General features: G+C 47.0%; 1 protein-coding gene across 1 annotated transcript; it reads right to left on the reverse strand.

The window, feature by feature from the left end:
* Positions 1-2,414: 2,414 nt before the first annotated feature.
* Positions 2,415-107,835, reverse strand: WNT3A (Wnt family member 3A). The gene is made up of 4 exons (XM_067530387.1): positions 107,657-107,835; positions 47,264-47,505; positions 5,733-5,998; positions 2,415-2,894 (listed from the first exon to the last, which is right to left on the reverse strand). Exons 1-4 carry the CDS (start codon positions 107,725-107,727, stop codon positions 2,415-2,417), a joined length of 1,059 nt encoding a protein of 352 aa, XP_067386488.1. The 5' UTR covers positions 107,728-107,835.
* Between the last annotated feature and the right edge of the window lie 36,344 nt (positions 107,836-144,179).

A 144,179-nucleotide genomic window follows, 5' to 3' on the forward strand; every position in this document is an offset into this window, starting at 1 on the left:
GCCTTCTAGAAGTGCATTAAGTGACAGGCCTAGCATCTGTCCATGTGTTTCCTGTCACGGGAGCATGATCTTAAACAATTGCATTTATTTTTTCCTTGACAAACCTTTTCCATTTTGTTTTAAGAACTCCTTCCACTTCAGACAAGATTTTCTAAAATGTCCAGATGTTTCCCTTCCTTTTAAAGCTAGCGCGGGAATCTCCCTAGTCTCAGCCACTTCCTTCTGCGATGGCCTAGGTCTCTATTTAGTTTCTCTCTCTCTCCTTTCTAAACCAGAGATGAATCACTCTGGCATCAGTCAGCCTTTGCACAAAACTGACCCCGTCCATCCAGTGGGCTAGAAAGAGCGTGCCTCTGGGCACAGTTCAATTTAAGAGCAGGCCAGGAGGCGCTGGGACTCAGAGACACATCTCTGGGCACAACTCCTTCCCCCTTAGGCTCAGTTCATTCCTGGTTTCTCCTGCATTCTCTCCACTCCCCCACTCTGGTTGTGGAGAGGAAGCCAGCCTGTGGGGTAGAAGGAGTGCTCTTATTCCCCCACGCAGGTGTGTAGCCACACCCTAGCCCAGAGTCATGATCCAGCTCCCACTGGCATCAGGGGGAAGGCTCCCATGGCTCTGTCCTCATTTCCATTTCTGTCATTCTTGATGGCAAAAGAAAAAAGACCAGTCCATTTCTCTAGAAGGGAGCCCAGCAGTGGGGAAAAGAGGTGAGACGCAAAGGAGGCAAGGGGTAAACATGCCATGACTTCTGTGCTTGGTTCCCCTCTCACTTACACCAGTGTAAATCTGGAATAATTCAGCCCAGGCCAATAGGGTTATACTGCTATAAAAGCCAGTGTCAGGATGTGGAGATTCAGGCCTGAGAACCGACAGCCCCAAGCAAAGCCCTGATTACCATACAGCAAGTTACATTGGCTAATGTAAACTTGGCAATCCTGATCTAGGTATCAGAGGTACAACAGCTTGCAATGCATTCAAAGGAATGGAGCGAATGAGCCAAAAGAAGCTTAACAACAGAGATAGGGCTGGGCTGCACAGCTGGGATTTGGATCTGGATCCAGGCTTGCCCAAAGTCGAGGGTGAGCCAGACTCAGGTTTTTTATTTGGCCTGTTACAGAGACGTTAATTGCGGCGATCTGAGCGGGATCCAAACTTGGCCAGAGTCCAAGGCCCTTCCAGTGGGAGGTTTTGGTTCAGGGTTTGTCTAGCGACACATAACATGCAGTCCTTCGGAACCGTTGTTCCCAACCGAGTTCTATTCTGAGGCTTCTGCTGCATGAGCTGTGCAGAGCGGATGAAATGAACTAAGTGCCCTTTCCGAAGGTAGTTACTTTGTTTCTCAAGCAGAAGCGGGGAAACACTTTTCAGGCTCTGCTTTCCTTCCTGGCCTGTGGTGCAAAGAAGAAATGTCCTCATCACCTTAATCACAGGTGGTTTGCGCCCTGCCCCACTGCACGTCTCAACGGGAGTCCGCCTTCTGATCGGCTGAGTCACACCCCCGCCTAAACAGGCCACAGCTGGGTCAGTGTCTGCTGGCGTGACTGCTGAGGAAAAGGAGCCATCTCGGTCTCTGTGGCCATACATTTGCTGTGTCCCCTTCACGACCCACTCTGGGCACTGAGTTTTTACACACCACATGCACGCATGTGTGTATATATATCACAGCATATACCATGCCTGTTGAACTGGTGTCAATGGGACATGGGTAGTAATCCATCAGCAGTCTCTTTCTCTGCCGAAGTACTGAACGTGTCACCGCAGCCTATGTCAAATCTGGCAGAAGCCACTATGTTAAAAAAAGTTCATGCTAAGAGCTCATCCATTCTACAGCACTAAGGAAAGTTTGCAGCATTCCCCTGTTCCCAGGAGAAGTGGAAGGAGGGGTTGTTTGTTTTTGCATTAATTGATTATTTTATTTTATTTTATCGCTGTTCATGTTGTACGCAGAATCTGGTTGTTGGGGTTTGGAAAGGATCTCAGGATGCTTAGAGCTGTTGGCTGACACCACTTCTTCCTATCGGGTTGGGAAGAGGAGGTGTTTAGGAAGTTGCAAGTCTTTCAAAGGACACTTAATAGCATGAGTCTCTTCAGGCTGGTTGGGAGAAGAGCAAAGAGTCATGCCCTTGCTAAGAATCTTCTCTCCAGTTCTGTGCTGTTGGGTAGTTAAAGAAATCACAGTCTCCTAACCGGTGCATAACCATTTTGTATGGAGTTCCATATTTGTAATGTTAGCCTCCAGATGCATCTCGGGATGACCAAGAAGTCATTAGATCTATTCTATCCAGCCAGTTTTAGCCTTTTTATTTTTTCTTTTACTATAATAAAAACGTAGACCTTTCCCATCTACACAACCTCAGAAGAAGCAGGCTCAAATCCATTTCTCTGCATGGAGCCTGTCCAGGGAATGCCTGCTTTACTTGCACGTGTGAACATCGTAAATTCGTATGCATTCCTGGCAGCTGACATAGCAGCACCAGTGGAAGATACAGTGGCACTTCTCCTTCCGTTTCTCAGTCCTTGTGTTGTGTCCGCGGCCACAGCACAGAAGGTCACATCCGTCTATCCCGTGGGAGGTGACGTTGCAGATCCTGTCACGGGTTCCGAAGGAGCCCGTCTCGGGGTTTGGCTCACAAAAGTTTGGCGAGTTCTCATAGTAAACCAGGTCTCTCTCAGTTGGGGCCTTGAAGAAGTTGTACTTGGGCCTGAGCGTCTCGACCCAGCCGCGAGACTCCCGGTGCTTCTCCACCACCATTTCAGAAGCGCTGTCGTATTTGTCCTTGAGATAGTCGCCGATGACCCTGAAGTCTGGTTGGGACCACCAACATGTCTTCACCTCACAGCTGCCCGACAGGCCATGGCATTTGCACTTCAGATGCATGTGATCAATTATGGACTAGAAAACAGAGAAAAAAGGAAGAGGGAAAGCATTAGCCTATATACTATGGATCAATAATACATTCAGTTATTTATCTAGCACTTTTTATCCCAAAGAATCCCAGGCAGAAGTGTAAATCCTCATTTGGTGTAAACCAGTAAAGTTTCATTAACGACACTGCTATACACCCCACCATGGATCTGACTTGTTCTCCATAAAGTGCTTTCAATGGCGAGTGAAATCATTCTAGTACGTGTGTGTGTAACTATCTCTATAGCTGTATTCACATACAAGGACCGCTTTCCCCAGGAGTGAAATGCAGCCACCTCTGAGCCACCACTCAGCCAAACCAAACAATTATTTAGGACTGGGCATGAAGGAGGATTCATAAGCCAATTTAAACTGCAGGGAGAATTCACAGATGGAATGTGCTATGATTATCCACACTGGAATTTAGCGAGGGCTTCGAAGCTCCCTTTTCTTGCAAAAGAGATTTGGGTCAAGGAGGAGAATGTCACCTACTGAATCACCAATGCCACTTCCTGCTGCCCCCTAAAATTTTCTTCACAGACCTCTTAACGGTGTGTTGAGCAGGTCAAACCTTGACAGCTGAAAGCACAGCTTGCAGTGTTGTCAACTCTTGCAATTTTATCATGAGCCTCATGATAGTTGGTGTTTTCCTTAAAGCCCCAGCTCCTGGAGGCATGTGAATAGGTGAGAATCTCAGCTTTTGTTAAAAAAAAAAATCTAAATTTTAGGCCCTTCTTCCCCCCAGTTGCTAATGGTTCAGAAACCCGCAGGTAAATAAAAAGAACTCAAAATGTATGATTATTTTTTTAAAGCCAATCTCATGATTTTAGAAGCTTGACTCTTGATTTTTTTTAATTCTTGAAGTTGACAATGCTGCATCTATGTGTGGCATGGTCACCAGCTGGAGCGGTGAAATTCAGTCCTGGTCTAAATAGAAGAAGTGACTGTTGACTTCAATGAGAGTTGTGCTTGCCTTAACCGTGGCTGAAATCGATCCAAAGATTTCAAAGGCACGACTCACCGCTATTGTGAGATGGAAGATGGCCTGATACAATTTACTCAATAAGTGGCATTATTCAGAGCTGATCAGCAAATTTCTGCATGCATGAACAGACTAGCACCCGGCTAAGTCCAAATGATTTGCCATGAATCAGCAACTACAACATGCCAGGTTTGTCAGGTGGTTTTCTGTGCCAGTTAGGCAGCTTCATTCACTTCCAACGAAATTGTAATTAGCAGTGCGAGAACCACAAAATGTTTGGTTCATATAATCATCTGAATCTCAGTCAAAGCTTTCGGTCTGGAGACTGGATTTGAATTCTTATGAGAACTGGCTTCAGACTTCCCCTAAGGCTCAGTTTTATTAGCTAGAAATACTTGAATCTGGAGAATTGGAAATTGGGCACCAACTGAGCGTTAGTGTGGGGTGAAGGGAAAACGTACGCTGTTTCTGAAACAACGGTAGGATTTCAGTTTTAATGCTGTGCCATTTTCTATGTGATCTATGATATTTGTAAGGTGCCTAAGGATGGCTCAGGGTCTTGACGATGGACTGAAGAAGAAGATAGCCTCCACCAGAGCCTAAATTGTCACTGTTGAGCTCACAGCTAATATTGTATCTTTTTATTGATTCTCATTATGAGACAAATCCCTCGTTTCCATCCTATCCAACCCTGCAGCTGCACTCTGTATCCCTGTCTTTTGCTGCCATCAGAAACACTGAGTAACTCATGGTACCCAGGACCCAATAGACAGCTTTATGTCAAATGACCACCGGTGATATTCTCACTTCCCTCTGCTGATATTTGGTTGTAGCATCCCTCATTATGTGGAGGGATTTCATCTTGAATTTTAAGGGTCTGTGCTCCACATCTAGGGCTAGATTCTCAGCTGGTGTACAGTGGAATAATTCCATTGGCTTCAATGGAGCTTCACCCATCTCCATCAGCTCTGAGCTTTTGGCTTGTTCTGGGCTGTGGTTACATAGAGTGATGGAGTATGTCATATGTTTCTATGGAAGGGGATAGGATCCACTCCTTTCCCCATTGTCAGTAACAACTTAACAAGGGGCTAGGATCGGGTTTAGCTATTTTGAGTCTACTATTTAATGAAGTTTGGTCCCTATATAGGATAAACCATGACGTCTCTCAGGTTGGGTGAGGCGGGGGGCGAAAAAGAAGCAACTTTTGTGAAGCATATAGTGCGGTGGGGGTTGGAGAAGTTAACTCCAAGCCAAAAAAGCTTCCTGATGGTGCTAGGAAGTAGCTGCACCGGATGAAGCCTTGTCCTGAATTTGTTCAGGTGCAGCAAGCCCTCTTCCCCATGGCAGGCTGGTGCTAAGCCCAGGCACTGAGAGCAAATGTGGGGCTATTGTAGGCACCCGCTAGGTGTCAAGAAGCACAGAAACCTGGCTGTGAGCACAGGGAAGTCAGCATGCGATGCCCATCCCCTCAGTCCTCATTGGGAACTGCACCTAAGACCTTGAGAGCTGAGCAGGTGAACGTCCACAGCTTGAATTAACAGACTAAGACCTAGGCCCTAGATCCTCAAAGGCATTTAGGTGTTAGAGTTCAATGGGAGTTAGGCACCTAATACCTTTGAGGATCTGGGCCTAAGACCCATAGCTGGCAGCTGTAGCAGACTCATATCCTCTGTGGATCAGGCACAGAGGGGATTCTTTAACACACACGGGGCAGTGGGGCGGGGGCTACAGTGTTTAACCCCAGTTGTTCAGCTGAGTTTCTTCCCCCCATTCACCTAGGGTCTCCGGGAGACTGGAAGGAAATGTATATAGGGGCTCAATAAAATGACACCGAATGGCCTTACGGTCCTCCCAGCTTCGTTGTTGTGCCTGTTCATGGCTGACCGAGCGTCTGGCCTGTTCTCCCGGGCGTCCGCAAACTCTCGAGACACCATGGTCCCGAACTCCACATCCTCACTGCAGCCTCCCCATTTCCAGCCTTCCCCGGGGGGCCCCTTGTGGCGGGTATCGCAGCCGCAGATGGTGGCCGAGCCCTCAGCGCAGGATCTGGTCACCGCGAAAGCGACGCCCGCGGAGGCGATGGCGTGGACGAAGGCCGACTCCCTGGTAGCTGTGGAAGAGGGAAGGAGGCAGGGACCTGTTACTGAGTGGGGAACATGCGTGACCCTTCCCAAGAGAACAGCATGAGCGCCTCCTCTGAAGAACACAGCCGCGGGCTAGGGAAACCCGCCTCCTGGCTTGAGAATCCCATTACAGGCAGGGGCATTTCCAGCCACTGGGAAGACCCAACGCGTCAGGGTTGGGCCTGATTCAACACCCACCGAAGTCAGTGGAAAGTCTTCACCCAATGGACTTTGGATCAGGGCCTAACAAGCAAATGGCCGAATGAGGCTCTCCGGTTCTCTGAGTTCCAGTGTTCAGTCCTGATTCAGCTCCATATGGACTGGGCCCCAGTCACCCATGGTGGAAGGGGAGACATCTCTCTGCTGCCAGACTCCACCCTCTGGCACTGGGATGAACCCACCCGTTTTTCAGAGCCCTGCAACTAGCCCAGTCTTTTCAGGGCCCTGCAAATTGTGTGGCTGGTTCTGCTTCATGTTGGGAACTACAGATGGCTGGCAGTTGGGAAAACACCAGGAGTATTCCAGCACTCTGCTTCCCTCACCAGGAACACCAAGTGTCAGCCTCCTTATCTTGTCTTGAAAGACACTCTTTTTGCTACCTGACCAGCTCACCCGGATGCTGCATCCAATGCACTGCACCTTATAGCATCGTAGAAATACAGGGCTGGAAGGGACTCCAAGAAGTCAGCAAGTCCAGCCCCTTTTGCTGAGGCAGGACCAAGGAAACCTAGACCATCCCTGAAAAGTGCTTGTCCAGCCTGTTCCTAAAAACTTCCAGTGACGTGGATTCCACCGCCTGCCTCAGAAACCTATGTCAGAGCTTTATTACCCTTATAGTTAGAAAACGTTTCCTGCTATCTAACCTAAATCTCCCTTGTTGCAGATTAAGCCCATCGCTTCTTGCCATACCTTCAGTGGGGCTGGAGAACAACTGATCATAAGTCCTCTTTATAACAGCTCTTACCATAGCTGAAGATTTATCAGATCCCCCTTGTTGTCTTTTCTCAAGACTAAAGATGCCCAGTTTTTTTAACCTTTCCTCAGAGGTCAGGTTTTCTCAACCTTTGATCATTTTTGTTGCTCTCCTGGATCTCACCAATTTGCTAACGTCTGGCGCCCAGAACTGGACCCAATGCTCCAGTTGAGGCCTCACCAGTGCTCAGCAGAGCCAGACAATTACCTCCTGTATCTTATGTCTGACCCTCTTGTTAGCACCCCCCTGAATGATATCAACCTTTTTTGCAGCTGCATCACATTGTTTGCTCTCATTCGGTTTGTGATCCACTGTAATCCCCAGATCTTTTTCAGCTGTACTACCACCTAGCCAGTTAGTTCTCATTTTGTAGCTGTGCATTTGATTTGTCCTTCCTACGTGAAGTACTTTGAACTTGTCTTTACTGAATTTCATCTGTTGAATTCAGACCACTTCTCTGATTTGTCAAAGTCCTTTTGAATTTTAATCCTGTCCTCCAAAGTGCTTGCAACCCCTCCCAGCCTGCTGTCATCTGCAAACTTTATAAGCCTACTCTCCGCTCCATTATTCAAGTCATTAATGAAAATATTGAATAGTACCAGACCCAAGACTGACCCCTGCTGGACGCCACTAGATACATCTTCCCAGTTTGACAGAGAACCTTTGGTAACTATTTTTTAGTACAGTCTTTCAATCAGTTGAGCACCCACCTTATTGCAATTTCATCTACATCACATTTCCCTAGTTTTCTTATGAGAATGTCATGTGGGACTGTGTCAAAGGTCTTATCAAAAGCAAGATATACCACATCTACAACTTTCCCCCATTCACTAGGCCAATGACCTCGTTGGAGAAGGAAATGTAGGTTGATTTGGCATTTTTGTTCCTAACAAATCCGTGCTGGCTATCTCTTATAAACCTATTATCCTCTAGGTGCTTACAAAATGGTTGTTTAATAATTTGTTCTAGTATCTTTCCAGGTATTGAAGTTACGCTGACTAATCTAATTCCCTAGGTCCTCTTTGTTCTCCTTTTTGAAGATAGGTACTATGTTTTCCCTTCTCCAGGCTTACATTCCTTCCCCTTTGCTGTTAATACTAATTGTGGTGAGTATCTGAACACCGTTAACATTTTTCATGAAAACTGTAGCAAAATAGGCGTTCAACACATTAGTCTTCTGATGTCACCCATTATTAGCTCTCCTTCACTGCTAAGTAGAGGACCTACATTTGCTTAATCTTTCTTTTGCTTCTAATGTATTTACAGAATCTCTTCTTATTGCCTTTTATGTCCCTTGCTAGGTGTAACTCATTTTGTGCCTTAGCCTTTCTGATTTTGTCACTACATAGTTGTCCCTTTCTTTTGTATTCATCCTTAGCAATTTGTCCATGTTTCCACTCTTTGTAGTATTCCTTTTTGATTTTGAGGTCATTAAAGAGTTCCTCAGGGAGCCATATTGGTCTCTGACTGTTCTTCCTATCTTTCCATTGCATCAGAGTAGTTTTCAGTTGTGCCTTTAAAATTGTCTCCTTGAGAAACTAACAGCTCTCTTGAACTCCTTTTTCCCTTAGGTTTTCTCCCCTTGGGACCTCACCTACCGGTTCTGTGCATTTGTTAGTCTGCTTTTTTAAAATCCATTGTCCTTATTGCACTGCTCTCACTCAATCCTTTCCTTAGAATCACAAAATCTATCATTTAATGATCACTTTCACCCAAATTGCCTTCAGATTTGCTACGGGTTTCTCTCTATTGATCAGAATCAAGTCTAAAATGACTATCCTTCCTGTTACTTCCTCCATTTTCTGAAACAAAAATGTGTTCCTAAGACATTCTAAGAATATACTGGAAATTTTGTGTTTCACCATATTACTTTTCCAACAGCTAAAGTCATCCATTACTGTCAGGTCTTGTGTTTTGGATATTTCCGTTATGTGTTCTAGAAATACCTCCACCCACCTTGGGTGTTCCTTATTAGTCTTCCTGATTAGTAGTCTATAGTAGATCCCTACCCTGACATCACACCTATTTTTTATCCCTTTTATATTTACCCAGAGAATTTCAACTGGTCTGCCCCTCTCCTCCTTCTGGACCACAGAACAAGTATCTATATTCTGGATTTGTAACGGAACACCTCCTCCCTTTTTATCTTGCCTGTCCTTCCTGAACAAGCTGTACCCCTCTGAACCAATATTCCAGTCATGAGACTGAGATGCCAAGTAAGTCATAATTTAGCATATGTATTAATACTTCCAGTTCTTCCTGCTTATTTCTCAGACGTATATGCACTTGAAGATTTATCTATTTGTCCAATTCGATGCCAGGTCCCTGAGCTGCCTAAAAGGATTGTTAACACGTCCTGCACTTCAGCTGGGAATGTTGGTGGCAACATTTTTAGTCTGTGGCCGGGTCAACTGAAAGAGGTTGTGATCCTGAGGTCCACAGCTAAGTCTCTGGGAAGACCTTCTCTTCTGCACTTTGAGCCATAATTAGAGGTGGCTAGAGAACAGCAATTCCACTTTGTGACAACTTTCAAATTTTGCTTTCATTCCACACTGGAAGGAAACAAAACATTTCAAATGTCTTTGTGAAATGAAACAGTGCTGAAACATCCACCTTTGGATTGGAAAGTTCAGGTTTCCAATTCAGGTCTGTCTCTCTCTTTGGAAGTGACCAGAAAGCCCTCCCCTGACCTCCCGACCTCAGACACCTTCCCGTCAAAACTGGTATTTCTCCATGAAACCCAACGGAACAATGGTTTTTTGACAAAAAAAAGTTTAATGGAAAATGTTCCAAAGGGGTCCAGTCATAACTGCAGGGAAAACATAGAACAACCATGATCATCCAGCCCCCTGGAGCCTCTTTACAAATCTCCCTAACAAGCTGACTCCTTTTCTATGCACTCCCAATTATCCAAACAAATTTGGGGTCACCCAAGATGTTTGGATAACCAGGATCTTGCTGTAATAAAATATAGCCATAGAGACAGATTTTCACCTGGTTTAAATTGGTAGATCCATTGACTTCAACGGCTCTATGCCATGTTTACACCAGCTGATGATCTGGCCCTATAACTTTCCTCAGGTCTTTTTTTGTTTTTGTGAATCTTAGCCCAGTCTGATTGCTATGAATGGATTTAACTTCTGGCTGTTCAATCAGTTATTTGCACTTAGTAATATGGAGAGTATTTAACAAGCCACGTCAAAAACCGAACATGTTCTCAGGACAGAAAGCAATACTGAGTGTTAACAGAGAGGTCCTGGCTAGTTTGAATGCTTGAGCAAGAAACTGTGCATTGGTGCTTCCCTTTGGGAAGTCTACCAAATTCAACAATATACAAATAAAATAATATGCAGGAAATTACAAGCAAAAGGTATGAGCAATGGCTTGGAACACAACTTCAGCATGCTTTAAAAGGTTAGTAAGTCACTGAGTGCCTACAAGTAAGGGAGATGATACCTTTATTCAAGCACTTACAGAAACTCTTTAGCTCTGGAGGTATTTTTTTATTCTTTTCACTAACAATAACTTCAGCTTTTACACAGCACTTCCCATACTAGAAGATCCCAGAGCACTTTACCGACTGTACAAGCAGGGACTGCTTGAAATGCAGCCTCCTCTAAGGTGGAACACCGCAGCTGTTTAACAGCACACAACAGGAAATGAACACCCCTTAACCAATTGTAACTATCTGGGGAATTTAGTCAGGCAGAATGGAGCTGAAATCTAGCCCAGAGCAGGAGGTTAACAATCCTACTCTTGAGATAACTGCCAGTGCATCTTTTAACGGCCACATGCGATTGGGGCATTGGATTTGCATCTCATTACTCACCCCTAACTTTAGGCTGGGACACTGGGTTCAATACTGAGGCAGATGGAAGAGTACCATCTAGTGAATCACTTCCTGCAACATATTAGGTCTGAGGACCTTCATGCAATTACTAAGCAGACGTGACCCTGTTGAGTTTTGGAGAACTCACCAGGTCATAGCCTTAGGCGGTATGGCTGAAGGAATGGAGAAGGAGTGCATAGAGATACAGATAAGCAGAAGGAAAGCATGCACTTGTAATGGAAATGAGGGGTTATTAAGGTGCCATATAAAAATGCAAGAGACTTAGCAAAGATAACAGCGGAGTGCAATGTATTTGTCAGTGAGCGTCATTCCTCTCTGGGTGGTTCTGGTAGCAGGAGACAGGCAGCTCGTTACAACTTGAAGACGGCTTCTGGAAAGTCAGCTGGTAGGAGAAGGTTAATGGGGCTGTAGGCTTAAAAGCATTTTTAACTACTGTTTATCCCTGCAGCAGCAGCTCACTGGGTCTCTGCCTTCAGCACATTAAAATCTCACATTGCTCCCAATGGTGGCTGAGATTTTCAAAAGCGACCTAGTGATTTCGTTGGCTGCGATTTTTAAGGGCCTAAATTTAGACAACGCTAAGGGGGCTACGTCTCAAAAGGTGGGCGCTCAGTGCTTGCTGAAAATCAGGGTCCTTTAAGATGTCTGAAACTGGGCCCCCCAGACGTAGGCACTCAAAGTCACTAGCCACATTCTTGCCCATAGCATCTTGAGAGTCTATCCTGCAAAGCTTCCTGGCTGCAAGCCCTATGCAGGACATTATTGATCCAGCCAGAGACAGGTGGACAGAGGGAGAAGGTGATATTATCAGCAAGGAGAATTAAGAAAGGCTGGGAGTCAGGAGACCTGAGGTTTTATTTCCAGCTCTTAAGCAGACTTCCAGTGTGACCTTGGGCAAGTCACCTAATCTCTCTGTCCCTCAGCTTCCTTATCTGTAAAACAGAAGCCAATCATACTTATCTGCCAGGGAGTTTTCAAGGCTAAATTTGTTGATGTTTATAGAGTGCCTTGAGAACCTGGGATGGAAGATGCAAAGTATTGTTACAACTCGGTGTTGACTGGTGAGATGGTAAAACTGCAGGAATAATATTAATCTATCTAGCCCCTTTCACAAGAGAAGGGTGGGGAGATGAGTGATAACCTGATGTGAAAATGAGATCTGAGTAATCCTTGAAAAGGGGAATTTGCGAGAAACTGGTGTGGGTATAGGATACTTCTGGACCACGGTTGGGGATCTTTCTGAAAGTAAATTAATAAGAGAAGTATATTGTAGCAAATCAGTGGCCTCCTAGGAATTACAGGTTGTCACTGTGCTGTGTGCCAAGGCTTCTCTGGACTTCGCAGCAGTATGGAGGATAGATGGCAGATTACCCTGCCTTAATCTCCTTTGGCTTTCACATTTAAAGGACTATGATACACAGCAGATCAGTATCAATTCCACACAGTAGAGGGCAGTGGTAATAGTGTGTCTCTTACATATACGCAGGCACAAACTCGCCAGGATCTCATTAAAAGGAGATTTATAATTTTTAATATTTGTCATATTTTTTTTAAAAGCCTAAGTGACTTGAGCACCTTACTTTCCCAATGGGAGAAGACTTAGGTTCCTAAGTGATTGAGGCACTTTGGGAAATTTTACATCCCCCCCTCTTGATTTAAGGACTACATGTAAAAGGGAATCCACCACAACTCTTGGTAAATGGTACCATAGATTAAGTAGCCTCACTGTTAAGTCAAGTTCACCTCCCTGCTCCTAGGAATAATTCCCTCTGGCCTGTCAGTCAGGTGCCAAAGCCCCAGATCAATGGGCATTAGGTCCCTTTGAAGATCTGGGTCCTCAGACCGAACCCTTTCCTCTACATTTCACTCCTGACTAGTTTAGGGGGCTCCCTGCTCAGCATGCTGGCTTCTGAGAATCCCTTTGTGTGGTGCCTAATTCTCCCCATACAATGCATGGGTTGCCTAACTCAAGGCTGTACATTTGACTAGGCAGCGGGGCACCTAGGAGTTAGCTGTTGCAGCACCTAAGTGCCCATCCTGAATCCAGTAACCCTTAGTAACTTAGCTTGAGTGATAGAGGCCACGGATGGAGGCTGGAACCCTGCTGCTTAATGCAGCTCAAATGTTGTATGTGCTTAGGAGATTTTGGGGGGAGGAGGGAAGTCACTGAGGAATAGACAGATGCAAAATGAAACAGAGTTATTAGCGCACATTGCACCGCTTCCTCCTGTTCTGTGCCTGTGGCATACCATAGTCTAGTCTCTTGAGGGCTGCAACACTTTGGTCTAATTCTGGTTGGGCTTGGGATGAGGACGGCTGGGTGGTACTTAATGGCCTGTGATATAGACGAGGTCAGACCAGAAAGTCCAGTGGTCTCTTCTTGCCTTCAACTCTGTGACTCTAAATGGTAGACATTAGAGGGGGGAAAAGATCTCTATTACGTCATCCAGTCCATTGTTTACTGCCCATGCAATGTATGTAGACACAACAAATCCTGCAACTTGGCAGGGGGGCTTAAACTAGATGATCCTTGTGGTCCCTTCTAACCCTATGGTTCTGTGATTCTGTACTTCTATGATTACCCTACAATGACTTTAATTTGAAATGACCTAAGCACGCTGTCTTTCAGCCCCTCCTCTGGGAAACTATTTCACAGTCTAAAAGGTAATCCTCCTCTTTTAAAAACCCCCCACATAGGTCCCTGTCACCAAAATAGCCCAGTGGACCAGTTCAAATCCATAGGCTCCAAGAATGCTGTTTCAAATGGAAGGTCCCTTGAATGTATTCACAATCTTGGTATTTATCTGTAGCATCTAGAGGGCCCAGACAAAACTGGTACCTCATTGTGCTAGGCACTGTACGAACTTAGAGTGAGATACGTTCCCTACCCCGAAAAAGCTTGCAGTTAAAACAGACAAGATAAACAAGGGGGCAGGATTTGGGGAGAAGCAGAGGCCAATGGAATTGAAGTGATTTGCCAAAGGTCCCACAGGTGGTGAGCGGCAGAGATGAGTATAGAATCCTTAAAGAACAGGATTGCCAACAAATGATTGAAACCACTCGATCTGGAGTGGGGTTCTTGATTTCCCGCTGGCAGGTTAACACTCATCACGCCTCTTTCCCTCTAACCCCAACTTTACGAAAGTTTGAGACGGAGGTGAGTCTTTTCATTCAAGTGGCAGAAAAACTAGGGATGAATAGAACACATGCTAACAGCTCAGTAACTGGGTTACACTGAAGGCCAGGCAATTCAGAACAGATACAGAAAAATACAGCATTCCTTTAGGCAGGATATAGTCAGGTTAATGGACTCTGCTACAGGGAATTACCAAGTCACAGTAGCTAAGTTTTTAGAAGGGCTTAGACTAGATGATTTCCTATGTACTGACAACATGTGTAGCCAGACAGAGTTGCCCCATGATACATGCAAGGCTCAAAGATCTGAAAATACTAAATATATTTAATGGTAAATAGCCAGTGCTTTTTAATTGTGCTGAACAAAAATACCAACCGTCTACCAGGAGGTAGAGGAGAGTGGTTTGTGTGGAAGGATCTACACAAGGGAGCAGGTGGGGGGATGCATGTGTGAGACTCTCTGCTAAGAAACAGGCATAGCTGCCATGGTCTATGAGCATAGCATAGCGTCTTGACCTGTGACACAGCCAATTCCTCCCTGTTTGTAGCTATGCAAGCTGATAAGGATAATCAAAGCTCAAGCTTCAGGGTGTAAGCTGATCACTGTAGAACTCAGAATGGAAATTCCCTCTTTCTTTCCCAAGTACAGCGTGGCATGACTGGCTAGGAACCCCGTGTGCATCTTTTCTTCCTCTGAAGCATCTGGTGTTAGCGCTGACTTACAGGGACCAATAGTTTGATGTGGTTATAGCAAGCACTGGTTGGGAATTTTCCCACACAGCTTTTTTTTTTTTGGTAGAAAAATGCCAATTCATCAAAAGTGAAACTTTTCATGGGAAACGGGCGTGTTCAATGAATTTCTCGATTTCAAAAACGTTTGGTTAAAAGAAAGGGGTTTTAAATGGTCAAAACATCCCATTTTGGTACTGTCTAAACAAGCAATTTCAGTTTTCCAATTCCAAAGACTTTTGTTTTTGAATTTAAGCTAATTATACTCCAAAAATGTTAAAAGAAATATTTTTTAAAGGTCAAAATTCAAAACAAAATGCTTCAATTCCTCTGAACCAAATTTTTTTCTGGATTTTTGATTCACAACATTTTGTGAAATTTTGATTTCTCATCTCAATGCAGGATGGGAAAAATTACTGACATTTCGACGTTTTTCACAGGATGAGAAAAACATCTCCCTCCCAGCTCTTGTTATAGCAAATGTTATTCCAATAAACGTGTAGGGAATTTTTAAAATGTGCCATTACATGCACAGTTTGTGCAGTTTTACCAGTGGAGAAACTGAGGCAGAGAAGGTAAGTGACTTGCCCAGGTTTATGTTCTGTAGCAGCAGTCCATGAGATATTGCAGTTGTTGGGCTTTGAGCCTTCTGTCATTCACCATATACATAGAACTATGGGAAAATGAGTTGGCTTGATTTTCTACTCACATTATTTTTGCACCAGTGCAACATGATTGACTTCATAGAATCATAGAAACGCAAGGCTGGACGGGTTCTCAAAAAATTAGCAAATCCAGATCCCAAGGATCAAGTAAACCTAGACCATCCCTGACAGGTATTTGTTCAAACTGTTTTAAAAAACTTCCAATGATGGGGGTGCCGCAACCTCCCTTGGAGGCCTATTCCAGATCTCACCTACCCTTACATTGCCAAGTTTTTCCTAATATCAAACCTAAATCTCCCTCGTTGCAGATTAAGCCCATTACTTCTTGTCCTACCTTCGGTGGAGGTGGGGAACAATTGATCACTGTCCTCTTTATAACATATTTGAAGACTATCAGGCCCCACCTCAGTCTTCCTTTCTGAAGATTAAACATGCCCAGGTTTTTCAGAGGTCAGGTTTGCTAAAACTTTGGTCATTTTGTTGCTCTCTTCTGGACTCTCTCCAATTTCTCCACATCTTTCCTAAAGTGTGGTACCCTGAACTGGACACAGTACTCCAGCTGAGGACACACCAGCGCTGAGCAGAGCCAGACAATTACCTCCCATGTCTTACGTAAAACACTTTTCTTAATACACCTCAGAATATTTGCCTTTTTTGCAGGCGCATCACATTGCTGACTCATATTCAGTTTGTGATCCATTATAATCCCCAGCTCCTTTTCAGCGGTACTACCATCGAGCTACTTACTCCGCATTTTGTACCTGTGCATTTGATTTTTCCTTCCTAAGTGAAGGACTTTGAACTTGTCTTTACTGAATATTCAATTTGTGAAGGTCATGTTGCATTCTCAGGTCCTTTAAGTGCTTGCACCCTCTCCCAGCCCAGTGTCGTCTGCACATTTTACAAGCATACTTTCCAATCCATCATCCAAGTCATCACTGAAAATATTGAATAGTATCAGACCCAGGACAGATCCCCTGCGAGACCCCACTAGATGCATCCTCCTAGTTTGACAGTGAACCATTGATAACTACTCTTGGAGTATGGACTTTCAACCAGTTGTGCATGGACTTTAGAGCAATTTCATCTAAACGGCATTTCCCTAGTTTGCTTCTGGGACTGTGGCAAAGCCTTACTAAAATCAATGGCTTCAATCCTGATTTACACCAGTGAGAGTGAGTAAGGAGTGAATTCAATGAATTCAATTACATTTTTCTTAGTCTGAACGGGATCACAGGCAAATATCGGAGGGGTCTAAACTATCTCAAGAGCTTTTCCCCCAGTGGCTCCTTTCACAGTTTTGGAGAGCAATCAAAATCTTGTTTTGTAAACACAAATGAATCATGTCCTCTTGATTTCAGGCACGTGGTCTAATCAGGTTCAACAATGAACCCACAGACTTCACTCCCTTTACTATAGTTCTTGGACCAAATACATCCCTGATACATCTTCATTGACTTCAATTCCTCTTCCCTAATTGGGGGGTGGGGGACGGACAGAGGACGGAGGAAGGACTGTACCTGTAAAAGTCAGCAGTGGGAAGGAAGGGAGATAAGGAGTCTAATGGCAGGACTAGAGACAATGTCTGAATTACTTGTGCCCTCTCCTGCTATCTCTAGGTCTATGTTAAAAAAGGATGGTTGAAGTCATCTCTGCTGTAACTACATGGCAGACAAAGCTCATAGCTATTAAGGTGATGGGTGGCCTATAATTACCCTAATAGTTTGCTAGTTAGACAGACTGGGAGTGGAGGGGGATGGATAGATTGATAGGGGGAGAAATGAACTGAGTGGAGTTACACCAAGAATGAATCTGACCCAGCCAGCTTGAGTAAAATACTTCAAGTTGGTTTACCTGGAGGTGAGCGCCTTTGTTGCTACAATTAAATGGGACGTGATGAAACAGATGCTCATCTCAGAGGTTGCTAAAAGCCAATATTTGGTTTCCAACGTTTCCAATATTTTCCCCACCAGCAAAGTCAGGCTCACTGGAGCTGTGACACCTTCTGGATCTTCCAACTTTAGGGTGGGAACGACTTTTTACTACCCATCAGCCCGTGGGCACGCCCTCCAGTGTCCTTGGGGAGCGATCACTAGATGTATGTCAAGGGCTTCCCTGCCTGTTTTAGCTTTCTGGGATGTTATCCATCTGAGCTTGGGGCCTTGCCAATATTTAATAGCTCTGATTGCCAAACTATCTGTTTCTGTGTACTCATAAATCCTTTTAACATTTCTTCTCCATCCTCCCTTCCCCCAGGAAAAATGTGTCCTAGTCTCTGAGACATGTCCCTCCATTTAATCACAGTCAGGCAAAGGGAGGCGTTTGGGCTAATGGTTAGAGCTCCTGGGCTCTGTGCCCCTCCCTACTTGGCATCAAGAGGCCCACTTGTTGGCAGACTCAGCGGAGGGGCCAGTGGTCATGGAGACCGAATTATTTTCTCATGCCTCGAGGTCAGGGTGGAGGTGAAGGCGATGGGATGCTGCAGTCTGGGCTTGCCTGCTCTGTGGATAAATGGAAAACTGGAACCCCTAGGGATCTAAAAAAAAAAAACCTTCTATCTAAAAAGCCTGGGACACATTCACCTCAGCTGAGTTCTGTGTTTTCAGATCACTCGATGCTCTCCATTTACCTCTGAAAAGCAAGATGTTCCTTACTCACCCAGATTTCCATTTCCTAACAGGAAACCATTTCCTATTAACCCATTTACAGACATCACAACATCTGCTCCTGTGTCAAGCTTTGAGAGCATTTGCAGATCTGACTCCTGTTTACACAACTGCCACTTTGCGATGGAAAAGTGGCCTCAGCGTAAATCGGAATCAGGCCATTACATGCCTACTTCTTACCACCGGGGCTATTATCAGCATACACCTCGTGACAGACACAGTCATGCTCAGCCATCAAGATGGGAAGGTGCCCCTTTTTTTTTGGATTCAGTAAGAAAGCCAGTGTGTGCTACTGAAAGGCCAGATCCTTTTGCCATCAAAGTCAATGGCCAAACTCCCATTAGCTTCAATCGGAGCGAAACCTGGCCTCAGATTCCCAAATTGCTCATTGAAAACTTGCTGCATTTCAGGGCTGCACTTTGATACCTTTATTCAAGTAGCGCAGCTCCTGGAGTAGTCACACTGGTTTCAATAGCAGTTGTACTGCAGTAAGCTACTACTGGCCATAAGGGATGAGTATCTAGTCTTTAGTTACTCGGGACCAGATTTGGGCAGGCATTTAGGCACCTAATTCCTTTTGATTTCCTAAATACCTTTGATCAGATAAACAGAACACCAGAGTAAATTTATGAAGTGAGCAATTCACACCAGAGAACATGAAGGCGATCCAGATAAGAGGGACTACTAGATTGACAGAGGTTGTATTAAGGTGGCTTGATGAGACCCTCTAGGCCACGTTCTTCTAAAATGGCTGTGGGTTGGTTTATTTTACTGTACGCTGGAGAAGTATTGTAAATTCTGGCGTGGCATTAGGGATTCCAAATGTTTGTTGCATTAAAACAGGGGTATCCTCGCTTTTAGACACTCTGAGCACCCACAAGTCCATCCGCAGTCAATGGGAGCAGGGGCTGAGCAGCACCTCCAACAATCAAAACAATTTGCTCTCATGCAAAAATGAGGAGTCAAGGCCTGGAAAGCTCTAGTTAATTACCTACTGTCAAAATAACCTGCAATAAACATAGGTCACCTGGCCCACTAGATAGACAAACCAGTAGCAGGGGCCTGGGTGTATGTTACCCAACCTGATATCTGCAAAGGAAAAAAAAATCTATCTATCTATCTCTAATCCTGTATGAAACCCTTTTAATCTAACCCCCTTAAATCTCTGATTCATAACCTCTTGAATCTCGTCTTTATCACCATGCACAATTTTGCTTATCCTCAAACTCCCCCAGTTATTTAACCCCTCATTTACCCAATGGTTCAATGTCCCTGGACTATTTTAAATAAAGGGGGTATGTATCCACGATCAGCAGAGATACAGTATGTCCATTGTGACAAGACAAGAATCTTCCATTAAAGAGGGCTCAGAAGGCGAAAGAGTGCTGAAGGAATCACTGGGTGAAACCCTCTGGCCCGTGGGATGCAGGAGGTCAGACGAGATGATCATAAAGGTCCCTTTTGCCCTTGAAAGCACGCTGAAAACCAGTTCCGCTGGTCAATGGGATATCTGGGGGAAAAATTGTATTCTGTGATCAGGAGCAACCTCGTGCAACAAAAGGATCACCCTAGCCCACCTGAGAATGGAATGTGAGGCTCCATCCAACTGGCCTGATCGCTTTTGACAGCCCCTCTCGACACTGCCTGGTTGGTATGGCAAATCGTCCTTATTACCTGCTGGGGTGAATGAATCCCCTTTTGTGCTGGCACTGTCACGCTGCATTAGCCTGACAATGGCCCGAGATATTTTATATGAAATTCGCCCTCACTAGTGATTAGCCAGGACCAACTAAGTCATAGCAACCTAGAACTATGCATTGGCCGGGCCTCGTTGTCGGCCGAAAGGGAAATCCCTATTCAAATGGTTTAATAAAACAATCTAAAGGGCGTGTGAATCGTGAAAAGCATTTTCACTTTTCTCTTTAGCTTAATCTCATGGTCGCTGGGATATTGTACTCAGAGCAGACCCCAGCAGGGTGCGGGCTAAGGTCTCCCATCAACCCTTTTTACAGCCTCCTTTTCTGCGAGTTAATGATATACCGGTGTGATTGCCTCCCGCAGCAAGAAGCAACACGCATTTGATGAAAAGGATGGCCCTCCTAACACATCCTAAATGGTAACAATTTCTCATCCAGAGGTCACAGGTCACAACCTGGATTTTGTGACACCGCCCAGCTCCTTTTCAAAGCCTGGTTAAAGCTGAAGGCTGCTCCTTCTGCGCACACACAACGTTAGCTGCCGACTCCCTGCTCCACTTGAAGCACAATTTTAAGGTTCAAAAGCAATTTGGTTTGCTCAGGCTTTGGACCCAAGCGTGTGCCTCTTATTCTGCCCTGATCAGACCCACCCAGATTGCAATGCAGAGAAAGAGGGAGAGACCTCTAGTAGCTAGGAATTCTTGCATATTGAGAGGGTTAGTGGCTGCGTCCCCTGCACCAAGGCTGAGTAGCTCGGCTTGGCATGAGGTGTTCGGTGGGGTGTGGGATAAAAGGCAGACTCTGTTCCAAGCTGAGGACAGGCACCAGAGCTGGTGCTGTTACCCCAGCTGAGGGTTTCAGCCACTGCCACTCCTGCACCCCCATTCCATAGGGCAGCAGAACTGGTAGTTCTAGGTAGGCGTGCATCGAGCCAGCCCTGCCTCTCTTCCTCCCCGCCCCAGCTCCAAACTCCTGCTTCTTGGGGGGACGGACTGGCCTTCGCAGCATGCAGATGATGGGGGCTTCCAGTCCAGGCTCCCCAATCCTGACCCCTGTGCAGAGTGGAGCTGCTGCAGCTGGGACTCTCCCTGCGTGTACATGGTTGCAATTCATTGAACTGGCTGCAGCTTTTCCTCCTCTCCTATTTTGGTCTTTTACATCAATCCCTAGCCCCAGCCTGGGAGAGGGGAAAGGCAGGTGCTGAGGGAGCATCAGAAGGGTTAGAGCAGGGCCCAAAAGGCTGGGTGCTTGTCCCTACTTTACCTAAACAGCGGCAGAACCTTTTGTGCCTACAAACGGAGCCTGGAAATCCCCAGAGAACAAGCTCTCTCATGAAATCCCTCCGCAGCCTGGCTCCCACCCTTCCCCCCAGCAGAGCTCAGAGGCACGGGAAAATGAAACGTACGGGGAAAGTAATACGTTAACTTTTTCCAACTACCAGAAAAGTTTGGGCAATGTGTTGGGGGGAGGGGGGGGCAGCCCGTGGTGTTTAGTGGCACACTATTCTTATTGGATGCTCTTCTGAAAGATGCTGTAGCGCAACCAGAAGTTAGGAATGACTGGAAGAAATCCAAGGACTTATGTCATGTAGGAGGTCAGACTAGATGATCATAATGACCCTTCTGGCCTTAAAAATCCATGAATCTGCGGTGTCTAGTCCAGTTATGGCCCCTTGGGGTCACTTTTGAAAAGAAATGTCAATTGGCGTTTGTTCGGGACATGAGCAGTGCATTTCCACTAGCGTTCTAGTAAGAATTGTAAGCTATTTGGGGCCGAGACTGTCTATTTTGTGATGTGAATGTACAGAACCTAGCACAGTAGGGCTCTGGTCCATGATTGGGGCCTCTGGTGCTACTGTGATACAAATAAAATAACCGAGACAGAGCTGGGCAAATATTGAAAAGAAAGGTAACGTGATTATTCCTTTGAATGAAACAGAGAAATCACTTTTATGGTATTCGTGGCCTGTTTTACTTTCTGCAAAAGCTGCTTTTGGGAAGTGTCACAAACTGGAATTTGCATGAAGAGTCATGCTGGACCTGATCCCAATCTCTGAAAGGTCTTTAGCATTCCTGAGTGTACTTTTGTGAGTTTCAGAGTCATCCAATCAGACAGGGGAAAAGCTATCATGTGACTTAGGTGACAAATCACAGAGCATGACTAGCCAAGGTGAAGAAGGATGGTTTTGTGGTTTAGACACAGAGATCTGGATTCAGTTCTAGGACTTTGAGCCAATCACTTAATCTGTCTGTGCCTCAGCTCCCCATCTGTGAAATGGAGAATAATGCTATTTCTCTACCTCCTGACTGTGGGGTGAGGGCAAGTTCCTTGTTAGTGGGGTGCTCTGATACAACAAAGATGGAGGCCACAGACATACCTAGACATAGAGATATGGCAAGCACTCAAAGCACTAGGCATGGTGTAGATAGTTCACAAGCAACCTATAATAGGTTGACTGTTCTTTGAATGATGAATATGTTAATAACAATCAAAGCATGTGGATAACTTGCAAACAGAAAAGGGAGCTAAATAAATTGAATGAGTTGCCAACTGTTTGCTCAGCTGTATTCTTCACCACCAGGGAGCGAGTGTCAATGGGGAGAGAACATGAAGAACTACATCATCTGAACACAGCCAAGTCACTAAACCAATCAAATGACCAGCTGATCTGAACCCAACCAAATCACCAATGGAAAGATCTCAGATGGCTCCATCCGCTGCTGGAGAAGACGGCAGGTCACCACTATGCACATGTCTGCTGGTGCTGTTCACAGATCCAAAGTTTGGTCACACGAGCCCAGTTTCCCAAAGATATTTAGGTGCCTAAGTCTCATTGAAATCAATGGGATTAGGCAACTAATACCTTTGAGGATCTGGGTCACGAATACCAGAGTTTCCAGAAAACCTTCAACATACATTGTGACAAAAAAACAAACCAACCAGTCTATGATGTTCTGAGAGACAGTTCCCTAAATCTACAAGCCTAGGGAGACATTTGTCCAGAATATTGACACTAGCAGCAGGGAAATCCGTGGTGATATAGCTTACAAGTGGAAAGCCTGCGTTTACAATGCGGCTAAGCCAAACGGGTGAAATACAATATACAGACCATGTCACAGCATGGAGTTAGACGGTCTCATACACAGGATGAGGAGAATTGGCTGCCAGCCTCTGAGATATTTGGACTGCCTCAGGAAGAGCATCATGCAATGATGACATTAAACCAGTGACGACACTTCCGTGTCCACGCGCAACGATTCATGCTAACTCTTCTTGGGCCTACTTGTGTATAAAAGCTCCAACCCAACCACTTATGGATCCCAATGTGTAATAAAAAGACACAAAATATTTAGGCATGTAATTGTGTACAACAATAAAGTACCAAACACCTGTTTCCTTCTAATCTATATACAACCACTATAGCACACACAAAGCCTGAATAGCCACCTGCAAACGTTCTTATGAAGGGCCTCTGTTGAATCACAGAACAAATACTGCTGAGATAAAGGGTAATGCAAGTTTCCCCTCCGTTTGGTGGGACAGTAGTGCAATCTACCTGCGAAGCCAATCCTGATCCTCCTTGCTGAGACTGCTAAATACTGGTGCTGTTTATTGCTGGTTCTGGGACATGGGCAAGCGTTCACAGAACGTATGCATGTACTTCAGTGCTTGCTTGCATAGGGCTTGCAATCTGGATTGAAGCACCAGTTCGTATAGGCCACCAAGGAGCTGCCAGCGGTAACAACGTCTGATCGTTATTGAGCAAGGCAGGATTTGAACCAGCCATCTAGGAACAAAGCCCGCAATAGGCCATGACAGTCTGAGCCATCCACCTGCCTTAGAAGGAAATTGCTGTACAAGTGAAGGGTACCAAAAATAAAAGTATAAGATCTCCAGACAACCCTCGCATCATCCTTTGTCATTTTTAGTCATAGCGAGTTGGTCTTACCCATCTTGGCCTTTGGTGTTCATCAGCCACAAGCTCCTTCATCTGAGCTCTTAAGTGGGAACAATGCCCACCTACTTAACTACAGATGCAGAACTGGCTTTCCATGTCCCATAATGCATTTGGCTTCTCTCAGCCTTTGTGGTGGCCAAGACGTGTGGTAGAAGCTATGCTGGAAATGCTAAATGACTAACATGGAGAACACCCAGCGTTGGTTCCCAGTTCCAGCCCCAGCTGAGGATGAGTTTTGTTGTCCAATGCAAGAATAAAGCCATGCATCCAGACTTCCTGCAACAGACAGCTGGTGATTAAAGGCTTTCTGAAGGGAACTGCTCAGTACAGGCCTTTTCCTAGGTAGGGGACACTTGACATCAGGGTGCTGGTGGGGCAGAAGGACACAGAACAGGATGCTGTGGGTGCTTATTTTGAAGAGGACATTTATGGTCTGGCAGATGTCCTGATTTTCACAGCTCTCTTGTGTCCTGCCAGATTAACCCAGGGATACCAAATAATAATAAAACTTTGCCTTTATGAAGCACCCCCACATCCATGGACCTCAGTGATATTCATTATTTAGCTTTGCAACATCCCTCAGAGGAGGGTATTATTATACTTCTGGATAAGCTGAGAAACAGAAGGCTTGCCTTAGCTCACACAACCGGTCAGCCAAGGTAAGACAGCGAATTCCTGACTCCCAGTCACCTTGTTCTTGGTGTCACTTCATTTTTGATCCCACAGGAGAAGATAGGGAAGCTCCTCCTCATAATAATACATAGTTCTCATGCAGTGCTTTTCATCAGGAGATCTCAAAGCGCTTTGCAAAGGAGGTCAGTAGCATTAGCCCACAGCGTAAAGATGGTGAAACAGACATAAAGAAGGGAAGTGATTTGACCAAGGTCACTTAGCAGGCTGGTGGCCAAGCCAAGAATGCCTGAGTCCTAGTCCACTAGGCCACACTGTCTCTCTCTGAATGCCTCGTATCTATCACCTACAGAGCAACTGCCCCAGATAGTGCATTTCAGGACCCAAACCCATGTCTCCTATACTTCCTTGCCAGGTCACAGCTGATGAGGTCTTATGCCACCAGAAGACTGCTAATTACCATCAGCACCAGCAATGCCCCCCAAAGAAACCCCTTCTAAATGCGTTCCCTTCCCTCTCGAGTATTCCTCCAGAAGTGCGATGATTTATCACATATACAGATAGCTACAAGACCAGACCCTTTTAAAAAACTTAGGCTGTAAATCATTACACTGAAGCTGCTTCAATTTATCCTATAAAACCAACTGTACCCATTTAGGGAGTGATCCAATGCCCATTGAAACTCCCTGGAAAGACTCCCATGAACTGCAATGGGAGTTAGATCAGAGCCTTTGTTCTCCACCGCTGGCACAGGAGGGCATTATTCTTCATTTCCAGTCCGAACCGTTTAGCACTGTAGTGGACTGTTAAACAGCTGTCACAGCTCAGCACCAGAGGTGGTCGCACTTCAGTGGTGATTGAAGTAATTCCTGACTCCATATGCAACACGTACATGTGTGCAATTTATCCAGGGCCAGATCCTGCAGAGTGCTGAGCACTGTCAATTTTCCTTGACTTCAGTGGGAGGTGAAGGTACTGGCCAGCCTACTGGAGGAGCGCAGCACCGTAAGGATTTATAATTGGTGTGAATCACCTTGTTGTCTGGCTGCTATACAGCAACAAAACCAAAGCAATGCATTCTGGGATCGCTTGGCATGAAAGTCACTAGTTATGCCTCCTCACGTGTAAGGAGCCTTCATGGTGATGATGCTGTGAGGTGTCTAATAATGAGCAGGGATCTACAATACGGACGGGTTAAAAAAAAACGGGAAAATTTATTTGCAAATTTGTTACTGAGTAAATCCAGTAAGGTTAATATATATATTAACTGTGTGTGTGTATATATATATATACACAGCTGGAACTCTGTTCAGTTCAATGGAGTTAAGCTATCTGGCTGAGTCCATCCTAATGGACACATCACACCACAACTGTATTTTGTACAAACACTTTTGTCTATTACAAGCATTATTATTATTTTGGATTAACTGCTGCCCCAGCCCCCTGAGATCAGGACCCCATTGTGCTAGGTGCTGTACAAACACATAGTGAGAGACAGTCCCTGCCCTGAAGAACTTAAAATTTAAACAGACAATGGGTTAGAGGGGAAACAGAGGCACAGCAAAGACCACACAGCAGCTTAGTGGCAGGACGGGGGATAGAATCCAGACCTCATGACTATGAATTTAGTACCATACCGACTACAGGGGAGATCTCATTTTGGGGATCTCTTCTTTCTTTCTTCTTTGCGGTCTCTTCTTTCTCCATGGCTTTCCCTTCTTTCTCTATGCTCCCGCCTTTCATTTGTTTCCATCTCTCATGTTAATTCCCTTAGTCCTTCAAGCATCCCACTTGTGTTCTCGGATGGGAAGGGTGTTGTAACAGACGCATTCATAGCCCCATTTCTTTGCTTGCACTGTTAGCACTCAAGCTGCTTGTCTAACTATTTCTAATGGTGAATATTTAATATACAAAAAATTAAGTAAAGGGTTATGCATTAAAGACTCTCTGGGCCATTTTTTTTTTGTTTTTAAATTCCCAAAGGAAATATCCCAGGTAGGGGCTAAGTGCTAGAGAACTGTGTTGGGTTTTTCCCCCCTCCAAATCAATGCATCCGGTTTTGATATTATAACGAGCAAGGGAAAGCCACCAAAACCACAATCATATTTACAGGTATTTTCTCTGCAGGTGCAGAGACCAGTCCTGCAAGGTCCTGAGCACCCTGAGATCTCCCTGACGTCAATAAGGAGTTGAAGGCACTCTGCACCTTGCTCAGTATCTTCAGAGGAACTGTGCTGATTTACATCACCCAAGGATCTGGACCCATTGAGGTCAATGGCCCTGGGCCAGTTTGCACCAGCAGGGCATCTGGTCTCTTCTCATCTTGGTGGGAATGTTCACACCACCCTTCTAACCAGCACCGGCCTGTGACCCTTACTCATGCAATCAGCTCAGACTCACCCTGCTTTCAAAAGTAAGAATTGCAGGCTTGAGGCTGGAGCCCGGGCAATAGGAATTTGGAATTGTAAGGGGAGAACCGCTAAAGGTTTGGGGGGTGGGTTGGAAAAACACCCCAAATGGGGATGCTTATCCGAGGTTTATCTGAACTATCCAAAGCTCTGGGGCCTGCGTGTCTCATATGAACAGCTCACTTGTCAGATGTTTCACTGTTCCCTTCTTCCATCTGACTGGGAAGCAGGGCCAGAAGAGCTTTTCCTGGGGCCTGTCTCCGGATCAGGTCAAGGCTGCAACAAAGAAGGGCAGAGGCCAGTGAAGATATGAACAATAAGAACAGTAGAGAGTTAGCTGGGCTTTGTTTTAATTCCTTAAAGCTTCAGCTGTGGCTTGGTTTGAAACTTGGGAAAAGACAGAGATCAGTTCACCCACTGAAGTGTATGTTCAGAGACGTCACCGTAGCAGCTCTTCTGGGTGCTGTGGTAAGTCCAGGCCGGAGGAGGAAGGATGGTCTTGTGGTTAAAACTGTATGGACACTGGCTAGGGAATTTGGAGAGCTGGGCTCACCCTGAGCTCTTCCCCAAATGTCTCTATGTTCAACACTTAATCTCTCTAATCTATAAGATAGGGATGTTCACACTCCCCATCTCAGAGTGAAGCTAAATCCATCAAGGTGAGTGAGGGGTTCAGGTATTAGGCCAATGGGGGGCATATAAAGAACTAGAGAACAGTTGTACTAGCTTTCGCAGGGCATCGGGTTGGTACCAGGGGTTCATGCGTTCCCTTTTTGATGTGTGTTCAAACCCCATGTGGGTTGGATTTGCTATTCTCCATTTAAGATTAACCTAAGACTGGAATAATGATAGGGGATATCCCTTCATGACCGTGAGCACCACATTTACTCACAGTATAGAGAAGACATGATAATGGTTGTAAATTAGAAAAGACTTGGGAAGCCCAATGGCAATTTTATGGGCGAAGAGATTTAACAAGTGGTCCAAACTACCTGGGTAATAAAATAATCCTTGTACCTTGTATTTTAATCTCACTTTCCAGAGTGGTCACAGAGTCTTGTTCAAATCTTGTCTTCGGGGAAAGATACTAGGGTGACTGAGGTCTTGTGCTGGTATGTGATATTCATCTGTGTAGCAACAGCATGGCACTTCACACCCAGGGGCTGTTAGATATGCTAACACTGGTATGTTTCCAAAGCTTTGAGTGGGGGTTTCAGCAGATCAGCCATCATTTGCTTTTTAAAGGAGAGCAATATAGATAAAGCCCACTGCTCCTTTGCATGTGGCTGCAGGATTGTCTTGCCTAGTGTCTGGGACACTGGAGTATTTCTGGGGGAGATGTTATTTATGAGGTTGGATGGGATGGGTGAAGCTATCAGTGATGGGATACGGAGCCTGTCTTCTTTAGTTCCGCTGGTTCATGTCGGGCCCAGGCAGGCAACAAGGGAAAGTTGCTCCCGTGGACTAAATGTTTAGTAGCCTGTGTGAAATGAGGTTCTGATCAGGGTCCAGTTCCCACGTTGCAAATGTCACCATCACGCTTCCCACTAATTGTCAGCCGTGGGAGAAGCCACAGCAGAGAAGTCAAGGGTTGAGTGGAGTATAAGGTTGGGGCCTGAACGTCCCTTTCACCCTGAGAGGTGATTCCTCCGGGCAGGGCTGAGGAATGTTGGTAGGGAGCTGGAAGGGAACCTTGAACTGCCAGGGCCTGCATTTCCCCTGTCTGGATGATAAACAGAGGACTCCAGTCTCGGAGGCACCGGGCACCAGCACTCAATACACTTGACAGCAGAAAAACAAAATACCGGTTGATTGCAGGTTCTTAAAGTTGAAATTGTCGAAGCTGGGGGTGTGGGCAGTCAAGCAAGTAGGTTAGGCTTTCCTGGCCCAGTAATCCTAACGCAAAAAGTTTCATATATCAATATGCCCAACCCTAATGAGCGAAGCCAAATATATTTGCAGCCATTGGTTAAAACAAGTTATTGGTCAACCCCATAAAACGGGAATAACGCTCATTTAACAGCTCTGGGGTGCCTGACACAGTGACCTCATGGAGTTGCAATGCTGATGATTGCAGCCTCATTTTAGAGGGCTGTAATGCTGATGATTTCAGTGGGATTTTTTTTTTATTATTGTATCCTTCCTCCTTTTTAATAATTTTAATAAGACCCACGCTTATTAAAATGTATACTGTTCCATAGCCACAGCCTGGCAGTGCCTACCAATGCGACTGTGGTGTGTAGAGGTGTTACAGTAGAATATCAGTGATTGTTCTTTTTAAAATCAGGTTAAAGTTGGAGAATTATATGGACTCTCTTTTTAAAATGTATTTTCCACTGCAGCGGCTCAGGGAGTCTAATGGCCCTGATGCCAAGTGGATCTGAAGATTTCAGGGGAGTCGCAGCAGCATAAAACTGGAGTAATATAGTAGTGAATCGGGCCCAATAATGATTGATGGGAAGGTAATTTTCTGGCAGTTAATGACTGGCTTGGTTTGAAGGCCTGAGGCCTTGACTCTTTCAGTTGGTTATTTGCTGCCAGGAAAGGCCCATCCCACTTGCTGCTCCTTATTATCTTTGGAAATACCAAGGTGAAAACCAAGATGGCGCCAAGATTTGAGGAGAGATTTCGAAGCAGATGGGCTTGTCTGGCACTGAGATGGTGCACAGCAACCCCAAGAGAACAGGAGTCCATTCTGTCTCCTTCTCAATTTAGTGGGCAGATTATGGTCAAATAACGTGATGAAACAGTTGTCCCCCTCCAACTCTTGCCAGTGCTAGGTAATCCCTGGTGTCACTCCACTGAGGTCAATGATGTCACATCAGGAGTGCATTTGGCCAAGGATTATTATTAATAGAGCGCGGTAAATATACGCACTCTTTGCAACCCCCTTAAATACTAGCACCTCACTTGCCGGAGCTAATCTAGACAGCTGTGACACACAATAGATCCAGTCAGACACAACAGGATGTGCAGTGTCTCTTCTGATCGCGAAGGTAGAGGACTGGGGTGTACTAAACACAGATGAGATTCTGTATTTGGGATGCTGGGCTCAAACAGACCCTTTGTTGTTACTTGTATTACAATCACCCCTAAAGACCAAGTCCCCGTTGTACTTGGCAATGACCCAAACCTACAACAAAGAGATAGGCCATGTCCCAAAGAGCTTAGAATCTAAAGAACTCTCTAGCTCACCAGCTGAGGACTGTGCACATCTTCATACCAGGTACTGGCAGATGCCATACATGGACATGTAGCTTAGTAGAGCTGGTTGGAGAACGCTGTCAATTGTCCACCAGAAATGTGGAACGACAGCAGAAAATTTCATATTTGAAATTTTTCATGGGATTTTTTTGTTTTTTCGATGCAACATGAAACAAAACAAAATAAAAAATGTAGGTCTTTTCCAAAATTAAAAGAGTTGAGGGGTTGGGTTTTTTGTTGCCGCTTCCCTCCCTTTTTCTCCTTTTTCCTACCTGAAAGTCAAAGAGAGCTGAATGCCTAACTGCCCTCTGGGTGTTTGAAAATCTCCCCTTAAAATCCCGAGCAATTCAGCTTCCCGTACAACGGTGATGCTCTCACAGGCTAACCCGATCATGAGGGATTGATACAAAGCACTGCCATGGATTTATTCGTGCTTTCTGTCACATCCTTTAGTGTCCTCCGCTATCAATGGGGTACACCACGTCTCTCTTGCTTCAACCGTTTACCAGGTCTGCAATGAAACATTTCTAAGATATACTGTTGTCAGTGACTCTGGATTTGCCCAACTTGTCCCTGTGATTAGAACAAGGTGTTTCTTCTGGGAGCAGGCTATGCGTCATGTCTATGAGAGCAGCTGAGAAAATGGAACTTCTGTGTCGACATTTTGAAAAAAGATCATTCTGAATCGGAACGAAAAAGCTGAAATTTCCCGTGGAGCAAAAAATTCCAAAAAATTTAGATGCAGGGATATTGAAACGTTGTGTTTTGAAAATGTTGACTCGTTTCATTTTGATAAGGTAAAAATGTTTCATTTGGATCATTTCAAAATATCACATAATGTAAAATATTAAATAGAGTATATATTATTTAAATATATAATGTTAAAATTATTATTGTATGCAATGTTGTTATATCTGTGTTGGTCCCAGGAGATTAGAGAGACAAGGTGGGTGAGGTAATATCTTTTATTGGACCAACTTCTGTTGGTGAGAGAGGCCAGCTTACACAGAGGTCTTCTGACCTGATCAAAAGCTTGTCTCTCTCACCAACAGACGTTGGTCCAGTAAAAGATATTACCTCACCCACCTGGTCTCTCTAAAGTTAATTTTGCAATATACAAGTCAAAATGAAATGAACCAAAATGGTAGTCAAAACGAAACATATGGATCTGAAATGTGACATTAACGAAAGTTGAAACAATTCATCTGAAAGTGAAACAATTCATGTAGACTTTTTTCTGTTAAACATTTTGATGAAATTGACACATTCCCCCAAAACATTTGGATTGAGATGAAACTGCATTTTCTGATAGAAAACTGGTCAGTCAGAAAAGTTTCAACCAGCTCTAATATCTACTGAGTGGATCATCAAGTGTTGTAGACTAGAGTTCTCACATTTTGCCATTTAACAGATACCTCATGGGCCGCCTTCTCTCCCATTCACAATCATAAAACATCCTGGTGGCAACTACAGCAATGGCTTTCATGGAAAAGTAATATTATTAGGAAAGGATTTAGTATAATTTTTATTGTATTTTAATGTGATTTAGCAGTTGGAAACAAGGAAGAGGATCCTGTGATATGTGCCCAGCCAGCAATGTGGGGCTCATCAGCAAATATTTCATGAACCACTGGTGGTCTGTTTGTGAAAAAATGTCGGAAGTAGACCAAGAAAACTGCTTAAATGAAGTTACCACTGCTGCAGGACCCAACTCATACTCTACCCTGCTACCACTGCCGTGGAACGACCCAAATCTCTGAGCTGTGCGCATGCCTTTGGAGTTGCACTAGGAAGGCTTCCTTTTGCTCTGTTTTTCTGAAGGATTGAGTTTACTTTTGACTGGAGCAAGTCAGAACATTTTCAGTGGAATGTATTTTTGCCGCAAGATGCTGTTTGGTCAAAGCCGAAACATTTTGCAGAGCCGTATTGAGTTTGAAGGCGTTTTCCAAGGGAAGATTTTTGCGGTCCCAGAGTGGTCACTTCTGATCAGAGAGAGAGAGATATGAATCGAAAACCTGACCTTTCTGATCTGAAAAGCTGTGCCGTTTCAACACAATTCCATTTAGAGAACATCTTCTAATTTCTCTCCCCCTCACCCCCCAATGTCGAATGGAAACAAATTTAGAAACTCAGAAGCTGTTGTGAAACAGAATTGTCCTCCGGCCATCTCTTCTTCTGACGCCATGCAATAAAGGTGTGACACACAGGAATGCTGGGAAGAGACTGTGCTTCCTTCCCTGGCTGCTGTCACATAATTTGGACCAGGGTTCGAAATGTGAATGCCCCTGGGGCATGAGAGAGATCAGGAGCCACTAACCCCAGTGGTTACTGATCTAGAGATGACTAGTGGGGCTGTGGGGGAAGGGAAAAAAAGAAGACCAGCAGGGGAGATAAATGAAGATGAGTTAGAGGGAGGGAGGAACGGACATATCCTTCAACAACATGTGCTCCCAACCCCTGGTCCTACCACCCTTTCCAATGCTATGTGTCCCGCAACCCTTCTGCTCCTCTAGTGGAAGGTGCACGACTGCTACCTCTGCCCAGTAACGTGCTCTCTGGTATCAACCCATCCCCTGTTTTGGTGTGAACCCCAACTTACCCTATCCTGCCCCCACCAGGTGCCTCCACCCTCCTGAATACTTTCTCATAGGAGGATCCCCCTCTCTTGCCCTCCTGAGACTCATTCCTTCCCACTCCTTCTCCAGCAACAATCTTAAGAAAGGTGGTTTGGGTTTGAAAGCATCTGGTTGCCAGGGCTCCTTGGATTACAGCCCCGGTCAGTGCAATACCCTGAGCAGTCGCCTTTCAAAGCTCAGAGCCAAGTTTTGGCCGACATCAGGCCGGCGAAGCTGGCTGGCTGATCATTCGGAGTATGCTGAGTATTCTGCGGTGCAAGAGGACAGGTAGAGGGATCAGCTGCTCATCTGGGATGGCGGAGGGTTCAGAAATCCAAATACACCTACATAGCTCTGTATTCGCGTTTTTTCAAGAACCCTTTTTTTTTTTTGCACATGATGCCATTTAAGGGGATGGAAACCACATGGGATTTGGTCTTTCCCCAGCATTTCCATCACAACAATAGCACTTTTAAATGTCAAAGCACGTGACCGGCATTACAACCCAAATCTGCTTTCCTTTCCAGTGCTGTGCACCACCGGTGGAGTCAATGGCATCGTGCCATTGTAACTCTCGTAGGTATTTGCCCTTCCCTACTATGCATCCTCCCTATACGGAAATACCATTCAAAGACGCGGTGCTGGGTCCTTTTGGCCTGAGAGAGGGCTTGGAAATCCCGGGAAAAACAACCACTAGGGCCAATATTTTTGTAATTGAGGGGAGCTGCCCCCATTGCTCCTCTCAGACGTCTGGTCCAGAACCTCACTCCTCTGATGGTGAGAAACCTTCTTCTGATTTCCCGCCTCAGTTAATTTGGTGGCTGGAAGCTGCTGGGCTGTGTCCACTGTTTGTGTCTCTCAATCAGAACTGTCTCACTGTCATCTTGTCCTCCCCCATCAGTGTATGGTACATACCTGTTGACGCTCATCATATACGTAGATTGCCAGCTCTTTGGAACCAGGGCTGTCTTTCCATTACATATGTGTGTGGACAGCACCTGGCCCAACGGGGCCCTGATCCCGACTGAGCCCTCCAGGTGTGACAGCCAGACCGAAAAAAGAATAATAATACCTAGGGGATATGAACCCAGGCAGCACAAGAGCAGATGCAAAACCGAAGAAAGCAAGTCTCTGTGACCAGAGATGGCTGATGGAGGAGGACCGACTAGACAGCAGTTCAGCATCACCGACTCCAGGCTAACCAGGTGCAGCAAAAACCGCCCCAGAATAGGTCCAGGGCTGCAGGGGAGGACAATGCCATTGAGGGACATACACCCTCAATTTCAAGTCGGGGGCCTGCTTTGAGCGGGGGGTTGGGTTAGATACCTCCTGAGGGTCCTTCCAACTCTCATCTTCTATGATTCTAGGACTGTGTACACAGCAAAAAAGAAGTGAGTCTGAGAGCACAAGACCACTGGCGTGGGCTACTAGTCGCAGGGTAGCTGTTTGGGCCCAGGCGCCGAGACCCTCTGCCCTCACCAGCCCCAGCCTGAACGTCCCCACTGCTATTTTGAGGCCTGCAAGCCTGAGTCAATTGACCCAGGCTCTGAGACTCGCTGCTGCATTGGGTTTGTCGCTCTTTTTTTTTTCTGTACCCTTACAAGGGGAGGAGTGAATAAAATAATTCCCAATTCATCCTCTCTGGTTGAGCTTCACGTTGTCCCACTACCTTCTGCTCTGCCTGTCTGACTAGACCTGGCTGAGCCAACGTCGATCTCTCAGTCACCTCTGTGGCTTCTTCCATGTGGCACCCTAGGCCTGGCTGGACCTGTCTGAAATCACCTAGGAGGCCCCTACCCTGTCTGCTCTTGAAAGCCCACTTCTGCTGTGACATTTCCAGTGAAGCTTGCTGCTCGGTGACCTTGGAAAGTTATGTCCCCTCTGAGCTCCTGCTTCCCCACCTGCCCCTGGTCTGTCTTCTCTGTGCAGATTGTACAGTCCTTGGGGCAGATACTATGTTTGTACAGTACCTAGCACAACGGGACCTCAGTCCCCTTGCGGCGGCTCCCAGACGCTACCACTGTACAAACAAATAACAATAACAGTTTGTCATTCCCATTCCTCTGTCCACCTGCTTATCAGTCTGTCTGTCCTTAGACTGTCAGTTCCTCGGGACCAGCACGTGTAACAAAATGGCCATGGGAAGACGGGGCTGATCTCAGGAGCGAGGAGAGGAGGGTTTTAGATGCTCCGGTTTTGCGTGTGCATTCTAGAGGACTCCCTTGCTGGAACGCTCTGGCCTGTGATATACAGGAGGTCAGACTAGATGAGCGAATGGTCCCTTCTGGCCTTAAACTCTCTGCATCTATTCACAGCTGCCGGCGAGTAGCGTCTTGCGCAGGGGAAGAAAAGCCACATTCATGCATTTGCCTGCCCTGGGCACCTTCGCCAAGGAGACTGTCGTCGTTTTGGCTTTGTTTTTGTTTTGTTTTTGGGGTTTTTTTCCCCCCCCCCAGACGCAGGGGCGGCTCCTCAGCTGGCGTAAAGCCGCCTTCCTCCCAGTGTGGACGCGGGGGCCGATTTCCACCAGCTGAGCATGTCAGCCCAGGGTCTTTGGGGTTGGAGTGGTGCCTAATGGCGCACTCGTCAGCCCCTTAGTTGCCGCTACAGATAAACACGGCCGGAGAGTGCTGAGTCCTGGGATTCCTGCGCCGGCGCCCCCCCCCTCCCTTTTCTCTCTGGCTCCTTTCTGTTTGTGTGTGTTTGTGCATGTCTGTTATGTTTAGAGCGCCCATTCATAACTGTGATTCCCACAGGACAAAGGGATGCTAATTAGCTCCCCCTACTGTTCCCTTTTGTTTAGGGCTAGCTCCCACGCCAGCCCTTGGCATTCCTCTATGCGACAGAGCAAGCCCCTTGTTGCAGCGAGCGTTAGCCCAGTGGGGGAAATGTAATGTACCCAGCAGAGAAAAAGAAACCCAGTCCCCAGCTACTGCGGAGACACTGCGGCCAGCAGATGTTTCCAAAGCCTCTCCTCTCCGGGAGAGACGCCACTCGGTTCCTAGCCGCCTCCATCCCGACCCCCACCCATTTCGGTCCCTGAAAAATGCGGGGGGTCAGCAACGCCAACTCAGGAAAGCAGGGGCGAAAGAGAGGAACCAGCCTGAGACGCGGAGAAGAAATGGACGCTGCAGTCACAGCCTTCCCTGCTGCCTTTTCGTGTCCATCCATTTGGGACATTCACCCTCTCTCTGGGCTGCGGCTGTTTGTATAGGGTGCCTCATCCCCTGAAATACTGTTGAGGTGTTGGGCCGTATTTATACCTAGGGTAAGTCCACTGGAGTCACAAAAGAGTTTATTGTGTGTCCAAACCAAGTAGGCGTAGGATGCTAGGAATGTAGGATTTGCTATGTCAGATGATTTGGCCACCAGATTGGGGTACGGCCTATGGCACATAAGTGCATCCCTTGGGAACAGGGAGATTGGTCTGGCCGCAGATTTGCATTGTCTCCTTGGTCTCCTCTTTGTGGGGCTTCAGTGCTTTTACACTCCTGCACATCCCTCTTCCCTTTCACGTCATTGCCTCGGTGCTCCGTGAATGGCGCAACAGAAGGTGCTAACAGCACACAGGGTAAGTCTACACGGCCCACTAAGCCTGGGCTCTGACTCAGGTTAGAGCCCAAGCCCCACTTCTGTTCACATACAGATCAGTCTAATTCAGGTCAGCAAGCACTCAGGACCTCGATCCTCGGACCCTGCTGGGTGGGGGAGGGAAGACGTCAACGCCTATGTTCCCGCTGTGACTTGGGTCCAAGCCCTGTCGTTTTCAAGGTTTAAATGAATACAGAACTGCTTCACACAATGCACCGCCAACCTGTGGAACTCCTTGCCAGGGGATGTTGTGAAGGTCAAAACTAAAACAGGGTTCAAAAAAGAACTAGATATGTTCATGGAGGTTAGGTCCATCAATGGCTGTTAGCCAAAATGGTCATGGATGCAAACCCCATGCCCAGGGTGTCCCTAAACCTTCAATTGCCAGAAGCTGGGACTGGATGACAGGGGATAGATCACTTGAAAATTGCCCTGTTCTGTTCATTCCCTCTGAAGCATCTGGCACTGGCCATTGTCAGAGACAGGCTACTGGGCTAGAGGGACCATTGGGCTAACCCAGTATGGCTGTCCTTATGTAGACACCGATCACGGCGCAGACCCAAGTCTGGGTAGTGCAGTATGCATGTATCAGCCCGGCTGTGAGATCCAGGTCCAGCAATTGAAAGTCTAGGTTTATAATGCAGTGTGGATGCTTAAGCATGGGCTTGGAAACCCTGAATCCACAAGCCTGAGTGACAGGCCCCAGCTTATCAGGCAGTGTAGACAGACCCGTAGTCACGTGTGCAATGCTACACATGGAGAGAGGGTTCCTTCCTTGCCTGTGCCAGGATCAGCTCATCTCTAGAAGCAGTTCCCCAGTTCCTACCTCAACACACATTGCCTGTTTGCTAACGTAGACAGCCAAAGCTGCTGCCCTGAATCCAAGAGCTGCCTCTGTCTTTTTCTCTAGCATAAGGAAGAGCGAGGTGCCAGACAGACCAGGGGCAAGTGGCCGGTCATCTGCATTTATTTAACTGAATGGCCAAGTGGAACTTTGTACAGCTAGATTTTCAATCCTGTTCCTTCCAGTTCTTTTCCCCATAGTTACAGGGTAAAGTTTGTAGAGATCTTTGTTGTTGATACCTGGGCAGCTGCCCAAATTGCCATTAGCACAGAGGTGGAAGGGGTGTGGTGGGAAATCAGGTCCTCTCGGGAAAATTTGCATCAGAGAGAGACAGAGATTTTCATCCAACCTCCTACATGTAACACACTAACCTCCTGGAAAAATAAATGTCTTGTGGCTCTCTGCTGATGCCACGCTTTATTGCAGAAGTGGAAAAGTCTGATCCAGGATGTGGGGGTAGAGGGTGGGGAGCAGGAGGGAAGGCGTTTGGCACAGAGATGAGCAAGACGTCGGAGCACCATTAAGAAAATATTATCGAGATTGTCTAAATCCCTCAGTCTTCACACTGCAGCTTCTTGCAAGAGTGATCTCTTCAGTACGGGGGCAGGTGGCAGGCCTCTTCTGTCAGAGTAGAGGGACTCGGTCTTGCTGAGTAATATGTTACCCAACTGCGAAGGCTGGTCCTCCCCCCCCTAATCTTTAGGGCTGGGAATTTGAGGCCCTAGTCTGTTGCTACTGAAGTGAGAGTCAATACTTCCGTTGCGTTCAATGGGAGCAGGATGGAGCTGCTGATGAGGAATGCCAGCTACTAAAGTATGGCTTGAGTCAGCAGAAACATCCAGCAGAGCAGCTCCTCTCGTAAGAGGATGGCGAGTCTTGTGGTTTAGACACTAGACTAGAAAACAAGAGCTCTAGATTCAAATCCCAGTTCTCTGCCTGGCTTCCTGTGTAACCTTGGGGCAAATCGTTTAACCTCTCAATGTCTCAGTTCCCCTGTCACATGGGAATCACGGTACTTCCTTTCTCTTGCTCTCTGTCTGTGTCGAATGTAGCTCTTGAGGGTAGAACTGTCTCTTACTGTGCATATGTACAGCACCTAACACAATGAGGCCATGATCTCAGTTGTGGCATTGACAGCGCTTCTGTGTTACACAGCAGATCCAGAGAGCCAGGGTTCATGGAACTAGAAGTGGGCAGGCTTTGATCCAAAACACTACTAAGCATCAGCTGGGGGGTGCTTGAAACCAATGTAGATTGATCTGCTCAGATTATCAACCTAATCAATTCCCTGTCTTTGCCAGTGTCTCAGGCACTGGTGACACTAGGTCTCCCCTATTCTCTGCCTGTGGCCCATAGTTTACTCTCCTGAGGCCTGAAATGATTTAGTTTAACTAAAGTCATTGGGTTTTATAATGGGGTAGCTGGATGAAATGTAATGGCCTGTGATGGGCAGGAGGTCAGACTAGATGACATAATGGTCCTTCCTGGCCTTAGACTATGCAATGATGAAATCACCCGGAGGAGGGCTCTAGGAGAACAAGCCATCTCATCTGAGAGTTGAAATTTTAGCCAGGAAGCACCAAGAACACCAGTGAATCCTGGGACCCCAAAGGAAGAGATTCAGAGATCTCATAGCAAAGTAACACACAGCTGGGTATAAGAAGTTTCCAATGAGGAAAAATCAGAGATGAAAACAGCTCAGGCTTTGGGAGCTTAATGTTTCCCCCTTTGCTCTTGTGTTTGTGTCATCTTCTAGCCATTAGTGACAAAGACACAAGCTCACTGCACTGAAGGTCACTGGAAGGGTTCCTAGATTGGAGATTCCAAGTATTCGTTGTCATCTCTTGTCCTAAATTGTGGGGTAATACTGATTAAGAGACATCACACTCCCAGCCCAGAGGAGGCTGTATGTCTTCAGTGTGTGCGTATGTGTAGCTAACCTGCTGAGGTTAGATATAGACTTTATAGCTAAGGTGTCGTGGATACTGGCTTTATGAAGTATAGTTACCTGGGGAGAAAACACCAGGTGCTAGAGAGCTCTTTAATTTAGCGGTGGAAGGGAGAACAAGAACCAATGGCTGGAAGTTAAAGCCAGACAAATTCAAATGAGAAATAAAGTGCAATTTCTTTAACCGTGAGGGTGATTAGTCATTGGAACAAACTGTCAAGAGGAATGGCGTATTCTCCATCCGTTGAAGTCTTCAGTTCAAGACTGGAGGCCTTTTGGGAAGACTGGCTTTATTGGAGTCAATATGGGAGTCACTGGATGAAATTCTATGACCTGGGTTATCCTGGAGGCCACACTAGAGGATCCAATGGTTCCTTCTGGCCTACGAGCCTACGAACTGATGAAATAAAGAAATATACAGTGTGGGATCCAGCATTGTGATATCAGCATAAATGATGTGACATTATCATAATTTATTATCACTCCTGGATGAAGCATCCAAAAGATGGGTTGGCATCGTGTCTCCGGCTGCTAAGAAGTCTACCGTATCTGTCCAGCTGCGCTTGCTGTGAAATCAAGGTCAGGCCAGGATAATTTTTTCACATTTTGGCTTTCAGGACAGGTTGGGCTCCCCAGGGAAGATCAAACAGTAACTCGTTCATTCACATCCTTCCCCTTGCCTTGGCCACCCAGGAGTGGGTTCGCACAACCTCTGCACGGCAGAGTCCTTTCCGTGCTAATAAGGAGGCCATCGTATGGTTTCAAAAGAGGTAAGCCTCACGTAACATTGCTCTCGCTGGGTAATGGTAATGTTTGCTGGGGTTAAAACCAGAGGAAAATAATCAGCTGGTCCTATCATTGGCTTTGGGGCCTGGCTGCTGTCACTTGAAGGCATGATGGCAAAGAATTCTTTCTGCAGCACGTGATGTTCCATCGGGGTCTGGAATGAATATATGTCTCCAAACTTCTGAGCCTCCTATTTTAGGTTCCCATTTGCCCACTGTGAGTTTGATATACGCCCTGAGAGGGCACATCTGGCCGGTGCAGACGCCTGACGAGGCAACACACGCGCGCACACGCAAACGCGCGCACACCCAGGCAAACACACCGATGCACAAAAAGGGACACTGTGACTTTCAAAGGTTGCATGAGTGTTAAACTCTAATAAACAAGCTCCGTTCATGAAGGCTGAAAGAATCCGAGGCCTCCTCAACAAAGCATTTAATCCAGTTTGCCACGACCTTTGACATTATTTGGGGTCGCAGTGACCCTAATCCAATCAGATTGATTAACTAAAGCAGAGACCCCCATAAGCTGACCCCCCTCTGTCCTCTCCTATTTAGCTCTGACCAAACAGTGGGAGAGACGTGCCGTATTTACACCACAATGGGCCCGCATTGAGAACCTGTTTCATTACAGGGCGACTTAAACTCCCATTACTCCATCAATGTATCATTCTTCAATAGTTCATTAAAAACTGCTCCTCCACAATAACTATTAGCCATTTCTCAGCCCAGCTGGCAGGTTTAAAGCCCCAGCCAGTCTTTCGCAGGAGTGGTAGGAGGGAGTGAAAGAAATGGCTGGACAAGGGCTCCCTTTTTAAATTTAAACGAACAGGGGGCTTAAATAGTTGGAGGTAATTTACTTTTATTGAAAGAGGGGGGAGGGAACTTTTATTCTGGTTTAATTATGTGCTGAGGTCTCTTAAAGGGACAGGGACCTAATAAGATTTTTGGCTTTGCTTCTTTTTTTGTGTGGCTTTTGTTCATGTTGGGTCATGTTTTTTGCTCCAAAGCGTTTCAAATTGAATTCAAATTCACATTGTGTGGGGAGATTTAAGTGAACAACGTAGACTAACACAGTTCAGGGATAGGCACCTTACAAATGCATAGACAGAGAGATAAAATTCTTAATAGAACCATAGGAGTTAGAGATGGAGAAGACCTATTAGCTTAGTTAGTCCATCCTCTGTTGCCTAGGCAGGATTGTTTTCTACAGTATATTCTCCAGACTGTACCCAGTCCAGCTTCTGCCCCTTGGGAAATCAAATGATACAACAAACTCCTGGTGGATGAGCCATGTTTCTTAGCTAAACCACTGGATATGACCGGTAAGACCAAAGCTATTTTGATAACTTTAAAGCACATTTCTAGGGCCAAATTCAGCTTTCAGTTAAGCCACAAGCATGTAACATGTGGAGTAACTGCTTAGAAACAAATGGATTTCCACATGTAGGATTTGGGCCCGAAAGATGGCTTTACAAGACAAACACTTTAATAAAGGATTCTCTTCCCACAAAAAATAGATGAAAAGGGTATAGAATCTAGATGCTATCGGGACTGGTGTTCCATGAATACGATCGATCGATCGATAGACAGGAACGGATGGGCGAGTAACGGAGACAGGATTAATTTTTTCCCTCCCAAGCACCACGCTTTGTTTTGCAGGGTCGCTCACATGCCAAAGAGTCTGGAAGAATCTGGGCTGCTTGTTTCCAATGGTTTGCAGAGAGAGAACCGTGCGTTCGGCCCGTGCTGCGAATCTGTCCCCTGAGCTGCCCATCCATGGCACTAACACAGAAGGCTCAAGAGACACTAAAAACACATGGAAGGGAAAACACAATGCAATCCAACAGCTTCTGAGTAACACCAGATCTCCCTACGCCAGAGAAACTTTCCCTGCAGCCCTGTTCGGCTTGGCAAACACCACTGCAAGAGCCAGGGGACCCCAAAAGGTTCATTATGAATAGTCACCCAAATATTCCAATGCCAAGGATGGAAAAACAGAATGTCCATTTGCCCAATGGCATGAATGCGGGTGGATTTTTGGCTCTGAACCCTGCCTGGATATCGCCTGGCGAAGTGGAGCAGATCTAGAAGCTTCCTGGCCAGTGAGTGAGACTCTGATGTCCCCAAACGGCAGTGGAGCCCACATCTGAAATTGCTGAGACACCCGTGAACATCAGCTCTCTTTGGGGGTTGCACATGATCCTAACTAAGTATCACGGGTGACGTGTACTCCCACGGGCCTGTCTCTGCTACAGAAATAGCCATGTTTAAAATACGACTGTAAGGAAGCCATGTTATAATAGGCAGGGTGTCACCGGGTGACTGGCCCCTTTACGGGGAGATGGAGCCATCCATACCAGGGCCCGAATTAATTAGCTGCTTCCCAGTCTGAGGGAGTGGGGCTAAGGAGGGTCAGGTGGTAGCTTGGTGGACACCTGGGCCTTATAAAAGAGCTGAAGGAGTCTCCTGTGGAAAGCTCTGAGCCAGGGTCTGCAGGAGAAGGGTTCTCCAGGGGACCCAGCCTGGGGCCTGCACTCTAGCCCAAAGTGGAGAAAAAGCTTTCGGAGGTAGTCCAGAAAGGAGCTGGGATTAGGGCCCATAGGGTAGGCTGAGAAGAAACCCCAAGGAGCAGAAGAATCTTTTGGTTTCTTTGGGACATTTTCGTTTGGACTTCTCGTTTTGTGACGTGGCCGGCAGGTTCAGACACATCTCCGGAACAGACCGATGTGTGGAGAGCCGAGGAGAGAAACTGAGGCAGGGAGCACCTGTAGTGCTACAGTTGGCCAGGAGGGGGTGCTGTGAGGTAACCACACCCCATACCCAGGGGTTTTCCCTGCATGTGTGGCCAGAACCTCCCCCTCCTCACGTACCCCACAAGAGAGGCTCCTGTTTTAGACTAGGGCTCTATCAGTGTCACAACGTGGCTGCCTCATGTGACCACAGTCTGGCAAGATTTCGAAATCACGGAATCAGAGTCAGGCCCTCGCCCTGAATTACTGACGAGATACCACAGTGGGGGGGTGCAGCACGACTGCTGAGCTCGTTTGCTGAACTACATTCTGGCCTCCAGAGTGTTTCTTTGAGGCAACCCTCCCTCCAGCAGCCCTGCTTGGTTAGAAAGACAGATCCAGATCCCCAACTGGTGTAAACTGGAATAGCACCAGTGCCTGCAATGGAGCTATGCCACTTTGCACCAGCTGTGGACCTGCCCTCGTGGACCTCAATGGGACAGTGCTGATTTACACCAGCTGGGGATCTGGCCCCACTGACTGAAATGGAACAGTGCTGATTTACACCAGCTGGGGATATGGGCCCATGGAACACAATGGAACAGTGCTGATTTACACCAGCTGAGGACCTGGCCCCACTTCCTGCAATGGAGCAGCACTTATTTACACCAGCTGGGGATCTGGCCCCATGGACCGTAATGGAGCAATACTGATTTACACCATTTGGGGACCTGCCCCCATGAACCGCAATGGACCAGTGCTGATTTACACCAGCTGGGGATCTGGCCCCATGGACCGTAATGGAGCAATACTGATTTACACCATTTGTAAATGGCCCCACTGACTGTAATGGAGCAGTGCTGATTTACACCAGTGGGGGACCTGCCCCCATGGACTGCAATGGAGCAGTGCTGATTTACACCAGCTGGGGATCTAGTCCTAGTGCCTGCAATGGAGCAGTGCTGATTTACACCAGTCGGGAACCTGGCCCCACTGACTGCATTGGAGCAGTGCTGATTTACACCAGCTGGGGATCTGGCCCCACTGACTGAAATGGAGCAGTGCTGATTTACACCAGCTGGGGATATGGACCTATGGACCACAATGGAGCAATGCTGATTTACACCAGCTGGGGATCTGGCCCCAGTTCCTGCAATGGAGCAGTGCTGATTTACACCAGCTGGGGATCTGGCCCCAGTTCCTGCAATGGAGCAATGCTGATTTACACCAGCTGGGGATATGGGCCCATGGACCACAATGGAGCAATGCTGATTTACACCAGCTGGGGATCTGGTCCTAGTGCCTGCGGTGGTGAAGTGGCTCCTGGGTAGCTTGGCTTTCAGGCTGTGAAATCCAGCCTGCCGCACAACCGCCCCCCCCTTTTTTTTTTTTTTTTTTTGGCTAGTAGCTCAAGTATGTTCCTACCCTGGGGGATCTGCAGAAGAATGCGGCTGAGCCGTCTCTCCCCCCCCTTCCCCTGCGATAGGTGAAGCCAAACTGAAGGATGGTTGGATTCTCCCTCGAGGAACAACATTCTTCAGTTATGAAATCGTCCCAGCCGCCTTTTCCGCGCTGACCCTGACGACTGCAGGACCCGGGCACGATCCGGGCCCGCTCCTGGCACAGACGCTCCCGATTACTTCAGTGGGAGCTGCAGGGGCTCAGCGTCGGGAGGGGCCGGGAGCCATAAGCAGGCGAGGTGCAGGGCATGGGCTTCTTTCAGGACGACGTATAGCCAAGGGTCTGCCAGAAGACGGTGTGGGGCAGAGCGAGGGTGATTTCAGAGGGACAGTCCCAATATTCGGGGCTTTTTCTTACAGAGGCGCCAATTACCCCTCCCGCCCCCGTCACACTTGCGCTCTGGTCACCCTAAGCAGAGCGTCTATTCTGTCCTGAGCCTGCGTGACATCTGCATCGCAGTCCCAGGCGTGACTGACGCACATGGCAATCTAGCTAGCCAATCACCATGGCAGCACGGGCGGCAGCAGGGGACCCTGGGAAGGCACCAGGGGGGTGGGGGAGGAGCCTATGCTGCCATGCAGGCCTGTTGAGAAGTTTGGGGTGCTGGTATATCATGGCAATGGGAATGATTAGGGGGCTGGGGCACATGACTGATGAGGAGAGGCTGAGGGAGCTGGGCTAGTCTGCAGAAGAGGAGAGTGGTGGGGGAGGGATAAAGCCCTGGCTGGGATGGTTTAGTCGGGGTTGGTCCTGCTTTGAGCAGGGGGTTGGACGAGGTGACCTCCTGAGGTCCCTTCCAACTCTCATCTTCTAGGATTCTATGCTTCCTTCCTCCAATTTCACCCCCATTTCCCCTCTGTTATAGAACTTGGGCCCTAGTACAATTGTCCCCTCTTTTCTCCCCAGCCCTGCAGCCACGGCTTCACTGGCGCTGTGACTGGTATCAGGAATTAAGGAGGGCTGGTGTGATGAAAGCACTGGACTAGGATTTAGCAAACCTGGGTTCAGTTGCCAGTCTCCTGGAGTGACCCTGGGCAAGTCACTTCAGGCTTGTCCATACTAGAAAGTACGACCTCCCTAGCGTGGCTGAAGGTAGATGAATATAAAGGCGCTCCCTACCGGTATAGCTACTCCTGTAGGGGAAGGGCCATTACTGTTCTGAGATAAGTCACCTTTATCCGTTCATCCACCCTAGGGATTTTGCCAGTATAACTAGTTTGGTAAAAATCATGCCTCCGACCAACATAGCTTTACTGGCATAACTTTTAAGTATAGACCAGACTTTACTCTCTCTGTGCCTCAAGTTCTCCATCTGCAACCTGGGCATAACTTTTTCACCACTTCACTAGTTCAGTGAACTTTTTCACTGAAGCCCTGGAATGGGTTACCCAGGGAGGGGGGTGGAATCTCCATCCTTAGAGGTTTTCAAGGCCCAGCTTGACAAAGCCCTGGCTGGGATGATTTAGTTGGGGTCGGTCCTGCTTTGAGCAGGGGGTTGGACTAGATACCTCCTGAGGTCCCTTCCAACCCTCATCTTCTATGATTCTAATAGCACTTCCTTTGGCTTCCTTGTCTATGAAGATAATAGGCAGTCTTACAGTGTGTGTACAGTGTCTACCACAACAGAGCTCTGGTTTTGGCTGGCGTTTCTAGATACTAATATATTCACGTCGTGTGAGAAGTGCTCTGTGGAAGCTTGTCTCTTTCACCGACAGAAGCTGGCTCAGGAAAAGATATTGCCTCACCCACCTTGCCTCTCTGAAATCAATAATAACACAGGCCTGACTTGATGCACGCTGGGAATTTTATAAAATTCACCACAACAGGCTCCAAAACTCTTCTGAATTACACAGCAGGGGAAAAAAAAAAAACCCCGACATCCCCCCACACCTTCTGATAGCAAGTGACCGTGGACCTTGCCCTGAGGTGAACTTATGAGGTCAACCCTATAAACAGACTTTAAAATGGTCTCCCTGAAATGTACCCTAAAGGCTGCCTTACACTGCTGACAAGAGGTCAACTGGTGTTGCTCCGGCTTTCAGACAAGCTAATTTCAATGGGAGGCGTGTCGGTCCTTTGGGGGACCTGTAACAGTGTTTTTAATTTCACGCTGAAGGGATTACTTCCAGGTCTGTAATGCTGCTATCCTAAAGGCGCAGCAGGCTTCGTCAGGTATTCCGGTACCGCACGGGGCAGGGAGTCCAGCTTCGTTATCTCAGTGGAGGTCAAACGCAAGTTTGCCTTTCAGCTGAACTTATTTGTGCTAATGTCAAAATAAGGGCCTGATCCTCTTCCTACTGAAATCAATGGGGGCTCGACTGGGCCATAAAATCCAGGCTACAGATGCAAAGCAGAATAAAACAGTTGCCTTAGCTCCAAAAGAGATATCTAACATATGGGAAAAGGCCCTGATCCAGCTCCCATTCAAATCAATGGAAAGACATCCAATGGGAATTGGATCGAAATATATTTCACCAGGCAAAGGCCTCCCCCACCATCTATCTATCTATCTATCTAGTGCCCAACACCAAAATCTAGAAACTAAAAGCACAACCAGCTCGGAAAGAGGAGCCCATTAATCCTGGACTGTTAGCTGACTCCCACTTGGACATCATTTAACGGTGTTAAATAAGATCCGCCTCCAAGAATCATCACTGCAAGGCTCCACCAATAGATTGCCCCCAACTGCTCAATAGATGGCCATGTATCATTTCTCCTTTGCGTACCGCCCTTCGGTTGGGTTTTGGCCTACCTGGCCCCGAGCCAGGCCCCGCCAGTCTGCAATCACCGAGCGAGCGTGAGGCACGGCATGAAAGGATGTCTGGTTGGAATGGAATCCAGAGAGCCAGCGCTACCAATGGAAACAGCTTCTGCATTAACCGCCCAAGCCTATGGGTGGAGACTAGGTGATTTGGGGCCCTGGCAGTGCCAGCTCTCTAAGTCATCTGTTCAACTCCAGCCCCAGGGCTGGCAGTGAGTGAAAGTTGTCACCACTTGAGCAGTGTTTGGTGACCTGTATGAAGGAGTTGAGAGGTCTTTGTCCTCTTCCCAGTGGACACCCTGCAGTTGGCCATCGCCTCGGCTGAATGGGAGGCGAGACTGAATAACTCTCTCTGGGTCAGGGTGGAAGAGCGCAGGAGGGGAGGGTACTAGATGGAGAAAGCTTGCCTGGCCTGTGCTGTATTTTGCCCCCAGCAAACCTAAGGATCTCATTCGCCAGGGCTTTCTGCATGACACTTTATACCAGCCTAAAAGAAAAAGTCATGACAAACAATACCAACTACTGGATGAGTTTCAATGTATCTTTGCTGCCAGCAGTCCACATGCATCACCATCTCTTGCCTTATAGCTCAGCGCTCACCTTTATCTAGCACGGGCCCAAATATGGCCAGGCTGTCGTTGACGGTGGTGCAATTCCACCTCCTCCCGCGGAACTGGTGCTGGCATTCCTGGATCCCGATCTTGACCCCTTCTGCCACGCTGGGCATGATCTCCACATAGTTCCGACAGAAGCGCAGCTGTTTGGGGACCAGTCCTGGGATGCTGCCACAGAGGATGGGCTGAGTCCCCAGGGAGGAATATTGATGACCAATGGCCAAGGACCTAGAAGAGAAAACGTAGGAGCCTAGTAAATTTTCAGGCTGACTCTGCTCCTGGCACTGCGGGTCACCCCTCACGTCTACCGGGACAGCAAAGCAACATTTTCAGTTCCTCAGTCCTCCCCCCCCCCCCACCAACAAATGTCCCAGCTCCTGACCCTCCCCACAGAGAATGGAGTCATCTATCTCTTTAAGCCTTCCTCAATCCCCGACAAAGAGCCCCACCTTAGCTCCTTCCCTGAGCTAGGTCTTGTCTATATGGGGACAGTCAGGAAAGCTAATCTGAATTCACTTTTAAAGTGGATTAGTTAAACTGCATTAAAGTTCTGTGTGGACACACTTATTCAGCATTAAAGTGACCCAAATTAAGGCCTGGTCTACACTAGAAAAGAAGGTTGATTTAACTATGTCGATCAGGGGTGTGAAAAATCCACACAACCCAGGCAGCATTGTTAAGCCAACCTAAGTTCCTGTGTAGACAGCCCTAGGTTGACAGAAGAATTAGGTCAGAAGACACAACCAACTTTCTGGAAGGTGGATTACCTGTGCCGATGGGAGAATCCCTCCTGTCAGCGTAGGTAGTATCTGCACTGAAGTGCTATAAGGGCCCAGCTGCAAGAGCCCCGTTGCGTCATTGTAGCGTTTGATGTGTAGACAAGTCTTAAATTTAGCTTAATTCACTTTGAAAGTGAATTAAACTAAACCGAATTAAAGCCACTTTCACTCTGAATGAGACTGTCCACTTAAGGATTTAATGTAGTTTAATGAATCCACTTTGAATTCACACCTTTAGTTAATTCAGAGTAATTTTCCTGAATGTCCCTGTGTAGACGGGCTCCTAAAGTCTTGCCTCTTCACAACTCTGGTCCATCCCCCCTTTTCCATGGACACACAACCCACATACTCACAGTTTTCTTTGCAACCCTACGAGCTAGAAACATTTTTAAGAAAATTGGAAGTAGAGAATAATTCTGCAACAGGAGGTGAGGTTTCCAGGCAAATTCTGTGGCCATGCAAGCCACAGTCATAGCTAGTCATGACTGATGGTAGGACCAGAGAAGGTGACAGTGCCACCAGTAGAGGAGCATTGACTCCAGGTCGCTGGAGAGTGGAGAACAAAGAGCATCAGCCATTCTGCAGTTCATCAGCATGTCTTGTATGCATGGACCTCACCAGAAGGCGATTAGCGACTAACGTTGTCTATAGCTAAAGCTGGCCCTATAGACCCTGTACTGCTAACCATGACAAGAAGGGGTTAAAAGGATTGAATCTGAGCTGCCTTGTGCAGATGTGCCACTTGTGCTTTCTTCATGTGATTTGCAATGACTTTTTTGTATGCTGCTGAGCTGTTCATGCTATAGGATCTGCTATATAGGATCTGCTATAGGATCTGAAAGGGAAACAGCTTGTGCTGATGCTGATGCTGATGCTTATTATGGAAAGAGACAATCCACGAGCCAGGCTGTTCTCTCATCTGTTACAGGGCCCGATTCTCCAAACACTTACATGTGTGAGTAACTTTACTCACGTCAGTAAACCTACTCAGGGGGGATATATGCAAGATTTGCCAAGTCGATATTTTAATATTAACGGACTCTTCTGACCTTCAATCTCCAAATCTATTTTGTTAAAATTAAAACAATAATTAAACAGCAAATGTAAATCCTATGTTTCATGGAAAAGCAGTTTTCTCAGAAGGGCTCCGATTCAGCAGAGCATTTGAGTCTGCGCTGCAGCCCATCTCTGTTCTTATACATGAGATTAACTTTAAATTTAACTGAAAGAACTTAAAGTTAAACACATACTTAAGTGCTTGCTTGAATAAGGATGGTTTGCAGACTATCCAGACATCATAATGACGGGTGCATTCAGAAATAGATTGGACAGACAGACAGATAGGTAGACACAGAGCTGGTTAGATACAGATTTAAACATGCACTTACAAGTGCTTCTACCAACAACCTTGATTATTGCAACCGAAAGCATTTTTCAAGTTGAATTTCCTTTTCATCTTTGACTTAGTTTCTTGGTTTACTTTTCTGCTTAAAACTGATCCCGAGTGGGAATCTATGCCAGTCAGGGTCTCTTTCTGTTTAAACACATCTTCGCTACCGGGTTTTCATTTTGGAGTAGCTTGTTGTGTTTGTGTCGCCTCTGTGGCAGAAAAAGTTTGCCTGTTTTTACAAAAAGGTTATTCGCACTGAAATGTAACAGAATGACAACACTCCTGTTGATGCCGAGTGCTGTGAGCAGCCTAACATAGAAAGGAAGGCCGGCCCAGAGCTCAGTGCACTAGCCTAAAACCTGGGAGCCAGAGACTTCCTACATGCCATGAGGCAAGTCTCAGTTTTCCATCTGTACAATGGGGATAATTGCGCTGCCCCCACCTCCCAGCGGGGTTGCGAGGATCCATACCTTAAAGATGGTGAGGTGCTCAGACACTGTGGTGATGGGGGCCATGTATTTATCTAAGATCAATTATTTTTTGAACTAGGGTAAAAGGTGAGTTAGAAGGTGTTACAGGCTGAAGAACAGTGAACTTCAGGGAGCAGGAAGGCCCATTTCAGGAGTCCCTGGGTCAGGGCAATGAGCCGGAGGGGCTGAGAGAGGTGAGGAAAAGCCTCTGGGAACTGCAGCCTACAATGGGCAGGAGAACTACTTCATTTTGACATTTTTGCCTACGTTTCTGGTTAACCCATACATTGTGTGCTGAGTCAGGGCTCTGGCATGGTACTGATCCTTTCCGTGCCGGGGAGAGAGCGTGGCAACTTACCGAAGGCGTTAGCTAACATGTTCTAAACCTCCCTTCTGGCTCCAACTCAATCAGCTAGCACATGCTAAAGCCTCCCCGGCTTGGTGTTACACTAGAAGTGTTTAGCATATGTGAGGTAACGTGTCCTAACAACACATCCCCAAATCCTAGTCAAGACAAAGCCCTTGGAGACGAATTCAGGGATTCACAGATTCCAAGGTTAGACAAGACCATTGTGATCCTCTAATCTGGCCTCTTCACAGTCACAGGCCAGAGAACTCGCCCACGATAATTCCTAGAGTGTATCTTTTGGAAAGCCATCCAATTAGGCTTAAAAAGTTGCCAGCGATTGAGCGAGGATCCATCACGGCCCTTGATCCTCAAAATTATTTAGGCACACGACTTCCACTGAAGTGGGCGTTAAGTGCTTAAATACCTTTGAGGATCTGGTCTAAAGACCTGAATGGAACCTAGATCAGGTCGGAAGAGCCCTGTCCAGTCAATTGATACTCGTGCTAATAATCCGAGCTCATGCCAGCCCCCATGTTTTTCACCCGCTGGGACTAGTGAGAGTAAAGGACTAGCCACAGGAGGAAGAGTTTGCAGGATCGTGCCCTTGATACTGCTGCTGCAAAGAGCAGCTAAGATACAAAGGCAGGGAGAAGTAGCTCTCAATGGAAATAGATTTGCTTTTCACACCGCTCCTGCCCTAATATGTGAAGAAACAGACGTGCCTTTCTCTGGCGATGTGACTAGTCACAGAAGGCAGCTTTCAGCAGCGGTTAGCAGCACCAGCCATGCCCTAGAGGTGTCATCGGCCGCTAAGATGGTGTAATGTCAACTTGGCATTTCATTGGTGGACTGTGCGGTCCCTTGACTGCCAGCTGGAGAACTGTGGGGTAGATTCTCTTATCTTTCTGCCCATCATGCACCCTTCAGTAAAGCTCTTTTAAACCCAATGCTCTTCCCAAAGAATTGCTCCAATCACAGCGTTTTCCACTGGCCTCTATCTAATGTGTCTAATATTTAAATGAATCCACTTGATCTCTCTCTACAAAGTCCACCTCCTTCTGCCATGCAGACGCACCAGGTTCTTTCAGTGTCACATCCTTTGCTTTGTTGTCTTTGGACATACGGAGCCAGTGATGGGCCCAGCACAGAAACAAACAAACAAAAAAGTTGGGAGATTGTTTGGATAAGCCCCTGAAGTTCAGACAAGCACTTCAGGGTTACCCAAAGCTTCTGAGGTCTGCTAGTTCCAGACTTCCATCCTTCTCACTGTTCTCAGCAGCCTTCTTCTGCACTCTCCACTCCTTCTCCTTGACCTGATACCAAGCAAAGCCTTTTACATTTTGTCAGTTTTCAGAATATAGTGGTTAGGGAGAGAGACTTTGCATGTTTGGTGTTTTCTCTCCATTAGGATCTGTGGCATTCAGTAATCCTTCAGTGCCCCCATGGGATCTAGCCAGCCATTGTCTTCAAATCCCCTGCAGTTCAGGGCTTCCCAGAATGTGTTGCCAACTTCCCTCTTGTCACTAGAAAAGCACCAGCACTTGAGAGATTTGTAAATGTTGAGCCTTCGAATGGGTTCTGCTCACATTTGGGGGGGGGGGGGGGGGAGAGAAGGCTCGAGTGGATTTGCTGCAAAATAGTTTGCCCATCCCAACCCTTAATTCAAGAGAATATCCTTTCCTGTGAGCAGTCTACACTAAGACTACAATACTATTTGTGTTCTTGGCTTATCTTTACCCTTTTCCTCCTCGTCAGTGTATAATTCAATCCACAGCAACCATTTTTCTTTGCAAATGCAAAGATCTTCCCTTTTTGAGAAGGATATGGTGAAGACACTATCATTTTCAGAGTCCTGCTTCTAAGATCCTATTGCTCTGGAAAAAGAGAAGGCCTTGGACTATGTCTACACTATGGAACCTATGAGCTGGTCTGTATTACAAAAGTCAACCTAGCTACGTCACGCAGGGGTGTGAAAAATGCACTCTCCTGAGAGAGGTAGTTAAGACAATCTAAGATCTGGTGTAAGCACTGCCAGATCGATGGAGGAATTCTTCCGTCGACATAGCTACTGCCTCTCGGAGAGGTGGATTTACTTCTGTCACTGTGGTCAATGTCTACATTACAGCACTGCAGCTGTGCCACTGTAGCATTTCTAATGTAGACATGCCCTATGCCAGCACAGCTATGCTGGTGTAGCCCCCAGTGTAGATGCAGCCTACACCGTCAGAAGGAGTTTTTCTGTCAATGTGGGGACACAACCTCCCCGAATGACGTCTGCTATGGAAACAGGAGTACTCTCCTATTGACATAACTGTGTCTACTGGGGGGTTTGGTTGGGGTTTTGTGTGGCTTGTACGACCAATCCACCCTATCACTGCCCGCTTAGTATATATCAGCCTGAACTCTTTGGCTTGTCTGTTTGCCATTCATTACCACGAGCACCTTCACCAGTTGCAACCATTACTAAGGGCACCCTCACTGGAAGTACTTGGGAGCCATTAGCAAAATAGCTCCCGTTATGAAACCTATTACAGCAAGGGTGAAATTCTCCCCTGTGCAGAAGGCCTGTCACAAGGCCCACACACACCTGACATCCAACGTAAGCTCTGTTTTGAGAATGGAGCAACACAAGTGACACCAATAATTCTGACTCCTAGACTTAAGTTGGTTCTAGTGTAAAGCAAGCCCTTGAACTCAACAGAGTTGCACCTGCTTACATTGGGTGCAAATTTGGCCCACTGTATCTTGATTGCAGTGTATCCTTCTCTTGCAGGTACCTCTGAGCTTTCTCCCATGCTGCCCTCTTTGTATGGGGTCACTGCATGAGGCAACCTCCTTCAGATCCCTCCTCATAACCCACATGCCTTCCCAGATGCAGCCCTCCGCATGTCCTCCTCTCCCTCTGCCGCGTCTATCTTAGGGCCCAATCATATCTGCTCCATCCACACAAGCACGGGATCCTCTTTGCTTGGGTCGTCTGACCCCTCCTGTGTGGCAGAGGGCAGGTTAGGGAAGGAGTGGCCAGGTAAGAAGATGCATGTCATCCCTCTACCCCCAAAGAGCCCCATGAAAGTCCTAGAGCAAAGGTAATACAGGGAGCATTTGTGGGTGGGACGGGCAGCTGTGAAAGTCCTGGTAGATCGTAGCCTGTCATGGAAAAGGGAGATGAGGAGCTGATGTGGAGGTGCACCCGGCCTCCTTTCAGACCGCCCTAGCCTCCTGCAGATGCCTTAGGATCTGTGCCAGTGCTTAACTATCCTTATAGTTAGAATTTCCCCCCCTAATATCTAACCTAAATCACCCTTGCTGCAAACGAAGCCAATTACTGCTTGTCCTGTTCTGAATGGACATGGAGAACAATTGATCGCCGTCCTCTTTTCAGAACACCCTTTTACATATTTGAAGATAGGCGTCCTGTCCTGTCGCCGCTTCGCCTTCTCCTCGCTAGACTAAGTATGACCAGTTGTTTCAACCTTTCCTCATAGCTCAGGTTTTTGGAAGCTCTTGTCATTTTTGTGGCTCCCCTCTGGATCCTCTCCAGTTGGTCCACACCTTTCTTAAAGTGGACACAGCACTGCAGCTGAGGCCCCACCAGCACCACATAGAGAGGGACAATTACCTCCCCTATCTGACATACGACCCTCCTGTTAATACGTCCCAGAATGACATCTGTCTTTTTTGCAGCTGCATCATGTTGTTGACACACCACCTTCCATGCTACGTGCGAGGGGCATTTCTTTGACTTGTGTCTTTTTTTAATAATTCAGACAAATGTAAGTCCTAGTTCTAATGCTCTCAGAAGTTCTGAGGAAACTTACAGTCAACTAGGACGATTTCAGACACCTGATCTTTAATCTCAGAAAACAGGCCTGAAGTGGTATGTTTAAGTTACTGGTTTATATATAGACACAGGCAAAGACGCCGCCATCAGATCGACTTATCTGGATTGACTGAGCGGTCAGTGAAGACTCGCTCGGTCAATCCAGAAGTCAACGTACTAAAATCACCTCCTCAAGTGGCGCAGTGCAGTGAAGACGGTGAGCAGAAGAGAAGCACAGATGTCGACGGGATTTATCGCTGAGGTAAGTGTAGACCAAGCCATATACAAATATGCATGGGTCTGATCGTACAAACACGTACACATGTAGGTAACTTTAGTCCCATAAGTACTTCCATCACCCTTTCCCTGCTCCAACAACAACAACATGAATATAGCACCTTTCAACATAGGATCCCTAAGTAGTTTCAGCAAAAGAGATATAGGAAACACTTCACTAACCACTGAAACACAACTACCTCTGGTATGGAATGTGGCAGCTATTTAACAGTGCATAACAACAGTTTGGGTCTGGAAGTGGAGAACACCACACGTAGTGGAAAGTTTAGGTGGACTCGGAGGAGGCAGAATGCAATTATCTAAATTGAGATTTGGCAAGTAGAATTAACTCCACCAGGAATTAAAGACCATGACAAACCTCACAATCCCCCACTCAACTGCACGGTGCATTGGACTGTGCCTTCGCTAACATAAACCTATCACAAATATACATATGCGTGTGTGTGTGTGTGTATTCTAAAAAACTTTCCCAAACAAAACATTCCACCGCACACAATTCTCCCACTGGGGAGAGGATGAGAGAACAAACACGTGACAAAGCTAGTCACATTGCTTAATGAATGACTGGAAGATGCTCAGATTCTATGGTGTTGAGTACCATGTAGGACTACAATAGCATAGGACACTGGAATTAACAGCCCAGCTCCTTGCAAAAAGTGCCCTGAGCTCTTTAATTACCATAGGCAATTAGGTCTTCTGTTTTACATATCAATTGAAAGACAGCACTTTAGTGGCCCCTCAAGCTATACCATGCCAATTACAGTGGAATCACCTATGCACCCTGCCCTGATCGCCTTCCTAACTTCTGACACTGACAACTTCTGCTTATCTTTACAGAGCTGCTAGCGCCATAGTACAAGGTATTACAGCTGTATGCTCCTTAATGTTTCAATCTGCCACCTACACTGCAGTTTATGAGAGCTGCAAATCCACGGTTATAATGAACTCACATAATGATATTGCTGACGGATAAGTTTACCTGGGATGAATAAATTATGGGCACAACAGTTACTTGAAACTGAAAGCAAAAGCAGTGTAACATGAACATTCATATAAACATTTTTGCTGCTTTGCTTCCCGCCATTTCCAAACCTACCAATGTCTTTTTTCCCCATGCTATATAGAAAATAGATCTTTCTGAGGCTTTACAGTTTAAAGACCACACCTGGCTCACTGGACAACCACCCTGTTTCTGCTCAGAACATTCCCAAGCCTTGGCAATGTTCTTTTATGACAATGGAGCAGATTTTCTGATTCATTTGTGAAAACGTGGGGAAAAAACCCGCAAAACAAACACATATTGGGAATAAAATTTAAAAGCACCTAAGGGACTTAGGCACTTAGGGCCAGAACTTTAAAGGTAGTTAGATACCTAACTCTCACTGAAATCATTGGCAGCGAGGCATCTAAATATCATTAAAATTTGGCACTTAGGAGTCTAAATCTCATTGAAAGTCAGTTTAAATTTAAATTCAATTTAAATCAATGGGAATTAGGCACCCAAATACCTTTGAGAATCTGGGCTTTGCATTCCCGAGACACATGAAAATGGGACTTTGGCTCCTAAGTCACTTAGACAATTTTGTCCCAAGGCTCCTAAGTGGCTAAGTCACTTTTGAAATGAGCTCTATGGATGAAATGTGCTGTACGAGACCTAGGCATTACAGTGATGCTGATGATTGATAAGGATGATAATGATGAAAGTGTTAGCCAAATTCCTCATAGTTCCATACTAAACCATGTATATTTCACGCCCACTCCACTGCAGATGGCTTTTTAAAACCACATTTTGCACATGCAGAGCACACACTCGCGAATGTTGGAAAGCTACTTTGGTGTTAACTGAGTCATCAGGCTCAGGAAATGTGTGAACTCACGCTACAATGTTCTCCCAGAAAAATAACAAATTGATTTCATTCTTACAGGCTACAGCATGCTATATAATTGAAGACATTGCCTTGTCAACTCAGACCGGTCTGACTGACTTGAGACATCGCTTACAGCTGGGTACAGAGCCATAAAAACTCCTCCTCTTTGTCTTCCCTCCCTTTTGCACTCTCTTTCCCTGATAATTCCCTGCGAAAAACTTTAGTCCTAGCCAGTCGTGAAATACTGCTATGAAAAACTAAGGGAAAGGCCTTGATTCAGGAAAGCATCCTGATTCAAGAGGGCATGCAACGTGGTTAATTTTGACATTTGAAAGGACCTAAGCACACTTAAAACCTAGCCTGTGTTTAAGTGCTCTGCTGAATCAGGGCCTATATAAGGAACATTTGTTGTGTGTTAAGGGTTGCATGTTTTTCTAATGGTTGATATTGAGCTAAAGAGTATAGATTGCATCCCTAGAAGCTGGGTTTATATCCACAGAAGAGTACTAACAAATTCTCCTGCCCCTCCACTGCTCCTGAACCAGGACTTAGAAGGACCACTGTCACAGATGGCATGAAAATGGGCTCTCCAGGGCCATTTCACCCTTGGCCTCTCTGCTGAGGTTCCCAATCCACAAGTCATTTGACCACCGTGCCCCAAACCAATCTCTGTGCTTTTTTCCACGTGGCCTCTCTGCATGTGCTCAGAGACACTCTGTGGCTGACAATAGTGGGGGAGGGGGCAGTGAGGGCAGCTGGCTTCAGAGGTGTTACTGAGCACGCTCAGTCCCTGCGAGCATGCTCCGTACAAGTCAAGCAGCAAATCCGGACAGGGGTGCACATGACCCCGCATACCCCCCCGCCCCATGCATCACCTCTGCATGGGCTCGTAGGCTTTGATAGGTTTACACTTATGGCACAATGCACCAGTTGCTAATAACAGGTTCTTTCCTCCGGAGGCGACGTGAATTTTTGACTGAGTTGAGAGTGGTGGAACACACATAGAGACGGTATGAGTTTTACTGACTACAGACAAGCCTAATTAAAATAACAGAAAAAATATCACAATGCAAGCTAAAAAGAACAACCCATCCCCCCGCATTGGACATACTCACAACCCCATGAAGACCCTTCGAAGTGAAGATGGAAAGAAAAACGAGTAAAGACCATCGTAAGCAGAGATGACGTTTGGGCGGCCAACTGCTTGTGATCCCAGTGAAAGGTTGGACAGACAACTTACTTTACACCTCCTTTCCCTGAACCCCCACATATGTTTGGTGACCCCATTTAGACTGTTTTCCAGCCATCAGTCCAAGGATGGCCGTCTGGGAAACCAGAACTAACGTTCTGTTGTTGACATAGCCATTTGCATCAATGCACGGGTCAATATTTCCAACCTGTTAATGTGGTTAACCTCATGATTGCACATATTAAAAATCGCCCTCCCTTCCAAATCCATCCTTTTGTGCTTCTTCATTATAGATCACATATTGCTAAATCTTATAACCCTAAGTCACTTACATATGCTAACTTCTGTGTTACTTGTGCTAACAAACATATGATCACTAGGCTTCAGCTTATTACCAGCCCTACCTTAACATCAATAAGTATAGTGTACATTTTCCTACTGGCATTTCACCTCTATTGGTTTCACTCACAACTATGACCAGCAATTTTGCATACAATATGTAAGTGAAACTTGACTCATAGCTTCTTCAGAATCAGATCATGAGTCACAGGTCAGCAGGATCCCCTCCCAGCCCTGCTTGAACAAGTCATGGCCCCTCGTTTCATTCAACGCCCTCCTAAAAACTCAGGCCCGGCTTCTCATTTACACAATATCTACACTGCTGGGAGGGGGAATTGCAGCACATATAGACGTACCTGGGCTAGCGTTAACCTAGCCGGCGCAGGCACCGGTAGAAATGAAGCTGTGGACTGCAGCATGAGCTGTATGAACCCACTCAGCACCCGGGGTGGTTATTCAGGCAGCTAGCTTATCCTAAGCCCTGTGTGGCCGCAGCGTCTTTGTTGTGGGCACTCATGTCAGCTAGATTAAAGGGTCCACGTGTGCTGCAATCATGCCTCTGATGGCAGTGTTGACATATCCTAAGACTACTTTACACAGCTCTGGCACTGTGAAGGGTCTGCCCTTGTATATTAGGTTGACATAGCTATGCCGGCCTACCTCCCAGTGTAGATGTAACTTAGGGCAACTGAAGAATGCTTCTGTCCCCATACCTACCGGCCTTTGGGGAGGTGGTGTTCCTACAGTGATGGAAAAACCCCTTCCACTGGGGTAGGCTGTGTCTGCACATTGGGGCTGTGCTGGAACCGCTACAGTGGTATAGCTATGCTGATATAGTCACTGTAGTGTAGACATACACTAGGGCCAATGGAGGCAGAAGGGTTATTGCTCTCCATTTCGATTTGGGGATTGCTTTGCTCTGGAGTGTTATTATTATTTAACATTTGGATTGCGGCAGTGCCTGGAGGCCAGCCAGGTTGGGGGCCTTATTGTGCTAGGTGCTGCACAAACATTGTAAATGGCAGTTCTCTGCCCACAAAAGCTTCTAGTTCATGTGTTTGTCCCATGCTCATTTTGTTTTCCCAGCAAAGTAGGATGAGAGTGTTTGGGCCTGCCTTTTGCCCGCCACCTGGATTTGCTTTGTGGAAGAGCTCTGCTGGTTGTGATTTCACAGCTGCTATGGCCGGGGAGAAGATGGGTCCTTTCATTTGTGTCATATACCTCAGAGACAAGGTGTTCTTAAACTTTTCCACTAGGTGGGCCATGTCTTAATGGAGATATTTTCTGTGGACACATCTCTTCCCACTCACAATAGCCTGGACTACCTCTCTCTTCCCCTTTGTGATCATATAACAGTCCTATGGCAACAGCACTGTTTTCTAATGTGGGAAAGTTATATTACAGTTGGTCAGGAAATGGGGGATTTGCCTTGCAACCCGCCCCCCCCCCCCCAAAAAAAAAAAAAAAAAAAAAAAAAAAAAACCCTGCCCAAAACAAACACACAAAACTAGTTTTCTGGGTTTTTTATGAAACCCCAAAATGTCTTTGACAAAAATGAATTTTTTAGGGTGAAATTTCCATTATGTCAAGTAACTAGTTTCTGCTAGGAAAAAAACCTGGGTCATGGAATCATAGAAATATAGGCCTGGAAGGGATCTTGATAGGTCATCTAATTCAACCCCCTTCACTGAGGCAGGACTAAGTATTATCTAGACCAGGGGTAGTCAATAGGTAGAACGTGCACTAAATCTGGACTGCCAGACACATCTGAACGGACTGCAACATTTTTTTATTTATTTCCTATTATCATTATTGTTATTATTTTTGTATTATTTCATCTGGAGTCTGGATGTTAAATATACCTTGACCAAGAAATGTGGACCTTGACAAAAATAATTGATTACCCCTGACCTAAACCATCCCTGAGAGGTGTTTGTCTAACCTGTTCTTAAAAACCTCCAAAGATGAAGATTCCACAACCTTCTTAGACCATTTCTTCCAGTGCTTAACTACCTTGACACTTAAGACATTTCTCCTAATGTCTAACTTAAATCTCTCTTGCTGCAATTTAAGCCATTACTTCTTGTCCTGTCCTCAGTGGATAAGGAGAAAAATGTATCACTCTTCTCTTTATAACAACCTTTTATGTACCTGAAGGCTGTGCACATTCCGATATGCAGAAATATGTGCAAATATGGCAGGCAACCAACTTGGCTTAACAAAGAAGTCTTTGGGGAGCTTAAACACAAAAAGGAAGCTTACAAGAAGTGGAAGCTTGGTCAGATGCCTAGCGAGGAGTATAAAAATACTGTTTGAATATGCAGGAGTGAAATCAAGAAGGCTGGGGCTGGTTTTGTTCAACCTCTTCATTAATGATCTGGAGGATGGGGTGGAATGTACCCTAAGCAAGTTTGCAGATGACACTAAACAGTGGTAGATACACTGAAGGGCAGAGATTGGATACAGAGTGACTTAGACAAACTAGAGGATTGGGCCAAAAGAAATCTGATAAAGTTCAACAAGGACAAGTGCAGAGTCCTGCACTTAGGACGGAAGAATCCCATGCACAGCTACAGACTGGGGACTGACAAGCTAGGCAGCAGTTCTGCAGAAATGGACCAGGAGGTTATAGTGGACAAGAAGCTGGATATGAGTCAACAGTGTGCACTTATTGCCCAGAAAGCTAATGGTATATTGGGCTGCATTAGTAGGAGCATTGCCAGTAGATCGAGGGAAGTGATGATTCCCCTCTATTCAGCACTGGTGAGGCCGCATTTGGAGTATTGTGTCCAGTTTTGGGCCCCCACTACAGAAAGGATGTGGACAAATTGGAGCGAATCCAGCGGAGGGCAACGAAAATGATTAGGGGGCTGGAACAAATGATTTATGAGGAGCGGCTGAAGGAACTAGGCTTGTTTAGTCTTCAGAAGAGAAGAGTGGGGGGTGGGGGGGGAATTGATAGACACTTTCAACGACATGAAGGAGGATTCCAGGGAGGATGGAGCTCGGCTGTTCTCAGTGGTGGCAGATGACAGAACAAGGAGCAACTGTCTCAAGTTGCAGTGGGGGAGGTCTAGGTTGGATATTAGGAAAATGTTTTTGACTAGGAGGGTGGTGAAGCACTAGAATGGGTGGGGAGGGGTGGAATCTCCATCCTGAGTGTTTTTCAAAGCCCTGGCTGGGATGAGTTAGCTGAGGTTAGTCCTGTTTTGAGCAGGGGTCCCTTCCAACCCTAATCTTCTATGATCATGTTCCACCCTCAGTCTTCTTTTCTCCATACTAAACAATCCCATTTTTTTCAATCTTTCCTCATAGGTCATGTTTTCTAGACCTTTCATCAGGACCCTTCCAACTCAGACAATGTTCAGCCAGCTCTGGAAATTAAATTCACTTCCTAGAATGAGGTCACCACTGTTGAAGGAAGCATGACAAATCTTAGTGGGACAGACAGCTCAGATGGAGCATAGAGGCACCATATAGCCATTTGACTGCGCAGGGAAATTTCAGGCATGGTCAGCTAACTGGCTACATCCATCTAGATAAAACATCCCAGCTTCCTAGGTCCATTTAGTCGCAAACCTCTTCTCCAGTTGCTGAATAGACCAGCTACTGTCCCACCTGATTTCGGTGGAGCACTGATGGATGGGGGCAGCACACAAGGCGTGGCAGGGGACCAGCGAGAGAAGGGTTAAAGGGGGGTTTCGTCAATGCATATGCTACAGGCTGGTGTCCCTGGACTGGTTGGAGTTTGTCTCTTGCCCACCCAGAGCCCTGGCACAAATGACTTCACATCCGGTGATCCAGCAGCACAGTTGCTCAGAATAGTATCACAGGGACCAGGTAAACCCTAACCCTAGTGATGGGGCCAGCTGGTGAGTCAGTGCCTCAGGCCCGGTTGTTCGGTGCTGGTGAGACTGGGGAAGAGGGCTGGCATGAGAGAGGAGGAGCATGGGAGGGCTCTGAAGAAGGCACAAATGCGGAGAAAACGGAGGGAGGGGATGGGGAGTTGTGTGCGGGAACGACCATCCCACGTGTCTGATCTGGGAACAGGCGGGTGGACATGGAGGCGGGGAGGGCGAAGGAAGCCAGGTCAAGGGGATGTCGAATGGGGTACGTTAAAGTGGTTTTTCGGACTCAGAAGCAGCCAGCAGCATGACTTTTATGGGGCTGCATCAAATAGGAGCCGCGCCCACAAAGTTCTTCCTGCAGCGCCTTCGAGTTAATGATTTCTTTCCTGAAGCAGGCAGCCTGCCAGATCACGATCAATTAGCAGATGGCTGCTCACTATCAGGCGGAGATACCCGCTTGGGCACGCAGAGCGGGAAGCAGCCAAGAGTTCTGTAAAACAATCCCAGCCTTCTGCTACGAGCTCCTGTGCCAAGGTATCTCTTGGGTTTACTGTAAAACCAGAGCCTAACCCTCCTCATGATAATAATAGTAATAAATAATAATAATAATAAAGCTGCAAGGTTTTGACAGATGGCTTATCCCTATCTTGGGTTTCTTCTTCTTCCTTGCAGAACGGATGCAGCGATGCGCTTGGGGGATTATGCAATGTTAATAATAACTAGGCTTCTCGGGCGACCGGGACAATGACAGCAGCCTATGGGAGGGAAGCGTCGCTGGGGAAAACTGAACCATCCTCCAGGTCTCAGGCAGAATGTGGGGACCCGGCTTGGATTTCAGAAGCCTGATAGGCTTACTGGGGTCACGTGACCCGACTTGCGCTGTGTTAGGCCTTGGGCTGCTCTAATTCACGCAACAGGAGCAGCTCCCTATGACCTGGCTGGAGCGCTGTGCTGGCTAGCCCCGCCCACTTCTGCTTTGGACACGCCCCCTAGCCTGCCCCTTACGTGGAGGATTTCCCCTGCAGGGTCAGGAAGGAACTTTCCCTGTGGGCAGGTTATCCCATAGCTGCCTACTGCAGGGTTCCTTGCACCTTCCTCTGAAGCAGCTCTCGTGCTGGCCACTGTCAGTGATAACATAGGGGACCCGATGGAGCACAGGTCCGATCTCTGAGTAATGGCACCAGCCCAAATACATGCTGATTAAACCCTTACAGTAGACCGCATCTATACCTCTCGCACTGCCTCACTCTTTCTCTGCACACACACACACACACACACACACACATCCTTTATTCTAGACCACACCAGCATGCATTTTCCTTCTCCCATTCCCTCCCCTTTTCCCTGCGAGTGCACGCCCAGGCCCACATGATTGCCCCCTGTAAATTTCATGTTAGATGTTCCATTCTAGTGGACGTAAAGTACCAGGAAGAGCCAGTGGATTCTCTCTGGATCATCTCTTAGGTCCCTTATCAGTAGGGCTGAGTAAATCTAAGGAGTTCGGAATTGGTTTGGCCAAATTTCCCAAAGCCTGGGTGAGTATCTGAAGACACTCAGCCCCTAGGTCCTCCGCGGAAGGGGGAAGGATAATTGAAAGCCTTGTGATTCTCTGCAGCCAAGAAGAGAGCAGCTAAGCAAAGGACCTGGTCTTTGTGAGTTTCCAAGGGGAACTTCAAGTAACCCTGTTGAGTCAACAAAGGTCACTGCAATGCAAAGATGGAGTAGCATTCTCCTGAGGAAATGCAACAAACAGATTCTTATTTTAACCCAGGTCACGGACAAATACTCAGGGAAACGTCACAGAGGTGAGGTGAGGACAGCATCTCAGGGGACTGTGCCTGCTTGTTTCACTTAGCTACTTGCCAGCATGCCAAAGATCCTCCTCCTTTCAAAAACTGGAAATAACCAAACTAGTGATGGATGACCTCTGAGGTTTGGGAACTCCTCTGAACGTCTTAACTGTGAAAACTGGTCTTGAAGTCTTATGAAGAGTGTCTCTCCTATAACATTTCAACCCCTCAGATCCACAGAGAATGTGTAAGTCCAGGGTTTGAACTGAGGCTCACACCTAAACCCCCTTCCATCCACACACAAATCACATTAACTCCGGGCTCAAACCCAGGGTCCCAGGATCCCCTAAGGGTGGAGAGCCTGAGTCAAATCGGGGCCCAGAATTCAACCCCTATTGCTTTGCATTGTATATGCAGCCCCACTGGATTTGAGCTCTGGACATCCCACAGTCTGACTTTCTTTGTCCCCTGGACAGTCTAGTTTGCTGGACAGTCAATTTTTCTCACACTGCACCACGAACAAAGGGCTAGAGTGGCCACGTTTTGGGAGGGTGCTAGGAAGTCTTGGATATGGGTGGCTGGACTCGGGCCCGCATAATGCAGTATGGATGCTGGAGCCTCAGATTGGGAACCAGGATTCAACAATTCCTAATTTGGGATTACAAATGAGTGTAGACGCTCAAGCCCTAGGTTAACAAACCCATGGTCTGCTAACTCAAGGTCGACTAACTCAGGGCTTACACTGCTGTGTAAACAGACCCATGGAGTTTAAGGCCCAAAGAGATCATTAGATCATCTAGTCTGAACTCTTGTATAACACAGGCCGTTACATTTCACCCAGCTACCACTGTACTGAGTCCAATAATTTGTGCCTGGTTAAACCTTATCGCCCAGAAAGGCATCCAGGCTTGATCTGAAGAAATCAAGAGATAGAGAATTCACCATTTTCCTTGTTAGTTTGTTCCAATGATTAATCACCCTCACGGTTAAAATGTTGTGCTTAATTTCTCATTTGACTGTGTCTGGTTTCTGCTTCCAGCCACTCTGAAGCCGTTCTGCTTCTGATCCAGACCAGAATCATGGACTGCAATGAGGAGGCAGGTGGCAATTGAATACAATGGGCTGGAAGTGTCTCCTTCGTGTGCCAGTGTAAACCACTGACGCCAGCGGAGTCACTCTGGAGTTCTGTCACAGTCAATGAGATCAGAATATGGTTCAGTGTGTGAGGCAGGGAGGGGAATTTAATCCAGTTTTGTTCAAGTCTTTACAAAGGTCCAATCTGGGTTGATTGGAACCAATAAAAACAAAAACAAAAATCAGAGCCACTTCACTCACACCCCAAAAAGGATCATTTATTTCTGCTGCTGAAAATTACTGAGTAGGAGAACACACCAGATTCCTATAGGAAGTGCTGTCTGTTGTGCCTTCCCTTTAATGAGCCTGATCCCACCATCCAAAGAGGGAGCTGGCGGAGGGAAGGAGAAGTTTTATGCTGTTGAAAGGGGCCCTTGGAAAAGGGAGGGGGCAGCTATTTGCCCCCTGATTTTATTTTCCTCTGAGCTGCTCCCCTTTGCTTTAACCTACTTTTAGTTTCCAAGCAGAAAACTGCTGCTGCTGGTGGTGTGACTGATGCATATTTCAAACAAGCCCATGCAAGAGACTCGAGACACATTACTTTGCGCTGGCGCCCCAGGCCATAGATTCGCCTGCTTACATCGACAGCACGTTTTGCTTCATAAAGAATGTGCAGGCCTTCACCCCGAGCTATTTATCTGGAGTGCTTGGGAGAAACGAGGGAGAGGGAGAAAGCAATACATGCCCGGGTTGGCAGGTAGCCCCGTCCTGCATACCTGCGAGCGGCCACATGCTGACCTCGGCAAAAGAACCCGTCCATCCCCTGCTGATGATCCAGGATTGAGCCCCACCATCCGTTCCCAGCGTTCTGAGCAATCTGGGTTTAAGAGGTGATTCACGCAGTGGCAATTCTACCATTGCTCCCGGGAGACTGTTTTACTGGGCCTGATTCTGAGAGGTGCTGGTGGTCATCATGAACAGGAGCTACAGATGCTCAATTCTTCTCAGGATCAGGCCCATCTGAGCTCATGGAGATCAACATTTTTCTGCATATTCAAACTGTCTTTGCTCCAGTTCTTCCCACTGCTCTTATGTGTGCCCTGCTTGATCACTTATTATTATAGTTATGTGTGTGTCTAGGAGCCACAGTCAAGGATCAGGCTCCATTACAAGGTGCTGTATGGAGAATTAACAAGATAATCACAGCCCCAGAGAGCTCACAGTCTATTGGCCAGATAAGACACAGAGGGGTGAATGAAACAGACAGATAAGGAAGGGGTGGGCTGGGAGGGGAAGATAACAATACAGTGAAGAGAGGTTAGCAGAAGAGCAGAAGTCACAGCCCATCACTTGGCTAACTCAAATTTCCCCCTCATTTGTTTTAACCCTTTTCAAACAATGGTAGGAAGAAGGGGAATCTCCCTGAATTATCTAGCTGTACAAATGTTGGATCCTTTAAAACAGGAGGGGAGGAATCATTAACTGAGTCCAAATTCATTACAGCTGGTATGAATATTTTCTACAAGAGGCTTTTTTCATGGGAAAATGTTGTTTTGCTGAAGCTGAAACATTTCACAAAGATGTATCGATTCTGCGGGAAGGTTTCTGACGTCCAGGGCAGATTCAGTTCGAGAGAGAGAACACCAAGTCAAAAACCTGACTGTTTCGGTGCAATTCTCTTTCCCAAAATTATTTTAAAGGTTTTGTTTTCGTTCCAAATTCAAAACCCCCAAAGTTGGGGTGGAATGTAATTGTCATTCCTTGGCCCATTCGAATATTCAACCCAACAAGCACAAGCAGCGTCCGATTCTCATGGTTCCTCTTCTCCAACATACCCCTGCTTCAAGTGACAAGTGAAACACACCCAGTAGAATCTCCTCCCTTAGGTCCCATTTCATGGGGGACACATTCCATCAGAAGCCACATAGCCGTGGTTATTACTGCCGTATGAATGGCTTTGAACAGAGCCACCTGTGGTCAAATCCCTTTTAAAGATGGAATATTGCCAGTGATTTGGAGTGAGCAGTTGCTTACACAGTGTCAGAATAATACTGCTTCCTTTCTGCCAACCTTTGTCTAGTCTATTTAGATTAGATTGTAAACTCCTCGTGGCAGGGACTGTCTCATAGTAGGTGTACGTACAGTGCCTAGCACAATGGGTCCCTGATTTCAGTTGGTGCCACTAGGTGCTAAGGCATGATAATTAATAAATAATAATAGAGGTGTCACCTGATGGAAGGTGAGCCACAAAATGACACAGGGCTGGCTGCAGTGGATTCTGGAGGAACCATGAAGAAACAATGAGAATGTCTTTATGTAACGTGAGAGTGAATGTAAACCGGGCATTTAATGTAAGGCGTTCCAAGAGCATTAAAAAAAAGTAAGTATATCATATGCAGTCTGTCCCACTGATAGGCTGAATTTGAATTCTATTTTCGCTGACAATGGAGTAAATCCATTGATTTCAATGGTGACACTCCAGATTTACACTGAAGTAAGACACAGCAGATCTTGCCCGTATACAGTAGACAAATGTAAACATATACACATGAAAGAGGAATTAATTTATCCAGCTCTGGAGTGGCACACAGCAGCGCAACTAAACAGATATTCTGGACAGGAAGTGTAGAAGAAAACTGTACTGAATGGAAATAAGGTGAATTTAGGTAGGCAGAATGTAATTATGCAAAGTGGGCTCTGAGGCTAATACTTCTGCTCTTGGGAAAAGTGCTATGACATCTGTAATCAGCTGGAGTGGTCAGAGTCTTGAGTTTACAGCTTATCCATCAGATCCATGGTTTAGTGGCCATGGATACCTTGCTGAGTCAATTGTTAAGCAGTTTCAAAGGGAAGATCACCATATATATAACAAATGGGGAAAGGGAGACGTTGACAGAAATGAATGTAAATGAAATGTTAAAGAATGCAGACAAATGATGAAGGAAGCTAAAGGCATCAATGAAAAATTCATGGCTGCTAAGGTAAAGAACAATTAGAAGGATTTTAAAAAGTATATCAGGAACAAAAGGAATCCTAACAATGAAATAGGTCCATTACTAGATGGAGATGGTAAAATTGTCAATGATGGTCCAGACAAGGTAGAAGTGTTCCATACATATTTCTGTTCTACATTTTGGAAAAAAGCTGGATGATGTATTCATGTTATATAACAATGGTGAAATACTTTCTATCCCAACAGTAATTAAAGAGGATATTAAACAGTAATTGCTAAAGTTAATGATTTTTAAAATCTTGAGGTATAGACAATTTCCACGTAAGTATTTTTAAAGAGTTGGCCAAGAAGCTCTCTGGATCACTGATATTAATTTTTAATAAATCTTGGAGTACTGACAGAATATCAGAGGACTGGAAAAAGTTAGTGTTGTGTCAATAGTTTTAAAGGGTAAATGGGATGACCTGAGATAATTGTAGGCCTGTTAGTATGTCACTGATCCTGGTCAAAATAATAGAGTGGATGGTATAGGACTTAATCAATAAAGAACTAAAGTGTTATAATGTAATTAATGCCAGTCAACATGGTTTGATGGAAAATAGGTATTGTCAAACAAATTTCATATATTTTTTATGAGATTAAAAGTTTGGCTGATAAAGGTAATTCTGTTTACATAATACGTTTTGTCATCTGTAAGGTATTTGACTTAGTAGCGCACAACATTCTAACTGAAAAATGGTAACATACATAATCAATGTAGCACACCTGAAATGGATTAAAAACTGGCTAACCGATAGATCTTCAAAAGTAACTGTTAATGGGGAAACATCATTGAATGGGGGTGGTTCTAGAAGGGTCCCACAGAGATTAGCTCTCTGCCCAATGCTCTTTAATATTTTTTATCAATGATCTGAAGAAAATATCAAATCATTATTGATAGTGTTGCAGATGAAACAAATTGGTGATGGGATTGATAAATAACAGTAACGAAAGATGGTCATATGAAGCGATTTGGATTGGTTGGTAAACAGGATGAGGTCATTTTAATATGGGCAAATGTAAGGTCATACATCTAGGAACAAAGAACCCAGGTCAGACTTACAGGATAAAGAAACTGTATCCTGGAAAGCAATGGCTCTGAAGGGGACTTAGGGTATGTCTACACAGCAACTAAACACCCACGGCTGGCCCATGCTAGCTGTCTCGGGCTCACGGGGCTCAGGCTGTGGGGTTGTTTCATTGCTGTGGAGACATCCACGCTCAGGATAGAGGCCAGACTCTAGGTCCCTGTGAGGTCGGAGGGTCTCAGAACTTGGTCCCAGAACTAGGAGCCCAAGTTGGCTGGCATGGTTCAGCCGTGGGTTTTTCTTTGCTGTGTAGACGCATGCTGGATGACCAAGTGAACGTAAACTCCCAGTGGGATGCTGTGGCTAAAAGGGCTAATGCAGTTCTTGACTGTACAAGCAGGTGAATATTGAGGGTAGGAGGGTGATTTTACCATCGTATACAGCACTGGTAAGACCATTACTGGAATACTGTGCCACTACCTGTGTCGTTCCAAAAGGATGTTGAAAAACTGGGAGGGAGCTCAGAGAAGAACCATATGAATATTCTGAGGATTAAGCAACCCTGCTTTACAATGAGAAACTTAAGGAGCTCAGTCTATTTACATATTGAAAGGCAGGTTAAGAGGAGACTTGATCATGGTCTGTAAGCAGCGGTGGGCACAGAAATAAATATTTGGCTGCTTTTGAAGGGGGACATTCTGTGCCCCCCATAACCCCAGGGCTGGAGGAGCTCGCTCTGTCCCCATGGCCAGAGGAACTGTTCCTTCCTCCATGCCCCGGCCCCAGAGGAGTTCTGTGCCCCTGCCAGTTATTGGGGGGCATGCCCCTGTCTATAAGTGCCTAAATGGAGTGAAGATTTCTAACATTCGAGGGCTCCTTATGTGTCAGACAAAGGCACAACCAGATCCAGCTATTGGAAACTGAAGCTTGACAGATTCAAACTGGAAATAAAATGCAAATTTTTAACACTGAGGGTGATTATAATCATTAGAACAACTTATTAAGGGATTGTGGATCTCAAACCTAGGTCCACAGGCAAGCCTCAGAGTGCCACAACTACCCAACCGCTTGTTGGTACCAGCCCGAAGTGTGGACTTGTGGACCCTAACTCAGCAGAGGCACCACGCACAGAGCTTCTGGTTGGAGGAAACATCTGCCCTCTCTGATTGGCTCCGACTTGCTATTTAATTCAGTGGAAGGCAAAGGAAGTTGTCTGAGCAATGAGGTGAATCCTGCCTGGTTCCTGAATCTTGCTGTCTTCCTTCTACTCCGTTCCACCCCAGCTACTGACTCTGTCTCTGATGCTGGGCTCTGGTGTCTGACTCCTGCTCTCACCGCTAGGCCTGACTGCCTATGTCCTGGTCCAGAACAGGGATATAGTGGATTCTTCATTACCTGAAGTCTTTTAAATAAAGATTGGGGGTGGAATTTTCAAAGGTTCCTAAGTGACTTAGGAGTACAAGGCTTCTTGAAAGTCGATGGGATATAGGCTCCTAAATCACATAGGCACTTTGAAAATTCCATTTCTAAAAGAAATGCTCTAGCTCAACCACAAGTGACTGGGTTTGCTGAAGGAATCACTGGGTGTAAATTTCAGGCCAGTGTAAGTCAGACTAAATGATCGGAATGGTCCGTTCTGTCCTTACCATCTATGACTCATGCTAAATCACCAGCACCGCCTCAGATGGCTCTTAGATTTCCTTGGAGGTCCCCACCCAAGTGTCTCATCCCCAGATCTGCTTTGGTTAGGGCATATGACCAGATCAGGCCCAAAATGGGATGTGGCTGCAAATCAGAAAATCCTCCTGCTTTAAGAGGAACCCATCCCAATGTTGATTGGAACTGGGGGCATGGCAAGCCTTAAAGGCACATGCCTAAAAATGATTGCTCTTTTTTTACCCTCCACCTAGCTGTTGATTCACACTCCATTGTTCCCATTCACCGATGAGTTTATATGTCCATATACATGCCAATAGCATCCGCTTTATGCTCAGTCTGTGAGTGGTGTTAGACCTGGGGAGGTCCCAAACAAATAGTGTTGCGTTAGAACAGACAACTGTTACTTTGTGCTGGCAATGTCATGTCAGGAAGATGCAACATTATCAGCTTCTACGCCAGCATGGCTGGCCCTGTCGGTGAGGTGGGGAGGAGTCTACAGAGCTTGGGTCTCCATGATAAGAGACACCCTCTTTTAGCAGAAGGAAATGTGTTTAAAGCTCCTGTCCAACTTCAGTTCATCCGCTGCTTGCCGCAGCAGAAGGGACTCTAAGGATTCTGAAACACAGCGGAAGGTTTGTGAGGTGCTTTGCATCTCACACCCAGAACGCTGATTCAATTCACGCCCGTCTCCTACATGCACGATAGTGCCTAGTGGCCCCAGTCACAGACCAGGACACCATCGTGCTAGGTGCTGTACAAACAGAGACCAAACAGACAGTTTCTACCCCTTGTATTAAATCAAGGCTCCCAGTGGTGCAGGACACGACACAAACATTACAGCCTTATCTGTATCAAAAGGATTTCCCCCCCCCCCCCCAACATTAAAAAAAAATCACTAGTGCATAAAAAATAAAAGCCTGTCTTAAAGCCAATAAACATAATTCCGTTATACGCTCATCAAACAACACTAAAAGCTTCCCTACCAGATTTCACTCCTGTCTTGTTTATTTAGCTTATTATTTATTCTGATAATTTACTGAGCATGTGCCAACAAAAAGCCGTGTGAGTGCTGTACATAAAACATCATAATAATCATAACACAAATCCAGTGGCCCAGCTGCAATTCCCACAGCGTCGTAAACCTATAGTAAAGAGCAGGAAACGGAGTCAAAGCCTACTGGAGTCAAAGGAAGGAATCCCATTCAGGTCAGTCGGTTTTTTACCAAAACCTAGGGGAGCTGCTAAATGCTGCAGCTTCCAAGCCAACTTCAAGGGAAGCCCAAATAGGAACCAGTCACAATAATCTGTTCTGGGAGCTGTAAGAGCCATGGTTGAGCATGTGTGCCTATGTCTAGCTATATTTCAACCAATATGTCTTCGTCTATTTATTATATTACACACATACACAAAACCTACTTTAAAAGAACGTTATTAAGGCTGCAAAATCAAGCTGTCAAAAGCTAGCAAGTGCCAGAATTAAGGTTGCCCGTGGAACCTTAATTCGGCCTCCTTGTATGTATGCATTATGGTACATTCTCTGAGGATATGATCACGTGCTTCACACCCAGTCCCAGTCTCCTTCTTACGCCCACCTTTCAGTCCCAGTCCACCAGACTCCTTGATCCAATCTCTTCCTTTCCCTCCCGCTATCCAGCTTTTGTCCCCTCGGCATTTGAGTCAGATGGTTTCCTCCTCCACACTGCACGAGTGGTGAGAGCGATCACTGAGAACACAGGAGAGACAGGCTCCCTGTGCCTGCTCCATCCCTCTCGGGTGGGAGCAGTAATTGCAGGGAAATTCCAGCTCCGCTCTGGTAACCCTGGCCTGGAGAACACTTAGTTGCTCTGTGGGGTTGGTTCAGACTCAGGCTGGCCAGCGCTAGGAGCTGTGAGCAGTCGGAGCATGCTCAGTGAGGATGGAATCGTCAAAGATTTTAGCTGCTTAAATCAAAATCTCAATTGAGCATGTGCAAACTATGATTTTTTTCCCCCCAAAGGCTTCTAACTTGCCCACAGTTGAGCTGATTTTCACAGGGACGGCAAAAGGCATACCCCTGACACAAAGGCCACCTGCTGCCAAATTTCAGGTCCAAGACATGCGGTTACAAAATATGTATATATAAATATACAGATAGATAGCTAGATAGATAGATAGCTAGATAGAGCAGCCAGAGGCAGTCACCTGACATGGAAAATTTCAGCCCAAATTATTAAAGTTTTGTGAAGTTATAAGCAACTGAAAACTGGGTCTAATAATAGGAAGTGTCAGACAACCTTACTAGGTGGTGCTACCAGGACCTACCTATAATAAACAGTAGCCCTGAAGGAATAATTTACCCAATTAATTTAGCCTCTTTTTCTGCCTTCAGAACATCCAAGCACAGACCACCATTTCCTCAAATGTATTTGTTATTTAGAAGTATCTAAGGAATTTCTTTGTGGTTTAACTCTGTGGTCTGACATTAAACAGTTACCTGTGAGTATTCAATTCCTGGTCTTCCTGCAGTGTTTGCAAGTTACTTTTGACTGGACAAATGAGTCATGTGGTATTGAGTCCATTGCCTGAGTGGATCAGACCTGCAAGCCTTTCTATATTTTCACCTATTTGTGCAAATAAAAATCCAGCATTGCACATTTGACTTTGAAATTCTCTTGTCACAAACACTCAGGAAATCAGAATTGGTCATATGAATATTGGAGGAAAGTGAATACAAAAGGGATACACCTGTTATTTATTATTTGTGTTATGGTAGCACTTAGGGGATCCAGTGGAAACTGAGGGCCCATTGTGCTAGGTGCTGTACAGACGCATGAGGTATGTCTACACTGGACTTTTCTATCTCAAGTTAAATGATGGCCAGTTACCTCTGTTTAATACATTTGTAACCGACGTGGGAAGTTTCCATGCTATCTTCTACAGCATGAGAAGACCTGCAAGTTTTAAAAGGTCTAATAAAGATAACCCCACAGTAAAAGACAGTCCCTGCCCCTGAGAGGCAGAAAAAGAGCGGGAGAGGAAATAGGACTTGCCATCAGGTTGGTACCAGAGTCAGGAACAGAACTCGAGCTTCCTGAGTCCCACTTCAGTGCACACTCCACTGGAGCGCACTATGGCAAAATACAAATGCAGCTACAAATTGAGAACGTACGAATGGCAGCCCTAGACGTACGGAGGAGCAGCCCTAGACAAAATGATATTGGTGCCCCGCAGAGTGGGCGAGAAAAAAATTAGTTGGCCAATCAGAGAAGCAGAAATGGCCGGCCAGTCAGAATGGAGGAAAACCAAAAACACCGCAAAGCAGCTGAGTGGCTCAGCATGCCCGGGAAGGTAGCAAAAGGATAACCACCCTGCTCACCTGCCCCTACTGCATAGGATGCAGGAAACCCAGCTTCAGATCCCTGCTCAGTGATGACAACTCTGCTTTGAATCAACCAGAGCAGGGACTTGACTCTGGGTCTCTCACTTCCCCAGCATGGGTCCTAAGAACCAAGCTGTGTTCACTCTCTCAGGCAGTTCATTCCCTCCTCCTGACCTGAAACCCTCTGGTCTTCTATTGCAAACACTGACATTTCAGCACAATTCTCCTTCCATGAAAAGGTTTGGCTCCAGTCCAGTGTGGAAAGGAAACAAATTTTGAAACCTAAAAAGTTGCCGTGGAAGGGAATTGTCACACTCCACTCAATTCTCCTGGTGATAGCACCTGGGAGCCTGAGTCACAGATCTGGATCCCCACTGTGCTAGGTGCTGTATAAACACAGATATATGCAAATCTAAGGATATATCAGAATCTCAGCTGGCATATATTGGGGGTAATTCCATTGAAGCCCTGGAGCTGTGCTGACCTACAGTAACTTAGGCTCTAGCCCATTGTTTCAGTCATTAACCCTTTTGCAGGTACTAGAGAGGTGATGAAATCCTGTAGGACCTTGCTTGAGAGGAAAGGACAGATTCAGAGATAGCACTCTGTCCCCATGCTCTTCCTCCAGGAGAGACCAGTCCACAGTGAGCCCTCAAACCCACGCTTGTTCCAAACACAGTAACCTCGACGACTGAAAAATACTTCCCTCGTTTTCATGAGCATCACCTTTGTGGGGGCAAAAAGCTTAATTAGGTTTAAGAGCCAGCTGGACAACTTTATTAGGGCGCTTGCATGATGGGCTTGCTTGTGATGGAGTGGGCAGGGCTCACCAGCCCTGGGGCTAGCTTTTGGTATGATCCTAAAGCTCATGCTTCAGGGTCTCAGCTGGCCACTGGCAGGGATCAGGAAGGCACTTTCCCCCCCCCTTTTCCCCAGTGTATTCTGGGAAGGTTTTTTTTAATCTCCATCCTCTGAAGCATCAGGGATGACCATGGCTGGACATTGGGTGGGGTGGGCCAGGGTTTAGAGCTGGCACCAAGCTTTCTGACTCTCAGGTGTTTGGCTGACTGGTTCTGGCTCACATGCTGAGGGTCTAACTGATTGCCGTGCATGGGGTTGGCAGCGAATTTCCCCCCGGGTGAGATAGGCAGTGACCGTGAGGGGAGGGGTTCTCTTTCTGCCACAGCGTGGGGGCATGGGTCACGTGCCAGGATAATCTGTGCATCTCCCACTCCATCATTGCAGCTGCAGGGGCCTCAGGCACCGGTGCACCTTGGTCCCTCCTAGTCTCTGGCTGTGGCCCATGGTAGTCCAATCTCCTACGGGCTGTAACACTTTGGTCTCATGATGGTTGTTGCGGTTAATGTGCAGGTGCTGGGCGGCGTTGGTGGCCTGTGATAGACAGGAGGCCAGTCTAGATGATCCAGTGGTTCCTTCCGCCTTAAACTCGACGATGCTCAGGTGACTTTAAGGCCTCTCCCCCTGGTGCTGTTCTGGATGGATACCACTCCAGATACTGGATCAGGGCTCTGGAACAGGCAAAGAAAAGACTGCCCCGCAATGGCTCCATTCCAGATTCAGACCCCGCGCCCAGGGCTCTGGGAGTTTGGTAAGTGCTGTGTGAATTCCCATTCCAGGCCACCTGGATTTATATAGCGCATCATTCGGAACTGCTGTGATAGACTCACTCACAGTCTGGCCTCGCTCTGCTTTGTGCAGGTTCTGAAGCCATGGAGGAGGAAAACCAGCACTATGCCTTTCTTCCCCGATGCTGGGGCCAGCAGTCTGAGAACGGCTCTACACTGCACGTGGCTGCCGATAACCCTGGCAGCTGGGGATTGCTAGAGCACCACAGAATCCAGCCACGCTTCTTTCCTCCAGACGTAGCCTCACACAATCCCAAGTCAGGGGCTATGGAGGGGTTGGGCGCAGGGCCAGCTGTGCTTCCCTGGGGATTCTCCGCTGGTCAGTTTGGCTGGTTTAATGGCCCAGGGCCGTGCAAAGGGATAGTTTTGGGCTCCAAAATCAGGCCCTCGGTGTCTTGGTTTTATGAGCCCCCGCTAACCTGGGAGACAACGTCCCTGAGCTGAAGAAATATCTGCCCGCGCATCGAGAAGCCAGGAGACATTCCAAATTCCCAAAGCAAATTGGCTCTGTGGGTTAAGAACCTGGGTGTCATGCCTCAGCCTGGCACCAGCTGTAGGTCAGATGGTAAACTATGCAAATCGTGCCTTCTAGCCAAGACAAGTTCAGCAGGCTTCCTGCCGGCTGGGCCGAGGGAGTGGAGGCTCCATTTTGACTCATCTGACAGAGCGCCTGCTTAAGGGATGCGCAGGAGGATTCTGCTCATGTGTTTTGGCCGCCAGCCGGAGAAAACGTTTGAGAGCCGCCTCCTAAACTTGTAACGCTCTGCCCCTATAACTCAGCAGAACTCGGTCTTGTTCATCGTTTCCCTGCCCTCCCCCCCAACACACACAACTGTATGCCACAGCATCTCGGAGCACGACACGCCATAAGAGATGCAACTGCGCAGCTAGGAACCAGCGACCTCCATCTGCACTTGGAGCCAGGCTGGCCGCAACTGTAAACCAGGATAGCTTCGCGGGTTTCCACGGAACTACGCCAGTTTACACCAGCGAGGGATGGAACCCTTAGACACTGAGTCAGACAGGGAAGGTCAGAAAACGGAGGACCACCCAGGCCAGGTGATGGGGCGATGTACTAGATCCCTCTCTCTCTCCATCACACCTGGCTACTAACGCCTGGAAAAGGGGGCTGATAACAGAGGCGCTGATGGACCATTAGTTAATTAGCGTCACATAGTCCAGTGCCTCTCAGGAGCCAGTCTTAGTGGGGAATAATGCTGTGTGTGCTGGTAAAAGATACATTGTGTATAATGAATTATGTTAGGGCACCTGGAGTCTTGGATTGGCATCGTGGCTTTCAATCTAAATTAATAGAGTCGGACCCACAGCTGGTGTAAATTAGAATAGCCCCACTGAAATCAATAGGGCCAGATTCTCAGCGGGTGTAAATAGGCACATCTCTCTTGGAGTTGCTGGGGTCAGATCCTCAGCTGATGCAAATTGGTGTAGCTCCACTGAAGTCAACGTAGCTACCCTGGTTTGCACCAGCTGAAGTTTTGGCTCCTAAACTGGTTTTACAAGGCATTAGAGGTGGAAAAGACCGGTTAGGTCTCGTCTAACCCAGCCCTGGCTGTCAGCGTAGCGTCCCCTACAGTATCGATGCTCCAAGGTTTGTCCGGGATCGTCTTAAATGAGTCCAATGATGGGACCTTCACAATCCTCACAGAATTCTCCACATTCCCAGGAGATATGACTGGCAGGATGTTTTTCCCCTGACATTTAAGCTAAATTTCCCTTTCCTCAATTCTCTCTCATTAGTCCCAGTTACATCCGCTTGTACAAGGTGAATGACTCCGCCCCTCTCCCTTGCTATTTAGAACTGGCAAACATTTCTGAGCAATGTCATGTCATTATTTGGCCACGTTAGATTTATTTAGCTCTTCTAATCTTTCCTCATAACCCTCAGTCCCGGTTGGCTACGTCTTTCTGGCAATGATAAGAACGGGGACTTGAACCACCTGATCCGAGGTCACTCTCATCAGAATCATATAGTCAGGGATTATTATCTTGCGGCTCTGGGACCTGATACATTAAGTCACATGGGTCAGTTGTGCTTTGTAAGCTCAGGTCAAAGGCACACCCCAATGCATAGGTCACGTGGGTTCTTTTTTCTCCTGCCACGGTTGATACTCACTTGTATCTCCTTAAAATTTGAAATAGCTACTTCCCACTAGGCACTGCCTGAGTTTTTCAGATACACACAAAAAGGGGCAGAGGGCTCCATTTCCCTTTGTTTGCTCACCAAGTTAATGAATAATAGTAATAATTTCATAATACTTAACTCTTACTTAGCACTTTCCATCTGTCGATCTCAAAGCACTTTACAAAGCAAGTCAGTGTCATTCTCTCCATTTTACAGAGGCACAGGCAGGTGAAGTGATTTGCCCAATCTCACCCAGCAAGCCAGTGGAGGAGCCAGGACTAAAAGTCAGGTTTCCCCAGTCCCACTCCAGCACACAGTCCAGTAGGCCACACTGCCTCCCACTGAAAAGAAAGTGGTGCTGTATGTGAAAGCTACAAGCCTTGAGAACCCCACCCATCTTTGACTCCATTGGAGCCAGCAGAGCAGTGAATTCAAAGTCATCACATATAACACAGAATAAAACTTTTGGCACTAGATGAAAGCACTGAGAACTGTTTCTGCCTCTTTAATATCGATTGGATACAGTCCTGTTTTTAAAAAAAAGATTTTAAGGTGAATTTTATGTTGGAGAATGGGGCTGGACTGACAGTTCTGGAGATTTATCCACCAGACATATACAACATAAGCTACCCTTCCACTGGTTCCTAAACCTGTCACAGTCCTGGTCCACATGGACCACATGTAGGCACAAAAGAAGAGTTCACTTCTCATGGTCCATTCAGTCTTTGGCTTCTTGATGAGAATGTCATTTACAAGGTTGCCAAATGATGTTGTTTATGGCTCACCAACAGCTCCACACCTTAATATGAAGCCCTAAGAGCTATCCTGTCCCTTGAGCTGTGTGAATAAGGGATTTTTCGGTTTTACTGGTGATTCCAAAAATCTGAGAGAAAAAAATATTTCGGCTCAAACCAACTGCAAAATATTTCAAAATTTTTGGTGGATAGAAAAGTTACAAAAAATAAAAAAGGTTTTAGGTTGAATGGAACATCTCAGTTTGATCTTGATTATTTTAAAACATTCTTGTTTGATTCTTTTAAAATAACATTAAAGGCCATTTTGAGAAGAAAAGTCATGTTCAACCAAAAAAATTGAAACATTTCCATTTTTTCACAATTTTTTGTTTTGCTTTGACTGAAACAATTCAGCAAAACTGACACAAACTCACAAAACATTTTGATGTTGCCAAATGTGCCTTTTTTGCCAGAAAAAAACAACATTCTGATGAAGAATTTTGCCCAGTTCTAATCATCGATACATAACTGTTCTTTTTTACATGTTTTAGACCTTTCCATGTGGAACTCTATCATCAGCGCCAACTGGGGGAACCAGAAGTTCTAACGCCCGTTCTGTTTCCAGCTGCTGTATTAGAAATTTGATCTGTCTACTTCAAAATGTTTAGAATGAGTATTTTCCCCAGATTTGTGATGCATTTAATCTTCCCAGTTTTTTTGTTCATGTGCTAATACTTGATGTCCCAGGAGAGGTGTCCCCTCAAATGGCCCTCATTTCAAAGGAAGTTGTTCATTTTAATTCCAAAGTTGCCTAAATTCTGCACAAACTTGGAGTTCCCTTTGCTTTCATTGCTGAAGATTATTTACACCAAAAACAAAGACTCATGAAGCAGAGCGTATAGGAAGAGCGATTTGCAATAAAGTAAGAAACCTGACCACATTGTAGGTTTCCTGCATGAAAGATTTTTTGGTGTATCCCTTATTCTGGGTTTTTGTCATACATCGCACTCCACATTTGGGCCTCGGCAGATTAAGAGGTAAAATATTAGACAACAAGGTACAGCAAGAGATGGATGGATGAACTAGCTGAGATGACCTTTCCAACCTTGTGATTTGAACAAGATTGGTTAATTTATTATTTCCGCTTCTCTCCATCTCTCTGAGCTTTTGTGGTGGCAACAGAAACACGCAAACATCTTTAAAAAAATGCCATTCTGCTGGTATTTCTGGTCTGAATGAAGCCAGAGGTTTTATAGGCCATGTCTACACTACATAATTAAGTCGACCTAACTTACTTTGGCAGCCGCCACAGTAATTACATCACTTGTGTGTGTCTACACTTTGCTCCTTGTGTCGGTGGTGCACGTCCTCACCGGGAGCGCTTGTATCGATTGCGCTGTCTGTGTGGGGCACCGTGGGACGGCTTCTGAAAGCCAGTAACAGTCGACAGAAACAACGCAGCGTCTACGCTGACACTGCATCAGCCTAACTACATTAACCTTGACTCTACACCGCTCGTGGAAGTGGAGTTATTAAGTCCATGCAGCTGGGCAGTAACGTTGGCAGGAGCAAAATTTAAGTGTAGACACTTCCATAGTTAGGTTGACGTAAGCTGCCCTGAGTTGACTTAACTCTGTAGGGTAGACAAGGCCATAGATTCAAGGGTTCTCATTCTCAGTGGTGTCATTTACACCTGTATAAAGTGGATGTAAAACACTAGGGGCCAGATTCTCATTTATAAAAGTGGTTTTACAGTGGTTGTAGCGTAAAATGGCCTTAAAGTAGGATAATCACATTTACACCCATTTCAAGGAGTTTTTATACTGCCAGAGTGGTGTAAAGGGGCTTAGGGTCTGTCTACACTGCATTCCTATAGACAGACCCAAGTTAGCTTTGATCTAGCTAGTGTGGGTCCTGGAGTAGTGAAACCATGGCAGCACAGATTTCCATGTGGGCTAGCTGACCGAGTAATTACCCAGCGTCCTACTGCTCCAGGACCCAAGCTAGCTCCGGCACGTCTACATGAGCTGCAGTCACACCCAGTGATTTCAGTGTAAACACACCCTTAGTGTCAATGACAGTCAGGGCTCTCAGTTTGGATTTAGTAGCACACCACATCCACTTTACACGGCTATAAATGACTAACCAAGGCACAAAGCAATGGAGAATCAGGAACAATCTGAACTTTTCCATGGTTTTTCTCAGCTCAAACCACTGATGTTCTCCCGTCACTGACAGCTACCATGCAACATATTGTCACAGCTCTAGCTGTTAGGGTCTGGAAAAACTAGTTCATTCTAGATGATCATAAGAACAATGTTAGGTCTTCTACCGCATGAAGGACACCAGAGCAAGGGGAATGGAAATTTCACAAGAGCGCTTGCTGTTGGGGAAGTTTCCAGCAGAATTTTGCAAAAGCAAGATCAGATTGTTGCGATAATCATCTGAAATTTTTGGGTGCTTATCCAAATTGACCACACCCTGCCCATGACTGGAGGGACCTTAGGGAAAACCTGACTTTCTCATGGGGACAGAGACAGTATTCCGACTGAAAGAAAGATTTCCCTAGAGGCAGCCACTATCCCTTTATACATCTGTATCTAACAGACAGCAATAAAATGCATTTATTTTTACAGGTACCAGTATGACTCACTTGATGGCAACCTGGCCTGTGGGTCAGAAGGACGTGAAATATACTCCAGCCTCTCTCCCCACATGGTTTTAGGCTCGTTCTGGCTAGATCTGGGTAAGTCAGGCTCATAACGTGTCTACCATGCTCTGTTAGAAGGAATGCCATTCCTGGGAAGCATTGCACAATTTCACCCCCAGCCCCGGTATCCACGATTACTGCCCAAGCAGAAGCTGGATACGCCCCGTTAGCACTCACAACAGAAAAGCAGAAGACCCAAGGCCTGGAAAGATTCACTCTTGTCATGGAACACATTGCACTGGCCAATTTCCAGACTCAGACGCGTCCTTCCCATTCACTTCAATGGGCGCTGTGGCACTTTTACGTATTTATCACTTTTAGGATTAAATTCTATCATCAGTGACTTAAAGAGCTCAAAGAGCTTATGCCTGGTCAACACTGCCGGTGTTGTCAACGGGAGATCCACAAGCTACGTACTGTAACTTGTGTATCTCCCCTCGACTTACTAACGTTCCCTTTCTGCAGCGTCGCCAATGCGCTGCGTCGATAGGAAACACTCTCCAGTCGACACAGCATTACTCTTTTCGGAGGAGTGGATTTACTGCATCGGCCGGAGAGCACTTCTCCACTGCCCGCTCAATCGATTCAACTGCATCAATCCGTGGAGCCTGATGCAGCCCCAACAGTGTAGACATCACCAAAAAGAAAAGTGAGAGGTGACTTGGTTATAGTGCATCAGTACCTTCCTGGGGAGAAACCACCAGGTACTACAGGCTCTTGAATTGAGCAGAGAAAAGCATAACAAGAACCAACGGTTTAAAGTTAATGCCAGACTAATTCAGATTAGAAATAAGGTGCAAATTGATAACACTAAGGATGATTAACCATTGGAACAGACTACCAAGGGAAGTGATGGATTCTCCTCCCTTGATGTCATCAGATCAAGACTGAATTCCTTTCTGGAAGATGTGTTTTAGTCAGACACAAGTTATTGGGCTCCATTTTGGGGTCAAAAGCCCCATTTTCCATTGAACAAAAGTTTCAACAGAAAGTTTTCTTCCAGCCCTAGCCGCAGTGCCAGATCACTTGCCAGATCTTCACCATGTATAAATTGTCCTGCCTCTGTTGAAGTCCATGGAGCTAATACAATGTCCAGCAGCTGCAGACCTGGCCTCGTGAGTCATGTTTTAGTGGAAGGCTGCCCTGGTGGCTAAGATGCTAGTCTGGATTCAGGAGTTCTGCATTTAATTCCTGGCTCTGCTATATATTCCCTCTGTGGCAGGATTGGATGAAGCCAGTGTCAAAGTTCCCAATAAATATCAATATGTGACATTGCAATCAGAGATGTGTCTAGTCAGTTCCATTTCTAAAGTACCTATGGGGGTTTTCAGATCACGCCATTTTCCATTCTTTATAAGTGGAGCTACTGAAAGATAGTGGAACAAGGAGCAGGAAAAGGTCAGGGGCTCACATCAGTGTTGAAAGGCTAAGAGAAAATAATAAAGAGTCTCATCTGGAGCTGATCCAAACTTTTTGAATGAAATTTGGGTTTTTTTCTGAAATTGGAATTTTCACAATTCCTCCCTCCCCTCCATAATTTTCTGATCTTACCAAAAAAGTGAAAAATAAAAAATGTAACTCTCCCAACCCCATTTTTCTTTTCCCTTTGCCTTCCTTTTTTCTCCCTCATTTTCAGGGTCAAAATTTAAAAATAGAAAACAGGGGAAAGAGGGTGAAAAGGAGAAAAAGGACCGGGAGAAGGAAAACTGTCAGACCAAAAGAGCATGTGAGTGAAACTAGCAGATCATTCGGCTGGATGATCAGATGCAGTAAATAACCAGAGCTCTGTTTTTCATTGGGACTACATGGATTGATGCCACCTGAAGTTCTGGAACCTGCACATTGAGCCCTGATGTCTGCAATTGACACCAAGAGACGTCCTGGCTCATTGTCTGTCCAGCTCCAAACAATTTTCAAGTAGGCACATTCCACATCAACTAAGTGTGCATGGGTTCATTTATTACTTTGCAAACATAGCAGGTGAAGAACTCAGCTCTGGGGTGTTGTTTTGGTTTGAATTACTTCCCCCTTTACTCAGGAGATTCCATGGAATCTCTCAGCTACCAGAGCTTGTGTTTTGAACACGGGTCTACAATAGCCTAATGAATTGCCCGAGGTTTCTGCTGCTGAGATCAGCGTTAGGTTACCGAGGCTTTCCCACCCTACGGTTTTGAAGCAAAGCAAGAAGAAAGCTCCCAGAGACTCCTGGCTACCCTTCACTGCAGCTAAAGGTGATCAGGATGCTAACACAGTTTGACAGGCATTGCAAACACGGGTAGACAGTATTAAATAGCACAAACCATAGCACAGAGGTAGGTGCATCAGTAGTTTCCTCAGCCATGATGCTCTCATTCATCAGCTCTCTTTTTTAATATCAAAGGTGGCAGACATCAAGCACGAAATGAAAGCACTTTGTCAGCTATGACCTGGGTACACTAAGCTCCAGTGGTGCTATCAGAACCTCTGGGTCTGGTCCACTGCCTGCCGCTTTAAGCAACCCCCCTGGAAATTCACAAGACTCTAGTCTTATAGTACCATTGTCAAGAGGTTCTCTATTAGAACTCATTCACTGTATCTAGGGCAGATGCCCCTAATGTCACTGGCAAACCAGTAACTCTCTTTCTGTCCACTGAACACCAGCACAACGGAGACACAGATTCACATCTCAACGTTCCACTGCTATCCAAACTGGCAACCACATCATCTTTGAGAACGTCACCACCACGACTGTATGGTCCAGTGTATCACTACCAAGGATGTCAAGGGCCATCATGATATTGGGAGCACGGCTGGTTGGAAAATTTTTGTTGAAACAGTTTTCTGTTGGAAAATGCCATTCCGACGCGACCACACCTTTCCTCCAAATCGTATCGATTCTGACAACATTTTGTTTAGAAAAAAAATTGGGAAAAAAAGTTTTGACATTATTGGAACTTGAAAGTATCAATTTCTCAATTTGAAGTGACTTTTCGTTTATAAATGTACTTTATTTTAGGTTTAACAAAATGGTTGAAATTGAAATGAAGCTTTTCTAATATACTGTAAGGAAACTTTGCATTTGACCCAAAACAATTTTTTTAAAATTGCATTTCATGGAAAATTGTATCTTTCTATCCCAATTGGGAATGAAAAAAAACAACAACAAAATCTCAACATTTTTCCTGGGTCAGAAATCCGTTTTCCAGCTAGCTCTGAATGTGAGCAATCAGCTAGTCTGTAAAAAATGTAAAGGCATGCATTGCTTTTGTGTCCACAACAATTATCCCACTGCACTCATTACCTAGTCTCTTCCAAGAATGGATGGTATTTTGCATACTGTGCTGGGAACAACACTTTTCATTTCCACATGAATTGCCAGCCTGGACCATACCTGCGGTCCATCTAGTCCCATATCCTGTCTCTGAGAGCGGCCAGTACCAGATGCTTCAGAGGAAGATGTTCCATCAACCTAGCACTGTTTACACTGGGGCTTAGGTTGGTCTAGCTACATCTCTCAGAGGTGTGGATTTTTCATACCCTGAGAGATGCCAATATAAGCTTTCAGTGTAGACCAGCCCTGAATTTCCACTGGGAGAAGCCACTTTCACTGCTATTTGATGCCTGGTGACATTTGCAATGCATGCCCCCAGTTTTCATTGTTTAATGAAAGCGGTACTGAAAGGACATTAAGCTAGGGTAAATACCCTGGAAGGTAGGGATAGGATACAGAATGACCTAGACAAATTGGAGGATTGGGCCAAAAGAAATCTGATGAGGTTCAACAAGGACAAGTGCAGAATCCTGCACTTAGGACGGAAGAATCCCATGCACAGCTACAGACTGGGGACTGACGGGTTAGGCAGCAGTTCTGCAGAAAAGTACCTGCGGGTTACAGTGGATAAGAAGCTGGATATGAATCGACAGTGTGCCCTTATTGCCAAAAAGGTTAACGGCATATTGGGCTGCATTAGTAGGAGCATTGCCAGCAGATTGAGGGAAGTGACTATTCCCCTCTATTCAGCATTGGTGAGGCCACATTTGGATTATTGTGTCCAGTTTTGGGCCCCCCACTACAGAAAGGATGTGGACAAGCTGGAGCACAAGACTTATGAGGAGAGGCTGAGGGAACTAGGCTTGTGTAGTCCGCAAAAGAGAAGAATGAGGGGGGATTTGATAGCAGCCTTTAACTACCTGAAAGGGGGTTCCAGGGAGGATGGAGCTAGGCTGTTCTCAGTGGTGGCAGATGACAGAACTAGGAGCAATGGTCTCAAGTTGCAGTGTGGGAGGTCTAGGTTGGATATTAGGAAAAAGTTTTTCACTAGGAGGGTGGTGAAGCACTGGAATGGGTTACCTAGGGAGGGGGTGGAATCTCCATCTTTAGAGGTTTATAAGCTGCAGCTTGACAAAGCCCTGGCTGGGATGATTTAGCTGAGGTTAGTCCTGCTTTGAGCAGGGGGTTGGACTAGATACCTCCTGAGGTCCCTTCCAACCCTAATCTTCTATGATTCTATGATTCTATGAAAAGCCTGGGCCAATCCCATCCCTAGATAAGTAAGTGCAGGCAGCTCTCGGGGTGGTTCCTGCTTACATGCGGGCTGAACTCAGTCCTTTGCCTGGCAAATCCAGACAATATCACGGTTTCTGGTCAAGACTTTCACAAACGTTCATGGCATCTGAAAGAAGTTAACAGCTGCTGTCAGGAAACTGGACTTAACCTTCCCCAGTGCCAGCTGGCACACATCTCCGTGCCATCCCTCGGGCACTGCGTGTCCCGCACGGGTAGTGAACGGGGCCCTGCTAACACACCCAGGTAAGAATTCAAGCATGGAAAGTGCTTTCCTTCATCTTTGGGTGGCCAAAGTTATTTGTTTCGGGCTCCCACTGGTTGATTCGAAGCTTCCCGATTTAAATCAGCCATGAGGTGCCCAAAATGGGCCATCTGAGTGATGCCCTTGTGACATCTGGGCCCGCTACAAGCACAGCCTTCGAGGAACCCGCTGGTATCATTCATCCACTGCGCTGGCTGACACGGAAAGTACCTCTTGACTGGAAAGTTGAATGCAGCTCCTGTAAGTTTCTCAAGCACTGGTCCGCTGATCTTGTTCCCCCTTACGCTGATGTCTCTCGGCTTGTTCCTGGAGCCCGGCTCAGCCCAAATTCGGGATTTCCATGGGCGTGTGATTTCCTACGCCACTAACCACAGCAGAGAGGAACTGGCATGCATCCAACAGATCTAACTGCAGAGCTGGTCTTTGCGGACCTGCGCACCCCACAGACTCCTGTAACGTGGAGGACCTTGGTATGTGAACGAGTAGGCATCTAGCCCTTAGCAACCTAGCTGGTCACAGGGCATGAAAGCTCATCCCTTTTGTCTAAAGATCACAGGTTACTCAGAGTCTGCTCACAGCTATCCAGGGCTGGCTTGTGGGGTCTGGAAAATCATAGTTATGGCTCCACTGATTTTGAGAAAAAGGGCAGAAGCAATCCAAGATACTGCAAGCTCCTTCCCCACAGGGATCCACGTCTTTTGCTGAGCAGACGGCATGATCTGTCTATTTGTCCTAGATACTTATCTGGTCCCCACTACTATAGTATCTGGGCACTTTACAATCCTGTAACGGGTCTAGTTTCACAGCATCCCTGGAGGTAGGAAAGTGCTATTATCCCCATTTTACAGCTGAGAGCAAGGAGAGGCTTAGAGAGATTAAATAACTTGCCCAAGGTCACACAGAAAGGCATTGGCAAAGCAGGTCTCTCCAATCCCAGACAAACACCGTAACCACTGGATTATCCTTTGAACTCGGGCTATAAGAAGGAGTAACTCTGTCGCATGGGAGTCGGAATGATCTCATGTCATGGCTCTCAACCTTTGTATGCTATGATCTAGAGCTGAAAGGGAAATGGCGTTCCCATCCTGTGAACATTTTCAAGATCTTGAAAAATTTTCCTCACCTAAATCCGGACAAAAATTCAAAACCTTGAAAACTTTGGAGAAAAACTGGGAAAAAATAGGTGCAGGGCAATCAAAATGTTTCATTTGGATCGTTTTGAAATGTTTTCGTTCAGTTTGAATGATTTATTTTTTCTTTACTGCCGTAAACATCAATTTACAAATGAAAAGTCATTTTGAACCGGAAAAGCCGGAACTGTTTGTTCCAAAAATGCCAACACGTTTTGACAGCTCTGAAACATTTTCCCAACATTTTTTCATGGCGAGAACTTTGTCGGAAATGAAAATATTGAATTTTAACAAATCGGGGATTGCCGACTAAAAATATTTGGTTCCAAATTTCCTGAAAAGCCCTCCTGTGACCTTCTTTGCCCTGAAATCCCCTTCCTAGCTAGCTGGGACCTAGTCAAGACCTCTTCCCATTTAGCAATACGGGAAGGCGAGGATGGCTGTGATCCCTGGACACCTAAGTTGCAATGGGGAGGTCTAGGTTGGATATCAGGAAAAGCTTTTTCACTAGGAGGGTGGTGAAGCCCTGGAATGGGTTACTAGAGAGGTGGTGGAGTCTCCATCCTTAGATGTTTTTAAGGCGCGGTTTGACAAAGCCCTGGCTGGGATGGTTTAATTGGGGTTGGTCCTGCTTTGAGCAGGGGTTGGACTAGATACCTCCTGAGGTCCCTTCCAACCCTCATCTGCTATGATTCTATTTGTGACCCCCAGGTGGGAACCCCTGATATAATGGAGAAGGCAATGTGATGAAAGCAAGGGACTGGCTTTGGCTCTGACGCCGACAGCCTCTGTGGCCTTTTGCAAATCACATAGACCAACATTTTCAAACTTGGGTGCATTACATTTAAGCATCTAAATCCAAAGGTGCTGAGCACCCATAGCTGCCACTGACTTCAGGGGGAGCTGCGAGTGCTCAGCGTCTCTGAAAATCGGCTCGCTTTTATTCCAATGCCTAAATATTAATTTAGGGGCCTAACTTTACCCACCTTCTCCAGGCTGCACTTTACACCTCTGTGAACTGGGGAGAATAATATTCAGCTGCTTCCCAGAGGGGCCGTGCTTATTAAGCCCGCAACGTTCAGGAAGTACCGGGGTAACTGTGGCCACCTTGGCCAACATCTGGGATTGAGCCAGGGACCTCCAGAGCTGAAAGCAGTAACGTCTCCAGCTAACCTCTGTAACAAGCCCGTGTCCTCTGAACTGGATGCAGAGGCCAGGTAACACGCCAGCTGGTGTACTGCACTAGGCCTGAAATGAAACACACTAGGATGCGCACAAAATCCTGCAGTGCTGGAGATCTCAGAGCCCCCGGAATCCCAGCTTATTTGGAAGACTGCCACGCGCCAAACTTTGCACCCTGTTGGCAGATAGACAGACCCCAACTCAAGCAGCTGGGCTCCTCCTCCTTTCCTGAGCTGGGAGGGGATGGGACCTAGAGATCCATGCACACACAATTCATGCCCATTATTACCAAGTGCATTCTGCTAGCACCCACAATGATGTGCTAGGTGCTAGCCAAGCATATGGTAAGACATCTTCCACTTCCTTGGGCTTGATCCTGAGCACTGTGGGACTGATACAGCAAAACACTTAGGCGTAACTGCAGGCCCATTAACTGAAGCCAATAGGATTGCTCACATGCTTAAATTAAGCCCATGCTTAAGTGATTTCCTGGATCCAGCCCAGAGTGCTCAGCAACGTGCAGGATCAAGACCCCCAGAATTGAAAATCTAGGACAACAGACAAACTTTGCTGAAGTCAATGGAGGAACACCCATTGAGTTCAGTGGGTGCTGGGTCAGAACCAAAAGGTCAGGGGAGAGGAATGAAAAATAAAACCAACATTTTCCCCCCCCACGTAATAAATAGCAACTATCCTCAACTCACCATTGAGCTAGTCAGGAAGCAGTGTGGACTAGTGGCTAGAGTACTGGACTGACCCTCAGGAGACCAGTGCCACTGGCCTGCTGGTTGACCTTGGGCAAGTCACTGTCTCTCTCCGTGCCTCAGTTTCCCTATCTGTAAAATGGGAATAATATTGTTGCCCTCCTTTATAAAGGGCTTTAAGATGATGATAAGAGCTAGCTTTTATTATTATTGGTTATTAGCTGGCTAATTTCTGGTGGGCATCATGTGCAGCTACTGCTACCAATACGTCTGAGAGCTGCGGAGACCAAATGTCTTCCATCTTGGAAGCCGGAGTTCAGGGCAGCAGAAATCCACAGAGGGCAGCCAACACTGGCCGTGCCTACAGTCCCATTAGAGCGGTGTCATGTTTCAATAGAAGTACTTTGTTAAATACAAGCTTTCTCTGCCTTGAGAAGGAGATCAACACAGGCAACATGGGAGAGGCAGATTTTGAGTAAGGATTTGATGGAGAGATAAGTGACCCTACAGATCAATTCAGAGGTGAGTCCTCTGTGCAGAGGAGATGGTGTAGAAGGAAGTGCTAAAGTGGTTGGACAAGGAGACACATGGAGAATTGAAGCTGGCATAAATGGTGGAAGGAGGGAGGGGCTAAGAGACAGTAGCAGATAATAAGGGAGGGACAAAGTTATGCGGATAGTAAAGTTTGGGGTATATGACAAAGAATCATCTTCCAAATCCTCAGGCCAACCCTGAGCATAGTGATATGATCCCATTGGATAAGAGTCCTTTACAAATGTGGGGAATGGGAAAAAATGTTTTGCAGGCCCACCTAAAAATGCCAAGGCTGTTTCTGGTGTGAAGCTCTCAAAGAAATGCAGACAAAAGTAGTAATTGCTCAGATTTTGATGTTTAGGAACGGCCAATGGCTACAAAATCTAGCTAAAATGTTACACACTCTAACTTCAGCGCTGATCAATAAAGTCTTAACTTTATTCTCTCACAATCTGATCGTGAATTGTGGAATTTGTTTTTTTCTTAAAGCTCCAGTTCCTGGAATCCTGTGATTAGGTGAAATTCTCAGCGTTCATTTTCTGTTTTGTTTTTTTTAACAGTAAGTTTCTAGCTCTTATGGCTGAGGAGAAATGCTTGACAAAGTCAACCCTAAAGGTTCAAAACCTGGAAGGCAAATAAAAAGAACAAATCTTTTATTGCTCTTAAAAAAAAAAATCCCTCATGATTTTTAGCCAATCTCGTGATTTTACGGGGCCTAACTCATGAACTTTGAATGCTTGGGGTTGGCAATGTTGTTGTGAAGAACAGAGGGCACAAGATTCACCCACACACCTGTGTTACTCAGCACCATCTCTTAACCATACCCACTACTAGCTTCTGCAGAATGCAGCTTTTGTAGACATATGGTGATCAAAAACTACTTGAGGTCTTTGACAAGAAAGACTCCAGCTGTTTGCTGTGATATCCACAGAATGGGAACTCACAAAAACAAAACAAAAAATCCCCCCTCAGTATGACAGTCGGATAGATGACGAAAAGAAATAAGAAAGCTCGCTCTCAGCTGCCAGAGTCTGAGCTTAATACAAATGTATATGCCAGTTAAACAGGTCAGGAGAGTGGACTCAATTTTCTGACGTGATGAGGGGTTATCAGGTCCTGACTTTAGACACCTTAAAGGAGCCGGAGGATCAGAAAGCGATGAGCACCTGCTCTTTGAAAAGCAGGTCTCTTTCAAGATGTATTTAAAATGAAAAGGAGTTTCTAGTGTGAACAGATTTTCAAGGTGAAAAGACTTGTCCTAGGAGGGTGACATTTTTTAGAATATGGTTTTAGTGACAATCAGGCAGTTACGGTGAAGAGGCTTTGGTAGATAGGGAAAGTGACAGCCGGATGCTCATACGTTCCTCTTATATAGTCTATTAACTTTTCTTTTCACTCTTAGTTCCTTTGTCTCCCCTCACACACCCCGGTCCTTTCTCCAGTGCTCTGCTGTGATCTGGTGATCATCTGTAGCATGGGGCTTCTGAGCAGAACTGTGGATACTGGCCTGGATCAACAGGCATATGTCGATGGTGATAATCCAGTTGAGCTCCTGCAGACTCATTGCTCTCAGCAGTGGCCAGTTTCAGACACATGGACCCGATTCTGGGGCAGGGACAACTTGAGGAAAGACGCTCACTAGAAAGCTATGTAAAGAACAAGATGGCAGTGTTTTTGCATGACGGACCAGAGATGTGCTACCTGCAAATTTTACCAGCTAGTGGCTCCTACGGGTGGCCATTGCGCCGGGGGCTACAGAAATCAGGACAAACTCCTGTTTCCAAGGATATCAGGACAGGCCCTGAAAACAAGGGCTTTCCCAGTTTTCAGGGACGCAAAATTATGCTAGAAATGCAAAGGCAAGGAGAAAGGAGGGTCTGTTGGATAGGACGCTAGCCTGGAATTCAGGTGACTTGGGTTCAATCAGTCAGATTTCCTGGGTGACCTTGGACAAGTCACTTAATCTACCTCGTGCCTCAGTTTCCCCCTCTGTAGGAATAGGGCAAGCATGTCCCTAACTCACAGAAGGGCTGTGGGGATAGAATGCAGTAATGACGGTGAGCCACTGAGACACGATGGTGGCCAGGGCCATCAAAGTCCACCGATGGACAAGCCCTGACTCACTGGTATCTTTTGGCCAGTCAGACTCTTCCACCGTCCCCTGGCAGGACACCACTGGGGGTATCCAAGCCATAAAGCAGGTTGAGACACACCAGGCCAGGAAGCCAAAAAGCCCTTGGGATAAGGCAGCCCCCACGAGGCCATTTTTTCACTGAGATGGAGCAAAACACCCAGCTGATGGTGCTTCGTCTCACTGGTCCCAAAACAGCATCCCAAGGCTGCTGATATCCTCCCCCGCCTCCCCCAGTGTTTGTAAAACCAGGGAGTCAATAGTAATTCAAACCCAAGCTTTCCCACTGTTAATCAGGCTTTGCTGGCGGCCCCGGGATGACATTATCATCAGCACTGTGAGTGGACTTGGTAGATATGCAGCCCCCGACATCTTGAAGAGCTGTGTGTTTGCTTTCCTGGCTTCTCAGCATTTATCTATCTAGATATCTATGGTACGTGTATGGCTCCCATTACCATAGCATTCAAACACCTCACAATCTTTAACGCCTTTGTCCTCACAACTTCCCTGTGAGATAGGGCAGTGCTGTTATCACCATTATCCAGATGGGGAATTAAGGCACAGAGAGGCTAAGTGACTTGCCCAAGGTCACACATGCAGTCTGTGGCAGAGCAAGGACTTAAGGCCAGGTCTCCTGCATCCTAAACTAGTCCCCTCACCACTGGGACATCCTTCCTCTGGGCATTCACGTAAGTGGCCTGTAACTAAAAGAGCAGAAAAGACCCTGCATATCACTTCATCCTTCCTCTAGGAAACATGGGTGTAACAACTGCAGGGATGACACTTGTCTCAGCATCCGCATCTCCATGTAAGAATCAGATGATGTTTTGTAGTGTTAAATCCAAGGGCTTTGATTTCCCAGCTTCTGGCGTCTGTTTATAGTCTTCCAACTATTAGACACCATGCTTCGTCCATAACATTAGAGAGAACAGTAAGAGGGCCACTGGTACTGACCACACGGGTCTTTTTACTCTGCCTTGCGTTGCTAATGTGCTTTGGCCTTTGTTTCCTAAAGACGCTGAGCTCAAGCGTCATGTCAGCCAGCGAACTGGGTTCAATTCCCAACTCTGCTAGAGGCTTCCCCAGCGCCCTTGGGCAAGTCACTCAGTTCCATTGATTTCAATGGGCGTTGGAGCAGAGTCCTAACCTCTGTGAGCACCCATTCTCAGTCTTCTGCCTGGATGTCCTATTTCTTTCTCAGACTGTTTGTCTGTCTTGTCTAGACTGTAAGCTCTTCAGGGTAAGAACAGTCTTTCACTGTGTACATCTGGCGCTAATATGGGTGAGGACCTTTTAGATGCTGGAATAATACCCATAGATCACCCTTGCTTGGAGGCAGGCTATCATCTAATAAGCTTTTTCCATCTCCAACTACTATGGTCTTTAGTACCATGAGGCCGAGCATCTCTTGCATCACTTACTTCTCCATGAGCATTTCACTCTGTAGCTGTAAACCAAACAAAAAGGTGTGTCTCCAGGAAAGGTAACACACAGTTTGCAATGATGCTAATAGATCGCAATATTAAACTGGTTCATCAGTACCCACTAAAATACCAGGCAGTCGTTTCAATGGCCAGTGGCATTTGCAAATGAAAATATCTTACATGGCAGGGTTCCTGAACATTTCCCCTTGTGCTGTCTTCTACTCTTGGGACACTTGCAGAATATGGGGCATCCCTTAGGCAAAGCTCTTCTCTTTCTTCTTGCACCTCGTCACAAACAAAACGTCTGAGCACCTTCTGCAACAAATGTGTCTCGACAGCAACCACGCCAGACCTTCGCTAATATTGCAACAATCAGCCATTGGAGAGTAGTGCCCCAGTCTCCTCTCCCCCTTCTCCTCTCCTTGGAGTTACCCCAGCGTGAGTGAGAGCAGAATCAGGCCTTTCAATAGTCCAGCGTGCTCTTTGTGCAAGCCGTTCATTGGGCGGTTAGGGTAGTACGGAGCCCTTTGGTCAAAGAACCCCTCCAGGAGTTTGATGCCTTCTTTTTGCAGCAAGCAGAACCTACCCGAGCTTTTATTTCAACGGGCTCAGGTCTGATGTTTTAGCATAATTTTAACTTTCGCTAGAGCCATCTGCTACATAACTGCCCCGTCTGGGTTCATAACTTCCCAGTATCCTCCACCACTGAGCAGGCATGGACTGTACTCACTGCCCGACACCTTCCGAAGTAGCCTTTAACTACCTGAAAGGGGGTTCCAGGGAGGATGGGGCTAGGCTGTTCTCATTGGTGGCAGATGACAGAACAAGGAGCAATGGTCTCAAGTTGCAGTGGGGGAGGTCTAGGTTGGACATTAGGAAAAAGTTTTTCACTAGGAGGGTGGTGAAGCACTGGAATGGGTTACCTAGGGAGGTGGTGGAATCTCCGTCTTTAGAGGTTTTTAAGCCGCGGCTTGACAAAGCCCTGGTTGGGATGATATAGCTGAGGTTAGTCCTGCTTTGACCAGGGGGTTGGACTAGATGGCCTCCTGAGGTCCCTTCCAACTCTAATCTTCTATGATTCTAAGTGAAACCAGCCCAAACTCCCCAGATCTATAATTCCTACCACAGCTTCTACAAGAACTGTGCTGCAGTCACACACAGTGTCCCCGGGACTCTGTGACACGACTGATGCAACTGATGTAAGGCAGAGACGCAGGATTCTGAAGGCATTTGCAATCAGCTGATTCACCACCTGGGACCGAGCTGATGTTGTGTTTCGTGCTCTGCGCAATACGTGCTGTCACTCAGGAGGAGAGGGCCAGGAGATGACAATTCATAAGTCGCTGCTTTGACAACGGTTGGTCTATTCATATCTACCTAGGTACTTATGGGGCCCTCGTCACCATAGAATCTGTGCAGCTACCACACACAGCAATGAAATAATCCTGGCAACACCCCTGCGAGGTAAGGGGTGTTATTCCTCTTTTACAGATTGTCGTTGTTATTCCTCTTTTACAGATGGGGAACGCAACACCAAAAGACTAAGACCAGATCCTCAAAAGTACAGGTACCTTTGAGATCTGTGCTTAAATGACTTGCCCAAGATCACACATGGAGTCTGTGGCAGAAGCAGGTGCTGAACTAAGATTTCCTGATCCACCGCCTTAACCAGAAAATTATCCTGCCTATAAAAGAACTGTTGATCTCCAGATAAGCTGATGTTAGTTTTGAAAAAAGGCCACAATTTTGTCTATGTGAACAATTATCGTGTGAAAAATGTATACCCGCCTAGAGAGATTTATCTAGCTCACAGGGTTCATAGAATCATAGAAGCTTAGGGTTGGAAGGAATCTCAGGAGGTCATCTACCCTGCTCAAAGCTAAGCTGAATCATCCCAGCCAGGGCTTTGTCAAGCCAAGCCTTAAAAACCTCTTAGGATGGAGATTCCACCACCTCCCTAGGTAACCCATTCCAGTGCTTCACCACCCTCCTAGTGAAAAAGTTTTTCCTAATATCCAACCTAGACCTCCCCCACAGCAACTTGAGACCATTGTTTCTTGTTCTGTCATCTGCCACCACTGAGAACAGCCTAGCTCCATCCTCCCTGGAACCCCCCTTCAGGTAGTTAAAGGCTGCTATCAAATCCCCCCTCATTCTTCTCTTCTGCAGACTAAACAAGCCTAGTTCTCTCAGCCTCTCCTCATAAGTCATGTGCCCCAGCTCCCTAATCATTGTTGTTGCCCTCCGCTGGACTCTCTCCAATATGCGCACATCCTTCCTGTAGTGGGGAGCCCAAAACTGGACACAATACTCCAAATGTGGCCTCACCAATGCCGAACAGAGGGGAATATTCACTTCCCTCAATCTACTGGCAATGCTCCTACTAATGCAGCCCAATATGCCATTAGCCTTCTTGGCAATAAGGGCACACTTGACTCATGCCCAGCTTCTTGTCCACTGTAACCCCCAGGTCCTTTTCTGCAGAACTGCTGCCTAGCCCATCGGTCCCCAGTCTGTAGCTGTTCACAGGATTCTTCCATCCTAAGTTGCTTTGATGTATCTTTATAAAGTCTTGTCTACACACCAAAGTTGTACCACTTTACCTGTACTAGTATAGTTCATAAATTATAAAACCAGGAGGGACGGTTGTGATCATCTAGTCTGACCTCTTGCATAATACAGGCCATAGGACTTCCCTGAGTGAATTCCTCTTTCAGCTAGGGCTGCCAATCATCAACTAGTTAAACACATTAGTACAGGCGCAGTTCTATGTCAGTATAAAGGGCCTTCATACTGGTGTAGCTTTTCCTGTATGGGAATAAGCTATGCTGGTATAAGGCACTGCACTGCATTAGTGTACTCGGAGGGCCAAGTGTCCTAGTGGTCGGCGCGCCTGGCTTCCAGCCCCTTGCGTCCATGCCAGAGGTGCCTCAGTCCTTAAAGAGGTGGGTAGGTGAACCCGCGCCCACCTTCTCCACCAGGGCCCTGTGTGAAGGAACGCTGGCAGGGTCCTCCCGGCAGAAAGTCCGAGTCCATCGCTCTGGGCGACTGCCTACCTGCCTCTGGTATCACTAAGAAGAGACGGGGAGATTAAATATTCAGCTGAACAACACGGAAAGTACGAAGCAATGCCTTTGTGATGCTTAGGATTTCCTCTGGCTCAGAGGTTAGTTCCAGAAGGAGTCCCCTGTGCTAGGGAGTTAAGATGTGAGCGTGCGTTCAAATGTCAATTTAAAAAAATGGTAACGTTTGGAAAAAAATCTATGGTCCGTCTGATCTTTTTTTTGAAAGGTCACACCGAGAAAGACTTACAGACATAAAGGGAGAGGGGAGAGTTGGTGGGTAAATGGCACCATGAGAGTCCAAGTTTATAGGCTGGATAAGGAGACGTGTGGAATGGGAGATGTGTAATCATGTTGCTTAGGGCACTACTAGAAGGTACTCTGAGTATGTCTACACTGCATACTAAGCTGGGCTCTGACTCAGGTTTGAGTGCAACCTCCTTTCCGTCCACACACAAATCAGTTGTACTCGGGTCAGCAAGCTCTGAGGATAAGGGTCCTAGGATGCTACTAACTGATGGGGGTCAGAGCCCGAGTCCTGCAGTGACTCAGGTCCAAGCTCTATCCTTTTGTAGTGTGGATGCAGGTCAAGCCACAGCCCCGAGTCACAAGCTCTGTGTAGCCTAGTGTGGACATGCTAGCACAGCTGGAGACCTGAGTGCAGCGACTGTAAACCCAGGGAGCGAGGATGCTCAAGGAAGGGCTTGAAAACCCCGACTGCGCAAGCCGGGGTCCCACAGATCGGGACACAGCACGCGGTGTAGACCTAGCCGAGATACTACGGTGAGAAGGGCGGCACGGGAACAGATACAGAAAAGAAGCAGAACTGGGGGGAGTTCCTCAGTCCTGCCAACTTGGCTCTCTCATCCAGCAAAGCCCTTCAACTCACGCTGAACGTTAAGAACATGAGCAAGCCCAAGGGGTGCCTCCAGCCTGTAAGTCCTTTCCTACAAGTACAGCGCCGGGATCCCAGCGGTAATCTTCGGAAGGTTGAAGGGAGGCCGGTGTCGGTGGGGGGCAGGCCTGGGCCTTGCATGGGGGGAGGGGAACGGGGGGTGGATCGAAGCATGCTCAGGGGTGATCTGCAGGGGTCTTGGAAAAAAACAAGTCAAGGAAGGGCCCCGCTTCACAGCTGCTAGTGCTTCCTCAGGGTTGTGGCGCCCCACACCCGCCCACCCTACACCCCTGGTATGTATGTGTAAGTGGTCAGTTGGTTTATGCAGGTGTGGACCCACCAGCCCCACCTCTATCGCGCAGGGAGCCCCCAAGCATAGCACAGTTCTGCAGTGAGCGGGGGGGCAGACCCACGGCTAAGGTCCATTTATTTTTGCTCTCTGCAACAGAAACGCAACAGAAACGCTGCGCTCAGAACCTTTGTTTCTTGGGGTTGGAGGAATATTTCTAATTTTGCACTTGGAGATCCTGACTGTGGGCCCAATCCTATTCCAAGGGGGCAGGGGCAGAGTTTGTTATTGGCTTCAATGACAGGAGGCTCAGGCCCTCTTTGCCTACTGGAAACACGGTGTAGAATTGCATGTTTATATCACGCATGCCAGTAGCCACATAACAGTGCTATATAAACCTCAGCTGTCCAAACGCAGCACACTGTGACTCAGAGCCCGGAGGATTTCCTTCTGTGACACACGTGTGTAATGTTTGTTAAGTGCTGTCATTATTCCCGTAAAAGCCTTTGAAAGTCAAGCTGGCTATCTGAATCACGCACTCTAGGAATACGAAAGCAGGAGAGTCAACCACAAAGGGAAAACATATAAATACTCCAGGAGAAGGAGAACAGCCTATTGGCAAAAGCCACTTTTTTTTTTCTCTGTAAAAGCAAAAATAGAGCATTTCAGTGTCTTATGGGAGTTTTAATAAGGTGAAAAAAAAAAGAATAACTTTGAGACCCAGCGCAAATCTACAGGCACTTCTACAGGTAATAGTCGTAATTATTTGTATTACAGTCATGCCAAGTAAGATCAAGAATTGTGCTCGGAGCTGTACAAACACAGAACAAGAGATAGCCCTTGCCCTAAAAAGCTTATCATCTAACTAGAGAAAGGGTGGAAAGTGAAAGCACAGAGAGGCTAAGTATTTATATGTTGTTCCTCTTATATGTCATTTCTCATCAGTAGATCTCAAAGCATTGATTGAGGAAATCAGTATCATAATCCCCGTGTTATGGGATTTCTCCCATCACCTGCTAGAGAAGGGAAAGAACCCTAATTAGAGTCATGCTTCATACCTGGGGGCTGCTAGATAGCTTGCCTTCTGGCCAGAGGGGTGAAGCTAGGTAAGGATCATAAACTCATAGGTCTTATAAGGAGCCCAGGAGAGGAGAAACTGTAGAGAACTGAGAGCAGGAAGGACACTCCTACAAGGAAAGTGTCATCATGAGCAAGGCAGGCTCTAGTGATAGATGTCCTGAGGCAGACTTGAGAGTGGAGGTGGCAATTTTGATGTAGCCCCGCAGAGGACCATCTTGTTTACTGTTGATTGGGCATATTAAGTAGGATTGGAGAAGTGTCTTGGCCTGCAAACTAAGTCTCAGAACACAAAGACAAGGATAAACCGATGCAGCATGTGGAGGGGAAGGGGGGGATGTCGCTAGACAGACAGATTAGGGCAATGCTGCTTCTAGAAACAAGGAGGTACTAGACTGTGAGTAAAGGTGGTGACACTCCCTGTAACAGAGGGGGAAACTGAGGCACAGAGAAGGGAAGCGACTTGCTCAAGATCACCCAGCAGCAGAGTCAGGAACAGAACCCACATCTCCTGCAGGCTGATCATAGAATCATAGAATATTAGAGTTGGAAGGACCTCAGGAGGTCATCTAGTCCAACCCCCTGCTCAAAGCAGGACTAACCTCAGCTATATCATCCCAACCAGGGCTTTGTCAAGCCTCAGCTTAAAAACCTCTAAGGATGGAGATTCCACCACCTCCCTAGGTAACCCATTCCAGTGCTTCACCACCCTCCTAGTGAAAAACTTTTTCCTAATGTCCAACCTAGACCTCCCCCTGCAACTTGAGACCGTTGCTCCTTGTTCTGTCATCTGCCACCACCGAGAACAGCCTAGCCCCATCCTCCCTAGAACCCCCTTTCAGGTAGTTAAAAGCCGCTATCAAATCCCCCCTCACTCTTCTCTTTTGCAGACTAAACAAGCCCAGTTCCCTCAGCCTCTCCTCATAAGTCCTGTGCTCCAGCCCCCTAATCATTTTGGTTGCCCTCCGCTGCACTCTCTCCAAATTGTCCACATCTTTTTTGTAGTGGGGGGCCCAAAACTGGACACAGTATTCTAAATGCGGCCTCACCAATGCCGAATAGGGGAATAATCACTTCCCGTGACCTGCTGGCAATGCCCCTCCTAATGCAGCCCAATATTCCATTAGCCTTCTTGACAACCAGGGCACACTGCTGACTCATATCCAGCTTTTTATCCACCGTTACCCCCAGGTCCTTTTCTGCAGAGCTGCTGCCCAGCTCGTCGGTCCCCAGTCTATAGCTGTGCATGGGATTCTTCCTTCCTAAGTGGAGGACTCTGCACTTGTCCTTGTTGAACCTCATTAGATTTCTTTTGGCCCAATCCTCCAGTTTGTTTAGGTCACTCTGTATCCTATCCCTACCTTGCAGGGTATCTACCACTCCCCCCAGCTTAGTGTCGTCCGCAAACTTGCTGAGGGTGCAATCTACCCCATCCTCCAGATCATTAATAAAGATGTTGAACAAAACCGCTCAGGCCATCAGACCACACCGATAATCAGGAACTAAACCATAGAGGATTGGGTCTGCAGATGTAGCACTTTAGAAGGCAGACAAGAGAGGAACTGCTTTCCTGGGGTGAGACTGGGAATTAGGACACTGGGGTTCTATTCCTTGCTCTCCCATGGACTCGTTGGTTGACCCTAGGCATGGGATTTAACTTCCTTGGCTCTGCTGCCCCATCTGTAAAATGCTATTTACCTCTTTCACGGAATTAACGAACGTTAATAGGGTTCTTTGAGACACTCAGAGGGGAGGTATCATATAAGTACAAATGACAGCCAGTGGAAGCGTTTTGTGGGTGAGGCTTTATAAGACAGATGGGCTCAAACAGATAAATGACTCACTTTTTTTTCCCCTTGGGAAGAAAACACATTTCTGTGCCTTGACGTACGGTTTCAACTTCCACAACAAGACTTTTGTGTTTTGCCAATTCATCTACGCACCTAAAAAGTTCTCTTGACGCTGAAAAGAACAAACATGAGTGCGCAGTAGGACAGCACATGCTGTCTGATAAGCAAACCAACTCCTAAACGAGGGAATACTAGTTTCTTTTGAGAATGCACTTTGCAGCCGGGAAGAGTCCCAGAGCTCTTCGTATTTGAAACAAGGACGGTTCTGTTGATAAGACACTAACTCAGATTCTAGAAAAGCTTGATTCAGTTCCTGTCTCTGTCACAAGCTTTTGGTGTGATTTTGTCACGTAATCACTCTGTGCCTCAATTTCCACTCTGTAAAATGGGCATAAAAGTTGGTATATCTCTCTTGTCTGTTTAGATTGCAAGTTTTCCCAAGGCAGGGACGGCCTCTGACTATGTATTTGTATAACATCTGGCAAAATGGAGCCAGGATCTCAGCTGGGCACTCCAGCCATTGCTATAATCTAATAATCATAACGTGTGGGCTTTTTAATATACAGGAATCATTTCACCCATTACTGAAGTGCAGCCACCTCTGGGGCGGAACACGGCAGCTGTTTAATAGAACACAGCAGTACTAGCCAATAGTACAGGAAGTGAAGCGAGATACCATCCCCTATGAAAAACCTCAGCTGCACCAACGGCTAATTGAGCAGAGCAGGAGCGGGTGAACGCACTGCATATTTCATAGCTCTCGAGATTGTTTGGTGCTCTATGCCAACAAATGTTGCTTATGCTGCCCCTTGGGTGACCTGCGTGTAGGTCTCCCTCCTCACTCACCAAAGAATGATCATCTCTCACTTAACATGCTCAGTCGCTGCCAAGTCTCAGGGTAGGTCTTTAAAGGGTTCAGTGTGCCAAGTCTAAACTTGGATCTATAGGGTTTGCATTAAAAAAAAAGCCATGCTTCTTTCTAGATAGAGGGTGTGATCCTGCTCTCGCCCGCTCCTGTGTAAATGGAGTAGCTCCATCGATCTCAATGGAGTCACATCGGAGCACGAGCTGAATGAGGCTCACAGACCTCAAGCGAACACCTGGTCCTGTCATCACTGTTCTTAAAGTGATGCTGTCAGAGTAGAAATCCTGGAGCTATATTCTGCCATCAATTAAACCCCAGCAGATTTGGAGTAACACCACTGAATGACTTGGATTTCTGCTGACATGACTGAGCTCACAATCCAGTTTACCTGAATCCTAGAAACAGACACCAAATGACCGATTAGCTCATCAGTTCCATTCCCGAGGGGCTGTTGCAGGGTTGTTTCCTGCTGCATAGTTTCAAGGGCTTTGTCCAATCTAGTTTTAGAGAAATGACTCAATAGATGGAGCTTCCACTACTTTTCTTGATAACTGTTCCACAGTCTAAGCCAGCTCCCTGCAAGGGATTCTTTCCTGATATCCAGCCTATGTTTTCCCTTTCTGAATCTCCTCCCATTATCCCTCGTTTTGTACCCCTTTTATACCACTCTGCACAATTATGGCTCCCCCTGCCTTCAGCCCCTCATAAATCCTGCTGCCGTCACTCCACTGATTAAGGGGCTGCTTGTCCATTTGCCCACACAAGGCACCGAGTGTTTCACCGAGCAGCTGATGTGGCCGGCAGAGTTGTAGAAGAGAGATCTTTGCAGAGCAGCACAGAGACCGGTGTGTGACCCGCTGAGGACCTGTCTGGTTGCAGCCTGGGCCCTATTTGGGCTCCTGATCTCCTGGTTATCACATCAAGCATGTCCCTCCTTGATGCTTTTTCTCCAGTTCCACTTAAGGAGGGGCCTTGAGCAGCACCGTAGGCAGACACAGAGCTACCACAGGCCTGGTGCAGGCAGGCTGCATCCTATATAAATCTCTGCACAGCTTGGACTTTCCCTCTTTGCCCGTTATGCACTCCCAGTTAATGCACTGGGGCCACACGGGCAGCGTGGGGGTGCCGCTGGTTTCCTTCCACCTGACCCAGGCCCCTCTGAAGCAGGTGCAGCGATCCTGCAATGTGCAGTGGGACTCTGCACTGGCCTCAGGGGTCAGTTCACACAGAGATCATTGCAGGGTGGGGGCCCTTCACCAGGTGCTCCTGTTAGATTGCAGAAGTACATACAGACTCGCACCCAAGCCTGACAGCAGTAGCAGACAGGCAGTGGAGCGGAGCAGCACGTATAGATCTCCCTGTATCATATTTAACTACGTAACCATTATTTATGCCTTTGTTTTCTGCGTACTGCATCTTTACCTCACCAACTACTCAGCTTTCTCCAAAGAAGAGGTAGCTATTTAGTGCTCAGTTCAGTGCAGATCATTGGAGACAAACACTCTGCCCTCTTGAGGGAGTGGGGGGGGGCTTTACCTTTGTTCTTTCTTGTTTTGTTTTACTGTCCTAATTTAAAATAAAGACCTTTCCAATTGAAAGTGCCTGTTTGCTCTTGATATTGCACAGTTCTTGATATTCTTTTCTTAGCCTTGGCTGATCCAGGATTGGCCTTGTGTTCTCTTACATATAAAGATCTACTCCATAAGAGTTAAGTAAATATGAATTGTTGTTACTAGTTTTCTTTCTAAATTCATCCCTCCACCCTCTTTAATAATTCCTCATCCCCTTCTCTGTATTCAGTCCTAGTAACATTTTAGATCATTGATGGAATTGTAAAAAATCTAATTTACTTTTATGCTGTTGGATTACTATGTACACTTCACACATATGGGGCAGTGAAACCAGGCTGATGGGGCATTTTGCTGATGTTTATAGTTACTCACATGGTGCTGTTGTGCATGGAGATGATTGCTGTATAGGGGAATAGTTAAATTTAAACATGCTCTATTCATGAAACGATCTTCTATTCATATAAGGTTTTCTCTTCTTGTCTTATATTTAGATTGTAAGCACTTTGAGACAGAGACCAATTTTTTCTCTGTGTTTGTACAGCACCTGGCGCAATGGGGTCCTGGTCCATGACTAGGGATCTCAGGCACTACAGTAATACAAATACACAATAATAGTTATTACTCAAAATAATGTTAGTAGTAGTAATCACTCCCTCCTCATCTCCGATACCTCTTTGAAAAAAGGGCAGGGAGCTTCTGCAACATACTGGCAAAGTATTTGTTTAATGGCTGGGCCACTAGAGGATAAAAGCCTACTACTACTGCTAATGGAATCTCTTTTAGTTCAAGTAGTACAGTGCTGTGCTGTGCTGGGGAAGGCCACGCGGAGAGGGTTTTTCTGCTTCAATGAAACAAATGGGAAAGCTCCCAGGGATTTAGTGGGAACAGTGTCAGACCCTAGGTAAGGCTGAGATCTTAATTACAGCCTTGTAAATCTAGACTAACATCACCAAAATCAATGTACACTAGGAAACTGACCCATCACTAACAAGAGTTGTCGGCCTCTGGTCTGTCTGAAGCAAATGCTAAAAACAGTGGAACGGGTAATATAGACAGGACTGACTTGTATTTGTGTGTCTCAAGGCATTACTAATAAAAGACATCTGAGATACCCATTGCTGCAATGTAAGGTCACTTCATTTCTGTCTAGGGTGTGCTTTAGGAACTTGCCATCATTTTAAAATCCCAACATTAGCTCCATGGGAAATGGTAGCACCTCTTTTTAAAACAAACAAACCCCAAACAACTCAAGATATTCCAGGGTCTAATCTGCACCCCCAAAAAAAAACTATTTAGGAAAAAAATAAGAAAGAAACTCACATTTACCACCATTATTGGTCAGTTAAATGCATTTGTTAGTAATACCTTGGGCTGGTTAATTTTTCCCCACCTAACAAACCGTGCATCTCTGTGTTTGAGCAGGAGTGACACGTCTCACTTTGCATCAATGTCCCATTTCCATACAGGGATAAGATCCGAGGGTGATCCGTTTAAGAGGCTAGAGATAGATGGAACAATGAAAGGAATCTGCTTTTTTGGTATATTGAAACCACCGTTGGCACATACACAGAGTCCAGCTAGCTTACCCCATAGAGGAGAATAATCAACCAAAGTTTGTGAACATGTCCTTCCTGAGTCCCTGCCTTTTCTGCCTGAGAAGATTGCCTAGAAACCCAATGCACTGGCAATGTCCAAGAGTTAAATGCATCAGGGCAGTTCACCTTTTAGACAGAGGCCAGTATTCTGCCAGTTAGTTGGTGATGGGGACAGAAGGGGAATATGGACAGTATGAAAAATGTTCTCATCTCTGCTGCTAGTTCCTAGGTAGCTACAGGCTGCTTGGGGTGCGGGGGGAGAAGCCTGGCAATGACATCTGTGTGTTTCCTTCCTACTCAGAACTAAGCATGTTGGGAAACCCCCCTCCCCAGTAAAAAAGCGCAATTGGATTTGCCAGATCACAATAGGTTTTGGGGGGAGAGGGGCTGAATAAACAGCGGATTTGGAGTCTCCTTCTGCAGTGTGAGCTTTCTGACCCAAATACATTTCACTGCAGCGTTTGTGGTTTGCAAACGGATCCTCTTCAGGACAACCAACAAAACCGACACGCCCACACCTTCCCCCCGGTTGTTTTCTTCCCTGCAACTCTCTAATGTGACTGGGGGCTTCTGCTTTTCCCAGGGAAAAGACCTGGAGCATCCGATGCATGCGTCTTCCTCCGCAGCCAGCCGGTGGGAGTCTAATCTGGTCTGAGCCCAAACGCGTGTGTGGATAGGCAGGGGAATGTAGGCAGCGAAAATACCAACCACCCCCAAAGACCCGACATCAACATTTCCTTTGCAATTCCATGCCCCGGGGAGGGAGGGTGTCTCGCCCGGCTTGCAGAGGAGATCCCTCAAACGCTGCTTCGCATCAGGTCGCAGGCAGTTTCCTGCTGCATGTTTGAAAACACACACCCACGATCGACACCTGATGCCCTAACAGCCTTGCACCCGGGGGCTGTTCAGACCCCTTCTGCTCTAACGCCGGCCTGATGGGACAGGGGGAAAAGCAAGCAGCATCTTTTTCTGCCAGCCCCTGCCCCGTGTTCTCCCATCGCCCCCGCCAGCCTGCTGAACCGGGGGAAGGAGCACAGCACGCTAGCCTGCACCGATTTCATCTCCCTGGACTTTTAGGGGGAGGAATGTAGATTCCCCTCCGCTCCTGGGGTAGGTGACAAGGGGATATTTATGTCGGTATTGGCGGAATGCATTTCCTTCTCCAATCAGGAATGCAGCCGAGAGTTTCTAATTATAAGTTATAGGGAGGCTGTGAATAAAAGATCGCTTTTTAATGATCCAGTCCAGGTGTTCAGGTTGCTTGTCTTATCAAGAACACATTTGCATTTTATTACCCTTCTCCCATTCAAGCGAATTCCCTGCCCTGAGACATACCTGAAATAGCTGGGGGGGGGGGGGGGAGCTTCTGCCCTCGACACCCCTTCCTCTTTGCATATCGAAACACAAGGAGGACATAGCCAGATGTGCTCCAAATATCATTTGCACCCTTCTCCCCACCCCGCTTCTCGCAAAGCTCCATCAAATACCCTGCTTCTTTATAAAGGGGAGTCGACGGAGCCAGTGCAACCGGACCGGGCTGCAGCACCGAGCACAGTTTCGCCTCGGTCGCTTGCATGAACATTTCCCAGCCGCCCGTTCCAGCGGCGAGGCAGAAACCTACACTTGACGCGTAGGGGGGTTTGGGGGCCGGGATTGATGGGGTTGGACGCTCGGATGAGGCCGCTGGTCTAAACTGGAGCATGGCACCGGGGATTCTTCCTGCCGCCGCTCACCCAGGGTGTGTGATTTTAACACAAGCCGCTGGGTGTGTAGCTACAAACTCCCCGCCTGCCACAGGCAAACACCGACACAGCCCACAGCGCATTCCTGGGGAACTTTCCGAGCACACTGGGGCGTCCAGGGAAGTCATCCCAGGAGTGCCGAAGCGCTGGGCATATCATCGCCCGGCCAAAGCGTTTGGATCTGCTCCCTGCGTCTCGCTAAGGAGCCGTTTCCCAAGCAGGGCCCGTCTACACGAGGGTTTCCCTCATTCCAGTGACCTGCACTTAGCAATTACCCAGATCTGCAGCGACATGCCTAGCTCAGCACCCCGCACTTCTTCCAGCCGCTGTGGTGGCGGAGCGCTAAAATGAGCTCTGAAAGGGATCGGAGGCAACAGCCGGCCGGCCTGTAACGCCAGCTGTGTGTGTGTGTGTGTGTGTGTGTGTCGTGTCTCGGGGAATCGAGGCCCTGACTCGATCTGAGCATGGGGGCTTGGGAATAAAAAAACTGCAACGAAATTTACAAGAAAAAAAAATATAACAACCCTAATCTCAGGCATCTTGCTTTTGGAGAAAGGGGGGGGAAAATCTGTCCGTCCTTTCCCACACCTGCTCTCCTGGGTGGATGGGTGTTTTGTGGGTCCCAGCTGGGCCCGGGGAAGCGGGGAAGTTTGGGGCAGGACTGTGCGATGAGACAAACAACCCCCCCGGATCGCAGTGCGGCTCGCTGCAGACGAACGTGTGTCTGTCCTGCATCTGGTCTGTTTCACCTCCCTCTCGACAGCAATGGTGGGTTCAACAGCACCGAGACAAAAAGGCGAGGTCAGGTGAAATAAAGAGCGGAGGGGGGAGATCCGGTTCCAATAGCTAGATTGGGAATCTACGATTGAACATTGGTCTTCGGCTTTATCCAACCCCCTTGTTATCAATCACAGGTTTTAACGTGAAATGCAGAGCCGAGGGGCAGACACTGGCCCCGGATCCAGAGGGAAACTTGGTGTTTCTGTCCACATTGCAGAATGCAGGTCGCTGGTGAGGTGGGGGGTGGGGGGGCTTTGCGTCTTTATAATGGTTTGGTTTGGGTGTCAAGGAGCAAAGCGCCACGACAAACTCTCCGGGTGATCTAAGCCCGGTTTTCTCTCTACTCTTCGCCAGTGGCTGCACGGAGCAGAGAGCCGGACGGTGGGACCCGATTGCGGTCGGGCCACCCTTTCCCCTTTCCACCGCCTCCCTGGCGCAGGAAGATTTATTTCCCTTTTCGCCCACAAATGAGCCAGTTTATTTCTTTTTGAGGGCGTTAGGCAGACGAGGGGGCATTACCCAGACTTGATTTCCTTTCCCTCTCGCTGTCCTAGCGAATTTATAACACATAGGTCCGGATTCTGCTCCGATTTCCACTGGCCCCATTAGACGCACCCCCTAAGTGAAGTGACTTTCCAAGTTTCCAGAAGCTAGGGCAGTCGAATCTTAACCATCCATCCATGGACAATACAATCCCTATAATAGACAGGTCTATACAGAGAAACCAGCCCCAGTCTTTGCTCTAACCAATTCTCTATCAATTCCCTTCTCAACCGCACTCCCTGGCTTCTCTTTATGTAACAAGTCCAGGTTGTTCAGTCCTGTCTTACCTACTTCTTGTTTGTTGGTTTGATTTTTGTTTCAACGCAAGGGGAAATGTTTTCATCCCCCCTCCCCGCCTGCCACCCGACTAGCTTCAAATCACCTTGAAATACTCCTGTCAGCTTGTATCATTATCTCTTTAATTCAGCCAGCGCCTTTTGTTCTTCGCAGGAGAGGATCAAAGACGCGTTAAAAAAAAAAATAACTTTCGGTCTCTCTGCCTCTGTCTTTGTACAGTAGGAGAACGAGAGATCAGGTACAACCCAGTCATAATAAACAAAGTGAATGTATAAATAAAGGCAGATTTGAAAAACTTGCCGGCTTTGGAACTTCTGCAGCTCAGAAGGGAGAATTTCATGGCATCAGAAAAGCAGAGGAGGGGGAAAATGTCCTTTTAAATAAGGGGGGGGGAGAAAGAAACAGATTCACACTTACCACCAGATTGGGTAACTTGACATGGCTGGATTCAGCCCACAGAGCAACAGGCAATATCCCAACCAGCCCATCGCGAAAAAGTTTGGTGTGGTTGGGTTTTGTAATTCAACCAGAGTTGCCAGCACTGCCCTTTCTTCCGATTGACGAGTATTATTCGGATTACAAAAAAATCAGATCAAACGAACGCAGTCCCCAGCAGGTAAATAATCCTCTTTCTTCCTTTCCCAGCGCCTCTCAAGGGGGGGGGGGGGGAGAAAAAAACTCACCGAGAGAGGTAAAAAACTCTTGTCTCAGCCAAGGCACTGAAGGCAAATATTAAAAAAAAAAAAAAGAAAAGAAAAGAAAAGAAAGAAAGAAAAAGTTGGAAGTGGCTGTCTTCGGAGGGACCCAATCAGCACGTATCGCCAAAGGGAGAATTCGGATTCTGCGGCGCGCTCTGTCAATCAGGAGCGGGGAGCAGCAATGAGCTAATTGCGAGGAGATAGGGGTTTAATACTCATTAGGGGCATGTTGGCCCACAAGCCAGAGGTAAAATGTAGTTTTCAAAAGGGAGAGGAAGATTTAGGGGGTTTAAATAGACCGGGGGGGGGACCCCTGTGGATTAGGGTAGCTATAACAACCTGCCCGGATTTCACTCCCTGGGTAGAAGCTCCTAAAATGCAAAAACACATAAATGTGTGAAGTTATTTTTTGTGTTGGCTTGTTTGTTTTCGTTTGCTCGGGCCGGTCTTTTCTTTTCAACCCTCTTGTCTTCACCATGCATCTCCCTTTCCTCCCACTCTGATAGGTCTGAGCGAACTTGGGAGAAACTTTCTTTTTGCTCGTTGTCTTCCTTTTGCATTAAAAAAAAAAGGGGGGAGAGAGAGAGAGAGAGAGAAAGGGGTTTTCCCCACACCCCCGGCCTCTCGGTCCCCACCAGTCGGACTCCCCAGACCTCCAGTGCAGACCTCTGCTCAGACATCGACCCCCGCCCGGACACTTAGATATGGGTCGCCATAATTAGTGACAAGGGCCCCACGGTGAATTTTGTCAGCACATGGGCGTCCCAAGACCTCACCCGTCCGCTCGACCCCAAACCCAGATTAGTAAATGATCTGTTTTGTTTAATTGCAGCTTGTAACTATTTACGTCGGGTGGTTTTTTATTTGGGGGGGAGGGGGCTAATTAGGGGTGTATATGATCTGAATGAAACCACTGTTTTTCCCCGCAACCTAAATTAAAAAAAGAAGGGGGAAAAAAATTCTGGAGCTGCCTGAAAAGAGAAAGGTGGCCAGATTTCCTCCTGGTTGGGACCATGTTGTTTAAAACCCACTGCATTTGAGAGCCAGGGTCACACACCCAGCTGGCCTGATTGGGTTGCAATCTCGCAACCAGGGTCTTGGATGGGTGGCACTGGATTGGCGAAATGCAGCCAGCGGATCTTTCTAATTAATGGGGAATAATGAGGATGACTTTGATATTACACGGGCTTTTCCCGTCTGCTAGCAAAGAGAGGGGCGCGGATCCCATCGGCAGAGGGGCTTGGGCGGCAAAGTTGCTCAGCCGCCGATGAAAGATACAACCACGATCAGATTTGTTTTAAACAAACTGTTTTGCTGGAGGAGGGGGTTGGATCGCGGATCAGTTTCAACCAAACATTAATTTCCCTTGGTGGATCCAGCATGGCAGGTACATTTCTCTCTGCCACGAAGGCCCCGGCGAAGGGAAATATGTATTTCATGATTTTAATAGCGTGACTAAATCCCGAAGAAACGAACCCTGAAATGTGACCACATTCTGGGGTGTTTGTAATGGACCTGATCCTGCCCACGGGCAATGTGCAAAGATCGGGATCTTAATACCCCCCTTATTTATTTATTTTTTGAGGGGGGAGGGAAGGATCTTTGCTCCCTCCCTGCCCAGGAACGAGAAGTGACTGGAAATAGGGGCGATGGCCGGTTTGGCTAAAACTAATCAGGCGTCTGCAGCCCGACCGGGTTCGCTGCTCGCTGCGGCTGGAGAAGGAACCGATGCTCCGGCTGCGCCTCCAGGAAAGACGTGGTCTGATGCTGCGGGTCCCCCACCACCCCCATCGGACCCCCTCAGAGGGGGAAGAAAAGTGAGAGCCCGGCCCATGGTGGGACTGGAAGGAGAGGCGAGGAGCGTGTGTGTGTTGGAGGGGAGCGGGAAAAGAAACCATCTGAAGGACTTTCCCTGCCTATTAGCGAAAATCCCATCCAATTATAGCCTCCCGGGAAAGAACCGAGAGCCGAGGAGTTGTTCAAAGCAGGGGATTTCTTTGCCTTTTCAAGGGAAAATTGCTCCCTGTGAAAGACTTGCAGGCACACGCGCAAACGCGGCTTCCTTTCGTGCGCCAGCGCTTGGAGATCTCCCGGCAGCTCCCGGCCTCCCCGCCCAGATTGGGCCTGGAAGGGGACGGCTGAGAAGTCTCCCCGCAGATCGCTCCCAGGGGCCAGGCTCTTGGAGGACTTTAAACATAGGCCACATCGCCTTGGCAAACATCACTAGGGAGGATCCTAGCCCTGGCATTAGGGGCACCCCCCCTGAAGGTCCAAATTCAGCAGCGCTCTTGTACCTATAGGGAGGATGGAGACAGGCCCATTTTTGTCACCGGGCCAATAAAAATAAATAAAATAGCCCAGCGGATTGCCTTCACTCACTAGGCACCCATGGCTTATTGGACAGCCCTGCTATTAATTCTCAACTCCCTGATTTTCAATTGCACACTCGGTGCTGATGGCGGGGTCTGGTCCCACGATAATCAGAGCAGGCCCGGAAGTCTGAGAACGAATTTGGCCACCCTGAGAAGGTCCTTCGTAAGGGCTCGCTCCAAGGTGTCAGAGTTTGCTTGACAACATCTCAGACAGACGCATGGGGCAGGCGGGCAAACCCCCACCGCCACCTGCAGAGCGGCCGTCGCTTAGTCCCACCTGGAGTGTCTCATTCCCGCAGGGTGTCTTGTGGCAAGCACCAGCCCACCGTCGTGGGCCTATTTTCCAAGCTGTTTGGATGATAATGAGCTATTAATAAACCAGCTAATGGAAAATACTAGCCCTCCTTCTCCTTGGCAATCGTGGCTGGGATCATTAATAATGCTGCAGTAGATTAGTTATAGCTAATTAACAGGAGCCGAGCCGGCACTGGCCACTCAACTGGTGTCAATGGCTTAGAATCACGTAGAAGGCACACTGCTGCCTTTTCTCCCCATCTTGGTTCTCTCTTAGGGCCCCATCCTGCACACAGCCCCCTGCCGTATCTTTACCCATGTGCTTAGCCCCACTGATTTCCATGGAACGACTTCCTTCAATGGGGCTACCAGAAGGCGTAAATATAGGTAGGATCCTGGCCCCCGGTTGCTTTAATTCCGGGCAGCCTTAGACTTCTTGCTGAAAGGCACTGGGTTATCTCTGTGTTGTTTTTGTAAATAGTGCGGGGCGGGGTGGGGGGTAGTGGGGGTTGTAGGCATTGAAGTCAGTGGAGCTACATTGATTTGCACCAAGTGAGGGTCTGGCCCGACAGCCTTTTGTGACCTCGAGGAAGTTATTAATGGGCCTGATCTTGCATCACCCAAGACACTGCCAGTTTTGCTATGGACTTCAATGGTAGCAGGAGTAGGCTCTGGCCGTCTCACTGCCTCAGTTTCCCCTCTCTGTAAAACGAGAAAATAAATATTCACCTGCCTAACAGGGCATGCTGCAAGAACTACTCCTTCCTGCGTGAAAGCTTCTGAGGAAAGGTGCAATGGCCACTGGACCTTTCATTGCTTGAGTGTCAAGGGGCAGGAGGAGGGGGTAGTGGAAGGGGAGGCCACTGAACCAGCCAAGCGATCGGATGGTCAGTGTAACTACCACATGCTAGGTTCAATCCTGTTCCTTCAAGAAAATGCTCCTATTGAAATCTGGGAGCACCACTTCCACAGGGAAGGAAAACAGAGCTTAGAAGCCTGACCCCATTTGGAGTGGCAGGGAGTTCTGGCTAGTCATCAAACCCCAGATAGTTTGTGCTGTTCTGTAGTTGAAAAGGCGTTTCCATTGCTCTTCCACAGCAAGAGCCTAAGGAACAATGGGCACAGAGGGAAGAGAAGAGCTATTTGGGGCTGGCAGGCAGGCAGGCAGACTGATGCACTGACCTGCCAACAAAGTTTGCTGCCACATGGATGAGAAACCCCCTGTTGCATCACTTCCCGTGACCTCCTTTCCCTGCAAACCCAGCCCCTCCCTGGAGAGCATTTGTTGCAACCTTGGCTAGGATGGAAGAAGCAAGAAGGTCATTAAGAGGAGAGCATGCAGCAAAGGACAAGGGAGGGGGTGTGTGTGTGTGTGTGTGTGTGTGTGTGTGTGTGCATTATACTGAGGGGTTTAAACAGCATTTAAAAATTGCTTTTCTTTCCCGACACATGCTGTCCTTTATGAGAAGGACTCTGAGCAAATCAAAGGTACTTTGCTCTCCAAAGCATCCCCCCATCAAGAACTCAAAGCGTGGTGTGAGCATGAACAACTTAATCCTCACAACACCCGCAAGGATGCACACTGGATCTGGGGTCCAGGAGATCTGGGTTCCCTTCCCCGGTCAGCTATTGACTGCTGTGTGACGCCAGGCAAGTCACTTCACCTCTGTTTGCCTGTCTATGTTTTGTCTCGTTAGAGTGGTAGCTCTCTGGGGCAAGGGCTGACTCTTCTTTTGCATTCCTACAGCGCTTACATCCCAGCCTTGGCTGGGGCCTAGATGCTACAGGAACATAATTAATAGGTTGGTAAGTAGTATTCTGCCCATTGTAGAGATGGGAAAATGGAGGCAGGGAAAGATTAAGTGACTGGACCACAAAGCAAATCCATGGTAGATCTGTGAATTGAAGCCTCATCTCTTGCTGCCCACACCAGCACCTCCTCCAGCAGCTTGCTATGACCAACTGGATTTACTGTCTAAGCCTGTCCTGGAGTGAGGAAATGGAGGCAGGGAAGGCTGGCATTGGCGCTGGAAAGGGTTTTTAAACACACACCAAATAAAATCAGCAGGGCTCTCAGGGCATCTGATTAAGATGCTGCTTCCAGAACTTAATAGTCTGAGTGCACATTCAGTGCTAGAGCCTAAGTGAGCACAGGTCTGTAGACTTCAGTGGAGCTGCATGTATTGACCCAGCCGAGCAGCTGGCTAGGGAGTTCCCCGGTAACTGGATGGAGTTGTGTAAGATTATTCTGAGTCCTTGGCAGACTTGAGGTTGGATAATCTCCCTCCACTGTATTTATGTAAAAACAACTGAAAAGCAATGGAAGAAGAAAATTATAAGCTTCCCTCTCATGTTTTCCTCGCTTACCAGCCATCTTTGCCTGGGACTTGTATTCGCTGAGGTCCCAAGTTGATGCTAGGGCCCTAATTAACTAAGTAAAAAGGCAGAGGAAAGAGGTAGCACCCCAGATTGTGAGCCTGGTGTGTTTTATTCCTGGCTCTGCCACTGACCTACTGTGTGACCCTGTGCATGTCTCCTCTTTGCCAACTGGAATCAGCAAACTGCTTGCTCGCTTTTGTGTGCTGGAGAGGTACGACTCTTCCTGGTGTAACTTTGGACTCCTCGATGGTGCGGCAAGAAAACAAACTGGGAAGGGAAAAAATGGCACAGAAAGCCCCTACGTAATAGGGTGCCAACCATCACACGTGTGGCTTCCTCTTTTTCATAGTCAAGGAGCCGATTAGGACTAAGAAGAATCCATGGAGCCAGAGAGGGGGAGGAGCGTTCACATTCACGGGTGGGTCACAGGGGGGGCCGAGGAGGGTTGCTTACTAAGCAAATTTACAAAGCTTTGCAGGATTGCACCCTTAGGTAGTTATGCCCCAGCACTGATTTAACGAAATACAGTTAAAGGGCCTGCCCTGGAGAAGTTACGTGATGGAGATTTTCATGAATAAATGGCATAAAAACAATCTGTTTTCCCCTCAACCTGTTTTAAAGAAGAATGAGCCAAGTTATTGCCATAAATAAATGCATGATTCAGTGACACTGGGCCCAGTTCTGTTCTCATTTCCAGTGATATTCGACAATTGCATTAGTGAAAGTGAAGAAATCGGATTTTTTTTCATATGTGACGGTATCATCAAAAATGCTTTTTGCTCATTCGCAAATGGAGTGAATCATTACAGAAAATGAATTTCTCCCCGTCACCTAAGGACCGCTCTTGCATTCTTTGCAAATTCAAAATTCTAGATTGCCATGGGAGTCAAACCTGCATAAAGTCTGAAGGATCTGACCAACCGGGGCTCAATCCTCAGCACTCTGGCCCCATCCCAGCAAAACTCATGCCTAACCAGGAGTCCTACATGCGGGAATGCAAATCCCAACATGCTGTGCATTTGAACGTACCTATAGATTCTTTCAGGCCTGATTCAGGCAATTGACGGCGCTGAAAGTTTTGTCCAAAGAAAGGGTGCAAGACCAGGCTCCAAGGTGTTGAAGACCTGATCCTGCACTTACGTACATGAGTAGCTACTCATGTAAGTAGTCCAGCTGATTTCAACGGGATTTTTCACATGGGTGGAATTACTTGTAAGTATGCAGTCTCAGTCTCTAAATAAGGATATGTCCACACTATGTAAAAAAACCCATGGCACCCAGTCGCAAAGCCCAGGGCAGCTGACTCGGGCGTGCAGAGCCTGAAAGTCTACACTGCAATCTTAGAGTCCCACAGCTCAAGCCCTGTGAGTCAGCTCACCCAGGCCAGCTGTGGCTGTCTTTTATCACCATGTAGACATACGTTAAGAGTGGAGCCTGTATGACATTTATTTAAGCAGAGCAACAGTTACCTATTCTCTCCAACGCAAACGTTTCTTGGCCAAGGGTTTCCATTCTTAGGCACCAGTCCTGCAGACCCTCAGTGCCTGTTACAGTGAGCGTTGCCCGTGAAATCAATAGCACTGATGTCCCAGTAAACACAACATTCTGTGTGTAGCTGGAAGATTGAGGCGTTAGGTAAGACTTCTACGGAATTAAGGGAGAATTTCCCCCTAAATCCAGCCTCAGGACTACAGGATCTGGCTTGTAATTGATCCTTTTTTGCCCCTGTATTTTCAGTAAGCATAATTTTAGGTAATACTTTGGGGAAAAAAAATAAGATAAGACCAGGGTGTTTTTTATATGGGACGGAGACTTGCGTATGAAATCAACAAAAGCAGGAAATGCGACAGGTTCCAAATAATTCTTATTATATGCCACAAACTTTTCCAAAAGAAAAGCTTGCCATATTTGATCTTAAAATGACAAAACATGGATTTAAAAAATAAAAACTCCTTTGGTTCAGAATTTTGTCCTTTTTTAAATGAAGTCAATCAAAATATTATTTCCTTGGACACAAAGTGACAATTTATCAACAGATTAAGATTTGAGACCCAATCCTGCCTTTGCAATACAATATATATTTTTTAAACAGGAATCTTTATGCTACTAAAAGGCTTTGGATTGAAGACTAGAGTCTCTTCAAATTATCCATAGAGCATGTCCCACTGTGATGAATTAATAAGAACAACCAGGAAAGATGGACAGAATTTGAAGTGGGAAGGCCAGGTTGTCAGCTGGCATTAGCACAGTGGTTAATAGTCATAGACCAGCATTCCACTGTGCTAGGTGCTGTACAAACTTGGGACAAAAAGACAGTCAGCTATGCACTAGATGAACATCTGGCTCTGGATTTCTTGGAGACAATTTATATTTAATATCAGCCTGGAAAAGTTGTCATGAAATTTACTAGCCTAGCTAAAATGAGCCCAATTCTCGATTAACTCGTATAGAGGAGAAGAAAATGAGGCCCCACAGCAACTTGCCTGAGCTTTGCTATGTGGATGATGCTAAAAAAACAAAACAAATCACCAAGTGTGATTGAACACACTCATCAAAACTGACTCATGCTGGCATATGGGTGAATAAAGTCTGAGTATGGGACACGAGCCTGTCCAACAGGAAAGGAAAGGGAGAACAACGCTTCCCATCTGCTTTGTATCTGGAGGAAGAGGAGGCGGGGCAGGGGGATGCAGATTTGGAAGAGAGTAAAAAAAAAAAAAAAAAGGTGTTAAAAAAACCCCACAAAACCAGAAGCAGGTTGAGTGTTGACAAGGGATCTGAGCCAATAAATAAACAGAAAGGACCCGAAGCGTGAATGACAAAAAAGAGAAAACAGAAGCCGGAGGAATAACAATGGTGTTTCCCTCCATTTTCATCACAAAAAGGGGGAGAGTTTAACAAGGCAGCAGTCGGACTTTCTTTTCTCTCTCTCTCTCTCTCTTTTTTTTTTTTATAAACAGAGAGGACAAGAGGTCATATCCTCAGGGTTTAAAGAGACAGCTCTCCCTTTTTGGGGGAGGGAGGATGTCCTTTCAGACTGTTTACAAATTAGTCAAAGTTATGATGTCTTAATGTAGTTGTGGGGTGGCCATCCGCTCTGGCCTTTTCTTAGGGGCAAGCTGACTTGGTGGGAGCCAGCGCCTCCTGCAGATGCTTCGCTGCACTGCAACTCGTGCCCTCAGTTCCTTCCAGGCAAAACAAGTATAAAATGCTACTAGATCTGAAAAGTAGTTCTGTTTACCGGGGCCCAAGCATAATTTTTTCGGGCCAAGTACAAACTGTTAACACGGACCCCCTCCCATAATGGGGGTGGCCGTCTGAGCCAGCCCCCAGAGCCTCTGGGCCCTGGTAAAGTGTACCCTTTTTCCCCTGCTGTTTACAACCACTTGGCATAGGTGAACGTGATGACACAAGGCGCAGGGCAATGGTGAATCAGACTCAGCATTTGCACACACGCACATTCAACCCACCAACCCCTGCCGTCTCTGATTTATTTGCCTTATATTAGTGGTTGCAGGCCTCACCCAAGGTCAGGATCCCGCTCCAGCAGGTGCCATGCAGACACGTAAGGATGGATCTACCATAAGAGTAAGGCTGTGGAGCGCAATGATGTAACGGAACAGAAACACCTGTGGCTGTATCACTTGGGGTTAGTGACAGCTTAAAATGTACAGGGGAGAAGCAAATCCATTCGGGAGGATCGAGCTGTTTGTTTCACTGGTTTAAAAAGACTTGTCTTTTCGAGCCCTGGGAACTTGCAAGTTCCAGGAAGGAAAATGATCACTTAAAAAAAAGAGATGTACAAAGAGGCAAGTTTCTGTTTTCTATTTCACTGGTTTAAATCCACAGCAAAATCCGGCTGTGATATGCCAGATGCTCTAGTGTGAACAAGAGCCGAGTTCAGCCCTTTATTTAAATTAAAAAAAGAAAAATTGGTGGAAAGGCAAGGAAGTCGGTTGGTTAGAAGAACTCTGTCCCATCGCAGCCCTGCATGGATTTACTCGTAGGTTGGAAGCCAGGGTGTGCTAGATCCAGCAGTTCCCAGGCAGGCAAAACTCCCTGCTGTCCGCACTAGGGCTGAGTAGGAACGGCAGGGCTGGGTCCCACTGGCTTTGCTGGGGACGCCTGTGAATGGAATGCAGGATTAGACCCAAAGAGGGTTTTCCCAGCAGCCATGTAAAATGCAGCTGCCTGAGCTCTATTTTGGAGAGAGGTGTGTGTGTGTGTGTGTGTGGGGGGGGGGTAGCATTATTCATATCTCGTACAGACGTAGGGCTCAGTTCACCCCCCGAGGGGAAGGGGATGGACGTGAGTCCCAGGGAGGGGCAATGGTGGCAAGGGTGCTGCCCTCTCCAGGAGTTTTCAATCAGGGGGAGCTACTTTAAATTCCAGATAGCAGCCCTGACAGCAGAGGAACTTCCTGACAGCTGCACTGAGTCGGCCGATCTCCTGGGTACCCAGGCCCCAGCCAGCCCTGGAGTTGGGATGGCAGGTCACTGCCCGCCTTCTCTCTGAGCCCTGCAGAGCCCACAAGGAATGAACTGGTCCAATGGCTGGGGAAACGTATTTACACGTCATCTTCCCCCGCCAAAAGAAGAAAGGAATTCCTAGCCCTACGGCCTCCTCTGCACGGCCCTAGACAGGTGTTTGTGAAACAGAGGTGAGCGCAGTGGCTTGCTGGGAAGAACATGGTCCTTCCTCTGTCCCCCCTTCCCCCCCCACTATGTCACGGTGTGAGTAGCTGAGAGTGTAAGTCAGGGCCCAGCTAAGGATTTAGGAGTTGTTCGGAACAGGGGTTCCGGCTCAGACCCAGTCACCAGAGCTGGAGCTGGGCTGGGGCCAGCTATTTCAGCAGCCATCTGCTCCCCAAAGCTGGGATCAATATAAAGACAAAGCCTGGATCGGGTTTTCCTCCAGAGTGCAAGCCTCCTCTCCTACCGTTCCCATGTCTGTAGGAGCAGAAGACATTCTGGAAATGAACCCATTTATACCATTGCCAGTCTTCAGCACTCAGACATTCTGGGACAGGTCCCAGAAGTTCATGAGATTTTAAGAAAATATGTACATTTGGGGTGGGGGCGGAGGATTATTTGCCTTCTGGTTTTTGAACACGTAGAATATGCTGGGAACACGCTTGCAAGCATTTCTCTGCAACCATGAGGTCTAGAAACTTGTTTTTACAAAAAGCAAAGATTGTAACATGACTCCAGCAGCTGGAGCTTCAAGAAATACACCAAACATTGAGAGCCTTGTCAACAGAGCCTTCAGAAACACACAGGGATAGTGCGCAGGTAGGGGGAAGCAGATGTACTCAGCAGTGTTAGGCAAACTTGTTCAGAGAGAAAACAAGCATTGGGCGGAACCTCAGCCCAAGGCACTGAACGTTTTCCTTTTCGGTCGCAGTTATATTTGAACATTTCCCCTCTGTACTAGGGCTAACGCAAGTTTATTCCTGGCTCCTCCACTCAAGAGTCAATGCGGGACCTGATCATATTCTCCTACGCTCTGTACAGAGCCAGCTTTGGGGTGGGCGGGCGGAAGGAGGACGACACTCAGCCCTCATGGGACATAACTCACTCCTCGGACACGCCCCGGTTCTGGGTAAGGGCAAAGAGGGTGGAGGAATCCGTGCTGCAGTTCTACCCCGAGCAGTGACAAAAGAAATCCCCAGCAAATGCAAGCTCTCACATAGCCCAGGCAGCCCAATACAGCTTTTCCTCCTCACCCTGTGCCACTGGAGAAAATTATGATAGTAGTATTCCTACCTCTTCCCAGGAGGGTGGCGTGTCTGCAAGACAAGGGAATTCCCCGAAGAGATGAAGCTTTGCAGGATTGTCTGACCTTCCTTTGCCCCCTGGTTATTGGCCCCCTACCATTGTCAAAATCCAGCTCTGGCACTCTCTGCCGAGTCTTCAGACCTCACACACTTCGAAGCCTCCTCAAATTCAGAGGGAGTTGCATTCTGGGGTGTCCGAGAAGCCCCAGAGCAAGAGATTTCAACTAAGCAGCTGGAGAGTCCCCAAAAGAGAAGGTCCCAGAACCATCCCCGCACAGCATGTCAACGGTAGGCCAGTGGTGGAGGGCTTTGGGCAGGGCAGGGCTGAATCTGTGAGCCTTACTTGTATTCATATAAGAGAGGGAAGCTCAGCAGGTCTCTTGGAGATGTGTGGGAGTCAGATAGGGAAGGGAAGGGAAGGAGTGGCTGGCTGGTTTGAGACGAGAGATGGAAGGAAGTGAAAAAGCTCAAGGAGCGCTTTGCGTTAGCATCCAAACATAATAGGCCTTGTCTGATACACCCGTAATCTGAGCCTTCCAGGGTTCCCCCACCACCACGGCCGGGCAGCATTCCAGTTGTGCTCTCCATCATGTCTGTGTCAGATGCCTGGAGATCGAAGACAGCTTTATTCAGTTCCGGCGGTTACTCATTTACAAGACAACCCAATGGAAGTGACACTAGGATCTCCTCCCTGGGAGCCCCAGGCCGGCAGCACATGGCAAACGCTCGAGAAGGTCCTTTGAACGTTTCCATTTGTGGGTTGAGGAGGCCGCACGCCGGCAACCCCCAGGACGACTCGGCCTCACGCCACGTGCAGACCCCGAGGTGCTGCCGGGACTTGGTTCCGATGCCCAAGAGGAAGGATGCATTTTTCAAAGCTTTCTGGCCAAGTCATGTAGACAAACAGGGAGGGCAGTTCAGAGCGTATGTCTTGCTGTAGCTACAGCAAAGGCACCTGCCTGCATCCTGACTTCCAGGGCCCAAAGCCTGGTGCAGCCCCATGGAGTAAAGAGTACTGGATGGACTGGTCAGAATTCAGGGGGCTCTTTCGTTCCGTGAAGGCTGAAGAGGTGCCAGACGGCACAGCAGCAGAGCCCAAAGGTGAAACCGGGCCCTGACGGCTGCCATACCAACGGCATCTTCTAAGAGAGTGGGGAGTAAAATGGACAGGAATTCTGGTCTCCGCTGAGAGACCTGGCCATTCTGCAACGCGGAGGGCAGAGAGAAGTAAGAAGAACATGGAGGCTTGAGAAGGTTCTCCTATGGGAACCTCTACGTAAGGGAAGAAAGGGTCAATTTTCAGCACAAAGGGAGGTTAAGACGCGGGGCGCTCCAAGAATAAGTGTTGAACATTTATTAATAACTTCAAGGAGACGGCAAACAACGAAAGCGGTGAAAGTCAGAGATGACAAAGTTATTCGGGCTAGTCAAGACTTGAGGAGCTTCAAAAGGCCAGAGCTCAGCTCGGCAGTTATCCAATAGACAGGCAGAAGAAATTCAGTGCAAGTAAGCACACGGTGATGTACATTGGAGGAAGCTCAGCAGCTTGTAGACATCGATGGGTTCTAAATGAACCACTCTCTCAAAGGGTCTGGGCATTGCCGGACAGCTGAGTGTGCAGTAGGGGGCTACAAAGCAAACAGGACCATAGACTATGTTTAGAAAGGAATAAAAAAAAGACGGCTGAAAATGTCTTTCTGTGACCCGCTGGTACATCTTAAATACCGAGTACAATTGAGGTCACCCCATCTCAAGAAATGGGGAGTGGGGGAAGGAAGAGATTAAAAATATTAGCGCCTCATAGCTTAGTGATGACTAAGAGGTACACAACATAATGAATGGGTTCACCATAAGTCAGGAGCTATAATTTGCCCTGCCTTATGGTGCTAGAAGAAGGGGACGCCCAATGAAATTAAAAGGCAACAAGATTTAAGACAGATAAAAAGAAATGCTTTTCTATACAATAACTAATTAACCTGTGGAACTCACTGCCACGTGGGTTCCAGGAATTAGCAGGGGTCAAATGAAAGAAACATTCACATGGAAGTTTTAAATACAGTCACCAAGGAAGCAATGGGTAATTGTGACTCCTGAGTAACGTGGTTTGGAATCAGGGCTGGGAGGGACATTTGGACCAAAACTCCAAGCCATGGACAAACTGATTGCTTTTGGGTTTGGTGGAGAGATGTGCTGAGGTTTTCAAACCTGAATCTACGGCTGTCTGATGGCGGGGTGCACTGTGACTTGAGATGAACCAGCGAGGCGGTGCTTGACCATGGAGACACTCAGTGTTGATGAGGGTGTGGCGTTCAATTTCTTTTCCCAGGCTCAGCAGCTTGGTATCTGGATGAGAGTTGACGACTAGGGTCTGAGCCCAGACAATTATTAATTTGTATCGGAGTAGCAGTTAGAAAGCCCAATCAGAGATCAAGACTCCATTGTGCTAGACGCTGTATAATTAGATAGCAAAGAACACTGTCCCCTGACCCAGGGAGATTACAGTCTGTGTGTCAGACTGGACACAAGCAGGGTGGAGAAAGGGCAAAGGGTTAAGGGGCTGGATCTGGATTTAGTTCTCATTTCTACCACAGATTCATTGTGGGACCTTGTGCAAGTCACTTAATCTCTGTGTTTCAGTTCTCCACCTGTAAAGTGAGGATAATCCTTCCTTTCTCCCGCCTTTAGTACTGTCTGTTTAACTAGTAAGCTCTATGGCAGTCACTGTATCTTACTATTTGCATGTAAGGCGCTCTGCACCATTGAGCCCTGATCTTAGCTTGGGTTTCCAGGCATGTACTGTACTGGACATGGACAGCTGTGGGTGTCAAGGTACACACTAGGCCTGCATCCACGATACTGCACCCTCCAACAGGGGGGCCTGAGAACTGATTCAGGGCTAGGATTCAGGGCTAGGATGGTGCCAAAGTCTCACCAGACTGTGGCCACGTTCAGTGCTCAGGCTTGGAGGCCTGTAGATACCGAGTCAGTATGACGCGATTTCGGGATGGCCCTTCTGAAGCCCAGAACGTCTGTTGAGTCAGTGCAATGGGATGGAAGCAGCTACAAGCGAGACCAAGGGCTCTTTTTGCTCAGAAAGTCACCACGGCCAATCGCCACTGGGATGCGCCGTCTGTCACCATCCAATTGTTAAGTTCTCAGCCATAGTTGGCTTTTCAAATAACACAAACAAAACCCCGCATGGCCTTATGAATTACACCCATGTGACAGTCTGGGCTTTCAGCTACCGGTCTAGAAGAAGAACCTGTCCCATGGTTAGGACGCAATGGATTTTTTTTTCTGTCCATACAGTCAGGGAAGACCCCACCCCACCTCCCCATGTAACATGGTTTGGATTTGGTTGTGTAGACCATTGGACCTGCTGCCCTCCTGTGATAGGATCACAGAATCCCCAGTTGTCCTGCAAGACCCAACTCAGCAGCAGCATGCACCATGGAGCAGCCGTTGAAGACCCAACCAAAGGAAGACAGCCACAGAAGCAGAGCCCCTACCACAGAGAGGCCCACCTGGCAGAGAGGCCGAAGGGCCAGGAGATTCACTTTAGAGGGGACTGGTGGGGGCAAAGGGGCTGCAGGTGCGGCCTTCCAATCCCACTGACGAGTAAGGAAAGGGTGTCCTAGGATTCAGGGCAAAACCCTCCTCATGGAAGGCCTGCTTCTCCACGCGTCTCCGCTGGCCCGTTCCCCAGCCAGCTGCTAGAGGGACTTCAGGCACAAATAACTCCGGACTGGGAGAGGTTCCCATTTCTCTGCTGCTTCCCCCACCCCTCCGACAGCAGAGACACCTGTGGCCAGGTGATTCCACAAAGACCCAGGAAGGGAGGGGAGGAAGCCAGGTCCACGTGGCATCAGACCTTCCCCCAAAGAGATCTGCAGGGACCGAGCCCCATCCGTTCCCTTGTAGCTCAGAGCTCTCACACGTCTCACCGAGTCCTCCAGAACAACTTTTGCCACAGGCGTGCCCGGCGATCGTGAGTGGCCTTTCTATTCACCGCCCCCGTTGTGGGAGAACCCAATTGTTCTGCCAGAGGAGCGTCGTATCTGGGGATCTCCTACATCCTGCAAGTGCCCTGGGTGCACAAGAAGAAGACTGGCTTCTGAGAAGGAGGGTCTTGTGGTTAAGAGACCAGGCTGGAAGTCAGGGGATCTGGGTCCAAGTATTGGGTCTGCCACCAGACTAAGTGGTTTTCTCTCAAGGTCCCAGTGCCTTTAAAATGGGGAGATAGACAAGACAGAGGAAGCATCCATCTAGACCGTAAGCTCTTTGGGCCAGGGACTGTCTTTTACTATGTGTTTGTACAGAGCCTAGCACAAAGGGGCCCTGATCTCCGCTGAGGCCTCTAGGTGCTACCATGACTCCCAGGAATAATGCCACATCATGCCTTGCAGGATCCGACCCAGAGAACATCCATTTCCTCTCTTTAGCTAACCCCTCGCTCAGCTTCCAGTACTTGTCATAGCGGCAGGTAATACATTATAACAGCGCTCTGATGACCTACCCAGATGAGACCTCTGGAGAAGAATCCAGCCCTAGAACAAGAGCAGGTTTAGATACAGATGTGTTTACACACACAGCGTAACGTAGCTGAAGAAAAGAGGTGAGTGGGAAAACAAAGCTTTGTCTTCCCAAGTTAACACTGATGTCCAAGGGTTTATCTACACTCCAGGTATATCACATGCTAATCACGATTGTCTGCACTACAGTCTGCGTAGGAATTGCCATACTGGATCAGATCGATTATCAAGAGCAGTAGTTATTAGCAGCTACTTCAGAGGAAGAAACCCTGCAGGCAGCAGTTATAGGATAATCTGTCCCCAAAGAAAGCTTCTTCCCAACAATTCCCCCCAAATGATTAGACGTTGCTTTAAGTCCCCAAAACAAGAGAGGGATTAGATCCCTGCCTAACTTCTTGGTTATTGTTGATACTGCTTTATCTCTGGATATTCTTGTCACCCATAGAAAATACCCAATATCCTGGGACCAACATGGCTACAACACCACTCCATCCATACAAAACGTCTAGTCCCTTTCTGAATCCAGCTCAGCTACTGGCCACAGCGATACCTCGTGGGAATGAGTTCCCTAGCCTGTGTATTGTGTGCAAGAACTGGATTTTCCTCCTTTCAATTCCATTGAAAGAGTTAAACTGAGAAGGATCAAAGGCTTTGCTTGTCACGCTCAGCCAGAGGGTCTTTTATGGGCTAAATTCAGTCCTGGTGCAAGTGGGTACAGCTGCATTTTACTTTGGCTTTTGATGCTGAATTTGCTCCTGTGTCTTTTTAGTGCATTTGTTTCTTTGACGCTTTACACGTGTCTCCATCCATGCACCTGATTAAGAGATAATCCCGTAACTCCAGGGGAGGAAAAGAGGGGTTAGGAGTCTTGAGGATAGGCTGGGATGTCTCTCACCTCTCCAGCTCAAGGTGATCAAAAGTTATTGGTATGTGAGGATGGCCTAGTAGCCCAGGAAATAGGAACTGGTGACTCAATGCCTAGTGTATAGATGCCCGCGCCACCGTTAGCTCTGATTGGCAAGTCAGAATTCCCCAATCCGCAGCCAAGATGCTCCACGTGCACCGAGTAAGCATTATCTGTTGCCATAGGCGACCGGGCTGTGGGACGAGAGTTTGGCCTACCAGTCAGAGCTGGGTCCAGGGCGACGCAGCGTCCAGGAAACAAGACAAGGGACAGAAAGGAAAGGCCAGAGCCACGGGGTGAACCGGAGTTGTGAGCTGGAGGCAGAGCAAGGGATCGAAGCCGGTAGGCAGGTTGTCAGGGAACAGGCCCACAGCAGGTCCTACCTGGTCTGGTCCCTGACCGCAGCCAAGATGGGCTGTACCGTTAGTTTGCCGCATCCCAGGGAAAGCCAAAAGACGTAAAAAGTCCCCAGTCCATGCGTCAAGTGCCCATGTGCTGTCTGGCTAAGAGCTTGACTCTAGCCCCAGACACCACGATGGAAGATTTGGAGGCTGGGTTCAAGCGGTGTCCCTTGGCCTCCTTGCTGCTGCAGAAGTACCTGCCTGTCTGGGATGATGGAACCAGTTCTGATAAAGAAAAACCAAACAAATCCCGTAAACCCAGCACTGGGCTGGGGCTCAGGAGACCTAAATTCTATTCCCAGCTCATCCCCTGTTGAAACACCTTGACCGAGTCCCTTTGTCTCTGCATTCCCCCTCTCTACCCCCGCCCGCCACCCTTTGCCTTGTCTATTTAGATTGTACGCTGTTTGTGGGTATGTTCAAAGCCTAGAATAAATAATTACCAACGAGGGATCTAATTAGTCAAAGCTGTGAGGTAGGCCTTCCGTTCCCTGGGAGCCCACCCAGCCATTTCAAACAGGGGTGAGGGTAGGAATGAGCATTGCCGTATTTTGATCTGCATTTGAACCCGTGGCCTAGCAGTAAAAGGCATAGGAGCCGATGCCCAATCCTCCAAGCCAGCCCCTGCTGCTAGGGTTAGTTTGAAGTTGTCTGAAGCTCTGGCTTATTCTGGAGCTTGGTTGTATTGTGTTTTCTGCTTCCCTTGTTGGCTTACTTCTCCCACTTGGCTCCCGCTTTGGGGGCGGAGAGGAAGAAGAAGTGGGTCAGGGATCACTCTACTTTCTTTGGACCCAGAATTAACTGGGGCTGAGAGCCAAGTAGATTATCAACGAGGGAAATGACCCAGCCTGTGTCCTGTTCTACTTCTGTGGTCAGGCAGGGCTGGCGCAGAAAAGAGGAGTGAACTCAACTCCGAATTCCAAGGCTATCGACCCACGTGAAATGCAACCCTGCAAATGTGAACAGGTTCTGCCACCTAGTGTTGACGCAGCAGTTAACAGGACTGTCGGAGAAGCTTGGTTTCGCCTAACTTGCTTGGTCTTTTCTGAAACTGCTGCAGAGCCAGACTCTCAGGAAGTGAAACTCACCTGACCCCAAAGGGCTCATCCAAGGTCTCCCAAGCCCTCCAGTGACGGCTCACTCAGTCCTCAAAAGAGCAATTAAATTGAAGTGCATCCTTGTCCTACAAGGTGCTCTGGGTGTCCCTAGCCGCTGATTGCCAGAAGCTGGGAGCGGACGACCGGGGATGGATCATTCGATGATTGCCTGATCCGTTCATTCCCTCTGAAGCACCTGGCAAAGGCCACTGCCAGAAGACAGGACACTGGGCTGGGTGGACCATTGGTCTGACCCAGGATGGTCGTTATGTGTAACTTCACACTTGAGTCACTGCAGCTCAAGTTATCAGCAAGTGATAGTCATTACGTTTAGGTGTCTTAATGGGTCTCAGTGTACTCTTATTTTTCCCATCACGTGAGCCAATGGCACTAAATTGGCACTGCTGCTGCCAGTCTCAGTAGGAAGGATACGGAGTGAATGGGCATGTAGACAGAGGCCAGGTCTACACTAAAAACTTAGGTCGACCCAGCTACGTCGCTCAGGGGTTTGAGAAATCTACATGCCTGAGCAACGTAGCTAAGAGCCAACCAAATTCCCGGCATAGACAGCACTAGGTTGACAGAAAGGTTTTTCCATCAGCCTAGCTATCGCCTCTGATCCAGGTGGATTAACTCCAGTGACTGGAGAACCCCTCCAGTCACAGCGAGCGTCTACCCTGAAGTGCGACGCGGTGCAGATGCAGCGCTGTAGTTATGCCACTTCAGTGGAGACATAGCCCCATCTACATTCAGATCTCCAATAGCAGTCCCTTCTGATTGGCTCAGATCTTGTCAGCAGGACAGCCCGGGGGATCCTAGGACTGCTATGTAGGCTCTGAGGAAAGCCAAAGATTCACATTTCAGGGCTGCTCACACGGCAACTTTCACCTGAGCTAGATTTGTTTAAAAAAAACCCCAAAAAACACAAAAAACAACTGATTTTTTAAAGCCATCTGTAGGGCAAAGGGATTCATAGATTCCAAGGCTAAAAAGGACCATCGTGATCATCTAGTCTGACCTCCTATACAGGCCATAGAACTTCCCCGAAATAATTCCTAGATCAGATCTTTAAGAAAAACACCCAATCCTGATTGCAAAAAATTGCCAGTGATGAAGACTCCACCATGACCCTAAGTAAACTGTGCCAATGGTTAATTATTCTCATTGTTAAAAATTCACACCTTATTTCCAGTCTGAATTTACTTAGTTTCAACTTCCAGCCATTGGATTGTGTTAGACCTTTCTCTTCTAAATTGAAGAGCCTGTTATTAAATATCTGTTTCTCATGCAGGTACCTATAGTCTGCAATCAAGTCATCCCTTAACCTTTGGTTTTGTTCAATATCTTCATTAATGATCTGGAGGATGGAGTGGATTGCACCCTCAGCAAGTGTGCAGATGACATGAAGCTGGGAGGAGGGGTACATACGCTGGAGGGTTGGGGTAGGATACAGAGTGACCTAGACAAATTGGAGGATTGGGCCAAAAGAAATCTGATGAGGTTCAACAAGGACAAGTGCAAAGTCCCGCACTTAGGACGGAAGAATCCCATGCACAGCTACAGACTGGGGACCGACTGGCTAGGCAGCAGTTCTGCAGAAAAGGACTGGGAGTTACAGTGGACAAGAAGCTGGATATGAGTCAGCAGTGTGCCCTTATTGCTAAGAAGGCTAATGGACATTGGGCTGAATTAGTAGGAGCATTGCTAACAGATCGAGGGAAGTGTTTATTCCCCTCTATTCAGCACTGGTGAGGCCACATTTGGAGTATTGTGTCCAGTTTTGGGGCCCGCACTACGGGAAGGATGTGGACAAACTGAAAAGAGTCCAGTGGAGGGCAACAAAAAATGATGAGGGGGCTGGAGCACATGACTTATGAGGAGAGGCTGAGGGAATTAGGCTTTTTTAGTCTGCAGAAGAGAAGAGTGAGGGAGGATTTGATGGTGGCCTTCAACTGCCTGACGGTGGGTTCTAGACTAGGCTGTTCTCAGAGGTGGCAGCTGACAGAACAAGGAGCAATGATCTCAAGTTGCAGTGGGGGAGGTCTAGGTAGGATATTAGGAAAAACATTTTCACTAGGCGGGTGGTGAAGCACTGGAATGGGTTACCTAGGGAGGTGGTGGAATCTCCATCCTTAGAGGTTTTTAAGGCCCGGCTTGACAAAGCCCTGGCTGGGATGATTTAGCTGAGGTTAGTCCTGCTTTGAGCAGGGGGTTGGACTAGATGACCCCCTGCAGTCCCTTCCAACCCTCATCTTCTATGATTCTCTTTGTTAAAATAAAGGAATTGAGCACCTTGAGTCTATCACTATAAGGCAGGTTTTTTAATCCTTTATCACTCTCATAACTCTTCTCTTAACCCTTCTCAATTTATCAGCCTCCTTCTTGAACTGTGGACGCCAGAAATGGACACAATATTCCAGCAGCAGGCACAGCAGAGCTGAACAGAGAGGTAAAATAACCTCTCTCTACTAGAGATTCCTCTGTTTATGCACCCAAGGATTGTATTAGCCTTTTTGGCCATAGTGTCACACTGGGAGCTCATGTTCACCTAGTTATCCATAGTCATGGCATCCTAGGTTAGAGGACCCTATCCTGTAAGTATGGCCTACATTCTTCATTCCTAGATATATACATTTACACTTAGCAGGATTAAAACACCTTATTTGCTTGCATCCAGTTTATCAAGCAATCCAGATTGCTCTCAGTCCTGTCCTCTTCATCTTGTCCCATGCCCCCAATGTTCGGGTTGTGATCACAAGTGATTTAAATGAACACCTTGGCGATACAGCAGTTGCCCATGCATTTTCATTCTTAGAAGGGCATGAAACTGCAAGGTGCTGTGATGCTTTTGGAAGGGCTGAGTGCCCTCGACTCCAGGAGCTGCTCAGCACCCAGAATTCCAGCTTCATCGCTGCACATGGAGCAGGAAAGGAGGCTGGGGAGGAGCGAGAACGGATTTAAATGACCTTTGCATTCCTTGTCTTCGTCAGGAGTAAATCGGAGCAGCCTCGGGGCTTCTTTAACTTATACTCCCGCTTTCCATGGCCCTGGGAAACAGAGCATACCCATAGTGCAATGCAGTCTGACCATACCCATCCCTCACTTCTTATGCCAAGGGCTAAAAGCAGTGTTGGCATCAACGCCTTGAACACCTTCCATCCAGAGGGCCCTGGTGTAGAACTGGTGTACCCTCAGCATAAGGCTTTCTCATGATGCCAGAGCGGTGTAAAGTGGCTGTAGTGTAACAATCAGCGAGAGCCAAGAGCATGGGTGGCCTGCGGTGGGTCATTGCCATATTGCCCCTCCCCCGAATGGACTTCAGAAAACAGAGCTCCAGTCCCCTGTAGCATGCAAGTCAGCAGATTTAGGAGAAATGCATTTCCTGCCACTAGGTGGCATTGAATCTCCACGACAACCCCATCCAGTAACAGGTGCATTGGCTCAGATCTCGTGGAGTTTCTCAGCAGAGCTGGTACTTCAGGCTCTTGAACTATTCCAGGGTTGCCAACCTCGCATTTTAGTTTTTCCCGACATGAAGATCTGAAGTTGGTTTTTTTTTACTGATCCAGTAAACTTTTTACTGACGTCACTAAAAACACCACAAACAATACAATATTGTCACAAAAGTGTGTACTCGCTCGTGATAGTCTGTACACAGGAATTCGGAATTGCGCAATTGTTTTAGCTACAGTTAATTGATCAATCGGGTTCTTTGGGCATTTACAATAATAGAAAACAGGAAATGGATAAAGTCATGGTCAGTGTCATTTTATGATACAAGAAGTGATTCTGAACGATGACAATCAATGTCAAATCACAATGTTTTATTTCTACCCAATTTCACAGACATTTTCATTTATTTACGGGTTTACGGACAGTGTTAAAATTGTGCATTTTTTTACTGGCTGTCTGTAAATTTACGGACAGTCGGCAACCATGCTGAAGACCTTCCCAGGAACCTTGCGATTTGCTGGATTATTAACACACGTGTGGCTTTATACGGGGCTGGCCCGTTCCCAGAGCTTTGAAGGATCACAACGGATCCTACATAAAGAATGAGCCTGCATCTGGATCTGCTCTCTGGGAGTCAGCACAATTAAGGCTGACTTGACGGGGGTGGAAGGGGATGGCTTTGCCCTGGAGCCACCAGCTGGAGAGTTGGGAGAAGCGGTCCCTTTCTAATCCAATCCTTAGCCTGTCTGCAGAGGTTTCCAGCATGGAAGCCAGCGCGTGCCAGCTGCGACGGAAGCTTGCCGGAGTCATGAAGTGGAATGGAGCAGCCGTTCTGCACCATCCACGCTGCCACTCAATTCTTGGGCCACAGGTGAGTAAACTAATTCCCTTGACGTCAATGAAGCCCGTCTCTTGGCTGGTTGGTTTTTCCCATCTGGTTGGGCCAAAATAATTTCGGAGCCAGCGTCAGGGCTGAGGGGCAATGGGCTAACCTTGGCTGGGGCAACGCCACTGATTTCAGGGCAGGCGGCCAAATCCATGCCACCAGGGATGGATTTGGCCCAAGGCCCTTACATTCACTCCTGCTGAGCTCACGGCATCTATAGAACAGTTCAGAGACACGACCATGGAGTCTATAAAGCTGCCGACTGCTTTTCCAGCTGAGCCCTCTGCTTTCCAGCTCTGACCCCATCCCCCTTTCAAATAGCCCAGCTTTCTCAAAGGGGCAGGAGCAGGAAAGTACAATTCATTACAAGGTTGCATCATGTGGGGTGGGCAAGACCTGCTGCAGTGGTGACTCTCTGCGGAGACTGCTAATGTTATCACCACCCGTGTCTGGTTTTGGTCAGCCACCGGCGAAGGGGCCAGATATGGCCGTGCTTATGCCGATGGATTTTTCCGAGCACGTCCAGCCATCAAGATAAGGGAGGGGGCTGGCTGATAGTCACCTTCCCCTGTTTCAATGGACTCTAAAGGCAAACACGCTTAGAATAAATATTGAGCGTGCTACACGGGGTATGAGTTATTAGACCGGTTGTTTGACCAGTATGTGGAGCCCTTTATTTCTTTGTCAATGCAGCACATCTGCTAATGGCTCGGCCACAGAAACGGGTCCCCGGCAGCTCACCTGCTTGCAGAGCCCTTGTTCTTGTCTTCAGTGCGTGGGTGAGCCATTCTGAAGTGGCCCTGGTACGCCGTCAGCTCACGGTCAGGGATCTCTTCTCATGGGACCGACGGAGACGCAGGCCCAAATCTGAACTTCCCCCCAGCCCTGTCCAAGAGCCCAACATTATTCCCCCCCACCGCCCAGTCGTCTGGAAGATCTTCCCTCTGAAACGTTCCAGGGAAGCGGCATTGTTCCCGCAGAGGAGAAGCAGGGCTTTCCGTGACTGACGCATACAGCAGAAACACACAGGGGAGGAGAGCTCTGTCACGCTGGAGGATGCCAGGGCAATTTTCCAAGCACCTTCCAATCCAACAGCACTGAAGCATCCAACCGGCTGCCTTATTTGACTGTCAAACTCATCTTCGTGCTTGCGTGGAGGGAGCAGAAGCCCCAAAGCAGTGGTGTCAAACAGCTGGCTGGCCGGCCAGGTATCACTTGGTTGTCCCATTTATTTACCTTCTGCAGGACGCAAGCTTTCATTGTAAGTAGGAAGTGTCTAGTCCTTGTCATCAGCGAGACCTTCTGAAAGTGAAGTGAGTGCTGACGGATACAGTCCTTCTTCTGAGTCTGCAAGCCGCCTGCAAGAGCTCTATGGGAGAAGTCAGCTGCTCCCCGCCTCCGTTCATCTGAATGGGGGTTAATCCCCAGGCGTAATTATGACACCTCCAAGCCAGAAGCTAAATTTATAAGAGCAAGTAGTGATTTTGGGGTTCCCCTGTGTTTGGATGACTAAACACCAGGCCTCACCAAGGCATTGGAATTCAGAGAGTGGGCACCCATCCCTCGCTGAAAGCAAAAGAACTTGTTCTCAGGGACGTTGAGGCTCCGCAGTGAAATCCAGAGGACACCGCTTTGTCTGAAAGATTGATCTGCGTTAGCCAGAGATCAAATGAAGTGGAAGGAAAGGCCGGCAACCCTAATGATGGTATCGCTACCAGGTGCCACCAGACTCCAGCAGAAGTGGAGGAGCAGATGCTGATGGCTCAAATATGAGCTTCAGTCACAGTTGTCAGAGAGAGTCTGGGCGGTATCCTGGACCGTGACCCGCATCACACAAACCCTGCACTGTCAGAGGATTCCCCTCTCCCCTCCACAGAAGGTCAGAACTCACAGCAAGTGGCTGGAGAAGGGCAGCATCAAGAGATGTTTTTTCTATGCACTGTATCAATCAGACTGTCACAGGAATGAGCTAGGCTGGGGTGACACAGCAAGCCTCTCCCTTGCTCAGAGATCACCGCACAGTTACTTTCGGATGTTGGTTCTAGAGTCTCAAATGATGGGGCTTCCCTGGGGAGGCTACGGCCCAAGGTAACAGACCTTGTGTTCCAGCCACTTCCTGTTGTTCCTCTTGAACTTTTGCCATCAATACGTGTACGGTGGCAGCACCCACTGGCCCCAGCTGGGATCAAGGTCCTCCGCAAACACAGCCCGAGACTCAGTTCCCACCCGGAAGAGTCTGAGACGACGGACATACAAAGGGGTGGGCAGGAAGATATGTTCAATTTTTATATGCGTGACATAGTGCATTTTGTATCCTGGCATCAGACAGAGCACACAGCCATGCCTCGGTCTCCCCTCACTCTTCCTGGGTCTCAAGATCTTGATGACTTGGCCATCTGAACAACTCTGAAGAGTCCTTCCCCTCCTGGGAGGAACAAGAACCCAAACCCAGAAATGCTTCCATCAGATAACCCTTCTGCCGTTCCCAGACAAGACCCTCCCTCCCACTTGGTTGCAGGGGAGGGAAAAAGGACACGCTTCCTCCCCGTCCTTCCTCCCACCCTCTCTGGATATCCAAGTCGAAACAAGAACAGAGACATGCCCAAGACAAGCCTCACACTGCTACCCAGGCCTTTTCTTTCACCCCTCCCCAGGGTCAGTCTCCATCCTTTCTCAACCAATCCCCTCTCAAGCTCTGCTCTCAGCTCCCTCTCAGCAGGCACGTACCTACCATTGATCAAGATCCAGACCCCTGGGGAGCTTTCAGCATCCAGCCACCCTTACAACTTTTTCACCATGGCTTCCCTATCGCTAGCTCCTTCCTAATTAAAAGTCTACTTACTACACCTTCCGCTGCTCTGCTGCTTGTGTTTTACGGTGAAGCAGAGCCACTTGTTGAGTCTATGACCGCCAAGCACTGAACACCATATATAACAATTCACCAGTTAAAGTCTTTCACCTTCCCCAGTATTCTTAATGAATTGCAATATTGCTTTTTCCTGCTGCTCTCACTAGGTGTTACAGTAACATTTCTGATAATTTAAAGCCTCTAAATCTTTCCTGTAAATACCCCTTTTCAGGGTACATGCTTTGCACTCCCACAGGAGATGATCAGCTGTTTCCTGGACCTTGCACATCCCACATAATCCACCCTTACGTTTGTTTAGTAGAAACACATTACGATTTGATCCACAATGGCCAGATAAAATTCTAAATGGAGCAACTTCAATCTTCTCTCAGGGCCTTGGAGGATATCAGCATTTTCAACACATGGGCATATGTCATGGAACCTTTTCCCCTTTGTTTCCTTTTCTCATATTTCCTGCCATTCCTCTCTTGACTCATTTTTAAATTAGGGTTTTAAACTCCAGTCTTTAGGGAGCTCTAAATCAACTTGCTTGTGTTTGACAGCACTTTTTCTGCCACTTTGTCTGCCAGCTCATTGTCCACTACTTTCCACTGGTGAGCCACAGGCAACTCTTTTCTAGCGTGACCCTTTTCCCATCAGGCTTTGCTGTAGTTTACAATCACATGATCCCTCCAGGGAACTACAAGTCCCAAAATGCCTGCTGTCCTTACTTTAAAGGGCCAGAATTTAGAGCAGGGCTAGGTTCATCCTAGGACTAGTCCACCCTGTGACAATGCATATTATTTATTTATTAGGGCTGTCAAGTGATTAAAAAATTAATTGCGATTAATCGCACAATTTAAAAAAAATGAATTGTGATTAATCGCACTGTTAAACAATAATAGAATACCATTTATTTAAATATTTTGGATGTTTTCTACATTTTCAAAAATATTGATTTCAATTACAACACAATACAAAGTCTACAGTGCTCATTTTATATTTATTTTTATTACAAACATTTGCACTGTAAAAAAGAAATAGTATTTTTCAATTCCCCTCATACGGGTACTGTGTTGGAGTTGAAATCAATATATTTGAAAATGTAGAAAAACATCCAAAATATTTATAATAAATTTAAATTGGCATTATTGTTTAACAGTGCAATTAAAACTGTGATTAATCACAATTTAATTTTTTTAATTGAGTTCCTCCAAACAAATTAATCGCTTGAGTTAACTGCAATTTAATTGACAGCCCTAGGTTTTAAAATATTTTTTCTCTGGAAGATGGGGTTTGAAACAAAATTTTATGGAAAGTCTCTTCTTCTCTTGAAAACTGTTGATATTTTGGGAAAACTGAAAATTTCTAACTGAAAAAACCCAAAAGGGTTTAGTCTGAAAACAAACCACCATAACCCCATCCCCTCCCCCTCCCCCCCAAAAAATCAGTGTTTTTTTCTGTTGATTTTTCTGTGGCAGGAAAAAAAACTCCAGTCAGATCTACCCAGAACATCGGTATTACTAATTAGCTATGGCAATGGCTGGATTTGCTCCAAAATGATGGATGCTTTCCAGCCTCATAAAAGCACAAACCTCTGCCCTATTAAATTACCCCTTTATTCCAAGTGAGACCCTTGGGGATTGTCCTAAGTAAGGGCTAGATCCTTTCCCATGTGGGTAATTCAGCTAAAGTCAATAGCACTCACTAGAATAAAGATTTTTCTCCCTTCTTGCACTGATAAATTTTGCAAACTTCATATTCCATGAAGAGTGGTTATTGTTTTAGCTGGTGTAGAGGGTTGTTACCCATCAGTTGAAACTATTTTCTGTGGCTAATTAATCCTGGGTTTACATAACACTGGAGCAGCACGTCTACAATCTACCCTTCCTTCCTTATATCCTTTAGGCTGGAACTCGTCCTCCTTTACAACAGAATTAAGAATTGGGAGAGGGATCATAGAACTAAACCATTGAAAACAGTTGGTGTCAGGAAAATAAAGGTTCTGCTTGCTCCGAAAAGATACCTCAGGAAGCTGCAGGTTCCCCTGTCCCTCCCAACTTGCCAAGGCCCGGAGGTGGGTGCAGTGTGTGTCAACCATCCCAAATTAGGGACGCAGAAAAGTTACGCATGCAAGAAGTATACAATGGTGTGTGATTTCTTCCTTGAATGTAAGCGTCCCCATTCTCACTTCAGCTTCCTATCCATCACCGTAGTATCTCAGCACCTCACAATCTTTAAAGGTATTTATCCTCACCACATCCCTGTGAAGTAGGAAAGTACCTTTACTGCCATTTTACAGAGGGGAAACCGAGGCAAACAGCTAAGTGATTTGCCAAAGATCACACAGAAAGTCGGTGGTAAAGCAAGGTGTTGAACTGCCCCCACAACCTGTAAGAACTTGCAGGACTAGAACCTAGGACCATGGGCTGCTGCTATTTCCCCTTCTGCATTTCCAGTGGATGCTTAGGTTAGGTTTTTCCTTGGAGACCCTCTGAAACTCAACCTACCACCCAGCAGGGCCTGAGTTGTAGCCCCTGACAGCCCGCTGATTGACTCATGCTGGTGGACGAACAAGGAAGTCATCCTGGGGAGCTGCCTGAGCAAGGATGCTGACACTGCCCGCTTCCATCTGCTTCAGACCATGCCTTGCTGTGGACCTTGAACTCCGGCTCCTGATGGCGGTCCATCCCCGACTCTCCTACTTCCCTGCTGGCTATAAACTGGTGCCTGACCCTGACTCCCTTGTATCCGGACCCAGCTCTACCCCTGACCCCGCTACCTGGCTCCTGACCACAGCTGGGTAACTGACCAGTGCATACAGGGCCACTCACAGCCTGGCTCTGATGCTAACCACTCAACAATGCACACCATTTTCTGGAAGTGCCGCGGACCAGCACTTGTGGACATAGCCAATGTTGGGACTTGTGGCTTGCTTCTTTGCTGTCTGGTCTGGGGCTATTACTCTTGCAATGCACTGGAATGGGAGGCTCTCGACAGCCGGTAGAAGGTGTCCACGCTCCATGGGTTGGGAGCTTCCCCTCCCCCCTGGTTCCTTCTACAACAACCCCACCCGGCTGATTCAGATGCAACATTGACAGGGGTCCGGGGAAGTCATCTCCAGTTCTCTTTCTCCCAGGAGGCCGTCAGGCATGACACATGATCACAAGTAAGGAGAAGAACCTAGCCAAAAAGCACAGGGGGGGAGAGGAATCCTCCAGAAAGGCAGGGTAGCCTCCTCAATAGGACACTAACGGAAGCACCAGGAGATATGGGTCGTTTTCCGGACACTGCCGATGGCTTGCTTGCCTCACTTTGCTCTCTCCACCTCTGTTCTCCCACCCAACAGAAGTTGGGCCAGTAAAAGACATTACCTCCCCCACCCTTCATCCGTCTTGTCGATATAGAATATATGACTTTTGTGGTGGGGGCTGTCACCGTGTACCTGTACAACACCAAGCACAACAAGTACAACACCTTGATTGGGGCTTCTAGCCACTGGGATTACTACCGTAGAACCTCAAAGTTATGAACACCAGCGTTACAAAGCGACCGGTCAACCGCACGCCTCATTTGGAACCAGAAGTACGCCATCAGGTGGAGGGGGGAGCAAATACAGCACCGTAGTGTGTTAAATGTAAACTGCTCAAACAAACGAAGGGAAAGCAGCATTTTTCTTCTGCATGGTAATGTTTCCAAGCTGTATTAAGTCAATGTTCAGCTGTAAACTTTTGAAAGAACCACCATCACGTTTCGTTCAGTTACGAACATTTCAGAGTTACGAACCACCTCCGTTCCCCAGCTGTTCATAACGCTGAGGTTCTACTGTACTAGTAACATACTGGCAGAAGAGAAAAATGCTTCGCAATGCTGTGTGTGGCAGGGGGACGGAAAACACACTTGACAAAAAAAATGTGCAGCTCTTAAGCCCTACGATTGGGTCACTCCTGACCGCTCTTGTTTTCCCAGGGTGACCACCATACTGTCCTGGAATGAACACAGCGGTAAATTGGTAACTCTCTGCGGTGGAGTTTCTTTCTCTTTCCCTCCCTGTAATGCAGTTGCACTGGTCCTTTAAGAGTAGAGGGGTCCAAAAGATGCTGTGCCAGGGAACTGGAATGAATAAAGACCCAGGAAATGGTTTGGTAGTGGTCAGTGGAAGTCAGGAAATGGTCCTGGGAAATGAAGAGCTGGGGTGGGGGACCCCGGGATTGATCATTTAAGAGTCCAGGATCAGAAGCCTTGTAGTGCAGGGCAGGGCAGGGGTCCCCTCTCTTCCAGCCAATCAGGAGGAGCTCTCTGGAGTAGGGCAGTATACGGACTGCCTTCTCCCTAGACCAGGGCAAACACTGACAGGAGAAGCAGCCAGGGCCTGATGTAGGGGCAGAAAGGGCTGGGAATGGCACCTCTGGGTGTCCCTAACTCCGATTGCCAGAAGTTGGGAGTGGACGTTCTGTTCATTCCCCCTGAAGCACCTGGCACTGGCCACTATCAGAAGCAGGATACTGGGCCAGATGGGTCATTGGCCTGACCCAGCACGGGCGTTCTTAGAAGCAGACAGTGCCAGGGGAAGAGCTCCATGGGTGGCAGAAGAACTAGGGCTGCCTGTGAACTTTTTTGCGATCGTTATAGGCTATATTTGGGGGACTCTCTGGGGATCATTTGAACCGCTTCTGCTATTCAAGGAGCCCTGTGGTGAAGGTGCAGCTAGCGCCAAGAGAGACTGATGGGAATGCTTAAGGGGCCTAGAAAAGGGGCAGCGTACCTGAAAAGCACCCCCTGTCCATGAAGGGATGCTCAGTAAGCACCCAGCCTGGTACACCCCCTTTTCCCTGATTGCTGCCCAATTTGATAGCACTGAAATGTACAGATGTAAGCCTAGGCCCCAGATAAGCTCAGCCTCCTGTCTTGTTGCATGAGGGTCAAACATACAGCAAGCCAGGAAATGGAAGTCCCAGTCCACGTGAAATTCTGACACTGACATTTGTATTTCTTCTAAATCGGAACAGTCAAACCCCTGCTGGGAGACCCAAAATTCAAAAAAAAAATAAAATAAAATAAAATTCAGGTCAGTTTGGTTTTGAGACGGTGGAACCATTCTGACGGAGTATAACACGACATTAAAATCAATATTTTATTATCGAGAGGCCAACACGAAATGAATCAAAATGAGAAAATCAAAATGAAACATTTTTACCGTACTGAAATTAAACAGGTGGTTGTTCCTGAAATGAGGATGTCAGAACAATTTGTCCGGACTTGCTCTGAAAGGTCAGTCAGATGGACGGGTTCCTGCACCGTGGTTCAAATTTTGATGGAACTGTATTATTTTCTGATGGCAAACTGTTCCGCTGACAGTTTTCCAACCAGGGCTAGTCAAGTGCATTTTTGGAGCCTAGTGGCTGGGAACTAGGTAAGCAGCACGGATTTCCTTTGGACTGTTCTGCAGGGGCAATGCAGGGCCCCAGGGCATAAATCAGGGCTGCGATGCCATGTTTGCGAGGGGATGCTTCATTAGTTAGTCCCTGAACTATGGCCTAATCGGTGTGTGCGCTGACAATGATTTACAGGCGATGGGTGGCTGGCATGTTGAGACACACACACACGTGCTGACATGCACTGGCATTGGCAGACACCTCCCCCAGCACACACACACACACACACACAGGGACCCAGTGACAGAGGAAACCCGGGTTCTGGTTCTATACTCCTTTGCCGCTAGCGCAGTCACGTAGCAATGTGTAAAATGGCCAGATTATTTTATATTCACTTAGCACCAGGGTAAAGACAACACAAGCCGCAGGATGGTGAAGAATCAGGCCGAGGCTGATTTTGGGGTGAAAGTCATCTCAGTGCAGCCGATTTATGACACTTGTACTCCATGAAGCCCCTTTTTAACCCTATAATGTGGGAGGTGGGAGGTACCAAACATCCTGAACCAGGGTAAATTCCACCCTTAATTCAAAAACGTTGGGCCTGCTGCTGGTTTCCCAGATGTTTGGCACCTATTTATTGATTTCACTATAGTAATTCGGAGCCCCAGTCATGGACCAGCACCCCCTGGTGCTAGGTGCTGTACAAACGAAGATTTGGAAGATGGCTCCTGCTCTGAAGAGTTGATGATCCAACTACTGCCTTCAGTGAAGCTAAGCTGATTTATGCCAGCATCAGGCTGGTCAGAAGGACCTGGACATCCCGTGTTTGGAAAGCATCCAGTGCAATTTGGATACTACTGGAACTGAAAGAGTAAACCAATGGTCAGAATCAACCCAACGATAAACTGCTCTGTCCCAACTGGGAACTGCCCCGTGCCAGGGGAATCTTCAGCTGGCTGGTTAATCTGGCTCCATGACCCCATTGCTTTGGTAGGAAACCGCCCAGTTCCACGCAGCACCCCATATCTTCCCTGGGGGGCATCACTCACGTCGGTAGCAACAATTCAGCCCATTCTTATTGGGAAAGGGTTTCAACTGGCCATTGAGAATGCAGCTACTGCAACCATTTCAATGCGAGTGCTTCTGATGAAATGACAGCGGGGCCAAGTCTCTTTCCATTTACACGTGTTCTAAATGGGATAACTCCATGGAGTTCACTGGAGTTATTCCTCACAACGGTCGGGGTGTCTCTTCAGAGAAGTGTGGCCTAATGGCTAGCACACTGGACTGGGACTCAGGAGACCCTAGCTTTGATTCCTGGCTCTAGCCCTGGCCCGGTGGGTGACCTTGGACAGATCATTTCCACTCCCTATGCCTCAGTTTCCCCAGTGGTAGAATGGGGCTAACGATACTCACCTGGGTAAAGCACTTTGTAATCTACTGATAAAAACCACCATAAGGAACTAGGTTTTATTATTAGTGGGACCTGGCAGAGATTTGTGCTTATTTTTATTCCATCTGGGATAATGTCATTTTCCTTTGTGGGGTGGGCGGTGGGGGGGGGGGGGGGAATATCAAGAGAGTCTCAAGGGGCGGGGGGCGAAGTAATTGTCCAGAGTGAAAGTCAGAATGCTGGACAAACATTTCCCCCACCAAACCAACAGCCCCGTGAGACTATACACACAGCCAGTGTTATGGTGTGACCCTGTTACCGGGCAACCTGTTGGACTAGGGCACGGGTGCTCATTGTCTGCATTAGAAAGTATTCCTACTTCCATGCCTACAGGCAGCCAGACACTGAAGTGAGAAGGCAAATATAGGAAGGCCAGAACTGAAAGTCAGCTGTGAGCGACGTACCAACGCCCCCTCCTCCTTCCGAGAGAAGAACTAGTAAGTGAAAGACTGTGACTTTGGAAATTGTCCGCACAGGCTAAGTGACAAGACAGTTTTTAGAGCTGGCTGCGGGATGGCAATTCTGTTTGGCAGGAACTTTTGAGCTTTCTTCCACCTTGGAAGAAAAACAAAACCTTTCCATCAAGTGACAGAACGGGCAAGATCTGTGGTTTGGGATCAAAGTCTGAGCTTTGCAATGCAGGAAGTTTTTTGGGTCCAGGGCTCGCTTGTTCTCTCTCTCTCTCTCATCAGAAGTGGCTGTAGAGAGAAAGATTCTCATATGCTATAGCTGGGTGATGAAGGCACTGTCTGGGCCTTAATCTGTTTCAAGGCCCTGCTCAACCCAATTCAGAGCAGAGATTCCCCCCACCCAATCACTCGGAAACAGGCAGAGCAGGGACTTGAACATAGGTCTCCCCAGTCTGTAGCCTCCCTCAGACACGACTAAAGGGCCCTGGACCCAGGAACCCTTCATCAAAACTGATATGTTGTTCTGCAGAATTTCAGTAAGTCAAAAATGTTCAGACCAGCTGCACAGAAGCGCCGTCTCACCTGGGAAGCTACGAAACTACAGGAGGATAGTTAAACTCTAGACTAGGCTTCCGAGATTGTGGACTCCCTGTCGTTGGAGGTTTTTAAGGCCAGGTTGGACAAACACGGGTCAGGGATGGTTCTAGGTTCACATGGTCCTGCCTCAGCACAGGGGGCTGGACCTGATGACTTGAGGTCCCTGCCAGGCCTACGTTTCTATAGTTACCCTCGCTTTACAGAAGCGCCAGCAGGGCTCACGCAGGCCAGTCAGTGTGCAAGAGAATTTACACACTTGCAGATGCAGAGGCACCATGGAGACAAGCCTGTGGTGGCTTGTCCAAGCTCACACACAATTTGAGCATGAGCCAGGATGTGAACCTACAGCTATGGATTCCCAGCCATGCCCCTTAGCCACAAAACCAGTGCTCCTCTGAGCAACGTTGGCCAGGGTTTTAGCCACACTAGTTTTAAAGTGAGTTTTGCTTTGTAAAGCAACTACGTAAGTGTCAGCAGCTTACCCAGCAAATATGAATGAACGGACAAGGGCCAGCTTACTGACTAATTTTTTTACAACTCCTGGTCTCCCTTTGTAGAGTCAACTCACCACTCGTAAGAGTAGCTGGACTTTATTAATTTTTTTGCACCATCAATAGCATTGTTTCCTGCTAAAGTCACTGTGGTTGCAAGAGGGTTTACCGTGCAGGGGAGGAGATGATTGGAGACAATGGGTTGCGGAAGTGTAACGACTGCTTTTATTCAACAGCACCTTTCTAGTGATGGTGAATGAGAAGGAAAGAACCAGTCGGGGCTGTCAAAGCCCAGCTGAATTTGCCAAGCTGGCAGTTTTGACTCCTAAATCACAAGGCATGGTTTTATTTGTAAAAAAAAAAAAAAAAAGCGCACAGGATGGGGGAAAAAAACCCCCAAAACTACTGATAAACAGGTACTATGAACTCCAAAATGTTATTTTTACCTGTCGCAATTCAGAGTAAAACCACATTTTGAAGGAACATTGACAACTCAAACCTTTCTCTAAAACTTCTACCTCCAATTGTTCTGAGTAACAGCTAAGATCAATATAACCAGGTTTGGCAGAATTGGATTATTTTTATTTATAATTTCAGTTGATATGGCTGTTTTCACAGTTGTGCAAAAGTTAAAGGTTTTAAGCAATTTTTTCAAATTTTATCACTATGTTTTGTTATGCAGGTGACTGACAATTTAGTGACTGTAGATTTTGAGATTCAAATAGTTAAAGGTTTCTAACTGTTAAAGCATACATTGTCAACATTGTGTCAAAATATACCAAGTAAATATGCTTAAATTAAACGGTCATAAATTAAAGCATTTTTCTTATAGTGCCTCACCATAAACTGCTATCATCAATGGAAATATTTTTTTCATTGGTTTGTGTGTACAGTGAAAGCAACATTTACTGATAAAAATCTAATTTCCAAGCCTGAGTGTAACCAGACCATTGTTTGCTGTGTGCATTGGACAGCTTTGTGTCTGGTCAGTTTCCCCGTTTCCCCTGTATAGTCAGATATTTAATCAGTTTTCTGTCTTTCATGCAGGAGAGAATAAGAAAATTGTTGTACAATCCCATAAGTTATTTTTAAACCACAAGAAGTGTCAAAGGTCTCAAGGGCAGGCTCAATTTCATCTTAAAGGGTGAATCTTCACAAGGCTAAAGGTATGTTCTTCCCTCTAGTTAATCTAAAACAAGGAAGTTTGCAATTGAGTTAGCAGATTCAATTAAACTCTAAGAGAGCCAAGGGTTTAACCTAATTTGTTAATTCATATTTATAGTCTTAACTGCCTTGTCCTCATCCGGATTTGAGCTCGGAGTAACAGCGCCCCTTTTTCTCTTCTAATGAAGACCAGAGCCACAATGTCTCAACTTTGCGGCTTCCACCCTTCATCATTTTGCTCTCCTCTTGAGACCATGTTCTCTTCCCTTCCCCCTGCCGAGTACTCACTTCTTGACAACAAAGAAAGCTGGGGAAGCCAAGTTGTTAGCTGCCCTCTCCAACCCTGAAGGAGACATTCACTTCAAAGTTTGCCACCTGTCCTCTAAAATGCTAGAAGCACTTCCCAGGTGACGGAGTATTTGCAGCCCAGGAACAAACACTCAGTCTTTACAGACTGTTCTTCTCTTGCCTCTGGAGTGCCAATGCTAACTGACATTCAACCAATTGGATCAGTGACTATTGTGCTGGAGTGGACTTGAAGTGTGACTGTGTTGAGACCTAAGTGTTTCGAGATTTCCTCTGAACAATTCGTCATCCGGTTCTATCTGCCTTTGTCGTCTTCGGCTTTTCATTTGGTGGCAATTTCTGATGCCTCCGTGTTTCCTGGGTGTCGTTCGATAAGCTGAATGCTTGGCCGTTAGGAGAGTTGTTGCATACACCAAGTGGAGAGGAGTAAGAGGAAAAGGGGTGAGTTTAATTGTCATGGCATAAGAAGTTCTCCCAAACGATATATTTATGCTACAGTTGTAGGATAACATTTTCAATTCCACCTAAGTGGGTTAAGAACCCAAGTCCCATTTTCAGAAATGAACTTGGATGCAGATCCTTGAAAGGGATTGAGGTGCCTAACTCCCACTGAAATCGAGTGGGAGTCGAGCACCTAAATGTCTTTGAGGAACTGAGCCTCGGGCACTTGGAAGCCTTAAGGGAATTTAAACTCCTAAATGCTTAAATCACTTTTAAAACGCAGGTCTTTGGCGCCTAAGTCATCTAGATGATAGAAATATCAGGTATTTCTGAAAGTCTTACCTTAGTTATAAGGCAAAGAAAGATTAGCCAAAATGAACACCGAGACACGTTTGGCTCAGAACCATGGTTTAAACCCAGGGCGACTTCGTTAGTGTCACTGGATGTACTGATTGAGAGAGCATCTCTTTCAGAAAGTCACCCGCTCTTTATTTAAAGTGATGGAGAATTGCCACATCCCTGGATATCTGTTTAAAATGGCCGTGGCATTTAGGATTAGCACTGGGGACGAGGAGACCGAAATCTCCTGCCGCAATGCTGAATCAAAGTGAAGCACGGCTATCCAAGAGTTAAGGGACTGCAACCTGTGCTTGGAGAGCCAAAAGTTTTGCATTTGACAACTGTAGAGTCGTAACAGCCACAACAAGAGGTACTGATTGACCGTTTACTGCAGTGTGTTCGGGAGATCTTATTCCAGGAGAGTTTAAGTGTCTTTGGAGTCCGTTGTATTAAATGCAAAAGTTATGTATTACAGTGGACCTGGACGATCAAAGGATGGTACAGAACAGTGTGGCAGACTAGAATGAACTTTTGGGACAATACAAGTGAAGTGGATTTCCTGGGCAATATCTAGGGGGAGGTTAATACGAACAAACCCCTACTCCTCCCTGCTCCCCCCTCCAGTCATGCAAAAACCCAGCCCTTTGAAGAGTCAGTCTGAGGAGAGGTAGCTTGTCTGCTGATTTACCTCTTCCAAAGGTCCCAAGATCAAAGACTCAACTGG

The sequence above is a fragment of the Emydura macquarii genome, unplaced genomic scaffold, assembly GCF_026122565.2.
Source record: "Emydura macquarii macquarii isolate MOO-44397 ecotype Brisbane River unplaced genomic scaffold, CSIRO-AGI_Emac_v2 contig_3080, whole genome shotgun sequence".
NCBI classification, from domain to species: Eukaryota; Metazoa; Chordata; order Testudines; family Chelidae; genus Emydura; species Emydura macquarii.

Coding starts and splice junctions, on each gene's coding strand:
- WNT3A (XM_067530387.1), bottom strand. CDS start 107,727: ATGGGCTGGTTGGGATATTGCCTGTTGCTCTGTGGGCTGAATCCAGCC. Junction 47,506..107,656: donor TCAAGTTACCCAATCTGGTG/GTAAGTGTGAAT, acceptor TTTCTCTTCTAG/GTCCTTGGCCATTGGTCATC. Junction 5,999..47,263: donor TGGGCCCGTGCTAGATAAAG/GTGAGCGCTGAG, acceptor CCTCTTCCACAG/CTACCAGGGAGTCGGCCTTC.